The sequence below is a fragment of the Amyelois transitella genome, chromosome 28, assembly GCF_032362555.1.
Source record: "Amyelois transitella isolate CPQ chromosome 28, ilAmyTran1.1, whole genome shotgun sequence".
In the NCBI taxonomy this organism is placed as follows: Eukaryota; Metazoa; Arthropoda; class Insecta; order Lepidoptera; family Pyralidae; genus Amyelois; species Amyelois transitella.
The window spans coordinates 1,060,503-1,176,570 of record NC_083531.1 but is presented as its reverse complement, the minus strand read 5'-3'; the positions used below and the strand labels follow the sequence as shown (position 1 = coordinate 1,176,570).

The window sequence follows — 116,068 nt, the reverse complement described above, 5'->3', positions numbered from 1 at the left end:
TCACTTCCATATTTAAGGGTATTTTAGTAACATGACCTTCCTCTCTTCTCACGATGAGTCCGCACCAACCCAGCTTATTACCATTCATCTTTTCATTTATTGGCGCTACTTTCATTCTTCCTCTTATATACTCGTCACGTATTTTATCCATTCTTGTCACTCCACACGTCCATCGTAACATTCGTATCTCACTTGCATGCAGTTTCCTTTCATCTTTACTAATATTATAAAGCTGAAGAGTTTGTTTGTTTGAACGCGCTAATCTCAGACTAGGGATGTGACATTGCTGATAAAAAATCGATTTTTATATAATCGATTTATTTTTTAAGTATGAAAAATCGATTAACAAATAATCGATTTTTCTTAAGAAAATAATAGATTTTTTTATATTGATAGATTTTTTCCAATTTTTTCAATTTATGTCAAAATAAACGCCATATACATTATATCAATAGATTTATTCATTAAAAATAAACAACAGAATCAGTAAGTTCTTATACAGGGTGACATTTAATTCAACTGCATAAATTTAACTGTTAAGTGTACTCATCTAAAAGATATTTAAAAACGTAAAAAGAAAAAAATATCGGTTCATATTTCAGAAAGTACGAAAAAAAATAAAAGTATCAAAATCCACGATCCTAAATACGTAATATCACCCCGGCCGGCGGAAAAGCGACGCGTAAGATTCAGAGGTCAACAACACAATGCATTCAGCTGAGCGATCTCGACAACTCTGTACTTTACTTGATCTTGATACTAGAAAAATAATTTATTTTTCAGACATTTATTTACATGTATAGTTTTAAATTATTTTTGTTGTTCTTAATAAAGCGTGTGACGTAGTTTTTGAGGGTTTTTTAAATGTGAAAATGATGAAGTTTAATTTAAATAAAAATAGGCTCAAACGGCTCAGAAGCATGGGTATAGTCTATGTTTAAAAGGATGCAGTTGTTTTAAATGTCACCCTGTATAATCAACACAAATTAAAGTTTTTAACAATCAAGTTTGAAAAATGAAGTTTCAGCAACGAATAATGAATAAAATATCAACCGAATGTCGGTAAAATACTGTCGACTAATTCCATCTAGAGAATGTTTGATTAAATTAATCATCTAAACTGTTTTAAGAGCACAGAAAGAATGCACAGGTGGCGTTAATGTAATATTATGGAGCTATGATAGTATTCTTTGGCAGTTCGCGTTCCGGGCTCAAAGCCAGAAGACAAAAACATAATTTCGGAGTGCATTTATTGGATGATTATAAAAATCGATTTTTAATCGATTATTAATTTTAAAAAAATCAAGTATAAAAATCGATTTTTACTTTAAAAAAATCGATTTTTAATCGATTTTTTCCATAATCGATTTTTTTTTCACATTCCTATCTCAGACACTACTGGTTCGAATCGAAAAATTCTTTTTGTGTTGAATAGTCCATTCATCGAGGATGGCTTTAGGCATCACGGTGCAAATATAAGGAGCGAAGGAATAATGGAAAATGTGAAAAAAACGGGGAAAATTATTCACCCTTGAGGGCTTCAATGATGCCCAAAATAACTATTCCACGCGGACGGAGTCACGGGCACAGCTAGTCCGTAATATTTCCTTTCCAAAATATGAATAAAGAATATTTATTTTTTCATCGAATGAATAACGTCCTGGCAAAAGGTCAAATCAAGAACTGATAATTTTATGAGGTGAGTTGAGAATTTGGATGAAGCGAAAAACAAATTATGCAGGGATCGTGGCAAGTGGAAAGATGTTGTCTCTGCCTACCCCTCCAGGAAAGTGGCGTGTATTATGTATGTAAGTAATGTACGTATTTTCTCAGGAAACCGTATAAGATAGAATAATCAGATGTAACTAAACTCAGATTGATACATGAAATGTTATAAAATGATTCAGTAAAGTTCCTCCTCACGTTAGTCTCGGTAACATACATATAACATATAACGTTGATATCCCTTACGGGGTTGGCAGAGCCAACAGTCTTGAAAAGACTGAAAGGCTACGTTCAGCTATTTGGCTTGATGATAGAATTGAGATTCAAATAGTCACAGGTTGCACCCATCGCCAAGAAGAAGAATCCCAAATTTATAAGCCGATCCCTTAATCGTCTTTTACGGCATACCTGGGAAAGAGATAGAGTAGTTCTATTCTTTTTTCTATTGGTGCTGGGAACCACACGGCTCAATGATGGAATTTATAATTTAATAGAGACAGGTTGCTAGCCCATCGCCCAATAAGAAGAAATCTCATACTTTCCTTTAATTAATTTTTTCAATACTTTTATTTTTCTTCGCTTTCAAACCAGCAAAGAAGATGACATACATACATACATATGGTCACGTCTATATCCCGTGTGGGGTAGACAGACCCAACAGTCTTGAAAATACTGATCGGCCACGTTCAGCTATTTGGCTTAATGATAGAATAAGAAAATGATGAATGGAATTATTATCAAAGTCCAAGTAAGTACTTCTAATGCTTCCTAAAAAAATATAACTAAATTATCTATCACACATTATCATAATTACAAGATGTGACGTATGAAATCATCAGATATTGCTTATCTGAGATTATAGATTTTGTTTTTTTTAATGAATTTGGAATCAAATTGGTAATCATCAAAATGTTGTCTGTCGGTTTGGCTGTTTTCATCATCAGTGCTGTCTCTGGTAAGGCTTTTTTAAACATAACTACTACTCGTATAATACAATCATCATTGACGGCCTCTGTGGCGCAGCGGTAGTACGCTTGGTAAGTATTTATTATAAAATATAGTATCGTTGAGTTAGTATCTCGTAACACAAGTCTCGAACTTACTTCGAGGCTAACTCAATCTGTGTAATTTGTCCCGTATATATATTTATTATTTATTTATCATTATGACCGTACTCCTATATATATAGAGGTAAAGAGGCAAAGGGTCAGGTCAAGAGTACCCGAAACCGAGCCGAGCTTGCATGAAGAGAGTTATGAATGTGGATGAAGCGAAGGAAGTGTGCAAATATCGTGGCAAGTGGGAAGACGTAGTCCCTGCCTACCCCTCCGGGATTTTGAGCATCATTGAAGGCTTCAAGGATAAATAATTTTCTCCGTTTTTTTTTTTCACATTTTCCATTATTTATTCTCTCTTAATAGTTGCAGCGTGATGTTATATAGCCTAAAGCCTTCCTCGACATATGGTATATTCAACACAAAAAGAATTTTTCTATTCGAACCCGTAGTTCCTGAGATTAGCGCGTTCAAACAAACAAACAATCAAACAAACTCTTCAGCTTTATAATATTAGTATAGATTTAAATAAAATCAAAGCATGACTTTGACATAATAGATAATGAAAATAATAAACTTGTGATTGTACGACCAACTTTACGTCAAAACTACTCAACCGATCATCGTGAAATTTTACATAGGTACATGTAACTCATAGAATAGATTCATTTTCAAAATTGGATACAAGGCATCACTTATTGACGTCACATCACTTAAATCTAATTATAACTACTACCGCTTCCAAAGCGCATGAGTAGAAGAAGCGGCGTAACAAACTACACTGCAGTATTTTCACCGGACGTCAATTTACAAATATATATCTCTTAAATCTAAATCCCGGACGAATGCGTATTGTCTTAATTAAAAATTATATGAATGTAAAACGCATGATTTCAATACGAATATTTCGTCAAAAAAATTCCGTCATTATGTAGTGTATGGTGCCGTGTGGTTCCCGGCACCAATACAAAAAATAATAGGACCACTCCATCTCTTTCCCACGGATATCGTAAAAGGCGACTAAGGGATAGGCTTACAAACTTGGGATTCTCTTTTAGGCGGTGGGCTAGCAACCTGTCACTATTTGGGTCTCAATTCTATCATCAAGCCAAAACGCTGAACGTGGCCATTCAGTCTTCTCAAGACTGTTGGCTCTGTCTACCCCGCAAGGGATATAGACGTGACCATATGTATGTATGTATCATGTAATGTAGTGTACGGAAAAGGAGATAGGGCACAGTCAAACACACATCAAGCTAGCATGTATGGTACTTTAAGACGCGGTAATAGATACGAATTTGCAGTGAATACATTGTGTCACACTCACTTACATACACACATACATATAATCACGTCTATATCCCTTGCGGGGTAGACAGAGCCAACAGTCTTGAAAAGACTGATAGGCCACGTTCAGCTGTTTGGCTTTATGATGGAATTGAGATTCAAATAGTGACAGGTTGCTAGCCCATCGCCTAAAAGAAGAATCCCAAGTAATTATATAAGCCTATCCGTTAATCGCCTTTTACGACATCCATGGGAACGAGATGGAGTGGTCCTATTCTTTTTTTTATTGGTGCCGGGAACCACACGGCACACTCACTTTTTTGCGGAAAGGGTTAAATCATTTCTAGAAAAGCATTGATTACCACCCGTAAAAATCAATTTTGTGTCAACAATGATAAAAAGATTAATGATAAATCTGTATCAGTGTTATTATTTCCGATTTTTTGATAATTATAATTTCAGCCTATAAATAGCATGACTAAGAAAATTAAAGGTTCTTAAATGCCTACCGTTCAACATACATACATATAGTCACGTTTTGCGAGGTAGACAGAGCCTACAGTCTTGACAAGACTGAAAGGCCACATTCAGCTACATGGCTTAATGAAGTCTACAGGATAATGGAGTGACCCTATTCTAAAGAGTCGAGGACCACACGGCATAAAAATTATCTGTTCTCTCATAATACATATTCTCACGTCTATATCCCTTGCGGGCCAACAGAGCCAACAGTCCTGTAAAGACTGATAGGCCAGATTGAGCTATTTGGCTTAATGATAGAATTGAGATTCAAATAGCGACAGGTTGCTAGCCCTTCCGCTCCTTAAAGAAGAATCCCAAGTATATATGCCTATCCCTTAGTCGCCTTTTACGACATCCGTGGAACGAGATGGAGTGGTTATATTATTATTTTTTTATTGGCACTTTTATTTTCTTTCGTAATTTAACGGCTTCTTTGGCGCAGCGGTAGTACGCTTGTCTGTGACACCGAAGGTCCCGGTTCAAATCCCGCCCAGGGCATGATAAGAAAAGAACTTTTACTGATTGGCCTGGGTCTTGAATGTTTATCTATACTTATTAGTATTTATTATATATATACCTAGTATCGTTGAGTTAGTATCTCGTAACACAAGTCTCGAACTTACTTCGAGGCTAACTCAATCTATGTAATTTGTCCCGTATATATTTATTTATAATCTTCATTTTACAGCACTCGCAGAAGATGTTGTCATCAGCAAGATGGGTTCTGACATCCGTTACCAGTACTTGCAAGATGACAACGGAGCCCTAACACTGACTGACTCCTGGCTGACCAAAATATCGGCTGAAAACATTCCCTTCTACTGGCCAAGGAGGGATAATGAATTCCATTTATTCACCAGGTTAATATTTCAGCTATTTGGTTTGCATTATGTAATGTGCATAAATATATATACATACATAAAGTCACGTCTATATCCCTTGCAGGGAAGACAGAGCTAGCAGTCTTGAAAAGACTGATAGGCCACGTTAAGCTTTAAGGCTTTATGATAGAATTGAGATTCAAATAGTGACAGTTTGGTAGCCCGTTGCCTAAGAGATTAATTCCGTTTTTAAGTCCCTAGTCGCCTTTAACCACATCCATGGGTAAGAGATGGAGTAGTCCTATTCTTCTTTTTATTGGTGCCGGGAACCACCCGGCATAAATATGGACGGCTAACCGATGCGCTTACGATGAGAAAACATCGTGAAGAAACCTGCACATTCAGGCAACTGGATGTGTAACCATGATCGATCCAATACGGGTTAGGTTCCTCTAGAAAGGTTTCGGAGGTCAGACGGGAGTCGCTTCGCGTAAAAACCTGACTCATCCAATCCAGGGTCCATAGTCGAAGCATACCCCGGGCTCCTCTCCAGAGTGGTGACGATGCATCCAGAAGGCAGAATGAATATCCTACTACTATTATAAAGGCGAAAGTTTGTATGAATGTTTGTTACTCTTTCACGCAAAAACTACTGAACCGATTACCATGAAATTTGGTATGTAGGTAGCTGAAGACCCAGAATAACACATAGGCTACTTTTTATCCCAGAGTTCCCGCGGGATTGATAGGGTTTCCATGCGGACGAAGTCGCGGGCGGCCTCTAGTTACAACATAAAAGTCTCTGTTTTCGTATACTTCAGTCTTCATCTTTGTCGTTACCTTTTCCCCCTTTCTACGCGGGGTCGGCACAGTAGGTATGTTAGTTTTTTCCAATTACTTCTGTCACTTGCCTTAGAAAATAGACTTATTTTATATGTTAGTATTATGACGATCATGACAAATTCCTCTACCACAGGGCAAATCCTACAGTGAGCCAGCCTCTTCTCCATGGAAACGAAAACGTCTTCGCTGCGTCCAACTTCAGTCCAAATAGACCCACGATCATTCTCCTCCACGGCTACCGAGGATCGGCCACGTCAAATTCCAACTTGGTTTTAGTACCTGGTAAGTATTTTTTTTTACCACAGGGCACTGAAATATACGAAAACAGAAACGTTTCTGGCTTTAGTCCCGGATGCATCCTCACCACTCTGGAGATGAGTCTTTGACCATGGATCGTGGTCATCATGGTCATGACCATGATCATGATCTTCAGTCAGGTTTTTACACGACACTACACCGTGCTATCTCGGGTCTGCTAAAACATATTTATTTCCAATAAGCAGCACTTATGTAATTTTGTTTCTTGTGTTTATCATTCTCGACGTTTTCTTTGTACATAAACTAGTAAATAAATAAACACAATCTGTCCTCCGCAACCTTTGCCGGGGAACCAAACCCGTATTGGAAGCCCTCAACCCGTATTGGAATCTTGGCTACACATCTAGTTAACCTCGAAAAAAATCTATACACCTATGTACTCTTCCAACAAGGCCATTTTTAAGCCTACATACATACATAGGTACATATGGTCACGTCTATATCCCTTGCGGGGTAGACAGAGCCATTAGTCATGAAAAGACTGAATGGCCACGTTCAGCTATTTGGCTTAATGATACAATTGAGATTCAAATAGTGACAGGTTGATAGCCCATCGCCTAAAAAAGAATACCAAGTTTGTAAGCCTATCCCTTAGTCGCCTTTTACGACATCCATAGGAAAGAGATGCGAGTGGTCCTTTTTAAGCCTTATAGATATAATTTCTGGTGATCTGATTTCACACATGCTCTCAACATATCATGGGAATTAAAGAACATGCGTTTCTGTGTTTAGTGTGGTTCTGGACACTTTAGAACACTGGACCTCCATCTCTTTCTTTTGGAGGTGACTAAGGGAATAGGCGCACATGCATCTTGTATAATCGTAGAATAGGATATTTTATTCTAAGTTTGGATAGTTATGAAGTTGACGTTGTTGAAGAAAATGCGGCAGTGCAGTTTGTTACCGCTTCTTCTGCACTGAAGTTTACTGCCTTGGAAGCCGCAGTAAATATAGTTTTAAGTAATTTATTTGACGTCAACCAATGTTGTGAAACCAAAAGATTTGACTATTATCAAGCGATATGAAGTATCCTATAATAAAATCAATAAAAAAAAATAAAAACAAAATGGAACGCCACGATCAGCTGTGCCTTTTAATGATAGGATTGCGATTCAAATAGTGACAGGTTGATAGCCCATCGTGCACAAGAAGAATCCCGAGTTTATTAGCCTTTCCCTTAGTCATCTTTTACGGGAGGGAGGGATAGAAACTTATAAACTTAGGATTCTTCTTTTAGCTCGACGGGCTAACAACCCGTCACTATTTGAATCTCAATTCTATCATTAAACCAAACAGCTGAACGTGGCCTATCATTCTTTTCAAGACTGTTGGCTCTGTCTACCCCGTAAGGGATAAAGACGTGATCATATGTGTAAAGTACATGATATTTATACTACGTACAGTCACCGGCTCACTACCACACCAAGTACCAGTACACGTCTGTCTGCGGTTGCCGCTCGCACGCAACTGTCAACTTGACATTTATAATACCGACTTGTGTGTGTGAGACAGCGTATTGTATCCATTACTAGATAGATATAAACACTACAATATGTATGCATGTATGTATCTTTTACGGGTCCCATGAGGAGATATGGAGGGGTCCTAATCTAAAGTGCTGGGAAATATAACACACATCTCTTCTCATTTCAGCTTACTTAGCAGCAGCCGATGTCAATGTAGTTATTGTGGACTGGAGTAAAGGCGCTAATGCGTCACCGATTCTAACGCCAATGTACGCATCTTTGTCAAGTGAGTTCTATTTTATTTTTTATGACCGTCAACATCGCCGAGCTTGCATGAAAAGAGTTAATTATGTATGTGGATGAAGTGCCGTGTGGTTCCCGGCACCAATACAAAAAAGAATAGGACCACTCTATCTCTTGGATGTCGTTAAAGGCGACTAAGGGATAGGCTTATAAACTTGGGATTCTTCTTTTAGGCGATGGGCTAGCAACCCGTCACTATTTGAATCTCAATTCTATCATTAAGCCAAATAGCTGAACGTGGCCATTTAGTCTTCAAGATTGTTGGCTCTGTCTACCCCGCATGGGATATGGACGTGACCATATGTATGTATGTATGTATCATAATCAGAGATCGGAATAGGTAGATTGATTTTATGTACTTGCATGCCTCTTTTCCGGGATTCCATTTCAGTACTTACACTAACAGTAAACTACATTTGTCCGCGGGTAACATAGGACTACAATTTACGTGAACGAAGTCGGGGGCAAAACAGCTACCACTAATATATTCTTCATCCCACTTGTAAAAATTCCGGGTAAAAATCTTAATAATTTACAAATCCCGCGATCCCGGACGAAGGCATGTCCATATTAATATATAAGTACGTTTCAGTTCATTGACCCCAATTCAATCTACCTATTCCGATCTTTAATCATAATACTGTGTGCTGTGTGGTTCCCGGCACCAATACAAAAAAGAATAGGACCACTCCATCTCTTTCCCATGGATGTCGTAAAAGGCGACTAAGGGATAGGCTTACAAACTTGTGATTATTTTTTTAGGCGATGGGCTAGCAACCTGTCACTATTTGGATCTCAATTCTATCATTAAGCCAAATAGCTGAACGTGGCCGATCAGTCTTTTCAAGACTATTGGCTCTGTCTACCCCGCAAGGGATATAGACGTGACGATATGTATGTATGTAATCATAATACCCTCAGGTCTAAATACCGCCTTCTTCACACTGTGGCTCAGTAACGTATCCGGTCAGCCCCTCAGTGAGTTCACGCTGGTCGGATTTGGACTATCTGGTCTGAAAGTTGGACAAATTGGCCGACTGCTCGAGCGACGCGTTGGGAATATTGTTGGTGAGTTGTACATAAATATCCTACCAATATTATAAATGCGAAAGTTTGTGAGTATGTCAGGATGTCAGTATTTTTTAAATAAATAGGTAAATATATACGGGACAAATTACACTGATTGAGTTAGCCTCGAAGTAAGTTTTTTGAGACTTGTGTTACTAGATACCTACTAACTCAACGATACTATATTTTATAATAAATACTTAATATAGATAAACATCCAAGACCCAGGCTAATCAGAAAAAGTTCTTTTCTCATCATGCCCTGGCCGGGATTCGAACCCGGGACCTCCGATGTGACAGACAAGCGTATTACCGCTGCGCCACAGAGGCCGTCGAACATGGATGTTTGTTACTCTATCACGCAATAACTACTGAACCGATTACGATGAAATTTGGTGTGTAGGTAGCTGAAGACCCAGAATAACATATAGGCTACTTTTTATACCGGAGTTCCCGCGGGATTGATAGGGTTTCCATGCGGACGAAGTCGCGGGCGGCCACTAGTAGATAATAATCACATCAAGTGGAAAGATGTATTGTTATTTTACTAGTGACACACCGCGGCTACAAACGGGTAGTATCTAACCTTATTTTTAAAAAAATGCATCAAAATCCGCTGGGAAGATTTAAAGAAAGAAAGAAAGAAGTGCCGTTTGGTTCCCGGCACCAATCCAAAAAAGAAAAGAACCACTCCATCTCTTTCCCATGGATGTCGTAAAACGCGACTAAAGGATAGGCTTACAAACTTGGGATTCTTTTTTAGGCGATGGGCTAGCAACCTGTCACTATTTGAATCTCAATTCTATCATTAAGCCAAATAGCTGAAAGTGGCCATTCAGTCTTTTCAAGACTGTTGTCTCTGCCTACCCCGCAAGGGATATAGACGTGATCATATGTATGTATGTAAGTTTTAAAGATCTATCCATAAGCATACAGACGCGGGAAACGACTTTGATTTTACTAGTAGTGATGATTAATGACTTTGATTTTTCTGGTAGTGATGATTAATGACTTCCAGCCCTGGACCCAACCTTCGGGCCGCGCCTCCACGAGCTTCTCCCCATGGTGCGTCATGATGACGCTCGCCACGTGGAAGTGGTCCACACCAACGTTGGGAACCTCGGCTTCATCAGACCCATGGGGAAGGTGGATTTCTATCCCAACGGTGGTATCAATATGGCGGGTTGTGGGAGAGACGATGACTGCGACCATAACAGGTAAACATACATACATAAAATCACGCCTCTTTCCCGGAGGGGTAGGCAGAGACTACCTCTTTCCACTTGCCACGATCTCTGCATACTTCCTTCGCTTCATCCACATTCATCTCTTCATGCAAGCTCGGCGGTTTCGGGTACTCTTGACCTGACCCTTTACCAGGACGTCCTTAATTTGATCAAGATACGTTCGTCTAGGTCTTCCCACTCCGACCTTTCCCTCCACACTCTCCTTGTATATCTTGTTCGTATATCTTTTAATTAGTCATGTTAATTTTTTTTTACAAAGACGTACATAAATAAAGATAAAAATGACGTAAATAAGTGCCGTGCGGTTCGCGGCACCAATAGAAAAAGAATAGGACCACTCCATCTCTTTCCCATGGATGACGTAAATGGCGACTAAAGGATAGGCTTACAAACTTGGGATTCTTTCTTAGGCGATGGGCTAGCAACCAGTCACTATTTGAATCTCAATTCCATCATTAAACAAAATAGCTGAGCGTGGCCTATTAATCTTTTCAAGACTGTTGACTCTGTCTACCCCACAAGGGATATAGACGTGATCATATGTATGTATGTATGTAATACAATTTGTAAAGCACAACTTGTAGGACTTAATGCTAATAGCATTATCTAACAGTCCACCATTTTCTATTTACTTACTGTTTGCGCCAATTAATTATCTGTGCGCAATTTCCATTGTAAAAAAAAAAGAAGAAAAATCTTCCCGCCTTTTTTTGAACGTTTTTCCGAATACACATCCTTTTTATCGAGTGCACAGTTTTATTTCGTCAAAAATTATAAATCAGGACTAGTTGTCCTCATCAATTACATTTCTTGATTGTTTTCAGGGCATTTTTCTACTGGGCAGAGTCCTTGACCAGTGGAGGTTTCATCGGCGTTCAGTGTCAAGATTTTGAAGAGGCACTTAACCAGGAATGCACGGGACCAGCCACCCTGCCAATGGGTGGATTGGGCCCCAAAACTGGGTAATTATAATCCACATCCACACTAATAATAAAGAGGAAAGATTTGTATTTTTGTATGTTTGTGTGGAATAAACTCAAAAACTACTGGTCCGATTTTGATAAAATTTGGCACAGATATACTAGAATAGACCTTCAAAAGTGACATAGGCATAAATTTGTTTTGAAATAAATTAGTTTTCAGGTAAATTATTCAACATTCATAAAGTAATCCGGGAAAAGATCTATAAAAAAGTCCGCGACACGATATATCTAACTTCTATAATTTAGTAACTACAAGGTATTTTGTGCGTAAAAAAATAATGTAAATTCAAAGGTGCGTTTTGAAAATTATTATTACACAAGCATATTAATCCTTATGATTGAAAGTTGTTTTATCATCAAGATAATTTTACGGAGATAAACTTTGTCCTTTACAGCTCAGTGATTGGATAAATAGATTTTGAAATATCGTGAAATTAAAAACACGCACTCCAAAAAATATTATCGCCTGAGAGAAATGTTTACTCTTTGTTTATTTCAAAATATAAAACACAAAAATATGTCCACCCGTGCGAAGCCGGGGCGGGCCGCTTGTAACTACTAAGTAGGTACTAGTGTGCCGTGTTGTTCCCGGCACCAATACAAAAAAGAATAGGACCATAACGAAAAATGTGAAAAAAAAAACGGGGAAAATTATTCATCCTTGAGGACTTCAAAGATGCCCAAAATAATAATTCCATGTGGACGAAGTCGCGGGCACAACTAGTCATTCATAAAGTTGTCCATTTACTACTAAGGCGGATTTTTTATAGTTTGTGTGTACACTTAAGATTAGAACCACTCCATTACTTTCCCGTGGTTGTCGTAAAAGGCGACTAAGGGTAGGCTTATAAGCTAGCACAACCTGTCACTATTTGAATCTCAATGCCGTACAGTTGAACATGGCCTTTCTGTCTTTTCGAGACTCTTGGCTTTGTGTACCCCGCAAGTATAGACGTGACTATATGTATGTATCTATGTATAAGTAACTAGATAATGATTTAAGCCGTGACTATTTTCTCTTTAATACTATATAGAGCGTGTTTTAGTTTTTAAACTTGTAGCGGGAGCGATGATTCGGCTCGAACGCCGTCAAAGGGAACATCTTCCGCCAGGCTAGGTGTTATGCCTGGGGAACCGTGCGACAGACGATGTTGTGTCGGAGATTCTTTTTATGCTCTAATCCGTGAAATCTATGTTTGCGCGATTTAGATTCTTCGCTAGTATTGACCGAGCGGTTATGTTTTTTCGATATGATTGACAGTTGATTTGTTTTATTAGTGATGCCGCCACAGACTTTATTTTTTTTTATGCACCTAATTGATCCATTTTCTTTTACAGGGCGTCTGGTATATACAGTCTACGCACCAACCCAGCGCCTCCATTCTCCCTCTAAATGTTATTGATTTCATTATAAATTAAATAAAAACTGAAATTTATTTTATTTTTTTCTGCCACATAGGAACTTTTCCACAACTATCATGGGTATTCTATCCATTCCTTTCTTCCATACATACATCTATACTCACGCAAATACATAATTTTTTTTTATAGAGAATACAATAACTAATTCCTTACAATTTATCAACTAAATTAATTTATATTATACCAAACATATAAGTGAACATGGGCATTTTTATAATTATTACTACTACATTATTTTTTATTTGTTTTTAAAAAGCGTCACCCACGCTTATTATTTTGTAACCGCGTCAGCTATTAATATGTTTATTCCAAATCTAAGAAATATTTTACTGTATTTCTTACTTCACATAAAAATTTAATTAAACTAACGGAAAAATTTAATATATGCACTGCAATAGATTCTTTGGGCGAAGTAAGTACCAGTCCTTGGATCACCTCATGAAGACGCGGTGTAATTTCAGTCACCTTTGTTCCATGAACCCTTTGCCTCAACCGCGAAGGTTAAAAAAAATTGAATCCAACTAAGCATATTACCTACGTATGTAATATATAAATTTTTATGTCTGTGAACAATATTATTGTTATAAAATAAAGAGGTATGTGCTAGTGAATTTGTATGTTTGATTGAGGTGAGTAAAATTCGAAGATACCAAAACCGATTTAAAAAATTCTTTCACATTTAGAAAGTTAAAAATTCTGAGATGGCTACAAGCTATTCGAGTTATATAATTACTCGACCATTATAAAGTATGACGAGGACCGAGAAGAAAATGATCGACACCAATGACTACAGGACACTGACAAAAATAAGCTCATGAAGAAGTTTCATTGCCAATTGTGGCCACAAAGAAGAAAAAAAACTGTCATTTTAAAGTGACACTGATAACTGTCAAACTTATTTTTGTTGTTTGTGTTTGTTGATTTCTTTCGCTAAATATTTTTTGTTCGTAGATTTTCTTTTTTTTTTTCTTGTTTTTGTTTGTTGAGCTATGTTCGAAACACCTTAGATTTTATTGCTTTGCTTTATTTTTTGTTTTATTCAAACTGCCAATCAGACTTATCATGACGGATAACACCTATAAACGTGAATGTAAATACTGCAACAAACTTATATCTGGGAACTCCTACGCTTACCAAGCACACCTTTTCCAACATAACGCCGTGAAGCCCAGATATATGTGCAAGGTTTGTGCAAAACCATATTTCAGGAGAGATATTTTTGCAAGACATATGTATTCCCATTTTAAACGTGGTGAGTTCCATTGGTAGTAACTAAATCAAAATATATCTTTCCAAACACACATTAATATAATCACGCCTTTATCTATTACGGGGTATACAGAGACAACAGTCTTAAAAAGAGCGGAAGGCCATGATCAGCTGTATGGCTTAATGACTGAATTGAAATTCAAATAGTGATAGTTTGCTAACCCAATGCTTAAAAGAAGAATCCAAAGTTTATTGGCTTATCTCTCAATCGCCTTTTACGACATCCATGGGAACGATATAGAGTAAACCTTTTGTAAAGAGCCAATTAAGATTGATTAATATACCTAACCTCTTAATAAAATGTTGCAGACGAAATAGACTCTGTTCCATTCAAATATGAAGTCAAAAGCTACACATGTGACTATTGTCTACGTAGTTTCAAAGGAAAGAGAAATCTAATCAACCATATGAAAGTGCATGAAGATAATTTCAACGCGCACACTCAAAAATACAAATGTGATGCATGTGCTGTAACATATTGCGAAGAGAGATTGCTTAAACATCACATTCGCAATAAACATTTCAACTTGGAAAGCAAGGAGAACATGTACGAACTGAAAAAACCCAACGACACTTGGTTTGAGGCAATAAACAATACGAAAACCTGTGTTCAAATGACGAAAATCAATAACAACGTTTTTAGCATAAAAAGGATCAAAATGAAAACAGAAACGCATGATGATGTTACAAAAATGCAGAGTGTGTATTTTAAAGATATATTGCAGTATTCAAAGGTTATATGCGATTATTGCAACAAAGAGATGTTGAAAAAAAGCTTGATAAAGCACATTACGGAAACACATTTGAAAATTAGAAAGTTTTCGTGCGATATGTGTGATAGAACCTTTTACAGACATTACCAGTTGACTGAACATGATTGTAGTAAGATTAGAGCGCGTAGAGAGAGAAAAGATGTTAAGAGTACCTGTAATCTAAACTAATATTATAAAGCTGAAGATTTTGTTTGTTTGAATGCGCTAATCTCAGGAACTACTGGTTCGAATTGAAAAATTCTTTTTGTGGTGTTTAATAGACCATTTATCGAGGAAGGCTTTAGGCTAAATAACATCACGCTGCAACTATAAGGAGCGAAGAAATAATGGAAAATGTGATAAAAAAGGGGAAAATTATTCATCCTTGAGGGCTTCAATGATGCCCAAAATAACTATTCCACGCGGACGAAGTCGCGGGCACAGCTAGTCGTCAATCAATCAAATATGCATGAAAAGAATAATGAATGTGGAGGAAGCTGGAGAGGTCTGTGAGGAATGTAGCGAGTGTAAATCCATAGTCTCTGCCTACCCCAATGGGAGACACGCGTGATGGTATGTATGTAGAGCTGACTGTTGCCAACGTGTTAACTACTTGAATTATCAATTAATTTGACACAGCTAAATAATTAAACTTCCGGAATAGTGAATTTGTACGTAGATCTTTGACATATTTCTTCGTCAGTTGCTTCTTTTTTCCGTGCGCTATAGCTGTGTGTAAGTTTATATTTATAGTTTCTGCATTTATATAGTTTATTTATTATAGTGCCGTGTGGTTCCCGGCACCAATACGAAAAAGAATAGGACCACTCCATCTCTTTCCCATGTATGTCGTAAAAGGCGACTAAGGGATAGGCTTATAAACTTGGGATTCTTCTTTAAGGCGATGGGCTAGCAACCTGTCACTATTTAAATCTCAATTCTATCATTAGGCCAAACAGCTGAACGAGGCCTGCCAGTCTTTTGGAGACGTACGTGATTATATGTATGTATGAGCCTTTTTTGTTCTCAAATTTTCATGAAGATTGGTTTAGTAGATAACTCGTGAAGAGACAACAAACAAACAAACAAACTTACTTTCGCATTTGTAATATTAGTTAGATTGAGATAGGATGGATGTATTATTTATGTTTACCACTCAACCATTGGGTCTAATGAAAAACTAAGTAGGTAATGCATGTTATAGAAAAAAAAAATTAAGTAATTTGCTGAAAAGACTATTAGTTTAGGTAAGTACATAATGCATTAGTATTTCAAAAATGTCTTCCAAACAATATATAATTTTGTAACATTTAAATTGTCTTATTTTTTTTATATTAAACAATGACAATTCACATTGTTTTTTATTTTAAACTGATTTTTATCGGCAGCTTTGCATGCGTTTCGTCACCTACATATGAATAGGAACAGGTTTTTCGCAAATCCCACGGAAACTATTGCATTTACCGGGATGTGAGGTGCCCTATGTACGCCAGACTCTTAATTATTTATACGTGACTAGCAGTGCCCGCGACTTCGTCCGCGTGAAATAATTATTTTGGCATCATTGAAGCCCTCGGGGAGGAATAATTTCCGCTTTTTCTATTTCGCTCCTTCGGTTCTCTCCAAATTCAATTCGAACCAGTAGTTCCGGAGATTAGCGCGTTCAAACAAACAAACTCTTCAGCTTTATATTAGTATAGATAGATATAGATAATTCAAAGAAGATTTAATTCAGTAGATAACTCGTGAACTGATAACAAACTCACTTTCGCCGCGTTTATATGTACCTATTAGTTGGGATTTTAAAATATCTATTCTTTGTCCCCGCTTAAAATTTGATGCTCTTTCATCGATTATAGAAATTTGATAGATAGATAGATAAACTCTTTATTGCACCGTAAGATAAAGAAAAACTGAAAATAAAACACAGGCAATGTCTTCTAGTCAAACTCATGAACTAAAAATAAATACGAGTAATAAAAAGGAGGTTGTCGCAGTACCTATCCATACCCTACAACAGAGGTTTGCTAAAAAAAATCATAAGTTTCAAAAAGCTTTATTCAAGTATTACAAGATTTCAAAAATGTTATCTTTGAAGGCACATTATTAACAAGTTATTATGTAATAATAAAAGATCTATGTAATATATGGCTTAATATTAGGATCTTTCCTGTATACTCGTACACTAAAACTGATGTTTCCTAAAAAAAACTTAAGTTTCAAAAGCTTTATTTAAGTATTACAAATCTTACAAAAATGTTTTCTTTGAAGGCACATTATTAACAAGTTGTTATGTAATAATAAAAGATCTATGTAATATATGGCTTAATATTAGGATCTTTACTGTATACTCATACCCTAAATCAAATGTTTCCTAAAAAAACTTAAGTTTCAAATGCTTTATTTAAGTATTACAAATCTTACAAAAATGTTTTCTTTGAAGGCACATTATTAACAAGTTGTTATGTAATAATAAAAGATACATCTAACATAGGCACACATATTAAGGCACTGTAGTTACGTCATTGGCTAATCATGCCTTATGTTTATTAATATGATTCTATTCGAAAAATATTCAATTTTTAGGGTTCCTCACGAAAATGGTAAAAACGGGTTCCTATTTCGTCAAGACTGTCACCAGTAGGTACCTACTTGTACCTCAATAGATAGACAGTGAAATTCATACATCATTCACAATTGTGGCTCTTAAAAAAGCAAACAGCTATTAAACATTAGAATTATAACAAAACTAGAGGCCGCCCGCGACTTCTTCCGCATGGAAACCATATCAATCCCGCGGGAACTCCGTAATAAAAAGTAGCCTATATGTTATTCTGGGTCTTCAGCTAGCTACATACCAAAATTCATCGTAATCGGTTCACTAGTTTTTGCGTGAAGGAGTAACAAACATCCATACTGACATACTCACAAACTTTCGTATTTATGATATTAGTAGGATATGTATTTAAGGTGATTCAACAAACGTGGTATTTACTTATTTCTGCTCTAAACATTACACGATTTTTTGTACTCTGAATATCGATGGAACGGAACCATTTGTGCGCGATTCTGACTCACACTTGACCAATTTTATTTAAATACTAGAGGCCGCCCGCGACTTCGTCCGCATGGAAACCCTATCAATCCCGCGGGAACTCTGGGATAAAAAGTAGCCTATGTGTTATTCTGGGTCTTCAGCTACCTACATACCAAATTTCATGGTAATCGGTTCAGTAGTTTTTGCGTGAAAGAGTAACAAACATCCATACATCCATACAAACTTTCGCCTTTTTAATAGTAGTAGGATCATTATTGACCACGCTTACATCACCGTGTTTGCAATATCTACATGCACCCATGTCCTTGGTGTGATTTGAGTGAGGCAACATATATGAATGAATAACTACATAGATCGCTAATTATAAATAAGTACTTACTACAGGTATTAAACGCGCATGTAATGTACCTTTATATTATCTCGAACGTGTCGCATCATGTTACAATTTTCCGAAATAAAATAACGGTAAATTACGTGCGCGTTTAATACCTGTAGTACCTAAGTATTTATAAAGAAAACTGTAGTAAATATTTATAATGCAACGAGAAAGTTTAAAATTAGCTCTAACTTGAGTGCCTTTTATAATACAAACTAGGTAATTCAAGCCCTAACTAGAGATATGTAAGTATTGATTGTAAGTCATATTAAGAATAAAGGATTACAACATTATTGAGTATTCCCAAACGAAATCATAAATTTATCGGAACTTAAAAAACATAATACCTACCCCTACCTAACTACAATACAATGCACTTAGATCTATTCTTTGTTTTTACATATTATTTCCAATATAGATAAAGGAACAATCTCCTTAGGTACATCAGATAAGATGTAGGTACCTACACAAAGTGAAAAAAATAATTATTATACATGGTTGGTTACATAACCAAGTTAAAAGCACTGAAAACCATAGAGGTTTGTCTTTGTCTGTGTTATTTTTTAACGGCACCAATAAAAAAATAATAGGACCATACCTTCTCTTTCCCATGGATATCGTAAAAGGCGATTAAGAGATAGGCTTATATTGGCATTCTTCTTTTAGGCGATAGCAACCTGTCACTATTTGAATATTGTCAATTATATCATCAAGCCAAATAGCTGAACGTGGACTGTCAGACTTTTGCACTGCCTGTTGGGTTGGCTATATCTACCCTGCAAGGGGTGTACGTGACTATATGTATGTATGTATGATAGAACATATTACATCATAGCAAAGGTAGGTAATATGTAATTTGGTATAGCTAGTTGTTATATATTTATTGTTTCTTAGATAATAAGTCTAAATTAACTTTTAATATATTGCTTAATTAAAATTAAGTTTGAATATATTGCTTAATTAAAAGAAAATACAAACTATATCTACGCCAAAATTTTTAAGGGAAAAAAAGCAGCCAGTGTATCATTTCGTTGCCCAAATTTTGCGGTAATTTACGCTAAATGCGTTATTTCTCTTAACGCATTTACACTAAATGCGTTAACTCCCTTAACGCATTTAGTGTGGTCACAAAACAATACAAGAACCGCAGAAAAAAACCTTTATATTTTGACGTAGCCTGGTTTTAATGAAATATGTGCCAATGATGTGTGACATGAAAGTAAAATTAGTTTAAATATTTACAAACGCAAATCATACACAACCTTCTTATATCCTACGCTTTTATGTAAGTTATCTAATCCAAGCGATGTTAGGGAAGAAAATGCTGCAGTGCAGTTTGTTATCGCTTCTTCTGCACTGACGCCTTGGAAGCGGCAGTTAACTTAGTTCAAGTAATTTATTTGACGTCAACCAATGTTGTGAAACAAAAAAAGATGTGACTATTATTAAGTGATATTGAAGAGGCCCATATTAATTAATAAAAGTTTTGAATTTAGAAGCATTGTTACTAACAATTTTGATTTATTTTTATTTGTTCCGTAGTGTTACCGCTGATAGGCAAACATTTTGCTTTCAAGTGCGAGCACTAAATGCAATTTTTTTAATATTTCTTAGGCCTATTAGGTATTATATTTTAGTCGACCTAATTAATAAAAAGTTGCAAAAAATCTGTCATTTCGTTTAATTTCTTGTACTTGCACAGACTCACACTACGATAACAGTTCCAAAAAGGAACAACAGATGGCGCTAAACACGGTTTAAATTTTAATGTCACTTGTCACTAAATGGCACAGGAATAAAAAGCCACTATTTAGATCACACGTACAAAAAGTAAAATCAAAAGGAACATTATTCATTAAATTGGCTCGTTCAGAGAGAGACTAATACTAAAGGGCTTAGGCTCCCTGAATAAGCTTTAGAGCTCGCGCATATTTCGCAAGACTTCGGCTGCACATACCTACCTACTCGTAACGACTTAGGTAAACGTCTATAAATTAAAAAGCCTGAGTGCAGCGTTTCGCGCGACTGACTCGTTGTCGCACGATTAGGGTTGAAAAAAGCGGGAAATTTTCCGGTTTTTTTCAAATTCCCTCGTTTTTATACAAGTTTTTTACGAAAGTTTCAAGAAAGATAAGAATGAAATATTTCATGTTTTTTATTAATAAAACGGAAAAATATGAAAGAAACGGAAAAATACGATAGGAAAAGTATTGATTTCCTTACAATATGCATCATTATTTTAAAAATTGGTAATTATACATAGAATATATATATATAGTTTTCCAATCGTTTTTTTCTTATTTTTCGAAACAAACGACGAAAATCTCAATAAAACCGTTTTTTCCCCAAGGTTTTATTCTGATATATTTCAATGTAACAAACCAATAAAACGGTAAAAAACGAAAAAACGTTTCTTTCACCGAAAAAAACAATTTGTTTCTTTCGGAATTTTCAACGCTACGCACGATATGCAACATCATTAAGTCGTAGCGATATCCAGTGCTGCCAACTTGGCACTGAAAGCGCTAAATATCGCGAATTCTGGCCCTTTTTTAACTTTTAAATGTTTTCTTAAAATCTAAATTGGAATTTGGGGTAAAAAACGGAATGAGATATAAAATGTTCGTTAAAGATGTTAGTTGTAGTGTTTACACTAAGACGTTTACTAGACTAGTGTTTACACTGTAAGAGACTTTATTCACAATCGTTGAAAGACAATTTATTCTTCTAGAATTTAAAAAAACATTATTGCCCTTTTATTTAACTGTCGTGAATTAGTCTCCTGGTCAAATTATTACCTCGAAACTTACAAATATAAGTGTTTAGAGGCAATAAAATGACCAAAATCAATATTTTAGGATACCGACTACCCAAAACTGGCAAGACGGTGAAAATCGTCCTACATCGAACAATATTCGATAGTCTTACACATTCTTGAATGAGTCAGTTATATATCTACCTATACATTAACTTAAACACAGGTAAATAACACATAATTAATTTCCTATGTTCATTGTTAATTTAATAAGTCGGATCTTCCCGAGCGATGATCCAACGTGGATGAAAACTAAAGATCTGCTGGAGTTCACAAAATCGATGCACGTGAAATTGTAAATCGATTAAAACTTTTTAAAATATATGTAGGTAGTTTTAATTCAAATAAGTAAGTGGCAGCAAATTTAGCCCCAAAAATTTGTTTCGTCAATCAGAAATAAAAAAAAAACCTACTAAAAATATAACATTTTTTAGTTTGTTAATTATAAAATGTGACATTTGACCTCCACCTTACTTTATCCGTGTGGGGTATCGAAATGCAGACATCACAACGGGCGGCAACATTTGAACAGCCTACTGGCGGCAGATATTACAATCCGCCATTGGAAAGAGGCCTTAGAGTGACGCGGTGTAAGCTAGCGCCGCCGGCCACTCACGCGCCTAACTGGAGCACTGTGAACTTAGATCATTTTACGATCTAAGACTACCGCGTTTCATTACAAACCAAACCATGTTATTATAAACGGCCGACGCTGAAACCAGCCTAAAGCTGCGTACACACAGTGCCAATCGAATAATATTCACCTAGGTCGGATTTTTACGGACGGTTTGGCCAACGCCAAAGTTCATTCGAAATTCAACATTGGTTGGCACAGTGTGTACCCAGCTTCACAATTTGTTACTTAGTACCATTTTCATGTTACACTGACGTGTAGTAGTCTGATTTTATGGTATAGTGCGAAATATTTAAGCGTATCACCACGCGACGTTTGAACTCGGGAACTGTACGCTATTAACTTGTAATAATAAATTAATGAGGTCTTTATAAATTCAGTTTACATTCAGTTCGATTCGGTGGTAGGTGGCGCTATTCGGCGCTGTGGAATACTAATATATTGCCATTACAATTTATAAATTTGGTCGTTACCTACCTACCTACTTTTATTTAACTTTTTTTTAATAATTTTTTTTCAGTATTCCAAATCTATTTCACGTTCCCAAGCTCTTTCATATTTAGTGTACAATTGGACAACAGTTGCAGCGTCAACCACTGAGCAATGGACGCCCTGCTGAATGTTTTTTCCAAGGAAATGGCGTGCAAGCTCTTTTAGAGACGGCGTAGACCCATCAGCGCGGACCTGAAAGTCAAATTATGTGTTAAGAGCCACACAAAAACTTGGCTTGACTTTCTTCTTTTAGGCGATGGGCTAGCAACCTGTCACTATTTGAATCTCGATGCTATCATGAAGCCAAACAGCTGAACGTGGCCTATCAGTATTTTCAAAACTGGTCTCCCTGTCTACCCCGCAAGGGATATAGACGTGATTATATGTATGTATGTATAAAATAAACCTGCCAAAAAAATGCGATGATATATGATATGCGCGAGTCGGACTCGCGCACTATGCGTTCCATATCATCGAATTTGTTATATATGTATAAGTATATATATATTTTGCAGACTCGCGCTTGCGCGGCTGCCGCGTCGCCGCGCTGGCGCGACGCTCGCGCCGCGTGTAGATGCACGGATTATATTTTCATTAAGCGATTTATTTATCTATCTGCCCCTTAATTTGAACTGCTTTTAAAAAAACGCCCAAAGTCTGCGGGCTTAAAACATTACCAACGATTTAAGCCGGAGCCTTTTTCTCGGAGGCGTAGGCAGAGACTACATCTTTTCACTTGCCACGATCCTTGCAAACTTCTTTCGCTTCATCCACATTCATAACTCTACATTTAAGTTCGGCAGTTTCGGGCTCTTGACCTGACCTTTTGCCAGGACAGCCTTTGTCAGGAAGATTTTAAAGATTATTACCTATAAGTATTAAAATGTGCGCAACTTACCTTTCTAAAGAAGCTAAATTCAGTTGTGTCACGTACTATACAATCGATATCGTCTAAATCGTCCCCGTCAATTTGTAAAACGTCAAAATCATAATGAATAGAATGTCCTACAACGACGGAATCCCTTAAAAGTTTTAGAACGTCCCTGCGAACATTCTTCAGTAATTTGCCACCGAGTAATATTTCTTTTGTCAAACCGGTAATGGGTTTTTTGTAGCATAACACTCTTCTGTCCTGGCGGACATATTTGTCGTAGTACCATTTTAAATCTTGTGACACAAGAGAAACGCGCGCCGCACTCTTCTTATAGTTCGGCTCTACTTCTACCATCTCCACGTCCAAACCAAAAACTTGACACTCCTCCATTTTGACAAATTGAGACAATTACTAATTGACAATTACAATAACTAGGTACCTACGGTAGCTCCGCTTGTAAAACCAACAAAAGATACATAGACTATTATTAATCTCAGAAAATGTCACTAGGCTTTTTAAAAAGCTTGCACGCACACGACAATACCACAGACGATTAGATTATAAATAAACACGCACGGACACGAACAACAGCGAACTTACTAAGTACTTACATACCAACTTACCAACTCATAAAAATATTCACCCCTAAGCTAAATAATCTCTAATATATTTCTAATTTGGTGCCGTGTGGTTCCCGGCACCATTACAAAAAAGAATAGGACCACTCCATCTCTTTCCCACGGATGTCGTAAAAGGCGACTAAGGGATAGGCTTATGAACTTGGGATTCCTCTTTTAGGCGATGGGCTAGCAACCTGTCAATATTTGAATCTAAATTCTATCACTAAGCCAAATAGCTGAGCGTGACCTATCAGTCTTTTCAAGACTGGTGGCTCTGTCTACCCCGTTAGGGATATAGACGTGATCATATGTAGGTATGTATGTATGAATGTATATTTCTAATATTACATATCTACATATAATAGATTGATAGACTCTTTATTGCACCATAAGAAAGAGAAAAAGAATGTATACGTCTATATCCCTTGCAGGGTAGACAGAGCCAACTGTGTTGAAAAGACTGATAGGCCACGTTCAGCTGTTGGGCTCTAAGATAGAATTATGATTCAAATAGTGCAGGGCAAGCAACCTGTCACTATTTCAATCTGAGTTCTATCAATAAGCCAAGCAGCTGAACGTGGCCTGTCAGGCTTTTCAAGATTTTTTGCTCTCTCTACCCCGCAAAGGATATAGACGTGATTATATGTATGTATAACAAAGACACCTCTAAAAATTTAAGGAATAATGCCTAATTAATAGTGTCCGACCGAAGCTTCGGCTTCGGCTTCGGCTTCGGCCACCTTCGGCCAAAAAATCCACCTTCGGCGAAACATTCGGCTTCGGCCCAAAATCCGGCCGAAGCCGAAGGTTTCGCCGAAGGTCCGAGCGACCGTCGAGATTGAACGAACTGTTACGAAAGTCATGAGGCGGCGGGGAGTCACTGTCAAAATATCGCATTGCTGATTGCATGCATCAAAACAAGTCCGTACGTGTATTTAAACGAGTGTTTTTGTAAGAAATCAAATCATTATTTTTACCAGTAGGTAAATCACAAACTTTTATCTATACATATAATAAAACAGTAAAATATTTTGTCTGTACATTTAGTATTTTCGACTGAAATGGATAGAGGGACACTTAGAATGAATAATAGAAAGCAAAAATATTTTTTTTAATTTCTTGTCTGTCTGTCTGTATGCATGATCACGATTTGCTCCGAAAGTACTAAACCGATTTAGTTCAAACTTTCATTTTTTCTTTTCGTTTGTTTCATCAAAATCGGTTCACAAAAAAAAAAGTTATCGACATTTGAATGAACTCAAGGCATCAGTATGCCGGCAAATAAGTTACGAAATTAAAAATTCAAAGTCATTTATCATTATACGACGGCATTATACCTATAACATATAAATATAAGTGAAAGGCGACTAAGGGATGGGCTTACAAACTTGGGATTCTTTTTTAGGCGATGGGCGAGCAACCTATCACTTTTTGAATCTCAATTCTATCATTAAGTCAAATAGCTGAACGTGGCCATTCAGTCTTTTCAAGTCTGTTGGCTCTGTCTACCCCGCAAGGGATAAAGACGTGACCATATGTATGTAGTCTACTTTAATTTCGACACCAACGCAACAGCTTCGATGGTCCAGTGGTTAGCCCGTGAGACTGTGAAGTTGGCGGTCCAAGTTCGAATCCCAACAATTACAAGATATTTTTTATTATTAAAAATATATTTTTTTTGTATTGTTTGAGTATTTTATGTAAAAAAACTGAAAAACAAAATACTACATATAATAAAACGGTAAAAATATTTTTTCTGTACATTTAATATTTTGACTGAAACGGATAGAGAATTTTTTTTTACATTTTTTGTCTGTCTGTATCTGACTGTATGATTAAAATTCAACTCGAAATTTACGCGGACGAAGTCGCGGGCAACAGCTAGTTTATCTCTAAACCTCAATGATATATCATCAACTTCTATATGAGACAGTCAATATATAAACCTTTAATATTGAGGTTTTGAAATGATTTTAATATTAATTGTAGCTTGTAGACAATATTGAACAAAATTAATTACTGAGTGCTGAGAGAATATAAACCTTCGGCTTCGGCTTCGGCTTCGGCCGAAGGTTGTGGCGATAGCCGATTAATCGGCTTCGGCTTCGGCTTCGGCCAAAAATAGACCTTCGGTCGGACACTACTAATTAAGAAACAATCTTTAAAGCTCTTTATTTATAGTTAGGTATTAGTTTTGTCAGCCGAAGACATATGTAGTACATATGTATTGCAATGGCAAACAGATAGTAAAAAAATATATATTTACAAATAAATATAATAAAAAAATCCCCTTAAACCACCACAAAAACCCTAAAAGCTCAACACCCTAATAATATCCCATCCCACATTATTTCTTCCTTAGTTTTGGGGAAACAATTGAGCTGGTAACTCTGTCGATTTGACCTTGAACGCATGTAGGTATCTAATATTGCTGAGCAAAATCACATACGTATACATACATTTAATCACGTCTATATCCCTTGCGGGGTAGACAGTCTTGGAAAGACTGATAGGCCACGTTCAGCTATTTGACCTAATGATAGAGTTGAGATCCAAATAGTGACAGGTTGCTAGCCAATCACGATTATAAATTTATTTATTTAATGTTTAGGATTGCCGTGTGGTTCCCGGCACCAGTACAAAAAGAATAGGACCACTCCAGCTCTTTCCCATGGATGTCGTAAAAGGCGACTAAGGGATAGGCTTACAAACTTGGGATTCTATTTTTAGGCAATGGACTAGTAACCTTTCACTATTTTAATCTCCATTCTATCATTAAGCAAAATAGCTGAGCGTGGCCTATCAGTCTTTTCAAGACTGTTGGCTCTGTCTACCCCACAAGGGATATAGACGTGATATGTATTTAGGATCACCAACAGCATACATTCCCGGAGGGGCAGGTAGAGACTACATCTTTCTAAGGTAGGTATACGACCCCATTTTTTTATTTTTAAGCACCAGAAGACAATGCAAATCCAAGTCACGTGCGTGTCAACGTGACCTTTAATACGATTCGACACTGCGATACATTATCACACACATACATACATTAATTAATATATAACTTCAGAGGATATCACCACGAATATCATGACGTGCTGTGTGGTATCCGGCACCAATAGAAAAATATAATAGGGGCACTCCATCTCTGTCTCTCTCTACCCCGCAAGAGATAAGGACGTGATCATACATATGTATATGTACTAGTCGAGTGCTTGGGGAGTTTGACCTCGGACACCAATTACTGTCAATGTATTAATGTGATTCTTTATTATGTTTTACATAAATTACAAAAAAGTTTGCCTATTTTTTTTTTCGTTGATTTTCTGTATCAATACATATAATAAAGCAGTAAAAAAAAATTGTCTGTACATTGAGTATGTTTAACAAAAAATAAAACATTTCAAAAATAGTATTCGAGCATAATTTGAAAAAAAAGGGTTTTTATGTTTGTTTGTACACGCTTATCTCCGGAACTACTGAACGGATCTGAATGAAACTTTTTTGTTGTATAGCTATTATGCCTGGCCAACATATAGGGTATAATTTATTTTGGATCCTGGTACAGCTGATATCGAACCATAACAATTCAGCTAAACTATTGAAAATATCGAAATGACGTCTTAACAAAAGTTGATTAACCTAATGAGCATTTTCTCTTGGCGTATAAAAATCGAAGATCTGGAACACCTGATACAGAATTACTATACATATACCAGCTAAATCAACCGAATTATGGAAAAGTCGTCTTGACAAAAAATTTTCAACCAGATGAGCATTTTCTTGTGGCGAATAAAATGGAAGATCTGGACCATGTGATTTAGAAGCCAACTACTCTGTAATACATACATACATATGGTCACGTCTATATCCCTTGCGGGGTAAACAGAGCCAACAGTCTTGAAAATACTGAATGGCCACGTTCAGCTATTTGGCTTAATGATAGAATTGAGATTCAAATAGTGACAGGTTGCTAGCCCATCGCCTGAAAAAGAATCCCAAGTTTGTAAGCCTATACCTTAGTAAGTAGTCTTTTATGACATCCATGGGAAAGAGATGGAGTGGTCCTATTCTTTTTTGTATTGGTGCGGGGAACCACACGGCACTATGTAATTTGTATCGAAATTTGAGTAAATTTAATCTAAACATGTAAATATTCTATGAAAATTTTTAGTGTCTACCAGAGGGGTTAGTGCTCGATGAAATTTGCTCGATATTTTACTCGATGAAAAGCGTCGAGCAAGTAAACGCGAATTTGTATGTGATTTAATCAGCGCCACCTTGCGGTAACGCAATGGCACTAATGCAATTCCATACAAATTCGCGATTACTTGCTCGATGCGTTTGATCGAGTGAAACTCGCACTAACCCCTCTGTTACCTTTATTAATATTAAGCAAAGTCATACCAAAAAAGACGTTTATTGTGTGGAAATCGAATATATATCTTTTTTTTTTGTTATAGCTGCAATGGAAAAACATAAATTGTGAAAATTTCAGCTTTTTAACTGTCACGGTTCATGAGATACAGGCTAGTGACAGACAGACAGCGTAGTAGTCAGTAATAGGGTCCCGTTTTTACCTTTTAAGTAAGGAACCCTTATTGTGGATTTCAGACGCCGTTTTGTGAGACAATAAACAAAAATAATTCGGACAAGTTCAGACTCGAATATACGGTGATTTCATGAATTTGTAATCTCAGACCACGGCCAGTGCCCCAAGAGTGCACCAAGTTGTTTTTTTTTCTGTATAGGTATGGATAAGAAAATAAGTTAATAAACACAAGTCAGTTTAAAATAAAATACTTATAACCTTATTTAATTGTTATTTAATAGATCAGAAATAACTTAGGGGACTACTTTAAAAAAAAATTGATTTCAAACTTCAATTTATTAATTGCGTTAAATTAAAACTAAAAAACAAATGAAAGTGTTTATTATGACTTTTAAGTAGTTTAGAGCTTTTGATTAATTAGATATATGTAAATTGTATTTAAAGAAAATAAATCAGGTTTTTGTTTTTTAAATATTGTTTTTTCATGTTTGTTCAATGTAGCCAACCCCACAGACTTTAACTCTCTCTCTTTCTATCACTTCGAATAAACAAAGAGCAAGAGAGAGAGAACATAGACGTTAGCTTTTTTAAGTTTCAGCACCTGGGTGACAGAGCTGTGTTCGATGGACGACAGAAAAGCCGTAAATAAATAATAAATATATACGGAACAAATAACACAATTACGTTTAATACTTAATTGAACATACATACTATAAATCACGTCTGTATCCCTTGCAGGGTAGACAGGGCTATCAGTCTTCAACGGACTGAGAGCCTTCGTTCAGCTGTTAATACCTTATTAAACTGTTAACTCAATTGAAACAAGAAATGTATTCTTACAAAAATATTTATTGGTCAAAATAAAAAACGCTAAACATTTGGCTATGACGATATTAAAACAAACAGAATGAGAGGCACTTGTTTTTAAGACATATAATAAGCAGATTTATTTTAAAACTAGCTGTGCCCGCGATTTCGTCCGCGTGGAATAGTTATTTTGGGCATCATTGAAGCCTTAAGGGCTTCAATGATGCCCAATATAACTATTCCACTATAGACTATAGACGAATAATTGATAATTGTCCCCGTTTTTTTTTCATATTCCTTTATTTCTTTGCTTTGCTACTTGCAGCGTGATGTTATACAGCCTAAAGCCTTCCTCGATAAATGGTCTATTCAACGCAAAAATATTTTTTCAATTGGAACCAGTAGTTCCTGAAATTAGCGCGTTTAAACAAACCAACTCTTCAGCTTTATAATATTAGTATAAATACGGATTATCTTTAACAAATTAATCAACATTTGAAAGGTCAGTAAAATACATACGGATGAAGGTAAATAGTGCCAATAGTTACATATAAGTATGAATCAAGATAATCACTTGCAACCGGGAAAATTGTCTTTTTTAGGCGAGAACCCAAACATGTTTGTTTGTAAATACATATTGTGTTTTTACATACTTTATTGAACCTACATACCAGAACTACAGTAAACATAGTACGACAAAAACAATAGCGCGCAACGGCAGATTATTCCTTAGGAGATTTCTTCCGGTCAAATTGTATTATTTATAAACAAAAAATAGTTGTTAATTTACGTTAAATTTTTACATATTACGTTACACAACGTAGAACACAACGATATAATATCCCGTTTCAATAATTTATTTGACGTCAACCAATGTTGTGAATAACCAAAATATAAGACAATTATCAAGAGTGATGTTGAAATGTCCCATAATAAAATTAATACATTTTTTTAAATTTGAATAAAGAAACGAATACAAAATGGCGGCCCAAGTCATGGCCTGTCACTCGCACACTATTGCAGTGGCGCGGATTGATGCGATGGGCTATCGCATCCAACTAGCAGTGCAGTCTATGCCACTAGTCCCATTGAGCATTCCCATGGCGGGACAAGTGACACGATTTTGTCCCATTGTTACATGGGTCACTTTGTGTCAAAGAATTATTATTGCTAAAGTAGTTGAAATAAGATTCAAACTTGTGTAGCGATAACTGATTTTAAATTTTCACACCGGTTTTTCACGTTTTCAGCCGCCTGGAGACTACAGATCATTGTAACATGATTCGAAAGGTCCAGATAAAATAAGGGTATGTCACGTGCGCGTTGAATACCTGTATTATTTATAGATAGTATAAATAGTATTACGCAGCAATCAATGGTCAGTGTGTGAGGGCACGCTATCTTGTCACGGCATATTGCTCAAAAACTGCCTTAAAACATTACGTCCGATCTTATAACAAATTATTTATGACAAAACTTATATATATATTACTAATGTTTATTTTTCATAGTTCAAACGGCATGGTATTTTATAAAATGCTACGATTCATCCAAAAGTCTTCTATTATAACCTCTCTTTTCGCTCATCATGTCCTCCCACTTTTTAGCTACAGTATTGTAAAGTTGCATCGCAGCCCTGGCGTCTTCCACGGAACTGTGTTCACCGTGCTGAATTTCTATACCGAGAATCTCTTTGGCTAGCCTTTTAAGAGAAGGCGTACTGCCTTTTGTCACCTGAAATTGACAGATGATAAAAATTACTCAATATAATAGCATACCATAAAGTACTTACGTAAGATGACAACAATACAATTGAGCTAATTATTGTAACTGTTACAGAACTCTTTGAAAAATGTATAAAGATGAAAGGGAAGGTGCAAATTAAATCTTGATGAATTAATTTGAAGCTTTACATGCACTATATTAATTTCTTTAACTCAACTTGTACAAAACATTGAATTGGTCTTAATTCGTACAAATCCAAGCGCTCTCCAACATCGAAAGCAAAGCTTGGAATGGGACTTAAAAGCTTAGAGCGGACAAAATGTCCATATAACCCTTCTGTCATAGAACAATTACTATTATTAATTTTAAATAAAAACTATTATTTATAAATTTACCTTTCTGAACGGCTTGTATCTTGACGTGTCCCTAATGTTTCTTTTTGGATGTGACAGATATAAGACGCTCAAATCGTTCTTCAGTGAATGACCAACTAATACACGACCCTTTATGATTTCTGCGACTTCCTTCTGCACCTTTGTGAAGTCTTCTCCTTGGAGCATGTCCTCTTTGCGTATACCGCTTACCTCGGTCCGATAATCCACAACCTCCTCCCTCGCTTTCACATACTTATCGTAAATGCAGTCCCCAAATTTATTGACTATTGACACTCGCGCTAACATATGGTCATTGCCTCCGTAACCAATACCAACCATTTCACAATCTATCGCTACAAATTTTGTCAGACTATTTTTTTTATTCTTAGAATTTTCATTATTCTTGACTAATTCCTTGGCTAAATTATCGTTATTTGCTACTGTTGTTGCCGACTGGCTTGTATTATCGGCCTTATTTTCAATATTTAAACTTTTTAGGTTATGTTCTACATTAGTATGGTTCTTCGCTTTTTTCCGCCTGGCACGTCTGAAAGTACCCGTGTACGTTTCGTTACCTTCTGAAATGGGCTTTTCGGTCTTTGCATCCATAATCAAGTTGCTTGAAAGGAACTTTTGCCAGTTAGCATTGATTATACCCCGAGATGCAACAGTATTCGATTCGGCACAATTATTCCGTTTCCTTTTCTTCGATGACTCTTTCATCTTTACATCAAACATATATCTTAGAAATATTCTTCCTGCGAATATCACGACGTTACTGAAACTATACAGAATATTCAGAATAAAATCAACACAGTACAATAGTAAATAACATGCGTTGCTAAAGAGGCCATCCATTTGACAATGATAGTGACAGCTGACAGCACTGTTGCCAACTGTCTCCTATGAAATTGCGTTAACTTGGTTCAAAAAAACACATACTTCTGTAACAATTCAAATAGTTTGTAAATTTTAGTACGTATTTGTACCAAATTAGTAAAATTGCCTTGACAATTAAATTTTTAAGTTCATGCGACAGCAAAATCGGCTTTCTTTACATCAAAACATTCTCCTTATGGTCAACTCTTATCTTTGTACCAAATTTCATCGAAATCTTTCAGTTTAAATCTTTTCAAGAATGCATAATAGACAGACTGTTTGTGTTACTTTCGTATTTATAATATTAATTGTAAAAACAGTGTAACGAGGTGAGATCCGTGAAAAAATATTTTGGCATTTTAGTGCTTTTTGGTACCGATTTAGCGCCTTCTCGTCGGAGACAGTTGGCAATGGCAACTGATGATTCCATTAAAAAAAAAAAAACAAAATGTTGTCGGCATATATTTTGACATAAATAAACTTATGAAAATCGTGGATAATTATTCAAATATTTTAATGAAAAATGTCAACTAGAACTGCTAGCAGCCGCGCGGCCACAGTTGACGTGTAAAATTCTTAATTCTGTTATTTAGTGGTGGGAGAGTGAAACCTACTATTGCGCGCGAACAGAAACATGAATCAGTTTATACTTTCTAATCGCGGCGTTCGGTCGTAGCCATAATGTCGTATGATACATTATTTTCGCGATTATCTGTTCACGGTCAAGAGCAGCTTATCAAGTTCTGGCCGGACTTATCAGCGAAGGAGCAGGAACAACTAGCTCGCGAAATTTCCTCTCTCGATTTCGCCGAAGTGAATGAGGTATTTCGACGCGCTGTTGACGCTTCCAAAGTGATAAAAGAAAAGTTGGATCATGATTTGAAACCAATTCCGGACAGCCACTACGAGTCCGTCAATAATTTGAGCAATGAAAAGTACGAAGAGTATGAAAGTCTTGGATTTAAGGAAATTGCCGAAGGTAGGGTCGGTGTTTTGTTACTTTCTGGTGGCCAGGCCACGAGATTAGGCTTTGGGCATCCTAAAGGCATGTACGATGTCGGTTTGCCATCAAAAAAGACTTTGTTTCAAATACAGGCAGAGAGGATTGTAAAAATACAGCAGATGGCTGCGGAGAAATATGGTAAAGAAGGCAGAATTACATGGTATATCATGACTTCAGAACATACTATGGCACCAACGGCTGATTTCTTTAAAACTCATTCATATTTTGGTTTGAATGAAGATGATGTGGTGTTCTTTAACCAAGGCACATTGCCGTGTTTTGATTTTGAAGGTAAAGTTTTGTTGGATGAGAAACATCACATAGCTAGTGCTCCTGATGGCAATGGTGGGCTGTACAAAGCGCTGAAGACTGAAGGAATCCTCGAAGATATAATGAAACGAGGAGTTAAACACCTGCATGCACATTCCGTAGATAACATATTGATCAAAGTGGCAGATCCCGTGTTTATTGGATACTGTACAAGCAAGAATGCCGATTGTGCCGCAAAAGTAGTTCAAAAATCATGTCCGAGTGAGGCTGTTGGTGTGGTGTGCCGTGTCAATGGTCATTACAAGGTAGTGGAGTACTCTGAATTGACGGACGCAGCAGCAGAAAGGCGGAACCCTGATGGCCGCTTAACCTTCTCCGCGGGAAACATTTGCAACCATTATTTTTCTGCAGAATTCTTGTCAAAAATCTGCAATTTCGAGTCAAAACTCAAACTGCATTTAGCCAAGAAGAAAATACCGTTTGTTGACAGTGATGGTATCCGTCAAAAGCCTACCGAGCCGAACGGTATTAAAATTGAGAAGTTCATATTTGATGTATTCGAGTTTGCGGAGAACTTTATTTGCTTAGAAGTGTCTAGGGAAGCTGAGTTTTCTCCGTTGAAGAATTCCGATGCAGCGAAACAGGACTGCCCGACGACAGCCCGGTTGGATTTACTGAAGCTTCATCGGACATACATCAGACAAGCCGGGGGTAACATTACAGATGATGTTGATGTTGAAATTTCTCCGTTATTGTCTTATGCGGGAGAAAACCTAGAGGACTTGGTAAAAGATGAAGTGTTTGTTATAAGCCCATTCCATTTAAAAAGCATGTCTGAGTCGGAGACGAATGGAGTCAATGGTAACCATTAGATTTCAAAATTTAAAAAATTAGGGTCACTTCACATGAATGCAAGGCTACATTTTAATAGAATGACTTAAAATATAAAATTATAATATTTTTTCTTGTGTATGAAGTGTGATTGGCTATCAGGAAACTGAATCAAAAAATCAAAAAATGACAAGTTTCGCATTGTCTCCTGTGTATGTGAATTGACCCTTTGTTTCAAGGCAAGGAACACAATATCTGTGTGAAATGTAAAATATATTAAGACTACCTTAATTATTTCTTCATAGAATACCATAAGACCTATTTTATTTTTATTTGTATGTCATTCTGAAAATCTTGGTTGTATAAAAAAAAAAATTGGACACAGATACTCTTTCAACCAACTAAAAAAAAGTTACATTCTAATTTGTGTAAAAAAAATCCATTTACAAAAAAAATATGATCCTTGCCTTGGAAAAAATGCATGGGCGTATCCTACTATCTAGGAATACATTCCATATGGACCCGTGGTCTCATAGAGAAGAATATGGTGAAGTTATGATGAATGAATGAACACAACAGATTAATCCTGGGGAAGGCAATGCCCACCCTATCCTCGTTACGCCCATAAAACACAAAAAACGGATGTATTTTGTACATAAAGGGTAGAATGCAATTTGAGAAGATTATTTCCTAGTTAAAAATGATGAGTTGTACTTATTTAGTCAGTATTAAAATTTCGTTGGTATTATATCAAAATTTAATATACAAAAGACAAGGATTTAAATTTAATATTGTTATATCAAGTAAATGAAATTAAAAAAAAATGGTATGAACTAGTCTAAAGTTGATTTTCTTGTGATAATTAAAACACCTTATTTTAGGTATTATGTTTACCTACATGTAGTTAATATATATTCTTAAAAAACAAAAGTATAAACTGCCTTCTGTAAATATTTTTTCTTTATATTTAGCATATATCACTACGTAATTCAATTATTGTTATATTTTTTTTTACTGAAAACGGAAAAATGATTGGCAACACTGTTGGTATAGGATATCGCAAAAATTACATTTAACATAGTCACGTGTTTCGCTTTTTATTATGACGTGAAACGTGACAGCGTTAGTTTATCGCTCGAAAAAAAACCGTCGCGCGTGCGTGGTACGGGGGTATAACAAACAAAACAAAAGTTTGTAAGTACGTTAAAATAGGAATCTATTAAAAAAATATATAGGTACTTGAATTTTTTTTTGTAAACTCACCTATTTTGTAATCACTTTTGCGTAATAAATTAATCACATCTAATTATCATTAATTAGGCATTATTAGTACTAGTTTTCGACTGTGGTTTTGTTCTACTTGTCTGTAATAGCAGGTTTTGTAAAAGTAATATCATTATTATCCTCCAGTTTTTTTATTTAATAAAGCAAATGAAATCTCTGTCTATCCCATCTCAGCGATAAAGACTGGTGGGTATAATTATTTTTGAGTCTGTCTGTAATAAGTAAAACAATCCATCTGTGTTACACAATATAAATTTTCGATATTTTCAATGTCAGAAAACATTTTTTTTTTTTAATTAATTTACTGCGTCATACAGGAATAAAGATGTCAATCATCTTTTCTATAATGAATATTTTAAGTTTTATTTCAGAACATATTTCAAAAAGAAAATTTGTAACTTTGAGGAGGGCTTTAATACAAACAAGTATTGCAAACAGATAAATTGATAACTATCGATGCTAAAATTATCGACGTTTCGACAACGCTATAATTAATTCATGATTTTGGCATGAAATATATATTTTTTATTTTCAGCCATAAATATTATATTGTTTTTAAAAACTCTTAATAGATATTACGGTAAAAAAATATTGCAGTATACTTTATTTATTCATCACATACTTAAATTAGTCTTACTTTATAATATATTTACATAAATTTTACGTTACTTCTGTAATAAAATAAAAGAATTTTGATAATATTTATAAAAGTATTTTTATTTTTAAGTCCCTAAACTCATAAATGCACCAAAAAATGTTTGTTGAAGAATTCTGCATCTGAAGAGACTAGAATAAAATCCGTTGTGTAGTTTTAAAGATCTAAGCATGAAGGCATAGAAACAGACGCGGGAAGAGCCTTTGCTTTACACTATGTTGTGATGGTCAGATAACATGATAGATTACAAGTAATTAAATAAATGCATTAAGTGAATTTTTATTCTTAATTTTCACGATATCAATGTTTTATACATTCAAAATACATATTTTGAATTATAAATAGATGGGAAAGTCCATTCCGAAAATTCATGATTATTTAAAAAATAATAAAAGCGTAGTAATAACTTTGCCATCAGTGATAGTGATGGCCTGAGAGTCAGTTTTGAAAGTGCTATTTTTTTAAATTATAGTGGTGGAGGGGTATCTTAAGGACGAATAGGCGTGATGACATTTTTTTTTGTTTTGGTGTTAATTTAGTTTTACAACAACTTACCTGCTACTACTTCCTGAGATATACGAAGTGACATAACACATAATTTGGACGAGTCCAAAACGCTACGGGCATCGGGCAGTTTATTATTTGCACAGTAGGTAGATATTGGTAAACTCGCCCAGGGTAAGTTTTCATACATACATAGGTGCATATAGTCACCTCTGACCCTTGCGGGGTATACAGAGCCAACAGTCTTGGAAAAGAGTGATAGGCCACGTTCAGCTATTTTTTTCGTAATAGTTGAAAAGCATTAGTCATGGAAGCCCTAATGTTAAGTTTCTGTCAAATAATGTTCAAATATTCAAAACCAAGTCGGTTAACGCAAAATGTATGTCATAATCACAACAGTTTTCGTAACATATTCGAAAACCGGTATATCGAGACTGTTTTGTAATAGCCAGGTCCAGTGTTACAATGCCAGTAACCAGCAGTACGGAAAAGCCGTCTTTCTCTTTCTATCCAAGCTGTCAGATCATGGAATTGTTTACCGCCGGACGTACGTGATAGTAAATCCTTATCAGGTTTTAAGAGGGGAGTGAGAGAACACTACTTGTCGTTGTCGTTGTGACGCATCCACTATTCATTTATTTTATATGGTAGTACATGTATGTTTATTTATTTGACTTTGTCTCTGGCTCTGTCTACCCCGCAAGGAATATAGATGTGATAATGTGTTGTGTGTACTCATTTTTTCAAGAAGCTTTGTTTAAATTTAAGCTTAAAGTAAATAGGTATCTGTAGGTAAGTATGCAGTAAGTACCTAAGTCAAATTAAGTTTGTGACGAATAGAGTCATTATCTACTAAAATAAGCTGAATTTCTATAAGTAGAAGTAAACTTCTGTTAGTTGTGATAATAAGCTTAGTTTTAACTAAGCTGCAGACAAAGATGTGTCATGGTGAAAGTCTTCGTGTCGACTACGATACCTAATTTAAAAACGTCTTAACTTATTTTTTCATAATTAATAACCTAGTTTTGTTATAGTTTCCTATTCTTGGGCGCTAAAATTCCCTAAGATACCTACATAATTATGTATAGGATCACAGAATATAATTCTTGCAATATCTATAAATACATATATGTTACGTAAACAGTCTATCCTTTTGGCATTATGAACTGTACTTCCTTCGTCACATAAAAACAAGAAACACTTTCGCGGCATTTTTAAATGTCAACAGCGTGATCTTCTGCCCGCGAAATGTCAAGGTCTATCGCCATTCCCCGTCATACTCATACCTAAAGTTGCGGCTTCTCGCGACGCGAGATTCAAACAAGTCGCGTCGCGCCGAGTCTATTGGGCGAATCCGCTTCACTAGTTCTCACGAACGCGCGCAGTTTGCAAAACCCCTGAAGATAATGTGTTTTGTTTCGCTTTCTATTATGACGTGAAATGCGACAGCGCTAGTTTCTCGCGCGATAAAAACGTAGTCGTATAATACAAAAAAAAATAGGACCACTCCATCTCTTTCCCATGGATGTCGTAAAAGGCGACTAAGGGATAGGCTTACAAACTTGGGATTCTTTTTTAGGCGATGGGCTAGCAACCTGTCACTATTCGATTCTCAATTCTATTCGTGGCCATTCAGACTTTTCAAGACTGTTGGCTCTGTCTACCCCGCAAGGGATATAGACGTGACCATATGTATGTATATATGTAGGTATGTGTTATTATATTCTTATTACGATTTCTATGGTAAGTATTTAAGTAAGTTATAATAAATGCTTTGGATTCTTACAGGTCCCCCCTACAAATGCCAACAACAAAACGCGGTAAGAATTTGAATTAAGGTGATGTTACAAAAAACGTAATTGTGGGAACGCCAAGTCCAATAAAAATTCAAAAAAATCAACACGGAATCTTATTCAGTTTAGTACATCAGTTGAATTACAGTTACTGTTTATAAATAGGTACAATATGGACGCTGTTGGGCAATGGAATTTTAAAATAATATGGAACGGCGGGCAGGTTTATATAATCTATTTATATGTATAGATTAGCCGAATTAGTTTTAAAACTGAAAAAGCCACAAACCGAACAAAAAAGAAAGAAAATGTCTTCGGAAAGCTGACCCCAGTCCCCGAAGCATTTGATAACATGAGAGAGAGAGAGAAAATAAGTCTACTCTAAAATAAACAAAATAATTTGACGGCCTCTGTGGCGCAGCGGTAGCGCGCTTGTCTGTGACACCAGGGGTCCCGGGTTCGAATCCCGGCCAGGGCATGATGAGAAACGAACTTTCTCCGATTGGCCTGGGTCTTGGATGTTTATCTATATAAGTATTTATTATAAAATATAGGTAGTATCGTTGAGTTAGTATCTCGTAACACAAGTCTCGAACTTACTTCGAGGCTAACTCAATCAGTGTAATTTGTCCCGTATATATTTATATATATATTTATATTTATTTATATTTATATTTATAATTTGTCAGTTTGGTCCAAAGGTTCGACTGGCAGACTATGTCTTGTGGCATAAAATGTATCTGTTGTACATTTTACGTGCATAAAGTTTAAATAAATTAATAAAAAATATATCTAGATAAAATAAAAATTATAACAATACTTTTGAGTTATTGCGTATACTTGGCTCGCACACACACATCGTGTGACTAGCGGTCGACGAACTCTTCTCACCATGAATGGCATGGGTTGTCATGGTCATTTTACTAAGATACAAGATATTTCTCAATACATATATGTATATCAGTACGAATACATTGAAAAATATGTTTTCTCAGAAAAAAACAAAAACGTTCAGATACTTTTGTAATGTTAATGATTCTTAGCTTGTTAATATTTTTTCCATAAATATAAATCGTAGTCTTTGCCTACCCCTCCGGGAAAGAGGCGTGATTTTATGTATGTATAAATCGTTAAATACATATTTTTTTAAAGTACTAGGTATTTTTGAACGAGAAATACTAAGAGGTCAATAAAAAATATAATTACACGTAATTTTGTAATATTTATAAAATTCCCCTTTAAATTATTGAAAAAGATAAACCAAGTTACAGCTTTTTTATTTGGTATTTTTTACGTAACGTTTCAGCATACTTTATAGACCAAAGTTTCTGAAGCCTAAAGTCTTGTAAATGAGCGAAAATGTTTATAGAGCCCCTTAAAATAAGTATGGCCTGGCATGGCCTTTCAAATCATAGAATTATAATATTACCGCTTTATCAGACAAAATAATGTACTTACTTATTGATTTTATTTGATCTTATATTCTTTTATTTGATTACTACCTAAGCTATCCAAATCGATGCAAGGCCTCGCGTTTTTCAAAACGCGATCCACAGACCTCAATATTTAAAGAAGGTTTTTTAAAATCTCCCAACCTTAACATAAAAAAATGTTGCTGCTTTTTTTGTGGGCGAGTCCCACATTCACTAGATTTATTTTTGATAAAAAAAAGTAAGTTTCAATATTGTTATTTTCTTTTGTTTCTCAATGACCTTAGTACGGTCGAGATAATGCAACAAGGAAGGCGTAAACCGCGAGTTAGGTGAAAGGAGAGGTCAAATAACTTGCATTCAAACGTCTTACGCCACCCGAATGTAACAAAGAACATTTGCAAAATTTAAATTTACTCTGATAGAATAGAATAGAATAGAATAGATTTATTTTCAAAATTGGATACAAGGTATCACTTATTGACGTCACATAACTTAAATCTAATTATAACTACTACCGCTTCCAAAGCGCATGTGTAGAAGAAGCGGCGGAACAAACTACACTGCAGCATTTTCATAGGACGTCAATTTACAAATATAGATCTCTTAAATCTAAATCGTGGACGAATGCACATTGTCTACATTAAAAAACATGTATGAATGTAGAACTGATTATGTCAATACGAATATTTCGTCAAATAAAATAAATATAAAATAAAATATGTACATACTGTACAAATTATGTCCAGATCATGTCAAAAATACACAAGCATTTAAGAGGCCATTATGTCCAGCTCGGGCCACACATGTTTATCATTAATATAATCATCCGTGCTGTAATAGGCTTTCCTACAAAGCTCAACTTTAATATACTGTTTGAATTTTCTATCATTCATTTCAAGAACACTTTTTGGTAATTTATTATAAAATCTTATACAATTAATAAGAAATGATTTCCCTACCTTAGCCAGCCGATGTGCTGGGATCGACAACTTATAATTGTTCCGCAGTGATCTACTAGTACATTCACCTACTTTTTTGAAAGAGTCTAAGTTTTTCCTAACATGCATGATGTTATCGAATATGTATTGGGAGGGCAAAGTTAAAATATTTAGGTTTTTGAAAAAATCTCTAAGGGAATCTCTTTGTTTAAGACCGTAGATATATCGAATTGCCCTTTTTTGTAAAATGAAAATAGTTTGTATGTCTGCTGCTGATCCCCAAAGCAGTAGACCATATGACATTAAACTATGAAAATAACTAAAATATACTAGCTTAGCAGTTGCCACATCCGTCAAATGCCTAATACGACGAATAGCGTATGCTGCAGAACTAAGCCTTTTAGAAAGTTTTAAAATGTGAGCATGCCATTTCAAATTTGAATCTAATGTTATTCCTAAGAAAGTAGTACTATCAACAAAATCTAATCTTTTACTATTTATACTAATATCCACATTTGCCTGCCGCACATTGGGAAGTGTAAACTTAATGCATTGGGTCTTATTTGCATTTAACAGTAAGTTGTTGATTGTAAACCAGTTAGAGATGGCGGCTAAAGTGCTATTCACATCATCACAGATTTCGCTACGGCGGTTCATTTTAAAAATTAGTGACGTATCATCTGCAAACAACACGATGCCAGTCTGTTTCTCAATCATGCAAGGCAGGTCGTTGATATATATCAGAAAGAGAAAAGGTCCCAAAATGGAACCTTGCGGTACCCCAATTTTTACCGTCGCTCCTTTCGATTTTGTATTATTTAAATCTACCGTCTGTAATCTATCACTAAGATATGATTTAATTAGTTCAACGGCAGCAGTATCGAACCCGTAATGAGCGAGCTTGAGCAGAAGAGTTCTATGATCTACGCAATCAAATGCTTTGGTCAGATCGCAAAACACTCCGATGGCATCCTGTGAGTCTTCCCATGCATTGAGAATATGAGTGACAAGAGCCACACCTGCATCTGTTGTACATTTCCCCTCAGTAAAGCCGTATTGCTGACTATGAAATAATTTATTAGACTTAAAGTAACGCTGCATTTGATTAAGCATGATTCTCTCGAACACCTTGCTCAAAATTGGTAAAATTGAGATTGGTCTATAATTACCAGGATCTGATTTTTCACCTTTCTTGAATAATGGAATTAGATAAATGTTATAATAATCTGATAATCTTATTATAATAATTATTAACCACCCTAGCTTGCATGAAGAGACTTATGAATGTGGATGAAGCAAAGGAAATATGCAGAGATCGTGGCAAGTGGAAAGGGGTAGTCTCTGCCTACCCCTCCGGGAAAGAGGCGTGATTTTATGTATGTATGTATGTATTAACCACCCCAATTAGAATCTCAGTTTTGTCTAAATATTCGACTGGAAGAGAATTCCTTATAGTTTAAATAAATAAATTTAACTATAGGTACTTAATATTATAAAGCTGAAGAGTTTGTTTGAAAACGCTAATCTCAGGAACTAAGGAATTCGAATTGAATTTTTTTTTTGTGTTGAATACACCAATTATCGAGGAAGGCTTTAGGCTATATAACATCACGCTGCAACTAAGTATTAGGAACGAAGAAATAATGGAAAATGTGAAAAAAAAAACGTGGAAAATTATTCATCCTTGAGGGCTTCAATGATGCCCAAAATAACTATTCCATGCGGACGAAGTCGCGGGCACAGCTGGTGTTACAATATAGTCGTTCTATTAACAATAGGATGAGGTGTGGTTCCCGGCACTAATAGAAAAAATAATAGGACCACTCCATCTCTTTCCCATGGATGTCGTAAAAGACGACTAAGGGATAGGCTTATAAACATGGGGTTCTTCTTTTATGCGACGGGCTAGCAACCTGTCATTTTATATCAATCTTAATTCAATCAGTAAGCCAAACAGCTAAACGTGGCCTACCAGTATTTTCAAGACTGTCTGCCCCGCAAGTGATATAGACGTTATTACATGTAATTGTAATATGTATTAACAATACTATACTTACACTAATTGTTACACATTCAGTTGTCGGAATGTGCAGGTTTCTTCGCGATGTTTTTCCTCATCGTAAGAGCATCGGATTTCAAGTTGAACTTATGTCATTGGTAAAATAGAAAAAAATCTGTTTTAAAAATTGGATTCAAGTTATCACTTATTGACGTCAACATAACTTAACTCTAATTATATCTATTATCGTCTCCAAAGCCCATGTGTAGAAAAAGCGACGGAATATAATGTAGATAGAATAGATCTACATTAAAAAAACATGAATGAATGTAGAACTGATACTACGTACAATGCAGCAGTCACCGGACGTCAATTTACAAATATGTACATACTAGAGGCCGCCCGCGACTTCGTCCGCATGGAAACCCTATCAATCCCGCGGGAACTCTGGGATAAAAAGTAGCCTATGTGTTATTCTGGGTCTTCAGCTACCTACATACCATGGTAATCGGTTCAGTAGTTTTTGCGTGAAAGAGTAACAAACATCCATACATCCATACAAACTTTCGCCTTTATAATAGTAGTAGGATGTACCTACTCGTATTTAAAATATTTTTATTACCTACTTCATAATAGGTATAATTAATATTTGCACGGTTTTTAAATGTCCTTGACAATAAATTACGCATTAGATAACTCGTTCCGATATTATCTTGATTTTTGTAACAAATAATGATAAAACAAATTACGATAAAACTAGATCTTTGACTACAACCAAAGATAACGCTGTTTCTGATTTTCCCTGGAAAAGTTACAGAGGTCAGATGGGAGTCACTTCGTGTAAAACCTGACTAGCCCAGGCCAACACCATGGTCAAATGAAAATAGCAGCCCAGGCTCTCTTTAGATAGGTCAGGATGTAATCTGGAGTACATACATACAAACATAAAATCACGCCTCTTTCCCGGAGGGGTAGGCAGAGACTACCTCTTTCCACTTGCCACGATCTCTGCACACTTCCTTCACTTCATCCACATTCATAACACTCTTCATGCAAGCTCGGCGGTTTTTAATAATCAGTATATCTGGACTAAGTATGTGAGTACCTACCAACTTATATAAAATACACACATAGTCACATCTATATCCCTTGCGGGGTAAACAGAGCCAACAGTCTTGAAAAGACTGAAAGACCACGTTCAGCTGTATGGCTCAATGATGGAATTGAGATTCAAATAGTGACAGGTTTCTAGCCCATCCCATACAACAGGAATCTCAGTCGCTTCTCACCCGTCTTTTACGCCATCCATGGGAAACTTATGGAGTGATCCTGTGCTAAAATGCTGGGAACCACACGGCATAAACTACTCGTTTATCATTTACTTAAATATAGTATTGATGTATGAGACATATTGTGCCGTGTGGCACCAATATAAAAAAAGAATAGGCGCACTCCTTTTGCCATGGATGTCGTAGGAGGCGACTTAGGGATAGGATTATAATATTTTAGGCAATAGGCTAGCGACAGGTTGTCGCTATTTGAATCTCAATTCTATCATAAAGGCAAACAGCTGAACGTAGCCTAGTAAATTTTTGAAGTGACTGATAGCTATCAGTCACTTCAAAAATTTTGGCTCTGTCTACCCCGCAACGCAAGGGATATAGACGTGACTATATATGAATGAATGAATGAGACATATGGTAATTTCCTACTGTATGAGTCGTATTAATATCTATGTAAATTAAGAGAAAGTGACGCAGTATAAGTAGGTATAGTTAGCATGAAAATTTTCTTGCCAACAAACAAATATTGTAAGGTTGTTAGAAGTGTGAATTTAGTACCGTGTGGTTCCCGGCACTAAAGAATAGGACCAATCCATCTGTAGCGGGAGCGAAGATTCGGCTCGACCGCCACCAAAGGGAAGATCTTCCGCCAGGCTAGGTGTTAGGTATGCCTGGGGAACCGCGGCTCAGACGATGTAGTGTCGGAGGTTGTATATATAGCTCCAATCCATGAAATCTTTGAAATCGCGATTTGGATTCTTCGCTGCTATTGGCTGAACGCGTCAATTTCTTCGCGATGATTGACAGTTGTTGTGTGATTGGATGTTGTGACGAGTGGCGTCCTGATGTCGCCACACATCTCTTTCTAGACGATATCGTAAAAGGTGAATAAGGAACCTATAATCACGTCTATATCCCTTGCGGAGTAGACAGAGCCAACAATCTTGAAAAGACCAATAGGCCACTGCCTGGTTAAATGATAGAAATGAGATTCAAATAGTGACAGGTTGCTAGACCATCGCATAAAAGAAGAATCCCGAGTTCAAAAGCCACACCTATCAATAATAGAAAAGAATTGAAGATTAATATAGTGACAGATCGCCTAAACGAAAGAATGCTAAGTTAATAAGCCTACATACATACATACATATGGTTACGTCTATATCTGTTGCGGGGTAGACAGAGCCAACAGTCTTGAAAAGACTGAATGGCCACGTTCAGCTATTTGGCTATTTATAAGCCTATCCATTTAAATTTAGATTTTAAAGAAAATGCTGCAGTGCAGTTTGTTACCACTTCTTCTGCACCGAGACGCTTAGAAAGCGGCAGTAAACTTAGTTTTTTTTTGACGTCAACCAATGTTGTGAAACCAAAAGATATGACGATTTATAATAATGAATTAAAGTTTTGAATTTAGGTGTTATATTATAACTTTTAAATTTGAATTTGAAAAGAGATGGAGTGGTCTTATTCTACATATTATATCCTAATCATCCAATTTTGAAAATCACTAATTGAAACTTAATATGAAACAGAAATTGATGCTTTGCAGAGACTGTGCAATTTGTATTTTTTTTTTATAAGTTGTTTCAGTTATTTCAAATCTTAACTAAAATTACATAAATTACTATTACAACAAAAAGGAATAGTTTCTTTAAACAAGTAGAAAAAGAAGCATACATCTAAGTTGATATAAAATTTCATTAATGAACAAAAAAAAACAGATAGTAAATACCTACCTAAGTGTTGAAATTAAGGGCTCTTGTGGATAAGAGAAATTACGAAAACATCTCGACCTACTTAAAAACGATTAATTATATCAGAATACTAGATTAGCTACACACCCCGGCTTCGCACTCGTAGCATGTATACTTATAAACCTTCCTCATGAATCGTTTATAAAAAAAAATACTAAATCAAGATATGTTGTGTAAACTACACAACATATTTTGTTATAGTATTTTTTTTAAAATATATATATGTGTAGTTTTATACTTATATTAGGCAAACATACATACCTAGGGACAGTCGCGGGAAGCGACTTTGCTTTATACTATGTAAAAATTACATGATTGTAATTATTTGAAATGTCAGTTTGGAGCGACTATGATAAGGCGATGGGCTTGCAACCTGTCACAATTTGAATCTCAATTCCATCACTAAGCCATGCAGCTGAACTTGGCATGTCAGTCTTTCCAAGACTGTAGAGCCTGTCTACCCCGCAAGCAATTAAAACGTGATTATATGTATAGTATTTGAATGTATGCAGGGAATGTTGGGCCTGCCTACCCCACCGGGTAAAAGGCGTGATTGTTATTTTGTGAAATATTTATTGGAAGTAGGTACTTACTAACTTATCTGGGCTTATTTTATTGCACAAATCTTATCGCTGAATGCATGCTATCAAAGTTTATACAAACTATTCAGGTGAACAATGTACTTAGATACTTATAATGTCTTTCAACTTCGAGTGCATACATACATATAATCACGTCTACATCCTTTGCGGGGTATACAGAGCCAACAGTCTTGAAAATACTGATAGGCCACGTTCAGCTGTTTGGCTTAATGATAGAATTGAGATTCATGTAATGTGACAGATTGTTAGCTCGTCGCCTTAAAGAAGTATCCCAAGTTTATAAGCCTATCCCTTAGTCGCCTTTTACGATATCCACGGGAAAGAGATGCAGTGGTCCTATTCTTTTTTCTATTGGTGCCGGGAACCACATGGCACAAATGGAAAAAATAAAAATGAAACTTTTTGTATATACACATTTTAAACAAATTAACATTGGATTTCGAAAATTGTTTTCTTTCTTGTTTCAATCTAACTTCTTCATGAGAAATTTTTTGCTAATATGAAGTTGATGGAGTGAAAACGAAGTTAAGTTTTCGCTAAAGAATATTCAGCGTATAATGGTCGAGTAACAACAGTTGTGGATGCTTTACATCGCCTTTCCTCAGAGATTTCGATTATCCGTAAGTTCATAAATATACCACTACTGTTAATAAATTTTCTAGGAAGTTTATAAACTAGCGGTTCTTGTTATTTATTTTTTTGTTTTTGTAAAGATTTTTTGTTGTTAGTTTTAATACTATTGTCAGTGAACTTTTTCGGCAAACGAAATCGTTGGTAACAGCTTTAGTACTACGTAGTTAGAAATTCAAAATAATCCGTCCAACCTGACGGATATTTTTTAAGGATTTTTTGTGCTACGATTACAATACAAATATTTCCTGGCTGCAAGCGAGTTATTCCAATGCTAAGAAAAAGTGCATTGTTTGACCTCGGCAATTGAAAGTGAACGGCCTTCAATATACCTACCAACTAGCTGAACTTTTGATTAATTCACAATCCATTTAAAACATATTTAGGTATATAATCATGTCCTTATCCCTAACGGGATAGAAAAAACCGATACCAAACGAGGGAAGAATCTGATCTAGATAGATATATCATTTTTATTTATAACTAAATGCTTATTTTTTTTTATTTCTACTTACAGAAATTCGAATATTATAGATACAATGTGTATGTACTTTTCCTATATTTGGTACATATTCTGTAATGTTAAATACCTACCTACTTATCTGGTATACCATGTACACCTACCATTTATTTATAAACATTGTTTTAAAATTATGTAAAATTAAGTATCTATAAACTCATCAAAAATAAGCTTTTAGTAATTCATGGCGCCATCTATTGAGGAACCCCCAATGTAATTCGTAAGATACCCACAAACCAACACTTTTTAAGTTAGAATGTTTATTAATTTAAAAACTTTGAAGATTAAAAAAAATCGATATATATTTCATTTTTATATATAAGTAAATAAATAAAGGTTTTTTTTTGTTTTCCGGCTGATGGTGATAAACATTTATTTTCTTGATCTAAATATAACTCAAAACAAGGCGTTCAATAAACTCCAAAACACATGCGCCATCTGTAAAGCAAATCAATTGACAAAATGTAGAAGCACCATTGATTCATACGTCCTACTAATTATTTATTTACTTTTACTTTTGGTCGCATTATAAGTATTGAAGATCCGTGTTCTCTTTTCTTCATACAGGATCGTATATTTTTGTCTCTATCTGAAAAGATCTGTCAAAAAGATTTAATGGCTAACAGAGATTTGACGTTTCGTCTTTCGCTCTCCGTATCAAAATGTTGGAATTGAAGTCTTAAATGTGTTTATTTACTTTTATGAATAAAATATGTCGGAATTCACAATAAATGCAATCTGCAACATTCTCGTTGCTTGTTGTATGTCTAACTTTTATGGGAAATCGTGAAAAATTACATCAGTTCAGTGTCTTGCATGTCCTCTTTAATTTCTTAACTTTTTGAGAATAAAATTGTATCTGTGGGACTAAATCTAAATGGAATAGGAGATCATTCTATCTAGTTTCAACATTTGGATATAAAATGTGTGATCTGTTTTGGAATTTGAGTTATATTTCTTCGATATATTTCGCAATTTGATCTCTGTTCAAAATCGGAATAATCTGTGTGAAAATGAATAAATATTTCATTTATTGTGATATTTGCTAAAGTGTGCGTTCTATAACTACCAATATTTTGAAAACTATAGTTTAATTTATATAAATAAAAAAAGTTATGATGAATTTGATTTGGCGGCTATATTTTTGAAGTGTTTTGGAGAATTAATAAGTTTGAACTAAAATGGTTACGATGAACTCTTCGGAGAAGGCGGCACAGAAGGCCTGTCAACAAGGCCCATCAAGGTAAACATACATATATACGTAAGTCACACTTTCCAGGAGGGGTAGGCAGAGACATCTTTCCACTTGCCATGATCCCTCAATACTTCTTTCGCTTCATCCACATTCATAACTCTCTTCATGCAAGCTCATCGTTTTCAGGTAATCTTGACTTGACTTTTTGTCAAAATGTTTCTGATTTGTTCAAGGTATGTTCGTCTAGGCCTTTCCGCTCTACCAGTCCAAATTCACACTACAAAAATTTACTTAGTCTACTTTCATTCATTCTCTCAACATAACACACACACCTACTATGTAGTGATGGCAACTGCCTACCCTCTTCTTCCTAGCTATTGTCCTGGTTGCATCTTCACCACTCTGGAGACGAGTCTGGCGTAAGCCCTAAGTAGTAAGTTGACCATGGATCTAGAGTATAAAGCAAAGGCGGATCTCTACACTTGTCTGATTGTATGTAATTATGTATGCTTAGATTTTTAATCAAACTACATACATATAGTCACATCTATATCCCTTGCAGGGTAGACAAAGCCAACAGTCTTGAAAAGACTGATAGGCCTCATTCAGCTTTTTGGCTTAATGATAGAAAGAAAAAATGTGATTCGAATAGTGACAGGTTGCTAGCCCATCGCCTAAAAAAGAATCCCTCATTCTTTTTTGTGTTAGTGCTGGGAAACACACAGCACTTTTAAACACATTTTTAAACTAGATATTTACTAATATATTAGGATTTTGATGCAGGTTGTCGCTAGTATTCAACATCAGTGATTTGACAAAATGTGACAACTCTTTAATTTGAAGTTCCTTATTACAGCTGACATGATTTATGCCAGCTAAACCCAAATCTGTAAAGCAACAAAATTAAGATTTAAAAAATAATATATATTTTTTTTAAGGGATAATTCAAAATATGTCAAAGAAGAAAAAGAAAAGGAGAAGGATAGAGATAAAAAAGACGCGGCCAGTCTACCGAAAGGAGTTCAGGCCCTCATGTCCACTATACCATCGCCGGAGGAGTCGCCCAACTACCTTATATACAAGAAGGTTAGTCATCATACTAATATTATAAATGCGAAAGTTTGTGAGTATGTCAGGATTTCGGTATAGATGTCTGTTACTCTTTCACGCAAAAACTACTAAACGGATTATGATGAAATTTGGTATGACCCAGAATAACATATAGTCACATAGGCTACTTTTTATCCCGAACTTACTGCGGGATTGATAGGGTTTCCATGCGGACGAAGTCGCGGGCGGCCTCTAGTTTAATATTATATGTGACATATTCATAGACCTACACATGAAGTAAGTTCTAGATGTTGTGTGATACATTATTTTATATTTAAATAGATTAACATCCAAGACCAAGAACAGAACAGAACATTATTTTTCCATCATGACCATTGAACCTGGGACCATTTAGTTTAGAGTTGATAATGCGACCACTGTGCCAAACAGACCACTAAGCAATGTCTATAAAATATCAAAATAATTAGTGGGAATACCTATTACACTTTTAATATATACTTATATATCCGTTGTGGGGTAGACAGAGTCAGCAGTATCGAAAAGATCAATAGGCCACGTCTAGCTGTATGGCTTAATGATAGAATCGAGATTCATATAGTGACAAGTTGCTAGCCTATCGCCTAAAAGAAGAATCCCAAGTTTATAAGCCTGTCCCTAAGTCGACCTTTTACGACATCAATGTGCAGTTGATAGAGTGGAACATTTCTTTTTTCTACTGGGGTGTTCTATCTATTAGTCTTCTTTGTCTGCAGATGGAGGCAATAATTGAGAAAATGCAAGACGAGAATACAGGAGTGCCAGTCAGGACTGTGAAGAGTTTCATGACCAAGATACCATCGGTATGTCTTTAACATACATACATACAAATGGTCATGTCTATGTCCCTTGCCGGGTAGACAGAGCCAACAGTCTTGAAAAGACTGAATGGCCGCGTTCAGCTATTTGGCTTAATGATCGCCTAAAAAAGAATCCCAAGTTTGTAAGCCTATACCTTAGTCGCCTTTTACGACATCCATGGGAAAGAGATGGAGTGGTCCTATTCTTTTTTGTATTGGTGCCGAGAACCACACGGCATATGTCTTTAAATCATCACCATACTAGGGCCCTTGTTGTGTCCTCTCCTACATCTTGTAAGAGTCTGAGGGTCTGATATCTGGAAGCAGGTGAAACTTTTGGCTTGTTTTGGACTTGATCCGTGGATCAATAATGCGTGCTTATTCACCCGCATCGGGCAGGACTTCTGAACGGTAACTGTATGTATTACAGAATGTTACCTGTTGTGGAGTATCTGTATGTACCTACATACATACATATTTATAATCATGTATGTATGTAGGTACGCTCTTAAAGGGCAGTCAAGAGCCAACGGTCTCGAAAAGAAAATAGAGTGTAATGATTTGTGATTAATAGTTAGCACTAGATGATGATTAATAGTTACGAAAATTCACGCTTTAGTCGTTTAAATCTATACTAATATTATAAAGCTGAAGAGATTGTTTGTTTGAACGCGCTAATCTCAGGAATATTGGTTCGAATTGAAAAAATATTTTAGTGTTGAATAGACCATTTATCGAGGAAGGCTTTAGGCTATATATAACATCACGCTTCAACTATTAGGATCGATGAAATAATGGAGAATGTGAAAAAAAAACGGGGAAAATTATTCATCCTTAAGGGGCTTCAATGATGCCATGATGAAAAAACTATTCCACGCGGACGGAGTCGCGGGCACAGCTAGTACCAAATTCTTTTTGGTTAAGTCGCTAATGGAAGTAGCTGTGGAATGAACTGCCTGCGTCCATATTTCCAGACGTACTGTCTGTGAACATTTAAAAGTAAAATAAATGGGTATCTCATGGATAAGCAAGTAACATCTTCGTCTTCATCGCCACTTACCATCAGGTGAGATAGAAGACAAATGCCTCAACCAATATTGAATAAAAAACATTTATGCATTGAGTGAACAATTCTTATTCTTCAATAATTCAAGTGCTTGCGTCAGGTATAACGGGGCATACACTGAACGACAACAGGTACGTGTTGCGTCACCTTGGCTGTTCAACTTATCGACATCTTTATTGACATATTCAGAGTCTGAAAGTGTAAATATGTATTAAAAAAAATCGTTTATTTACTCCACAATAAAATGGCCTTAAGTAAAAATGTGTAGTAAGCTTATTATCTCTGGTAAATATACCTGTGGACAATAATCTTTGTGGAGATCTGGTGCCTACGCTAGGTGTCAAAAGAACCTGTATTGCAGGTCACCAGGTCCCCCGCCCGGTATGACACAAAAAACGGTAACAATAAGTGAGTAACTTAGGGTTATACAATTCTGCAATTTAAGAGTTTTAGACATTAAACGATATATACGATTACTTCGGTACTTAGCCCTACGATTAGGGTAATCTTGGGATCAGTGAATAATTACATAGTACTAAGTACGGAAGCCAAAATCATGTATAGTTATAGATTGTTTTTTGTTTACTCATATGTATTTATACATACATACAATCACGTCTATATCCCTAGCGGGGTAGACAGAGCCTACAGTCTTGTAAAGACTGATAGGCCACGTTCAGCCATTTGGCTTTAAGATAGGATTGAGATTCAAATAGTGACAGGTTGCTAGCCCATCGCCTAAAAGCAGAATCCCAAGTTTATAAGCCTACTCCTTAGTCGGCTTTTACGACATCCATGGGAAAGAGATGGAGTGGTCCTATTCTTTTTTGTATTGGTGCCGGAAACCACACGGCAAATATGTATTTATGTTTACAGGTATTCACAGGGTCTGATCTGGTGGCGTGGTTGGCGCGCCACCTGTCCCTCGAAGAGTCTTGGGAGGCCCAGCACTTGGCGCACCTATTGGCTGCCCACGGTTACCTGTTCCCTATCGACGACCATTGCTTGACTGTGAAGAATGATAACACTTATTACAGGTAATTAACATACATACATATGGACGTCCTGGTAAAGGGTCAGGTCAAAAGTACCCGAAACCGCCGAGCTTGCATGAAGAGAGTTATGAATGTGGATGAAGCTAAGGAAGTATGCAGAGATCGTGGCAAGTGGAAAGAGGTAGTCTCTGCCTACCCCTCCGGGAAAGAGTGATTTTATGTATGTATGTATGTACATATGTACATCGGGCTCCTGCAAAATGACATGATCACCCAAAGTTGAAAGACATAATAAGTACTTAAGAAGATAGTCCATAGTGTTATGGCGGGAGCGATGATTCGTCTCGACCGCCATCAAAGGGAAGATCTTCCGCCAGGCTAGGTGTGACGCCTGGGGAACCGCGCGACAGACGATGTTGTGTCGGAGGTTGTATATGAATATGCTCCAATCCGAGAAATCTTTGCTTGCGCGATTTGGACTCTTCGCTGTTTTTTCTATTGATGCCGGGAACCACACACTTATATTATTGTATATGACATGTTGTTATGAATGTGGATAAATCGATATAAGTATGCAGGGACCGTGACAAGTGGAAAGATCTACATCTAACTAACATGCTATCATGCTTCATTCTCTGAGAATGAAGCATGATTTTGATATATTTTCCGTGAAGTTTAGTCTAGTATCCAGTAAGACTTAAAAACATGATTGTATGTATGTAAGTTTGTATAGTACTTACTAGTTACTGAATGAATGTTTTCGAAAAAAAAAATAACTTGTGTTTTTTTCTATCAGATTCCAGACTCCATATTTTTGGCCGTCGAATCAGTGGGAGCCAGAGAACACCGACTACGGTATAGTATTTAGTTTTTTTTACTAGTTTTTACCCGCAGCTTCGCCCGCGTGAATTTAGCGCCACTGACAAACATCGACAAATTTAAATTTAACGCCATCTAACAAAAAAAGCGCGAAATTAGCACCACCTATTAAAAGCAACGAATTAAACGCCACCTCGTAACAAAAATCGCGAAATTTAGCGCCACCCACAAAAGATTGCAGGATTTCGCAAATCCCACGGAAGCTATAGTTTTTACCGCGATATGAGATACCCTGGTAAAGGGTCAGGTCAAAAGTACCCGAAACCGCCGAGCTTGTATGAAGAGAGTTATGAATGTGGATGAAGCGAAGGAAGTGTGCAGAGATCGTGGCAAGTGGAAAGAGGTAGTCTCTGCCTATCTCCGGGAATGAGGCGTGATTTTATGTATGTATGTGTGTATGAGATACCCTATGTCCATCTTTAGACTCTTAGTTATATAAACGTGATATTTGAAGAAGATTGATTCTGTAGATAACCCGTTAAAAGGTAACAAACAAACAAATAAACATTTATTATATCTATACTTAATATTATAAAGCTGAAGAGTTTGTTTGTTTGAACGCGCTAATCTCAGGAACTACTGGTTCGAATTGAATAATTCTTTTTGTGTTTAATAGACCATTTATCGAGGAAGGCTTTAGGCTATTTATCACGACGACAGCTAGTGATATTTCAAGAAGATTTATTCAGTAGATAACCCGTGAAGAGGTTTGTTACCTCTACAATACAAATAAACTTACGTTCAAACAAACAAACTCTTCAGCTTTATAATAATTAATAGTATAGATGTAATTTAATTATTAGTTTATTTTTTTTTCATCTTTAGCCGTGTATCTGTGCAAGCGCACGATGCAGAACAAAGCACGCTTAGAACTGGCCGATTACGAAGCGGAGTCGCTGGCTAGACTTCAGAAGATGTTCAGCAGGAAATGGGAGTTTATATTTATGCAGGCGGAAGCCCAGAGCAAGGTTAGTTACTTATTACTGACAAGGGAGGGCGCTAGTGTCAATATGATTACTGTTTTATCGATAAATGACAACGAGTGCTGTTTTATCGACATTAAGTTAACCATTTAGCCATCCTTGCTGAGTTTGACCTTTACGACTACTGGCACTGTCTATCCCGCTAGAGATAAAGACGTGATATGTACGTACTACGAAGGGGTCGCTGGCTAGACTTCAGAAGATGTTTAGCAGGATATGGTTAATGTTTTATCGACAAATGACAACGAGTGCTGTTTTATCGACATCAAGTTTGCCATTAAGCCATCATTATTTAAGATGTTATTACTGACAAGAGACGGCGCTAATGGCAGTGGTCCTATTCTTTTTTATTGGTGCCGGCAACCACACGGCACAATGACGGTAGGTATGATTAAATGTGTGTCTTTTTGCACCCCCAGGTCGACAAGAAGCGTGACAAACTGGAGCGTAAAGTGCTTGACAGCCAAGAGCGTGCCTTCTGGGACGTCCACCGGCCTATGGTATGTATTTATTTGTTTATTTATTGATTCTTTATTGTAACAAGTGCCGTGTGGTTCCCGGCACCACTCCATCTCATTTCCCATGGATGTCGTAAGAGGCGACTAAGGGACAGGCTTATAAACTTGGTTTTCTCGTTTTAGACGATGGGCTAGCAAACCTGTCACTATTTCAATCTCAATTCTATCATAAAGCCAAACAGCTGAACGTGGCCTACCAGTCTCTTCAAGACTTTCGGCTCTGTCTACCCCGCAAGGGATATAGACGTGACTATATAATTATGATGATGATTTATGTAGTTGTTGTTGTCGTTGTTGAAGAAAATGCTGCAGTGCAGTTTGTTACCGCTTCTTCTGCACTGACGCCTTGGAAGCGGCAGTAAACTTAGTTTTTAAGTAATTTATTTGACGTCAACCAATGTTGTTAAACCATACGACAATTATTAAGCGATATATAGTATCCTATAATAATGAATAAAAATTTTGAATTTGAATTTGAATTTGTACAGACAGTAAGTAAGTAAATGCTTTATTGTTCACTAAAAGACATTACAAATAAAAACAGTACAGTACAAAGGCGGGCTTATCCCTAAGTGGGATCTCTTCCAGCTAACCTGACAATAAGAGGATCATATACAAAATTGAAGCAAGGGTGAACAACAGTTCTTTCACGAGTATTATCCTTTCAACATCCGAAACGGTAAATATGATGATCTGTTATAAATTTCTAGCCCGGATGCGTCAATACAACGGAGTTGGATCCGCGCAAGCTGTCGCGCATAAACGCTCTCAAAGAGAGGCGGCTGAGGCAGGCGCAAGAGTTGATATTGCAGCACAATCTGAAGGTAATTTTTATTTTTTTTATTTTATTTCACGTAGAACGAAGTCGCGGGCACGGCTGGTTTATTTATATGTATGTAATGTGTTTCATTGCAATACACATATGCACGCTTCAAAATAATTAATGAATGAGTCATTCTGAGTGCCGTGTGGTTCCCGGCACCAATACAAAAAAGAATAGGACCACTCCATCTCTTTCGTATGGATGTCGTTAAAGGCGACTAAGGGATTGGTTTATAAACTTGGGATTCTTTTAGGCGATGGGCTAGCAACCTGTCTCTATGTGAATCTCAATTCTATCATTAAGCCAAATTTATTTATTATTATTTTCATTTGTCCCAATTTGAAAATGAAGACATAATTTATTTATTCCCAATTTGTTTTTATATTTCATTGCATTACATACACGCTTCAAAATAGTTTAAGACACTCATTCATTCTAAGGCAAGCACAAGAACTGAATCTCAAGGTAATTTATTTTCATATATACATATAGTCACATCTAAATCCTTTGCCAGGTAGACAGATCCAGCAGTCTTGAAAAGACTTATAGGCCATGTTCAGCTATTTTACCTAATCATAGAGTTGAGATCCAAATAGTGACAGGTTGCTAGCCTGTCGCCTTAAAGAAGAATCTCAAGTTTACAAGCCTATCCCTTAGTCGCTTTTTACGACATCCGTGGAAAACAGATGGGGTGGTCATCATCATTATTTTTTTCCAACGGTGCCGGGAACCACACGGCACTATTCCGATATATACATATGTTTGTATGTTTTAACCAACTTTCATATTACAGAATAACCCAATAGTGACTATAACCAACCCGCAAGAGAGTGAAGACGAAATACAGAAGAAGACGGACACTGTCAAGGAGAACGGTAAGATGTCACATACATACATACATATGATCACGTCTTTATCCCTTACGGGGTAGACAGAGCCAACAGTCTTGAAAAGACTGATAGGCCACGTTCAGCTGTTTGGCTTAACGATAGAATTGAGATTCGTCAAGTGACAGGTTGCTAGCCCATCGCCTAAAAGAAGAATCCCAAGTTAATAAGCCTATCCTTATTATTTAATCCTACATCTGTATACTAGAGATTGCATTGCGTTGCTTTTATAATAATAAACCTTCCTCGGAAAATACTGCTTCCAACATTTAAAATAGGAACAAGATAAGTTCACAACTTTCTGAGATGAGTGCATACATCTTTACTCTTCATTCACGATCTTTTCCTCTTCATTCACAATCTTTTCCTCTTCACTCACGATCTTTCCCGCTTTATTCACGATCTTTTCCGCCATTCACGATCTTTTCCTCTTCATTCACGATCTTTTCCTCTTCATTCACAGTCTTTGCCTCTTCATTTAGGATCTTTTCCTCTTCATTCACAATCTTTGCCTCTTCATTCACAATCTTTGCCTCTTCATTCACAGTCTTTGCCTCTTCATTTAGGATCTTTTCCTCTTCATTCACAATCTTTGCCTCTTCATTCACAATCTTTGCCTCTTCATTCACAATCTTTGCCTCTTCATTTAGGATCTTTTCCTCTTCATTCACAATCTCTGCCTCTTCATTCACAATCTTTGCCTCTGCATTCACAGTCTTTGCCTCTTTATTCATAATCCTTTTAAGTAAACTATTTCCTGCTGTTACTTTTTACCTAATAAAAAAGTAAATTTTCATTACAACGTTCGTCAAGGCCTCTTATTGTGAATACATACATACATCTATATATATGTATGGTCACGTCTATATCCCTTGCGGGGCAGACAGAGCCAACAGTTTTGAAAAGACTGAATGGCCACGTTCAGCTGTTTGGCTTAATAATAGAATCGAGATTTAAATTGTGACAGGTTGCTAGCACATCGCCAAAGAGCAGAACCCCAAGTTCATAAGCCTATCTCTTAGTCGCCTTTTACGACACCTACTGGAAAGAGATGGGGCGGTCTTATTCTTTTCTTTATTAGTGCCGGGAACCACACGATTCACTCTCCACAATTTTATTTAAATCACCACCCAATGATCCCGAACGGTCATTATTTGCGTTATTTTTTGACAGGAGAAACATCTCAAGACGAGGTGGCCATAGTGTGCGCGCCAGAGACAACACAGCCGAGCATAGACAAGCAGATTGAGGCGGCCAAGAGGCAGCTCACTATGCTCAGGGCCAGACTGGAACGGAGGAACGTGAAAGTCAGCAAGGTTGCCGAGATGTGAGTATATATACAGACATACATCACTTTTTTATTGAGGACTTTGACTCTGTGGCGCGGCGGTAGTGTGCTTGTCTGTGACACCGGAGGTCTCGGGTTCGAATCCCGGCCAGGGCATGATTAGAAACGAACGAAGGCTAACTCAATTTGTGTAATTTGTCCCGTATACATTGTGACTTTTAATTCAACTGCATAAATATAACTGTTAAGTGTACTCATCTAAAGAATATTCTCTAAAATTATCGATTCATATTTCAGAAAGTACGAAAAAAAAAACCAAAATCCACGATCCTAAATACGTCATATCACCCCGCGACAAATACCAAAAGCGACGCGTAAGATTCAGAGGTCAACGACACAATTCATTCAGCTGAACGATCTCGACAACTCTGTACTTTACTTAATCTTGATACTAGAAAAGTAATTTATTTTTCAGACATTTATTTACATGTTTAGTTTTAATTTGTTTTTCTAGTATTGGTCTTAGTATTAAAGCGTGTGACGTAGTTTTTGAGGGTTTTTTAAATGTGAAAATGATGACGTTTAATTTAAATAAAAATAGGCTCAACCGGCTCAGAAGCATGGGTATAGTCTATGTTTAAAAGGATGCAGTTTTAAATGTCACCCTGTAGATTTATTTATTTATTACTTTCATGAAGAATCATGAATGTGGATGAAGCGAAAGATGTATGCGGGTAACGTTTCAAGATGTGATCTCTGCCTATAGTCACATCCTTATCCCTTGCGGGGTAGACAGAGCAAACCTAACCTAACAAGAAATGTCTTTTTACATCAGGTTCATAGCTTATTGCGAGCAGTACGCTGAGTACGACGCGTTCCTGACTCCGCCCGAGTGGCCCAACCCGTGGATCAGCGACACCACGGAACTGTGGGAGCAGGAGAAACAATGGTGAGTGTCTCTCACTCTCTCTCTGTCCCTCTCTTCCTCTCTCTCTCTCCCTCCCCCCCTTCTCTCTCCCTCCCCCCCTTCTCTCTCCCTCCCCCTCTCTCCATCTCACTCTCCCTCACTCCATCTCTTTCTCCCTCTCTCCATCTCTCTCTCCCTCTCTCCATCTCCCTCTCCCTTTCACTCTCCCCCTCTCTCCCTCTCTCTCCCCCTCTCCCCCTCTCTCCCTCTCTCCCTCTCTCCATCTCACTCTCTCCCTCCCTCTCTCTCCATCTCCCTCTCTGTCCCTATCTCCCTCCATCTCACTCTCCCTTCCTCTCTCTCTCCATCTCCCTCTCTGTCCCTATCTCCCTCCATCTCACTCTCCCTTCCTCTCTCTCTCCATCTCACTCTCGATCAAACGCGTCGAGCGAGTGAACGCAAATTTTGTATGTGATTTTGATCAGTGCCACCTAGTAGTAACTCGATGGCACTAATTACAAATTTGCGATTACTTGCTCGACGCGTTTTGTTCGAGTAAAACTCGCACTAACCCCTCTCCACTTTCGATAGTTCCTTAGAGGTTTTATGGTTTCATGATGGAATTGGCATCATATAGGTGTAAGGTTACTAGCTCATCGCCTAAAGTCAGTATGGATGTTTGTTACTCTTTCACGCAAAAACAACTGAACGAGATTACAATGACATTTTGTATGTAGGTAGCTGAAGACTCAGAATAACACATAGGCTTCTTTTTTACCCGGAGTTCCCGCGGGATTAATTTTAAACAGACGGAAGTCGCGGGCGACCTAATGTATAAAATAAAAATTTATGTGTCGTATGAACAGAATAGAATCACTCCATCCATATGTTTATTTCTATACTAATATTATAAAGCCGAAGAGTTTGTTTGTTTGAACGCGCTAATCTCAGGAACTACGGGTTCGATAGGAAAGATTGTTTTTGCGTTGAATAGACCATTTTTCGAGGAAGGCTTTAGGCTATATAACATCACGCTGCAATTATTAGTAGCGAATAAATAATGGAAAATGTAAAAGAAACGGGGAAAGGGGATCGAGGGCTTCAATGATGACCGAAATAACTATTCCACGCGGACGAAGTCGCGGGCGCAGCTAGTATACACCATGTGGTTCCCGGCACCAATAGAAAAAGGGATCACTCTATCTTTTGCCCATGGATGTCGTAAAAGGCGACTAAGGGATAGGCTTATAAACTTTCTTCTTTTAGGCGACACGCTAGCAATCTGTCACTATTCTATTCTCAATTCTATCATTAAGCCAAAACAGCTGAACGGGGCCTATCAATTTTTACAAGACTGTTGGCTCTGGCTACCCCGCAAGGGATATCGACGTGACCATATGTATGTATGTATACATAGCCTAAAAAAGAATCCCAAGTTTGTGAGCCTATCCCTTAGTCGCCTTTTACGACATCCATGGGAAAGAAATGGAGTGGTTCTATTCTTTTTTGTATTGGTTCTGGGAACCACACGGCACTGTATATGTATGTATGTATTATGTATGTATGTATATGTATATAAATGAATAATGGATGCGTCACGACGTCATCGACAGTATGCTATATGTATGTATGCGTATGTATGCTATATGTATATCGAACTAGCGGACCCGACAGACTTCGTTTTGTCAAAAAAATTGGTAATATGACAGTTTTTTGTTCCTATCTATTAGACCTACATTGCTTAGACAACAGTGAACTTTATACATTAGCAATAAAGCTCAAAATGATTGTACGTATAAGTTAGAAAACGTTTGTATGGGAAATAGAAAAATGCTGTATTGAGGATTTTCGCGGCAATTATTCGAATTTTTCTCACCTTTTAAACCTTCTCTAGACCTCCACGAATAATCCAAGGCCAAGATAAGATAAATCCGTTCAGCCGTTCTCGAGTTTTAGCGAGACTAACGAACAGCAATTCATTTTTATATATATATAGATAGATAACCTAAAAATCCTTGTATGTACGCCGGCCTTGTGCCGCACGCATGGTAATAATAATAATTGAATAATTAATCAATTTAATAATAATTAATTTAATTGGTATTAATACTAATAATAAATGGCCTATTCAACGCACGCAAATAATTTTTCAATTGGAACCAGTAGTTCCTGTGATTAGCGCGTTCAAACAAACAAACTCTTCAGCTTTATAATATTAGTATAGATGTGTACGCGTGGTTCCAGCAAGGACCCGCTGCCGCTGCGGCGCGTGCGGCGCTGGGCGTTCGGGCTGCGCGAGCTGCTGCAGGACGCCGCGGGCCGCGACCACTTCGCCAGGTTCCTGAGCAAGGAGTTCAGCGGCGAGAACCTCAGGTACCTCGCCCACACTCACACACTGCAGGACGCCGCGGGCCGCGACCACTTCGCCAGGTTCCTGAGCAAGGAGTTCAGCGGCGAGAACCTCAGGTACCTCGCCCACACTCACACACTGCAGGACGCCGCGGGCCGCGACCACTTCGCCAGGTTCCTGAGCAAGGAGTTCAGCGGCGAGAACCTCAGGTACCTCGCCCACACTCACACACTGCAGGACGCCGCGGGCCGCGACCACTTCGCCAGGTTCCTGAGCAAGGAGTTCAGCGGCGAGAACCTCAGGTACCTCGCCCACACTCACACACTGCAGGACGCCGCGGGCCGCGACCACTTCGCCAGGTTCCTGAGCAAGGAGTTCAGCGGCGAGAACCTCAGGTACCTCGCCCACACTCACACACTGCAGGACGCCGCGGGCCGCGACCACTTCGCCAGGTTCCTGAGCAAGGAGTTCAGCGGCGAGAACCTCAGGTACCTCGCCCACACTCACACACTGCAGGACGCCGCGGGCCGCGACCACTTCGCCAGGTTCCTGAGCAAGGAGTTCAGCGGCGAGAACCTCAGGTACCTCGCCCACACTCACACACTGCAGGACGCCGCGGGCCGCGACCACTTCGCCAGGTTCCTGAGCAAGGAGTTCAGCGGCGAGAACCTCAGGTACCTCGCCCACACTCACACACTGCAGGACGCCGCGGGCCGCGACCACTTCGCCAGGTTCCTGAGCAAGGAGTTCAGCGGCGAGAACCTCAGGTACCTCGCCCACACTCACACACTGCAGGACGCCGCGGGCCGCGACCACTTCGCCAGGTTCCTGAGCAAGGAGTTCAGCGGCGAGAACCTCAGGTACCTCGCCCACACTCACACACTGCAGGACGCCGCGGGCCGCGACCACTTCGCCAGGTTCCTGAGCAAGGAGTTCAGCGGCGAGAACCTCAGGTACCTCGCCCACACTCACACACTGCAGGACGCCGCGGGCCGCGACCACTTCGCCAGGTTCCTGAGCAAGGAGTTCAGCGGCGAGAACCTCAGGTACCTCGCCCACACTCACACACTGCAGGACGCCGCGGGCCGCGACCACTTCGCCAGGTTCCTGAGCAAGGAGTTCAGCGGCGAGAACCTCAGGTACCTCGCCCACACTCACACACTGCAGGACGCCGCGGGCCGCGACCACTTCGCCAGGTTCCTGAGCAAGGAGTTCAGCGGCGAGAACCTCAGGTACCTCGCCCACACTCACACACTGCAGGACGCCGCGGGCCGCGACCACTTCGCCAGGTTCCTGAGCAAGGAGTTCAGCGGCGAGAACCTCAGGTACCTCGCCCACACTCACACACTGCAGGACGCCGCGGGCCGCGACCACTTCGCCAGGTTCCTGAGCAAGGAGTTCAGCGGCGAGAACCTCAGGTACCTCGCCCACACTCACACACTGCAGGACGCCGCGGGCCGCGACCACTTCGCCAGGTTCCTGAGCAAGGAGTTCAGCGGCGAGAACCTCAGGTACCTCGCCCACACTCACACACTGCAGGACGCCGCGGGCCGCGACCACTTCGCCAGGTTCCTGAGCAAGGAGTTCAGCGGCGAGAACCTCAGGTACCTCGCCCACACTCACACACTGCAGGACGCCGCGGGCCGCGACCACTTCGCCAGGTTCCTGAGCAAGGAGTTCAGCGGCGAGAACCTCAGGTACCTCGCCCACACTCACACACTGCAGGACGCCGCGGGCCGCGACCACTTCGCCAGGTTCCTGAGCAAGGAGTTCAGCGGCGAGAACCTCAGGTACCTCGCCCACACTCACACACTGCAGGACGCCGCGGGCCGCGACCACTTCGCCAGGTTCCTGAGCAAGGAGTTCAGCGGCGAGAACCTCAGGTACCTCGCCCACACTCACACACTGCAGGACGCCGCGGGCCGCGACCACTTCGCCAGGTTCCTGAGCAAGGAGTTCAGCGGCGAGAACCTCAGGTACCTCGCCCACACTCACACACTGCAGGACGCCGCGGGCCGCGACCACTTCGCCAGGTTCCTGAGCAAGGAGTTCAGCGGCGAGAACCTCAGGTACCTCGCCCACACTCACACACTGCAGGACGCCGCGGGCCGCGACCACTTCGCCAGGTTCCTGAGCAAGGAGTTCAGCGGCGAGAACCTCAGGTACCTCGCCCACACTCACACACTGCAGGACGCCGCGGGCCGCGACCACTTCGCCAGGTTCCTGAGCAAGGAGTTCAGCGGCGAGAACCTCAGGTACCTCGCCCACACTCACACACTGCAGGACGCCGCGGGCCGCGACCACTTCGCCAGGTTCCTGAGCAAGGAGTTCAGCGGCGAGAACCTCAGGTACCTCGCCCACACTCACACACTGCAGGACGCCGCGGGCCGCGACCACTTCGCCAGGTTCCTGAGCAAGGAGTTCAGCGGCGAGAACCTCAGGTACCTCGCCCACACTCACACACTGCAGGACGCCGCGGGCCGCGACCACTTCGCCAGGTTCCTGAGCAAGGAGTTCAGCGGCGAGAACCTCAGGTACCTCGCCCACACTCACACACTGCAGGACGCCGCGGGCCGCGACCACTTCGCCAGGTTCCTGAGCAAGGAGTTCAGCGGCGAGAACCTCAGGTACCTCGCCCACACTCACACACTGCAGGACGCCGCGGGCCGCGACCACTTCGCCAGGTTCCTGAGCAAGGAGTTCAGCGGCGAGAACCTCAGGTACCTCGCCCACACTCACACACTGCAGGACGCCGCGGGCCGCGACCACTTCGCCAGGTTCCTGAGCAAGGAGTTCAGCGGCGAGAACCTCAGGTACCTCGCCCACACTCACACACTGCAGGACGCCGCGGGCCGCGACCACTTCGCCAGGTTCCTGAGCAAGGAGTTCAGCGGCGAGAACCTCAGGTACCTCGCCCACACTCACACACTGCAGGACGCCGCGGGCCGCGACCACTTCGCCAGGTTCCTGAGCAAGGAGTTCAGCGGCGAGAACCTCAGGTACCTCGCCCACACTCACACACTGCAGGACGCCGCGGGCCGCGACCACTTCGCCAGGTTCCTGAGCAAGGAGTTCAGCGGCGAGAACCTCAGGTACCTCGCCCACACTCACACACTGCAGGACGCCGCGGGCCGCGACCACTTCGCCAGGTTCCTGAGCAAGGAGTTCAGCGGCGAGAACCTCAGGTACCTCGCCCACACTCACACACTGCAGGACGCCGCGGGCCGCGACCACTTCGCCAGGTTCCTGAGCAAGGAGTTCAGCGGCGAGAACCTCAGGTACCTCGCCCACACTCACACACTGCAGGACGCCGCGGGCCGCGACCACTTCGCCAGGTTCCTGAGCAAGGAGTTCAGCGGCGAGAACCTCAGGTACCTCGCCCACACTCACACACTGCAGGACGCCGCGGGCCGCGACCACTTCGCCAGGTTCCTGAGCAAGGAGTTCAGCGGCGAGAACCTCAGGTACCTCGCCCACACTCACACACTGCAGGACGCCGCGGGCCGCGACCACTTCGCCAGGTTCCTGAGCAAGGAGTTCAGCGGCGAGAACCTCAGGTACCTCGCCCACACTCACACACTGCAGGACGCCGCGGGCCGCGACCACTTCGCCAGGTTCCTGAGCAAGGAGTTCAGCGGCGAGAACCTCAGGTACCTCGCCCACACTCACACACGCTCGGAACCTCAGGTACCTCGCCCACACTCACACACGCTCGGAACCTCAGGTACCTCGCCCACACTCACACACTCGAGAGTCTCAGGTACCTCGCCCACACTCACACACTCGAGAGTCTCAGGTACCTCGCCCACACTCACACACTCGAGTCTCAGGTACCTCGCCCACACACACACTCGAGAGTCTCAGGTACCTCGCCCACACTCACACACGCTCGGAACCTCAGGTACCCCACCCACACTCACACACGCTCGGAACCTCAGGTACCTCGCCCACACACACACTCGAGAGTCTCAGGTACCTCGCCCACACACACACTCGAGAGTCTCAGGTACCTCGCCCACACTCACACACGCTCGGAACCTCAGGTACCTCACCCACACTCACACACGCTCGGAACCTCAGGTACCTCGCCCACACACACACTCGAGAGTCTCAGGTACCTCGCCCACACTCACACACGCTCGGAACCTCAGGTACCTCGCCCCACACTCACACACGCTCGGAACCTCAGGTACCTCGCCCACACACACACTCGAGAGTCTCAGGTACCTCGCCCACACTCACACACGCTCGGAACCTCAGGTACCTCACCCACACTCACACACGCTCGGAACCTCAGGTAACTAGTGTCGGTTGCATCCTCACCACTCTGGAGAGGAGCCCGGGGTATGTCTTCGACCATCCATTGGATCCTGTATTGGGTGAGTCAGGTTTTTACACGAAGCGACTCGCGTTTCGACCTCCGCAACCTTTGCAGGGGAACCTTACCCCGTATTGGATCATGGTAACACATTCAGTTTCCTGAATGTGCAGGTTTCCTTCACGATGTTCTTTTCGAGACCGTTGGCTCTGTCTACCCCGCAAGGGATAAAGACGTGGTTATATGTATGCATATATGTATCTTGTTTGTCACTTCTTACTTATTTTCTGCATTATCTCGTAACGTTAAGATAGATTATAATTGTTTTTAAAGTTCTTTGTAAGATATCCAGCCAAATGTGTGGCGCTGCAATGAGAATTGACAATAAATGTTGATTATCAATAATATCTGTTTTATTTTTTAATGCATTAAATTGTGATAATGTGCCCATCCCTCCCCCCTACATCCCCTACGTACACACAAACAGTCACATATACTATATGTTATTCGTAATTTAAACAGATTCTGGCTAGCTGTGCAGGAGTTGAAGGCGCTCCCGATACGTCGAGTGTCGACCCGGGCCAAGGAGATTTGGAAGGAGTTCCTCGCATCAGATGCGCCGTCGCCGGTCAACATCGACGCGGCCAGCAGGTGAGTGAGTGAGATAGAGAGATAGAAATTATACTAGCTGCGCCCGCGCCGCGACTCCGTCCGCGTGGTATAGTTATATTGGGCATCATTGAAGCCTATTATACATACATACTATTTATCACGTCTATATCCCTTGCGGGGTAGACAGAGCTGACAGTCTTCAAAGGACTGAGAGCCCACGTTCATCTGTCAATACTGTATTAAACTGTTAACTCAATTGAAATAAGAAAATGTATTCATACAAAAATATTTATTGGTCAAAATGAAAAACGCTAAACATTTGGCTATGACGATATTAAAACAAGCAGAATGAGAGGCACTTATTTTTAAGACACATAATAACTCGCGACTCCGTCCGCGTGGAATAGTTATATTGGGATATATACATAGATATATACATCATTGAAGCCCTCAAGGATGAATAATTTTCCCCGTTTTTTTTTGTTTCACATTTTCCATTATTTCTTCGCTCCTAATAGTTGCAGCGTGATGTTATATAGCCTTTTGCTTGCCTCGATAAATGGTCTGTTCAACGCAAAAAGAATTTTTCAATTCGACTCTGTCTACCCCGCAAGACATGTACATTTACATCTCTTGCGGGGTAGACAGAGCCAACAGTCTCGAAAAGGCTGAAAGGCCACGTTCAGTTGTATGGCTTCATGATGGAATCTAGATTCGCATCAAATAGTGACAGGTTGCTAAGCCCATCGCCAACAAGCGAAATCCCAAGTTTATAAGCCTATCCCTTTATCGCCTTTCACGACATCCATGGGCTGGAACATATGGTGTGGTTCTTTTCTATAGTGCAGGTTACCACACGTCGCTTTAAATTTTCGATCCAAATAATTGCTATTTTTCTGAAATTTTTCTATCCAACCACTGTTTTTTTTTATAGAGAACTGACAAGAACGAAAGTGGAATCTGGAACACCCGACAGATACTGTTTCGATCAGGCGCAGGTAAGATTGCGAAGCTTCCAAATGTGAATGCTCCGCTGAATTACATTTTGACATGCGCTTGCGCAGGGCTTCGCTCCCGTGGGAAATTTCAGAAAAAAAAAGTAGCCGCCCATTTCACTCAGTGTTGCGAGTAGCGCCACCTATTTTTTATAGACCTACAACACTTAATGAAGTCCCTTATTGCTTTTTTCTGTCGTTGTTACATACATACATACATACATATGATCACGTCGATATCCCTTGTGGGGTAGACAGAGCCAACAGTCTTGAAAAGACTGATAAGCCTCGCTCAGCTATTTGGCTTAATGATAGAATTGAGATTCAAACAGTGACAGAATCCCAAGTTTGTAAGCCTATCCCTTAGTGGCCTTTTACGACATCCGTAGGAAAGAGATGGCGTGGTCTTATTCTTTTTTGTACTGGTGCCGGGAACCGCACGGCACACTGTCGTTATTCGTGGAAATATTTGCCGTCCCGCTCGCACAGAAGCGATGAACGCCGTCTAAAGAAATTGCAAACATTTGGTCATATCAAAAATACAGTTTTGATATTTAATTTCATACATACATATAATCACGCCTATATCTCTTGCCGGGTAGACAGAGCCAACAGTCTATCCCTTAGTCGCCTTTTACGACATCCATGGGAAAGCAATGGAGTGGTTATTTTTTTTTTGTATTAATGCCGGGAGCCACACGGCACGAAGTTTTTAAACGAAACGTTTATAATTCCAGGCGCACGTGTATCATCTCATGAAATCCGACAGCTATTCCCGTTACCTCCGCTCTGAGATGTACAAGGATTACCTCAACGGCTCCAAGAAAAAGGTGAATTATCTTTTTTTTTTTTGGTTTTTTTTTTTTGGTTTTGTGTTGTTTTTTTTTATTTGTTGTTGTCATTTACATACCTACGTGGGTATAAGGTCACGTGTATATCCCTTGCGGGGTGGACAGAGCTAACGGTCTTCAAAAGACTGATAGGAGCCGCGTTCAGTTGCTTGGCTTAATCATAGAATTGAGATTCAAATAGTGACAGGTTGATAGCCCGTCGCCTAAAACGAGAATACCAAGTTTATAAGCCCATTCCTTAGTCGCCTTTTAGGACATCCACAGGAAAGAAATAGAGTGGTCTTATTCTTTTTTTTGTCTTGATGCCGGGAACCACACGGCAAATTAGAATTATTAACGAAAAAAAAAATTATTTGATGTGAATCAATCCAAGATGGCTGCCGTATGATTTTAGATTCGTCTTAAAATTAAATTTTTGACATAACCCAGGACCTTGTGATTATGGGATTATTAAATTTTTCAGACCTCAGTCAAAGGGATCCGATCGATTGTGTCCTTCACGGCGAGAAAGGAGACGTCGGCGAATTGAATACATCACCCTCTTTTGCGGCAAGCGGGTCAAATTGGTTGTGTCAATGGAAAACAGTGTTAACACGTGCAAGATTTTTTTTTTTTCAAGGAAATTTACAAAATTTAATGATGTATTTTCTTTTACAATGGTAAATTGTGTTTTTTTTTATAAGTTATCACTTTTATAAGTTAAAGCTGAAGAGTTTGTTTGTTTGAACGCGCTAATCTCAGGAACCACTGGTTCGAATTGAAAAATTCTTTTTGCGCTGAATAGACCATTTATCGAGGAAGGCTTTAGGCTATATGTGTATGTATATAACATCACGCTGCAACTATAAGGAGCAAATAAATAATGGAATATGTAAAAAAACGGGGAAAATTATTCATCCTTGAGAGCTTCAATGATGCCCAAAATAACTATTCCACGCGGATGAAGTCGCGGGCACAGCTAGTGTTATTATGGCGGGAAAAATAATTGAGCGGTTGACCCAATCAGAGCGCGCGATTTGAACTCGCGATCTAAACTGTCCGCCATTGTGAGCGAGATAGCAGGAGACATTTTGCTTTTGGATTTTGCGTTTAATACAGTTGTAATAAGGCCGTTATTTCATTGAGTTCTCATTCGGTTGGATTGGGCGGTAGGTTGCGCTGGTATTCTGCGCAGGCGACTTATAAAAGTGATAGTGTTTTATAAACTTACAGTATTTAATTTAATAGTTGTGAAAACTACATCAAAATCGGTTGCGTCGTTTAAAATAAGAATGTTTAGAAAAAGACAGTTTGTTTTAAAGTGAAAATTCTCAAATTTATACAATCTTTTGTAGGTTGTGTCATTGGCAGAAATTAAATTGAAATTTTTAACTTTAAAATAACTTCAGTTGTCCAGTTTAAAATAACTAGGTCACTCAAAAATATAATTTAGTATTCAGAGACGCTAATTTAATTTTGTTTTTTAAATACATTGATCGATTGATTGTGAAACTGTAAACTAAACATTTCATGAAATCAATTACCAAAAACTGTTATTTAATTCAAAACTGGTAGAGTAAAATCACGTCAACTTATTTATTAAGTTCTTATTTTTTAGTTTTTTTTTTATTTTTAATATATTTAAAACTTCATTCGATTTTTATGGTGCCATACTTTTTTTTTCCCACCAAAATGAACCTTATGCACCGGGTGAGAAGGTGCGTACAGATATTATGTATACGTGCACATTTTCTGAAATTGTTTTAGAACTTTACAACATATAACAATACTTTTTTTTACCAAAGTTTTGAAAAGGGTAGGAGAGAAAACTGCTCGATTAAAAAATATATAAAACAGTATTTAATATATTCATCAGTTTCCTTTAGTATCTGCGGTATAGCATTTTGTCAAAATTAAATCCTTATTGTGTCAAATTAAAAATAAAAGCTGCCCGACCTTACTTTATATTTTTTTTTTATTAGATGAACAAAGTTTTAGAAATTAAAAAAAAGTATTTCAACTGCCCGACCTTTATTTTTTAAGTAACACAAATACATATTTTAGATTTAAAAAAAAACATTTTTTTCCAAATAGGATTTGTAAATAATAATTGTTTCTAGATAATAGACAATACATTAATGTTATGATGTATGATAATTTGTAGGTTATATAAAGCATTATTATGGGATGTAAAAAATATGTTTTTCTTTTCAAATTAGATGTTTAGATGTCTTTTTTTTTAATTAGAAATATTTTTTACATCGTGTATAAAAAATCCAAATGATATTACATTAAATGTATGTAAAAAAAGAATGCATATTTATATCTATCCGCGTATTCATTATAGATATTATATATCCTTATTAAAGTGTTTTATCCTATATATTTAATTAATAGATATATAATAATAATAAAACGCACTTCTTCAAAATGCTTATTAAATAAGATTTAGAAATTATTTCTAGTACAAGTTTGTGTTTTCAAAATTGAGATCTGGAAATCCTATACTAATATGTACTCACTTTTAAACTGCGAAAAATTTACAAAGTATTTTTTTTTTATTGTACTTTATCGCACAAAAAAATAGCATATAATTCCGAAGCGCTGTGCATCTTAAATTTAGATGACAAATGAAAATTAAAAAAATAAATTATAGATTTCCTTGTTGTTATTAAATTAAATGTATCATCTGTGAATTTGTTAATAACAATTGAATTGAAAGAATTAAGGTCTCAAACCAAAAAAAAAAAATACAAAACTTTTGACACTGATTATTTTAAAATGTGGATATCTTCTTATTTCCGTTTAAACTTTGTTCTGATTAAAGTTGTTTATTGATTTTTCATATTATGAAAAAGATTTTAAAATCGTGGGAGACTTAAGTTTACAACGCTTAAATCTCACATTATCTCTTTTTCTTTTTCGCTTAACTCTTAGTTAGAGAGAAAGAGAAGGATTGTAAGACACACACACATATGTATATGTATATGTTCTTGAATAACGTAACTTTTGACTCGCTTTCAATTCAACTGACATTAAACATAATTTGTAATCTTTGCTCTCTTATATAGAATCCAAAAAAATGCCAAATTTCTAGAGACTGTATATTTGATTACATTAATTTAGATAATTATTTTTTAAATAATATTCTTTAGTCGGATAAGTTTTTTTTTATATTTTTCTGTGCAATGGTGACTAGATGGAGTGGCAAGTGTTCGCGTGGTTGGTTGTAGAAATTTCTAGTAACTTAGGGCAAACTTTTTGTTAAATATTTAAGTTTGAAATAGTTATCCTCCCCCAATTGGAAATTATTTAAAAAAAACCTTTACAAAAATACATAAAATACTGTTGTCTATTGAAAATTGAACTTTGATTACGCATTCTGTTAGTGTTTTTCATAAATATAAAAAGTATTGCCAAATTTTTTTTGACAGATTTACAATGTACGCATTTTCTTTTATTTTTTACTTAGAATAAATATAACACTTTTCTTTAAAGTCAATCAACTTTTCTTCTATGTGCCATTAAAATTGTCTAGTCGCCATATATAATTGTGTCATAATTATGACCCGGCAAACAGAAATTGTCACATTTGACTCTCTTCACTGTACACGCCATCTTAATTTCGGGGCCACAAAAATGTTTAATCTCTTAAGCGTAGTTCATTAAGTTAAAATGATTTAGCTGTTTAGCTTTAAAAAATTCCGTGTGATAGAATAATAGATAGTGGCGACATCTATACTTTATTTACTAGTTCCCAAAGAGTCGAAAAGAGAAATAAAAAATGAAAGGCAGAAAAATTGCAGAATACATTACATATTAAAAAACAATAATAAAAATCTAGCCATAGAGTACAGATGTCGCTATAGTCACACCAGATTTTAGGGGTTATTTTCGCGATTACCGCACAAAAAGTGTATTAATTTAAGGTTTTAGTTACATCTAGAACTCTGTAAAAGTAAATAGTAAAATTACGTTTATTCCAGACAAACCATAAGCCCCTTTTACTATACTATAGTATTCTCTCTCGAATTTTCTTAAGCTACGGATGTGAATTCAGTGAACGCAAAAAATATGGCATGGTGGGATGCGACAATAAGGCGGAAGGTGCTGCACAGATGCAAATGGGGTGTGGCGACATCACTGACGTCACACGCCATCAACCAATCACAGCGAGGAATATGACTCGCTCAGCCAATAGCAGCGCGAGTCAATGATTTCACGCACTGAAACATAAATACAACGTCTAACTCAACATCGTCTCTCGCGCGGTTTCCCAGCTTGGAGGAGAGCTTCCTTTTGTTGGCGGTCGAGCCCGAACCATTGCTACCTCTGTAGGGGCGTTAGCTATCATTTTATTCAATTTGAACTGCAGGGTACTTTAAATTTGACTTCAAGAATGCCATGAGGATTGTCAAAAATTGATAATCGTATCGTGTCTTCGCTGACTCTATGTCCGTAGCTAGGACCACAGAGCACAAACGCTCAGAGTTCTAGATCTGTGCTAGTTTAAGACTACTTGTCTGTATCACAATTGAACCAAAGCTGTTACTTGTAAAATGTACGTAGTAAAAAACGCTATTAAATTATCAAATAAAGTATTTTTTCTTTCGAAAATAGAAGCCGATGATTAAATTTGCATTAAAATATACATACAGTTGTTTTGTTATTTACTTCTGAAATCAAATATATAAATATAGAAAATCTTAAATGTTAATCCAGGCAGGTGCAGGCGACCCTTAAGAGTAAAATGTTAATTTTATTATGTTCTCCTACCGTAAGTGTGTACGTACATAAATAATTAAATTAGTTTGTTTAGATGTCTCTTAATACGCATATTTGTGTAATGACTGTATATTTGTCGAATTATGTCAACATTTGGGTATTTTTCTTTGCTTCACGTTTATCACAACAAATAGATTATTCTAGTAAAAAAATATAAGTAGGCCACATAAACAGACAGCTATAAAAACTATATTGATTTTATTTTTATTTATATTAAGTAAAAAATTAACACACAGTAATCTTCTATTTTAGGATTGTATTAATTCATTCGTATCTTTTTCATATACATGTTGACTGTACTCGTGATTCGAAAGTGTTTCAAAGCTATTCAAATTCAAAATAAAATTATTTTTACTCAAAAAACCTCGAAAAAAATGTTGACACAATAGGCTATTTGACTGTTTTTTCAGTTGGTTCTAAATAGTTCATATTTGTTATTTTATACCAAAAAATATATAATTAGGTACATTTTTAAATACCTTTAAAAGTCATAAAAACTTTTTTTAAATCATATTTTTCCATAATGACCGAAAACGTTGTCGGCCATGTTAGTCTATTTATTATCTGTGCTCTGACGTCATAGTATTAAAAACAAACATTTGACTTGACCGGTTTTGTTAACGTACAATTTCTTTAGTTTACATTTTGTGTGACGTCACATCACGACATGCGTTTTTAACGTTACAGATTAAAAATAAAAAATCACATTTTAAAAGTAATCTCGTGGTCATATTTAAAAAAAATGATATTTTTTGATTTCCTAAGCTTAATGTAATAATAAACATTCATTTTAAATTTGAAATTCATTATGAGTCAAGTATTACCCTATTCACTAACATAAAAAAATATATATATAACCAAAAAAAAGAGTTATTTTTTTCAATTTTTGATTCATTGTCTCTAAAAAAATATAATCTTAAGCGAAGTATTACACTTTTCAAATTGAAATTTCTTTTTTTTTCTCTACACAAACTTACATCAAAATATTTACAGAAAAGTTAACTATGCAAAGTAAGTTTGTGAGAGACTGGTGTCTGAACTAAGCTTAGGTATTTTATAAAATGAAAAACAGTTTTGATTTGAATATTATAATTTTACATAATATTGTATCATGAGCACAGACTATTAATAAAAGAACGGCATTTATTTAAATTAAACTTGTCTTGCATATTTCTAATAGCTAGCTGTCCCTTTTTTTATTATTGTTGTCCATTGTTTACATAAAACAAGTCAATATTAAAACCGCTGGTCGGATGGCTGGTCCATTATCAGATCTGATGTACACAAATATGTGTATTTATTATTGTTAAATTGTAAGAAATATTTGCACATTCACAGAATCCCATGGCGTATTTGAGCAAAAGGTCTGTAATCAGTGTAGCCAACCCCTCTGTTTTGACATCCAAATGTGCAGTTTTTTAATCATTGTTGTAATTTACGAAGAATTTCATGCACTAATCAACTAAAAAATTCTCATTCTGTGAACAAAATCATTTCAAATATGAGTATGAACCCGATGTCTCGAAACCGTTGGTACAATTTTCAAAGGAACTGAGTTTTTTTTTAAATTCTGATCTACATTTTTTTCGTTGGGGTTGGCAACACTGGCTGAGATCACCTGATTACAGTATCAGCCTTTGAATGAGTTAGCAAAAGTGCAACTATATCTTATTCTATAAGGTTCTTTTTTATCGTACGTAAAATCTCAATAATATTAGCAGTGGAATGTAAGAGTTTAGAGTCGAGTCTAGTTACAGCATTTATGTATGTCATTAGAAAAATGTGAATTCGCTTCAAAATAAATCATTGATAATTGAAAATTTTCGCTACTTTATGTTTGTCATTAAAAGCTTATTTTCGATTTGCGTCCAAAGATGTAATGTCAGGCATGTAAATGATCATTTACATGCAGTTTTTTTAAAGGTTTAATTATGCTCCAAATTTTGCGTGATTTTTTTACATGCTCTATCATTGAAAGTGTCGTAGAAGGTACTTAAAGGAAAAAATCGCCAACTAAAGCTAGATGTAAAAAGCTGGTTGATAAGAGTAAAGGCTTTGTTATCAATATAGCATGTAAATATCACTTACATGCCGACTTTAGCATGCAGTCGGGAATGATAAGAGAAATAACAGAATTATGATTGATTTTGAAGCTGTTTTTATTTTATTTATTTAATATAGGAATAGTTTTAGTTTCGTGTTAATGTTAAATATGGAATCATATCTCTCATTTGTGGGGTGTATATTTAAAAAGAGTTATAACCAAAGTTACAAAAATTAATTTAAGAATGCGAAAGTATTACGTCACAATTAATATCAGTACCTACATTTATTACATCTTTATTATATACATTTTTTTTAAATATTTTTATATTATGTACTTTTTTTCCTATTAATAAAGAAATTATTCTGAAAAAAAATCGCAGGTTTTGTTGATAAGTCTTTTATGCCTTTCAGTTCTTTCGAGACTTTGCTCCTCCATGTTATTATATGTTGATACATACATACATATAATAACAAAGCACGTTCGTAGTCAGTCCATCTATACCTTTTTTTTAATTGATATAGTCTTGTACATCAAGGAATATATATAAGAATAAAACTTAAAATAAAGAGAAATTCAATACAAGGACACTACTTATTTCTTCTTCTTCTTTTTCAGAAAATCTTTAGTTTAAGGTTGAATGGAAGAGATTGCTTTAGCGATAAGTCCGCCTTTGTACTATCTCAGTCTGTTTTGTATGTTTTACTCTTATGGTGCAATAAGTAATTTTAACATCACCACAGGCTAATTTAATTGCTATTATTTGTATTTTTTGCTTTTTTTTTGGGACTTTTTTCATATACGCCCCATGAAATTCTTTAGTCTCTGTATGTATAGGCATTATTGTGTACCAAAGCGTGTAATGTGAACGGAGAAGGTCTCACCTTCAATGTTCTGCGGTAATGACGCAAAATTAAACTATTTTAAAAATTAACTAATTGTTTTTTTATACTTATTTTAGTACATAATATGATTGTTAGAAAAGGCAACCAAAAAATTTTTGTCAATACTACAATTAATAAAAATCTAAGACCAAGGCCAATCAGCAAAAATTGCAACCTGTAACTCTTAATCTCTCTTCCAGCAATAAGCCATTGTCTCTTCTCAACCAAAGCTTTTCCCGCTTTCAACTTCGTCTGCGTGGAATAGTTATTTTGGGCATCATTGAAGCCCTCAAGGATGAATAGTTTTCCCAGGTTTTTTTCACATTTTCCATTATTTCTTCGCTCCTAATTTTTATATTATAAAGCCCAAAGCCTCGATAAATGCATTCAACGCATTCAATGTCTATTCAATGAAAAATGAATTTTTCAATTAGTTTTTTCAAGTAGTTCCCAAAATTAACGCGTTCAAACAAACAAACAAACTCTTTAGCTTTATAATATTATTATAAATGTATTTTAAAAATAAAAACAATTTTTTTTGTTGTACCACATATTTTTCTCAACTTACTACAGTTAATTTTCACGATACGTAAACAAATTACGTAGAAAATGTTCACCACCCATTTGCGTTTCAGCCAATCGTCACCAACTAATAAACAAACATAACAATTTGTTCAGCTGCCTTCTGTTTGCCGTATATATATGATAAAAGGGGGCTGATGATGAGGACTTACAGTGGAAAGCAGTTTCTTAACTGGCCACACATTGGCGTCATGAAATTGTTTGTGCTTAAGATATTAGTTTGGGCGCTATACGTAAGTACATTATAGAATACTAAACAACTTTTAATTCGCGTAATAATTAAATAAATAAATATATACGGGACAAATTACACAGATTTGAGTTAGCCTCGAAGTAACTTGTGTAACGAGATACTAACTCAACGATACTATATTTTATAATAAATACTTATATAGATAAACATCCAAGACCCAGGCCAATCAGAGAAAGTTCGTTTCTCATCATGGGGGATTTGAACCCGGGACCTCCGGTGACACAGACAAGCGCACAACCGCTGCGCCACAGGGGCCGTCAATAAGTTTATACAAAATTCCCCGGGAACAGTACTTTGCGAGTATGAACAGTAGGTACTTTCAGTACTTCCTAATTTTCTTCTGTTTAACAAAAAATACTTCGTTACAGTGTTTTTGACATAATACTGTTTTAAGCGCATAATTGAGTCATTAAAAATCTAATCTTGAAATGACTAACTTAGAATAGTCAATGTGGTAGCAATAAGATCATCTTTAAATGTCCAAGGCGACTAAAGGGTTAAAGTACTTCTTATATATTTTTGGAGTGTGGTTCGAATCTTTCGAAACCAAAGTGTTTTAAAAGTAAAAAAAAATATGTATATAATTTTTTTTATTATGTCAGGTCTACACGACAAATGCAGACCCACAACCCAATCGTAAGTACAGAAAACCTTTTTAATAATAAAATACTTATTATCCTTGATCTGGTCGGAGGTGTCATATTTTTTATTCTTCACGTTATTTTTTTTTATATATCGGTTAATTAGTTTTTATATATTATCTAGTCTTCTTTTTCCATTTGATTACATAACATCCATAAAAGTAACGATTACTTAATTGACAGTGGGTTTCCTGACAGAGCACTTTTAGAGTAGAATAATGACCATATTGTGATGTATATATTTTTAACACCTTTTTTGTTTCGATTCGTCCCACACGAAACAAGCTTACTGAAATACCATACATATAATTACATACATACATACATATGGTCACGTCTATATCCCTTGCGGGGTAGACAGAGCCAACAGTCTTGAAAAGACTGAATGGCCACGTTAAGCTATTTGGCTTAGTGATAGAATTGAGATTCAAATAGTGACAGGTTGCTAGCCCATCGCCTAAAAAAGAATCCCAAGTTTGTAAGCCTATCCCTTAGTCGCCGTTTACGACATCCATGGGAAAGAGATGGAGTGGTCCTATTCTTTTTTGTATTGGTGCCGGGAACCACACGGCACCACGAAACGAAATACCACGCCACCATAATGGTTTAATACTTCTTTGCAATTGTATGTACGTTGGTAAGAAAGCCTTTGCCCACGCGTGGGAGTGGCTACATTTGGTTTTAATGTTTCTAGGAGCGCCTCACAAAGTGAATGTCGTCCGCCAACTTAAAAGCCAGCAAAATAAAGGTAGTTATCATAAAAAAGAATGGTTCGTGAAAGTAAATCAATAAAAAAAATTGTAGAAAATCGGAATTAAGGTCTACAAGCGAAACTGATGGTGCAACAGGGGAATGGAATTGTAAAGATGAGAGAGACAAATAAATGAAAGCAGGGTATGTAGAAGCCATTAAGAAATAAGTAACCTGATAGCGGAGAGGTGAGGGAAATCACAGTGAAGAAATTTACACCGTCAAGCAACTGAATTTTCAACCATGATACTTACATGCTAGATTAGTTAGGTACCCCTCTTAGTTAGACGGGAATCGTTTCAGTAAAACGTGACTTACCTTACGTTAATTAAGGACGTCCTGGTAAAGGGTCAGGTCAAGAGTACCCGAAACCGCCGAGCTTGCATGGAGAGAGTTATGAATGTGGATGAAGCGAAGGAAGTATGCAGAGATCGTGGCAAGTGAAAAGATGTAGTCTCTGCCTACCCCTCCGGGAAAGTGGCATGATTTTATGTATGTGACTTACCCACTCAATGGGTTCACTCCAGAGAGGTGGATTAGAATTGGTGATTTTTGAAAGATGAATAAAAATGAGAGACTCATGATAGAAGGCGGCTAAGGGTCTAAAGATAAAGATATTTTATATTGTTCCTGGTGAACTTTAAAATTGTATCTTCCCCTGAGGTAAAGGTACCTATATTAAGCTTCAACTGTGGGAAGGGTAAAACATTGTAAGGAAACTTCCACCTACTCAGACAACTGAACGCGAATGCCATCGAAATATCTCATCTTATCTTTTTATCACCGATTTCCTTACACATACGTTTTTCTTTTCTTCCATCAGGCCGCCATGAAGACGTAAGACACCATGGCAACGGGCCCCACCACTTCGGAACACCTCCAGGCTTAGGGGGAAAAGTTAAAGACCACGGTTTTGGTCTGCCACCATCAGGACACCATCACGAAGAAGGTTTTGGACACCCACCAGCTTTTGGGCCACCACCCGGACCCCCAGGTTTTGGCCACCACCCGCCAGGCCCACCGAACTTTGGACACCACTCACCAGGCTTCGGTCACCATCCTTCAGGCCCACCAGGTTTTGGACACCACCCACTCGGCCCACCAAGACTTGAGCTACCGTCTTTTCCCAACAAACACCCAGAAGCCACAGAATTACCGTCGCTGCTCAATATTAATGATGAAACATCGAGTTTCAGATCTGAAAGCGAATCAGCCAGTAGTTCATCGGAATCGGAGAGTGTAACTAAATCTGGTTCACAGTTCGAATCTGAAAGTTCGTCTCAGAACTCCGAATTCAGTTCTTCATCTGAAAGTTCTTCTTCGCAAAGCCAATCAGAAAGTCAATCGGAAAGTTCCAGTCAATCACATGCAGAATCGAGCCAATCAAAATCCGAATCACATTTCACTGAATCTGATAGTTCAGATTTTTCCCATGGTGTGGAATATCACCCTGAAGGCATAGACAAGAGTATCGATGAAGCGGCTGATGCGGCTAAAGAGTCTTGGAACAAGGAGACCAAAGTTGATTCAGAAATTGTCAGTAAGTACTGGTATCATATTTATTTATAACATACATACATATCGTCTCGTCTATATCCCTTGCGGGGTAGACAGAGCCAACAGTCTTGAAAAGACTGAACGGCCACGTTCAGCTATTTGGCTTAATGATAAAATTGAGATTCAAATAGCGACAGGTTGCTAGCCCATCGCCTAAAAAAGAATCCCAAGTTTGTAAGCCTATCCCTTAGTCGCCTTTTACTACATCCATGGGAAAGACATGGAGTGGTCCTATTCTTTTTTGTATTGGTGCCGGGAACCACACGGTATTTATTTATTTATAACTTTTATTCCGGAATTTTGGGAACTCCTCCCTTTTGCACCCCTGACCATATAATAGGTTTGGATTGTGCGCTATTATGTCAGCCCTTCAGACCGCCAGATCAAACCCTCCCCTCGCTGCCTTGCGGCAGACGTCGTCGAGCAGTGACGACGCCGCCGCCTTATTAGAACTCCCAAGTAATTGTGAAAACCGAGGCAGCCACGACCACTCCATCGACCTGCCTGCAGAATAGAATAGAATAGTTTTCAAATTAAAATTCCAAATTTTTATTCATTATTATAGGATACTTCATATCGCTTAATAATTGTCAAAACGTATGGTTTAACAACATTTGTTGACGTCAAATAAATTAGGTACTTAAAACTATGCTTACTGCCGCTTCCAAGGCGTCAATGCAGAAGAAGCGGTAACAAACTGCACTGCAGCATTTTCAATATTGGATACAAGATATCACTTATTGACGTCACATCACTTAAATCTAATTATTACTACTGCCGCTTTCAAAGCGCATGTGTAGAAGAAGCGGCGGAACAAACTACACTGCAGCATTTTTATCGGACGTCAATTTACAAATATAGATCTCTTGAATCTAAATCGTGGACATTGTCTACATTGAAAAACATGAATGAATGTAGAACTCAGTCTACAGTCGTACCTAAAGGTAGCGTAAATTAGTCATTGAAGAGGGCCAAAACCCCTGACCAATAAACTCCGACGAACTTAGGGGAAGACCCGACGTCATATTATGTCAGTCAGTGACCTCTTTTATATATAGCAGGTCAATTAATTTGTAGAAAGATGTTGGTTGCAATTATTAATCTGCCCATTTTAAATGGGCCAAGGTAAAAATCCAATTATGTCTAAGAGTGGGTTTCTTGTGTGTGAAATAATGTACACTTAAGTACTTTCTAGGCATAATTTTGTCACCAAGAGTTCGAAAATTAAAACAATATTTTTTTTTTCAGACACCGGCGTCGATGTTATATCAGACATTTTGCGAAACCTCTTTGGATTTAGAGGTTAGTTATTAAAATATTGATAACCTTACAGAAGTATGTATATAAGAGTGTAGGAAGTAGTACTTAAGTGCCAGATTAAAAATAATGAAAATTTCGTGAGAAAATCTGCACATTCAAACAATTGGTTGTGTAGTACACCTACCCAAAGGTTAAAAATTTGGATTAAATTCCGCTGAAAAGGTTAGGAAGGTCGGACGATATTATGATATCCTTCCCTTGCGGGGTACACAGAGCGAACAGTCTTGAAAAAATTGATAGGCCACGTTCAGTTTTTTGGCTTAATAATAGAATTGAGATCCAAATAGTTGGACAGACAGGTTGCTAGCCTTAAAGAAGAATCTCAAGTTTATAAGCCTATCCGTTTTACGACATCCATGGGAACGGGGTAGAGTGGTACTTTTTTTTTTAATTGGTATCAGGAACCACACGGCATGGACCAGTAGGTCTTCGCAAATATGATTTTTTTTTATTTTTTTATTTATTTTATTTATTATACACATAACAGAATACAACATAATAAGATAAAAAAGAAATAGTAGAAACAGATGTGGGTCGTATCCCACAGGATGTGTTTATGCAAAAAACAAACGGGGAAAGAGTTCTTTTTTTGATTTGTTCTTTCTTTTGATTGACAAAGTCGAAACGCCACAAGAGATAATTTTAGTTTCCACAGGTTAGCGACAGGCGTGGGTGGAGCCGCGGACAACAGCTATACACCTATTATTTAATAATCATACCTTGTTTTTACCAGGACACAACGCGCATAAACAGAGCGCCGAACTTCTTTACCAGCTCACCGGTCTTCATGGTAAGTTAAGAATTTTTTTTTTCCATCAGGCATATCTACAGTCGAAGTCTAAAATTCACTGCAAACTCGGCTCTATATTACCGTGTCATAGAGTTCATGCAGGGTTACTTGATATGCGGTTGACTGTACTATTGCCCGAATGTCATTTCAAATGTTTTTTTTTATCTGTGGAGATTTTTCATTGCTCTATTTTTCTAGTTCTCTGTATTCTTTAAAATAAATTAAATACATTTGGGTGTGAATTTTTTTGCAAAATAAATAAAGTATGTTTAAGAAGGTATTTTCAGAATGGTGGTGTATTTTTAAAACCTATATTGAAATAAATTACAATTATTAATTGAATCGTAGGAAATAATAACGGGACTATGTTTTACGTGGGATTTGGGAAAATCAGGCATTATGAGGCAAAAAAAATACAATTTTTGTTTCGAAGATTCTTTTTGTTAGACCGATTATTGTGCAACAAAACATATACGTATATTATTGCTAAAAATATTATCACCTCAAATTAAAAATAAAAAAAAAACAAACATAATGTATGCATTAGTTAAAATACAAAATTAAGTTTATTAAATTTCTATTCGTCAAATAATAAAATTTACTTTTTCACGTGACACAAGTTGTTGACAAAATATTTTGAAGATTGGAAATTAAATTTAAAATAAATAAACAACCTTTTAACATTCAATCACAAAATAATATTAAGACGTTATTAATCTCATAAAATATTGTCATAAGTATTAGGTATTTTTTTTATCTTCAGCAAACATTTTTTATTGAGAACATCTCCCTGTTACATTGGTGCCTGAAAATACTCTTTGAAACGTAATTAAAAATAACTAACATTAACATAAAATCACGTCCAGAACCCCTCCGGTACTAACAAGGTAAATAAAAAAAAAAAAAGTTTTTGACCCCAACGTAGAAAATAAACATAAAAACTTATAAACATAACGCACATAGCAAAATCTATAAGCAACTGACGCACACACATTATCCTACATACCCCAACCTACATCATTGTTCAACAAAAATGAATTGTTTAAACAAATGCTCCGTAAATTGACCTTGTTCAACAATTGTTTAAATAATTAATTAACGAATTGAGCCAATATTAAAAAATGGTCATATTTCATCTTCTAACATGTTTGTTCATATAAGAGTACAACTTTAACTATGTATATACTTAATTTATGTGTTTATTTTTAAGAAACAAAGAGTTACCACGAAATGAACGCCAGTTGATTAAATTGTGATATTGTTGCGTCTGCGCACGTCTTTTGTCTATGCAAATACATAGGTGTGCTTTCCGCGAAACAACAGAAAAATAAGGATGTTTGGTTTTGAAACCTTTATTTGATTAATGATACTTAATTGATTCCAAAACTAATTTATGAGTTTGACTGCAATATTTATAAATAATACAGATATTTTCAACCCGCACGTATTGTACCTTTATTTTATCATGGACGTTTTCTTTATTTAAATAATAGGAATAGTTAATACTATATAGGCAATAGAAGTTATAGGAAAAACAATAGAAGAAAAATCGGATTGCGGCAAACAAAGATATGGATGAGAGAGAGAAGTTATAGGAATTATGCGTCATCGTCTTGCAACGAACGCATTTGTAAAACGTCAAATAAAATGAAAATAATGATTAAGTTGTGTTGCGACAACACATTCGCTTGTACAGTTAACATATAGGTACATAGAAAGACTAGACTTATATTATCTCGTATATTGTATGATTAATAGGAAGTTTGGATTTAAAGCCAACATTTATTTAAACTTTATTCACGTAAAATGTACAACAGGTGCACTTAATGCCACAATCCATTCTCTGCCAGTTGAACTTATTTTAAGGATATTATAATTTTAATAGGTTTTTTTATATAAAATAAATACTTTATTAAAATAAAATAAAACTATTAATATCTGTAATTTAATAATAAAAAAAAACAATTCTAAATTAAAGTCTTAAAAATGGTTATTTAAATTTTGACCCCTAGGAAGGGAAATCACGCATTTTAATGGTAATTAATTATTTCAGATGAAAATGCCGCTTTGCGATACATCGGGACAACGGCAGGACTTAAAAGTAAGTAAAGATAATTATGTGGATATGTTACCATGATCTAACATGGGTTAGATGTCGCTGCAAAGGTTGCGGAGGTCAGACGGGAGTCGCTTCTTGTAAAAACCTGACTCACCCAATCCATGCCATGTTGGCATATTGGCATATCACCGCAGGCTCCTCTCCAGAGGGGTTCTAAACGGGCTTAACGCCAGGTGATGAACATTTTCATATAAAAAAGAAGGGTATGTACCAGGAATAGAACTACACGGCACCTCATTTGTTTCAAAACGCTTGTCTCTGAAATTCAATGATCATCTATACTAATATTATAAAGCTGAAGAGTTTGTTTGTTTGTTTGAACACGCTAATCTCAGGAACAACAGGTTCGAATTGAAAAAATATTTTTGTTTCGAATAGACCATTTATCGAGGAAGGCTTTAGGCTATTTAACATCACGCTGCAATTATAAGGAGGGAAAAAATAATGGGAAATGTGAAAAAGAACGGGGAAAATTATTCATCATTGGGGGCTTCAATGATGCCCAAAATAACTATTCTATGCGGACGAAGTCACGAGGACAGCTAGTTATAAATAAAAATATACTAGGTACTATATACACCTCTTCAATCGACCTCGAATATTGTCCTTTCAAGATATGAAAATGTGTTTTTTTTTTTAGTATAAGCGGCAGAGTGGTAAATGGTAATAAGTTTAAGTTAATTTAAATTACTCTTTAATTTACGTTAATTGCATTTAATTATTATGTTTGTACTTAACTATAAATAATAAGAAAAATAACAAACCTTTTCTGTGACAGGTCGTAGCCAAATATACGAGTTTATACGAAGAATCCGAGGTTCCAGGGAATGGAAGTTCGTCACTTCATTCTTTATTCAATTGGAGGGAACAGCCAGTAAGTTTTTTTTTCACATTTTATTGCTCTTAAAAAAATAACAACAGTTGGACTTGATGCCATGTAACATTTTCTGCCGTTGAAACTTTTTACACAAAAACTTTTATGAGGGATTTTAAAAATGCGCGCCAATTCAATTTTTTTTAAGTCACTCTTTTATTAATTTTTTTTAGTAGCCAGTATCAACAGACAAACCTAGACTATTATTAAAATTTTTGTTTTCTTTATGGTACGAATTTAAAAAAAATAAAACAAGCAGCATACTCTTTCACGAACATAAATTACCATATTTATTTTAACTTTCAGATGTTCGAGTTATCGTCGCATTATTGAGAGAAATGACCAATGAAAACAGTAAGTTTGTTTTTTTTTTCATATTGTCACTCAACTTTTTTTCTTCTTATACATAACTATTTTTACTTACTTATACTATTTATTTATGAAAACTTAATTGAAGGTACAAATAAGTAATATTAATAATCGCATTATCTAACAGTGTAAAAGTAAATTTATCTGCTTAGTCCAAAGGTTTAAACATATAGTACCAAAATTTTATATTTACCTACACTTGCATTTTAAACCTTCACTTTGAGTCAAATTATATTTTTTAGCATTGAATTTCATAACAGTGACTTTGTGACTCAATTTTCAGATGTCTTCAAGGCATACGAAGTTCTGAAACGCCTAACTGGACATGCCGATTTTGATGCAATCTTCGAGATATTGCAGAAGATTTCTGGGGAAAAGAGTAAGTCGCTTGATTTTAAAGTCAATCACTAGTTTTAATTATTAATCTTTAATTTGCAATTTCATGTCAACCTATTTTGAAATTAATTTAAATTGATTTTAAAAAGTGCCATTATTACAAGTCTCTAAGATTTAACATTATAGGTAGTATTTTCTCCTCTAAATGTGCTTTAAAATTTTAATTTTTACCATATAAATTTAATAAAATATTCCAATATTAGAACTTCTCAAAAAATTCTTTTCCAATAGCAACATTTTTTTTTCTTATCTATCTAATTTTGTTTCGCAGATTCCCATGAAATCTGCGATTATTTCAGACATGTCGCCCACACCAAAGGTAAGCATTAGGTCATAATTATACTTCATTTATACATATAATTTATACGTATAGGTAACCTACCTCTTCAATCACTTTATCTACTAAAAAAACTGCATTGAAATCGATTAACTATGCAGTTTTAAATATCTACAAGCATAAAGTAGTACACATACAAGCATAAATACTCGTATCTTGTAAGAATACTGTGATTTGTACTATTTAGTGACGATCAGCGGCGGATTTACCAGCAAGCTGAGTAGGCTGAAGCCTAGGGCGGCGGATTTGAGAAGGCGGCAAATTAAGAACCGAATTTTTTTTTTCTTACAGATATAAAAAAAATACCAAAAAAAAATATTTAGTTTTTTAATTACAAAATTTGACATTTGACCTCCACCTTATTTTCTGCGTGTGTGGTATCGAAATGATCTCTAATCACGAGGGACGGCAACATTTGAACAGCTTACTGGCGGCAAATGTGTTACGATATGAGAATAATGACATACTAGAGGCCTCCCGCTACTTCGTCCGCATGGAAACCGTATCAATCCCGCGGGAACTCCGGGATATGAAGTAGCCTATATGTTATTCTGGGTCTTCAGCTACATACATACCAATCGTAATCGGTTCGGCAGCTTTGCGTGAAAGAGTAACAAACATCCATACTGACATACTCACAAACTTTCGCATTTATAATATAAGTAGGATATTAATATAAGAAGAGTATGTATGTACATACTTAACCCTAAAGGAGATAATAAAAGTGGGGTATAAACCACGGGCGAAGCTCGGATAAAAGCAAGTTGAATATATAACATACATACATACATTTAGAATTCAAAACGATATTATTTTAGGTCTTCAAGGAATCAAGCTGACAATCCGCAAGCTGACGGGCGGCGTGGGGCCGGCTGAGTTCCCAAAGGTGTTTGAGAACTTGCTCCCTGAAATTGGTAAGTGAAAATAAAACTATATAATATTATTGTTAATAACTAGCTGTCTCGGCAAACGTTGTTTTGCCATATAAATAATTTTTTTCTGTTTTTTTTTTTTATATTGTTAATTTAATAAGGTTGACAAAGCAAATATACAAAAGAAGTGTGAATGTAAATGTTGGAGTGGGAAGGCCTAGAAGAACGTACCTTGATCAAATCATAGAGGTTCTAGCAAGGTCAGGTCAAGAGTACCCGAAACCGACGAGCTTGCATGAAGAGAGTTATGAATGTGGATGAAGCGAAAGAAGTGTGCGGAGATCGTGGTAAATGGAAAGATGTGGTCTCTGTCTACCTCTCCGGGAAAGAGGCGTGATGTATGTATGTATGAATGTCAATCTAGAGTCTAAATCATAAATAAAGGCAGTTTCCACAGAAAGCCGCCATGACAATGGAATATTTTGGTGACAAATAAAACTTCTGGTATAATTGTTACATTCTCTTCATTTCCAGATATGAAAGGAGCGTTCGATCTACTCATGTCCGTCACCAGAACTGGAGGTAATTTGAATTATTATTATTTTATAATATTATAATCTTTGTCTAGTATTTCAATACAGATATTACTTAGTGCTGATGATTTATACTATAAATTTATTTGTTTTTCAGACATCGGCGAAGCTATAATCACTTTCTGTCAGATACTGAACAACAAGAGTTTCTCCAAGAGCATAGTTGTGATCAAGAAGGCTACGGGTCAAACTCGTAAGTCTGACTTCATACACACACACACATGGTCACATCTATATCCCTTGCGGGGTAGACAGAGCCAACAGTCTTAAAAAGACCGAATGGCCACGTCCAGCTATCTGGCTTAATGATAGAATTGAGATTGAAGTAGTGACAGGTTGCTAGCCCATCGCCTAGAAAAGAATCCCAAGTTGGCCTATCCCTTAATCGCCTTTTATGACATCCATGGGAAAGAGATGGACTGGTCCTATTCTTTTTCTGGTTTGTATTGGTGCCGGGAACCACACGGCACAGGATTATTGTTAATTTAATTAGGTTGACTAAGCAAATATATAAAAGAAGACTTCTGACTTCATTATTTATTTATTTATTCAAAACTTTATTGCACAAAATGAAATGTACAAAAGGTGAACTTATTTCCGTTTGGCATTCTCTACCCGTCTACCAGCTGACCAAACAGAAAAACTTTAAGTAGGTGGTGCGGTGAAATTCACATGCATACTACAAAATACATACATTAAAAACAATACTTTATGTATTGTTTTTAATGTATGTATTTTGATGCATAAACATACATATGGTCACGTCTATATCCCTTGTGAGGTAGACAGAGCCAACAGTCTTGAAAAGACTGACAGGCTATTTGGCTTTATGATAGAATTGAGATTCAAATAGTGACTAGTTGCTAGCCCAACGCCTAGAAGAAGAATCTCAATTTTGTAAGCCTATCCCTTAGTCGCCTTTTACGATATCCGGAGGAAGGAGATGGAGTGGTCTTATTCTTTTTTGTATTGGTGCCGGGAACCACACGGCACAAGATACATAAAATACGTACAAATTATCATAACTGATTTCATGAATTATTCATTTTCATATTTTTTTTACATTTCCTTTGTAAAAATTCATTATTTATTTATTTATTCAAAACTTTATTGCACAAAATGAAATGTACAAAAGGTGAACTTATTTCCGTTTGGCATTCTCTACCCGTCTACCAGCTGACCAAACAGAAAAACTTTAAGTAGGTGGTGCGGTGAAATTCACATGCATACTACAAAATACATACATTAAAAACAATACTTTATGTATTGTTTTTAATGTATGTATTTTGATGCATAAACATACATATGGTCACGTCTATATCCCTTGTGAGGTAGACAGAGCCAACAGTCTTGAAAAGACTGACAGGCTATTTGGCTTTATGATAGAATTGAGATTCAAATAGTGACTAGTTGCTAGCCCAACGCCTAGAAGAAGAATCTCAATTTTGTAAGCCTATCCCTTAGTCGCCTTTTACGATATCCGGAGGAAGGAGATGGAGTGGTCTTATTCTTTTTTGTATTGGTGCCGGGAACCACACGGCACAAGATACATAAAATACGTACAAATTATCATAACTGATTTCATGAATTATTCATTTTCATATTTTTTTTACATTTCCTTTGTAAAAATTTTAACATAATTATTAATTACTCGACAATTGCTACATAATATACCTACTTATAAAAACTATTTGATTTACAGAACTGAAATATGCCTTGGAAGAATTGATTCAGGAAATCAACCGAACAAGTAAGTACACCTATTTATAATTTTAAATTAACTTTGTACATCGGAAAGCCGTCTTTAATCGTTATTTTAAAATTTTGATTGCATAATTATGTGATGGATAATAAGAAATAATTGTTCTAAAAAAAATTATTTTACAAGAAATAAAGGTAAATAAATAATTTGCACATTTTCCACTTTCAGGTTTAAGAGTAATTGTACAGAACTTATACCGCATCACCGGACGCGTCAACTTGGAACAAGTGCAAGACGTTTTCAAGAACGTCTTCGATGATGATAGTAAGTTTCCATCCATCCATTCATATAATTGTCGTCTATATCCCGGGGTAGACAGAGCCAGCAATCTTGAAAGGCTGACAGGCCACGTTCAGATGTTTGGCTGGTTTGGTTGAGATTCAAATAGTGACAGATTGCTAGCCCATCGCTTTAAAGAATCCCAAGCTTATAAGCCTGTTCTTTAGTCGCCCATTACGACATCCATGGGAAAGAGATGGAGTGGTCCTATTCTTTTTTCATTTGTGCCAGGAACCACACGGCACTAAGTAAGTTATACTTACAGACAATTTAACAAAATACAGAAAATAGAAGACTATAAACAAGTTAAATGTAATAGTAATGTAATAGTAATAGGGGAAATCTTTACGGTGTGATAAAATTATTCACCCAATCAAACCGCGTTAACTGCGTTAAAAAAGCAAGTGATGTTTTACTAAGTCATAGAGTCTCGCCCCGAGTCTTCTCAATTCATCAGCCTAGTGAAGTGATTTTGAAGAACAGTGTGTCTCTTCTAGTAAAATATCTAATATAAATTATTAACAAAAAAAATATGATGTTTGTAATTTTTACAGATATTGTCAACGTCATCACCCGTATCAACAAGGTGACCAGGAGGCGTGACGCGATTTTCTTCCTAAACTCCTTGTTAGACATCACCCAGACCAGGGTTCTTGAGGACGCAAGCACTATCATCAAGTCATTAACAACTAGAAAGGGTAAGTTTACCAATGTAGACTCGGCGTTAGGTTATCATCAGATAATATTTTTTAAATCACTTTCCACTTTGTCAAATTTTATCATTGATACAATTATTTAAATTAATCAGATATATTCAATTTGGATTGTAAAATGAACTTAATAAATTACGATCAATAACATATATATTTTTTAATAGAAATTTGTTTTATTTATATGTTTATGTGGACGATGTTTTTCAAATTAGCGGAACAATTTATGAATTAAATTAAATGACTTAAAACCTATTTTTTTGTTTTAGCTTTTATATACCTAGGTAGAGCGTATAAAAACTAACTTCATTTATTTATTAACATTGGATTGTTTGTTTTCATTCCAGAAGCATCGATGCTAGATGTTCTGGACCAAATTCGAATTAAATCCGGTCATGAGGATATAATCGATTTCTTCAAGAAACTGTGTTCACACACGGGCACTAAATGTAAGTTGTCTTTGCATATATACATCCCATACCTATACATAAGTATTTAGTATAACTTACCTACCTGTATATTTAGTCCACTTCATTCAACACATAGACTGCCCATCAATGCTATGTAATTCCAAGGGTGGGGCCTAGCTACCTGTAGCACATGTTCCTTCAGCAACCTATAACAGCACCTAGCCTCCAGCCAAAGGTGAAGTCTGTTGATACCAAGCAATGAAATAGAATGTATAAAACCTAGTTATAAAAAAAACCTAATGCCTAATAAAATAATCCTTTGTAAAGAGAAAAATAAAGGTTTTATTTATTTATATATTATTATCATATTATTATTTTAGTGATTATGTTCTTTTCCTTATTATTGTGTCGCCATTGATATCAATTTAAATTTTGATTTATTATTGATATCAATATTAAATTGTAATAACTTTCTTCTCTTGCAGCAATTCAAAAAGCATGGGACGTTATCATCAAAGTTACTAAAATAACAGGTACGTAATATAAATATGTCATTCAAACTCCAAGAGTTATGCGTTAATAGATTTTGGAACTCACAATTTTCTTCAACAACTTCTATTTTAAGGTCAAATGTAAACGCTTAATTTTACAAACTAACGTGTTGTAGGTCTGCAAATGACTCCTGATAATTTTCTTCACTTTGATTTCCAGACATTTTCCTGTTTTTCGAGACGGTCTACAAGTACACCAAGGTGGAGATCATAGTTTTCATAGAGACCATCCTTCGTATCACCAATTCTACAAACTTCGCAGCGGCTGCGTTGAAATTCAACCAAATGACGCGAACTACGTGTAAGTATTACATACATACATACATATAATCACGTCTATATTCCTTGCGGGGTAGACAGAGCCAATAGTCTCGAAAAGACTGATAGGCTACGTTCAGCTATTAGGCTTTAAGATAGAATTGAGATTCAAATAGTGACAGGTTGCTAGCCCACCGCCTAAAAGAAGAATCCCAAGTTTATAAGTGTAAGTATTACCATATAATTATTTATAATACAATCGTGTTTTACACAGAAAGAGAGACAGTGTGTTTTTTTTTATTAAATAAGTATATACTTACGAAAACAATTTACATAGAATGAGCTTGCCTCAAACGAAGTTCGAAAATTCGACAACACTATTTTTGAGTTAGTATCTGATAACAATTGATAATGAAATAAGTATCCTCCACTCAGATTAATCGAAAAATGTTAATTTTTCTTAATGTCCTGGCCGAGTTTTCGACCCTAAGACCTAGGTGCTCTGAAACAGGAACACTTGTTTGTATCTGTGTAATCGATTCCAAATAATTTCATGAGTGTATCTGAGTTAATTACATGTATATATGAGTTAATTACATATAGTCTCTTTAAGTTCATAACGCATAAAACATTGTATTAAATTATTCATTGAATTTTCAGCTTTCTTCGAATCCATCGAGGTCATCTATACTATTGTCAGAATTGGTAAGTAAACTTGTTGAAGCTTTATGATTTTTATCAAATATGTATATTATTTCCACTTGCTAGTACGATAATTTCATCCAAATTTAATGAAATTTTATCTATCTGCGAGATAGTAACCTCAATAATTTTATAAAATTGCTAATTCTCAAATATAATAAATGAAATGATTATATTTACTGTTATAATAAACGTTATTATTCCATAAAATTCGGATCTGCTGGAAGATATTTCTTGAGAAATGAGCAGAATTAAGAAAATCCATATGTGTCCTGTGGGCATAAATTAGTAAACACATAATTAAAAAATAACCTTTAAATATTTACAGATATCATTAGATTCTTCGAGCTTTTCATTACTATCAGCAAGCGTTTCTGTGAGTATAAATACCTACATACATATAGTTACGTCTACATCCCTTGCGGAGTAGATAGAGTCAACAGTATTGAAAAGACTGATTGTATTAACTGTTCAACTGTATGGCTAAATCATGGAATTTAGATTAAAATAATGACAGTTCAGCTATTTGGCTTAATGATACAATTGAGATTCAAATAGTGACAGGTTGCTAGCCCATCGCCTAAAAAAGAATCCCAAGTTTGTAAGCCTATCCCTTAGTCGCCTTTTACGACATCCATGGGAAAGAGATGGAGTGGTCCTATTCTTTTTTGAATTGGTGCCGGGGACCACACGGAACTTTAATAACAAATCGTTTATATAGTGATACTATTTTATTTTCTTCATTGTCTTAATGTTACGCTTAACATCGTTTGCAATTTCATTTGACTTAAATTGATGCTTTATATTTATAGATTTAGAAGAGGTTATCACAATTTGCGAGGAGTTTACAGAAACAACTGGTAAGTAATCCATAAATACATATTTCTTTGTATAAATTGTTAACTAAAAAAACTTAACTAAAGAGGAGCCCAGAGTGGCAATACTCCTTGAGTCTTTAACGACGATCCTACATTGGGTATTGGCCATTTTGAATTTCTTACGAATTGTTAATACAACGTCATTAATTTCAGACTTCGTGGATGCGTTATCCAAACTTCGAGAGGCTACAGGAGAATCTGGTAAGAAATTAAACTTTGCATATCCTACTACTATTATAAAGGCGAAAGTTTGTATGGATGTATGGATGTTTGTTACTCTTTCACGCAAAAACTACTGAACCGATTACCATGAAATTTGGTATGTAGGTAGCTGAAGACCCAGAATAACACATAGGCTACTTTTTATCCCAGAGTTCCCGCGGGATTGATAGGGTTTCCATGCGGACGAAGTCGCGGGCGGCCTCTAGTTAAAATTAAAGGTGCGGGTAATTGATTCTGTAACAGCGTTAACTAGTAAAAAAATGTGAAAAGAAAGTTCTGCCGTGCCTTCGAAAATGACGATATTACGTATAACGACGTTATATTGTTTAACTAGCTGTTGCCCGCGACTTCGTCCGCTTAAATTTCAAGTTGAATCTTGATCATACAGTCAGATACAGACAGACAGACAAAAAAAGTAAAAATAAAATTCTCTATCAATTTCAGTCAAAATACTAAATGTACAGACAAAATATTTTACCGTTTTATTTTATGTATAGATTTAACTCTTATCTGGGAATCTACTTTATAGAAGTGCTGTAACGAACTTTTGGTTTTAAAGTGAAAGGTACTTATTTGGACACTATTATTGGCATATCAGGCAAGATTCCAATAGACGCCTTAAATTCTTAATATTTAATAAGTTTATAGAACTTTATGGATTACAAGCGGCGCAACACGATTTTGTCTGTGGTACAAACATAGACTAGAACACCCGCAGATACTATCTTTTTAACGGTTTAAGAATTTTCATGAATCAATTTTTACCTCTTCATAATAGAATTCTAGTAAAACGTCGAATTATAACATTACGATTGCCAATTTTTTTGCAAAAAATCTCAGGTATATTTATATAATATTTATATTATCCCAATTTAAATTTCAGATATACGTAAAGCCATTGAGTACATCAAACAGAACAAACCTAGTAAGCTCGGCTCATCAACTACGCCCGAACCTACAACCACTACAACAACTACACCAGCTCCTACTACTACAACCACTACAACTACACCAGCGCCAACTACCACAACAACAACCACTACTGAAGCGCCAACTACTACAACAACAGAATCAACTGAATCTGAAAGCGCTTCTAGTTCACAATCTGAATCGGAGAAATCAGAAGCTGAATCAAAATCAGAAAGCGCTTCTAGTTCACAATCTGAATCAGAGAAATCAGAAGCTGAATCAAAATCAGAAAGCGCTTCTAGTTCACAATCTGAATCGGAGAAATCAGAAGCTCAATCAAAATCAGAAAGCGCTTCTAGTTCACAATCTGAATCAGAGAAATCAGAAGCTGAATCAAAATCAGAAAGCGCTTCTAGTTCACAATCTGAATCGGAGAAATCAGAAGCTGAATCAAAATCAGAAAGCGCTTCTAGTTCACAATCTGAATCGGAGAAATCAGAAGCTCAATCAAAATCAGAAAGCGCTTCTAGTTCACAATCTGAATCAGAGAAATCAGAAGCTGAATCAAAATCAGAAAGCGCTTCTAGTTCACAATCTGAATCAGAGAAATCAGAAGCTGAATCAAAATCAGAAAGCGCTTCTAGTTCACAATCTGAATCGGAGAAATCAGAAGCTGAATCAAAATCAGAAAGCGCTTCTAGTTCACAATCTGAATCAGAGAAATCAGAAGCTGAATCAAAATCAGAAAGCGCTTCTAGTTCACAATCTGAATCGGAGAAATCAGAAGCTCAATCAAAATCAGAAAGCGCTACTAGTTCGCAATCTGAATCGGAGAAATCAGAATCTGAATCAAAATCAGAAAGCGCTTCTAGTTCACAATCTGAATCGGAGAAATCAGAAGCTGAATCAAAATCAGAAAGCGCTACTAGTTCGCAATCTGAATCGGAGAAATCAGAATCTGAATCAAAATCAGAAAGCGCTACTAGTTCGCAATCTGAATCGGAGAAATCAGAATCTGAATCAAAATCAGAAAGCGCTTCTAGTTCACAATCTGAATCAGAGAAATCAGAAGCTGAATCAAAATCGGAAAGCGCTTCTAGTTCACAATCTGAATCAGAGAAATCAGAAGCTGAATCAAAATCAGAAAGCGCTTCTAGTTCACAATCTGAATCAGAGAAATCAGAAGCTGAATCAAAATCAGAAAGCGCTTCTAGTTCACAATCTGAATCAGAGAAATCAGAAGCTGAATCAAAATCAGAAAGCGCTTCTAGTTCACAATCTGAATCAGAGAAATCAGAAGCTGAATCAAAATCAGAAAGCGCTTCTAGTTCACAATCTGAATCAGAGAAATCAGAAGCTGAATCAAAATCAGAAAGCGCTTCTAGTTCACAATCTGAATCGGAGAAATCAGAAGCTCAATCAAAATCAGAAAGCGCTACTAGTTCGCAATCTGAATCGGAGAAATCAGAATCTGAATCAAAATCAGAAAGCGCTTCTAGTTCACAATCTGAATCAGAGAAATCAGAAGCTGAATCAAAATCAGAAAGCGCTTCTAGTTTACAATCTGAATCGGAGAAATCAGAAGCTGAATCAAAATCAGAAAGCGCTTCTAGTTTACAATCTGAATCGGAGAAATCAGAAGCTGAATCAAAATCAGAAAGCGCTTCTAGTTCACAATCTGAATCAGAGAAATCAGAATCTGAATCAAAATCAGAAAGCGCTTCTAGTTCACAATCTGAATCGGAGAAATCAGAAGCTGAATCAAAATCGGAAAGCGCTTCTAGTTCACAATCTGAATCGGAGAAATCAGAAGCTCAATCAAAATCAGAAAGCGCTTCTAGTTCACAATCTGAATCGGTGAAATCAGAAAGCGCTTCTAGTTCACAATCTGAATCGGAGAAATCAGAAGCTGAATCAAAATCAGAAAGCGCTTCTAGTTCACAATCCGAATCAGAGAAATCAGTAGCTCAATCAAAATCAGAAAGCGCTTCTAATTCACAATCTGAATCTAAATCAGAAAGTATTTCTCGTTCAGAATCTGAATCTAAATCTGAAAGTGCTTCTCGTTCAGAATCTAACTCTGAAAGTGCTTCTCGTTCAGAATCTGAATCAAAATCTCAAACCGCTTCAAGTACACAATCAGAAATTGAGAGACAACGATCAGAATCACAGTCCAGATCCGAATCTAGGGCACAATCTGAATTAGAGAAATCTGAAAGTGAAAAGACAATATCAAAATCCGAGAGTGCTTCTGAGTCCGAATCGAAATCTGCTAGTGCACAGTCAGAAAGTGAAAGGCGACGTTCAGAATCAGAGTCTAAATCAGAAAGCGCTTCTAGTTCCCAATCTGAATCAGAGAAATCAGCAGCTGAATCAACATCAGAAAGCGCTTCTAGTTCTCAATCTGAATCAGCAGCTGAATCTAAATCAGAAAGTGAATCGAGTGCACAGTCAGAAAGTGAAACACAACGCTCAGAATCAGAGACCAGGTCTGAATCCGTACAATCTGTATCAGAGAAATCTGAAAGCGAAAAAACACTATCCCAATCTGAATCCAGTGCTCAAACCGAATCAGGGAAATCACAAACCACTGAATCACAGTCTGAGTCGAAATCAGAAAGTGAAAGGCAACGATCAGAGTCCAAGTCAGAAAGTGCGTCAAGATCAGAATCTGAATCTAATGAACAATCTGAATCAGAGAAATTGGAAACAGAAAAGCGCCTTTCAGAATCAGAATCAGCTGCGAAATCTGAGAGTGAATCTAGATCACAGTCTGAAAGCGAAAGACAACGTTCTGGGTCTAAATCTGAATCAAGTGCACGATCTGAATCAGAGAAATCAGCAAGTGAAGAGTCACATTCTGAGGCTGAATCTCGCTCAAAAAGTGAATCTAGTGCACAAACTGAAACAGAAACACAACGTTCAGAGACAGAGTCTAAATCTAAATCTAGTGAAGAATCCAAATCTTCATCAAAAAGTGAATCTAGTGCTCGATCAGAGAGCGAGAAACAGCATTCAGAGTCACAGTCTAAATCAGAAAGCGCTTCTAGTGCCCAATCTGAGAGTGAGAGACAGCATTCAGAGTCACAGTCTGCATCAGAAAGCGCTTCTAGTGCTCAATCTGAGAGCGAGAAACAGCATTCAGAGTCACAGTCTAAATCAGAAAGCGCTTCTGGTGCTCAATCAGAGAGTGAGAGACAGCATTCAGAGTCACAGTCTAAATCAGAAAGCGCTTCTGGTGCTCAATCAGAGAGTGAGAGACAGCATTCAGAGTCACAGTCTAAATCAGAAAGCGCTTCTGGTGCTCAATCAGAGAGTGAGAGACAGCATTCAGAGTCACAGTCTAAATCAGAAAGCGCTTCTGGTGCTCAATCAGAGAGTGAGAGACAGCATTCAGAGTCACAGTCTAAATCAGAAAGCGCTTCTGGTGCTCAATCAGAGAGTGAGAGACAGCATTCAGAGTCACAGTCTAAATCAGAAAGCGCTTCTAGTTCACAATCGGAGAGTGTGAGACAGCATTCAGAATCACAGTCTAAATCAGAAAGCGCTCTTAGTGCTCAATTGGAGAGTGAGAAACAACGTTCAGAATCAAAGTCTAGATCTGAATCTAGTCAATCTGAATCAAAAACTGAAAGGCGTCGTTCAGAATCACAATCGAAATCAGAAAGTGCTTCTATTTCACAGTCACAATCAAGTGCCCAATCAAAATCAGAACTTGAAAGGTCAAGATCTGAAAGTACTTCCAGTGCCCAGTCAGAATCACAGCAGTCAGACCGATCAGAAAGTGCTTCTAGATCTGAATCAGAACGATCAGAAGCTGAATCCAAATCAGAGAGTGAATCTAGCGCTCAATCAGATATTGATAGACATCACTCAGAATCAGAGTCTAAATCCGAATCCAGTGCTAAATCTGAATCAGAGAAATCAGAAGCCGCGTCTAGGTCAGAGAGTAAATCTAGTGCTCAATTAGAGAATGAAAGAAAACGTTCAGAAGCTGAATCTAAATCAGAAAGTACTTCCACTTCGCGATCTGAATCAGAGAAATCAGAAAATGAGAGGAAACGATCTGAAACAGAGACCAAATCAGAAAGTGCATCAAGTTTGCAATCTGAATCAAAATCAGAAAGACAAAGTCATTCAGAATCACAAAGTGCTGCTAGTTCTGAATCAGCTAGTGAAAAAAAACGATTAGAGGCTGAATCTGAATCCAGAAAACACTCGGAATCCAGAACACAATCTGAATCAGAAAGCGCATCAAGTTCGCAAACGGAATCAGAGATTGAAAGAAGACGATCAGAATCTGAATCCAGAGTGCAATCTGAATCTAGAGCACAATCTGAATCCAGAGCACAATCTGAATCCAGAGCACAATCTGAATCCAGAGCACAATCCGAATCCAGAGCACAATCTGAATCTAGAGCGCAATCTGAATCTAGAGCGCAATCTGAATCCAGAGCACAATCCGAATCCAGAGCACAATCTGAATCTAGAGCACAATCTGAATCTAGAGCGCAATCTGAATCTAGAGCGCAATCTGAATCCAGAGCACAATCTGAATCAAGCCAATCACAAAATGCATGGAAAACTAATAAAGAATCTACAAATCTAACTGGCAAGCCTCAGCTTGGGCAGTCACAAGTTGCGCAACCAGTTTCACCACAAGTTGTACACCCGACTACACCACAAGTAGTACAACCATTGCCTCAGCAACCTCAAATTGTGTCGCCACAGAGACCTTTGCAACCACAAATTGTACAACCAGTGCCATCGCAACCAATTCAACCCCAACGCCCGTTGCAACCTGGGCGCACACAGCGACCAATCCCACCACAAATTGTACAACCAGTTCAACCACCGCAACCTTTACAACAGAGACCTGTGTCTCCTCAGCAACCACAGCAACCAATTTACCCAAAGCCCGTTATTTCACAGCCAATACAACCACAACAGCCAGTTGTTTCACAGCCTTTGCAACCACAACAACCAATTCAACCACAGCCTGTTGTTTCACAGCCAATTCAACCGCAACAGCCAGTTGTTTCACAACCTTTGCAACCACAACAACCAATTCAACCACGACCTGTTGTTTCACAGCCAATTCAACTACAACGGCCTATTGTTTCACAACCTTTGCAACCTTCAAGCCAATATTCTCAGGGACAAACTTCGCAGTCTTCTTCACAATCTTCTAGCGCTAGTCAAGCTTCTTCATCAAGTCGCCAACAGAGTAGCTTTGAACAACAAAGACTTGGCCCACCTTTGCAACCACTACAACAACCTTTGCAACCAGGACAACTAAGACCAGGCCAGAGCCAGCCTTTGCAACGAGTACCGAGTGTAAGTCAACCAATTCAGCCAGGACAAAGCCAACCTTTGCAACCAGGACAACCATTGAGACCAGGCCAAATCCAACAATTACAAGCAGTGCAAGGTCAAAATCAACCATTGCAACCAGTTCAGCAATTTAAACCAGCACAAAGCCAACCATTGGCACCAGCCCAGCAACCATTATATGGCCAAAGCCAGCCTTTGCGACCTGCACCAGGACAGAGACCAATACAGCCGACACAGCAACCACGACCTGGCCAAAGTCAACCTTTACAGCCAGTACCTGGTCAAAGCCAACCTTTACAGCCAGTACCTGGTCAAAGTCAACCTTTACAGCCAGTACCTGGTCAAAGTCAACCTTTACAGCCAGTACCTGGTCAAAGCCAACCTTTACAGCCAGTACCTGGTCAAAGCCAACCTTTACAGCCAGTACCTGGTCATAGTCAACCTTTACAGCCAGTAGCTGGTCAAAGCCAACCTTTGCAGCCAGTACCGGATCAAAGCCAACCGTTGCAACCAATTCAAAGTCAGCCCAGACCTAGCCAAAGTCACCCAGTAATTCCTGTAGAACCTTCACCAAGTCATTCAAAAGCAACACAAAGTATTGAAATTGAAAAGCAAATATCAAAAAGTCATAGTCAAAGTCAAAGCAACTTTGAATCTGAATCTCTTAGACAAACAGAATCACGAAGCGAAGCAGAGTCCAAGAGTGCCTCTGAATCTACAAATACTTCGGAATCTAGAAGCGAAGCTAAGGAAGCAGAGTCACGAAGCGAAGTCGAATCTAAGAGTGTTTCAGAATCACAAAGCGAGGCCGAATCTAAGAGCGAAGCGGAATCTCGAAGCGAAACAGCCCATAAGAGCGCCTCAGAATCGCGAAGTGAGGCCGAAACACGAAGCGAGGCCGAGTCTCGAAAGAAAACAGCCTCAACGAGTGCTTCTGAATCACGAAGCGAAGCTGAATCTCGCAGGGAAACAGAGTCAAAGAGTTCTTCTGAATCACGAAGCGAAGCTGAGTCTCGCAGGGTAGCTGAGTCGAAGAGTTCTTCTAAATCACGAAGCGAAGTCGAAGCCCGAAGCGAAGTCGAAGCCCGAAGCGAAGCCGAAGCACGAAGCGAAGCTGAGTCTCGAAGGGAAGCAGTCTCTTCGAGTACCTCTGAATCACGAAGCGAAGCTGAGTCTCGCAGGGAAGCTGAGACAAAGAGTTCTTCAGAATCACGAAGCGAAGTAGAAACCCGAAGCGAAGCCGAAGCACGAAGCGAAACTGAATCTCGAAGGGAATCAGCCTCTAGAAGTTCCTCTGAATCTCAAAGCGAGGTAGAAGCACGACGCGAAGCTGAGTCTCGAAGGGAAGCAGAGTCAAAGAGTGCGTCTGAATCACAAAGCGAAGGAGAGTCTCGAAGTGCCTCTGAATCACGAAGCCAGGCCGAGTCACGAAGAGAGGCCGAGTCACGAAGCGAAGCTGAGTCTCGAAGGGAAGCAGCCTCTTCGAGTACTTCTGAATCACGAAGCGAAGCTGAGTCTTGCAGTGAAGCTGAGGCAAAGAATTCTTCAGAATCACGAAGCAAAGCCGAAGCCCGAAGCGAAGCCGAAGCACGAAGCGAAGCTGAGTCTCGAAGGGAAGAAGCCTCTTCGAGTACCTCTGAATCACGTAGCGAAGCTGAGTCTCGCAGGGAAGCTGAGTCAAAGAGTTCTTCCGAATCACGAAGCGAAGCAGAGTCTCGCAGGGAAGCTGAGACAAAGAGTTCTTCAGAATCACGAAGCGAAGCTGAATCTCAAAGGAAAGAAGCCTCTTCGAGTACCTCTGAATCACGAAGCGAAGCTGAGTCTCGCAGGGAAGCTGAGTCAAATAGTTCTTCCGAATCACGAAGCGAAGCTCAGTCCCGCAGGGTAGCTGAGTCGAAGAGTTCTTCAAAATCACGAAGCGAAGCTGAAGCCCGAAGCGAAGCTGAGTCTCGCAGGGAAGCTGAGTCAAAGAGTTCTTCAGAATCACGAAGCGAAGCAGAGTCTCGCAGGGTAGCTGAGTCAAAGAGTTCTTCAGAATCACGAAGCGAAGCTGAAGCCCGAAGCGAAGCCGAAGCACGAAGCGAAGCTGAGTCTCGAAGCACAGCTGAATCTCGAAGGGAGGCAGCCTCTAGAAGTTCCTCTGAATCTCAAAGCGAGGCAGAAGCACGACGCGAAGCTGAGTCTCGAAAGGAAGCAACCTCCAAGAGTGCCTCTGAATCACGAAGCGAAGCTGAGTCTCGAAAGGAAGCAGCCTCTTCGAGGACCTCTGAAACACGAAGCGAAGCTGAGTCTCGCAGGGAAGCTGAGTCAAAGAGTTCTTCAGAATCACGAAGCAAAGCCGAAACCGAAGCACGAAGCGAAGCTGAGTCTCGAAGGGAAGAAGCCTCTTCGAGTACCTCTGAATCACGAAGCGAAGCAGAGTCTCGCAGGGTAGCTGAGTCAAAGAGTTCTTCAGAATCACGAAGCGAAGCCGAAGCACGAAGCGAAGCTGAGTCTCGAAGGGAAGAAGCCTCTTCGAGTACCTCTGAATCACGAAGCGAAGCTGAGTCTCGCAGGGAAGCTGAGTCAAAGAGTTCTTCAGAATCACGAAGCAAAGCCGAAGCCCGAAGCGAAGCCGAAGCACGAAGCGAAGCTGAGTCAAAGAGTGCCTCTGAATCACGAAGCGAAGCAGAGTCTCAAAGGGAAGCAGCCTCTTCGAGTACCTCTGAATCACGAAGCGAAGCTGAGTCTCGCAGGGAAGCTGAGTCAAAGAGTTCTTCAGAATCACGAAGCAAAGCCGAAACCGAAGCACGAAGCGAAGCTGAGTCTCGAAGGGAAGAAGCCTCTTCGAGTACCTCTGAATCACGAAGCGAAGCTGAGTCTCGCAGGGAAGCTGAGTTAAAGAGTTCTTCCGAATCACGAAGCGAAGCAGAGTCTCGCAGGGTAGTTGAGTCGAAGAGTTCTTCAGAATCACGAAGCGAAGCTGAAGCCCGAAGCGAAGCAGAAGCACGAAGCGAAGCTGAGTCTCGCAGGGTAGCTGAGTCGAAGAGTTCTTCAAAATCACGAAGCGAAGCTGAAGCCCGAAGCGAAGCTGAGTCTCGAAGGGAAGCGGCCTCTTCGAGTACCTCTGAATCACGAAGCGAAGCTGAGTCTCATAGGGAAGCTGAGTCAAAGGGTTCTTCAGAATCACGAAGCGAAGCCGAAGCCCGAAGCGAAGCCGAAGCACGAAGCGAAGCTGAGTCTCGAACGGAAGCTGAGTCAAAGAGTTCTTCCGAATCACGAAGCGAAGCTGAGTCTCGCAGGGTAGCTGAGTCTCTAAGGGAAGCAGCCTCCAAGAGTGCCTCTGAATCACGAAGCGAAGCTGAGTCTCGTAGGGAAGCTGGGTCAAAGAGTTCTTCCGAATCACGAAGCGAAGCAGAGTCTCGCAGGGTAGCTGAGTCAAAGAGTTCTTCAGAATCACGAAGCGAAGCTGAAGCCCGAAGTGAAGCTGAAGCACGAAGCGGAGCAGAAGCACGAAGCGAAGCTGAGTCTCGCAGGGTAGCTGAGTCGAAGAGTTCTTCAAAATCACGAAGCGAAGCTGAAGCCCGAAGCGAAGCTGAGTCTCGAAGGGAAGCGGCCTCTTCGAGTACCTCTGAATCACGAAGCGAAGCTGAGTCTCGAAGGGAAGCTGAGTCAAAGAGTTCTTCCGAATCACGAAGCGAAGCTGAGTCTCGCAGGGTAGCTGAGTCGAAGAGTTCTTCAAAATCACGAAGCGAAGCTGAAGCCCGAAGCGAAGCTGAGTCTCGAAGGGAAGCAGCCTCCAAGAGTGCCTCTGAATCACGAAGCGAAGCTGAGTCTCGCAGGGTAGCTGAGTCAAAGAGTTCTTCAGAATCACTAAGCGAAGCTGAAGCCCGAAGTGAAGCCGAAGCACGAAGCGAAGCTGAGTCTCACAGAGAAGCTGAGTCAAAGAGTTCTTCCGAATCACAAAGCGAAGCTGAGTCTCGCAGGGTAGCTGAGTCGAAGAGTTCTTCAAAATCACGAAGCGAAGCTGAATCACGAAGCGAAGCTGAGTCTCATAGGGAAGCTGAGTCAAAGGGTTCTTCAGAATCACGAAGCGAAGCCGAAGCCCGAAGCGAAGCCGAAGCACGAAGCGAAGCTGAGTCTCGTAGGGAAGCTGAGTCAAAGAGTTCTTCCGAATCACGAAGCGAAGCTGAGTCTCGCAGTGAAGCAGCCTCCAAGAGTGCCTCTAAATCACGAAGCGAAGCTGAGTCTCGCAGGGCAGCTGGGTCAAAGAGTACTTCCGAATCACGAAGCTTAGCTGAATCTAAGAGCGAAGAGGAAACTCGAAGCGAAACAGCCTCCAAGAGCGCCTCAGAGTCACAAAGCGAAGCCGAAGCTCGAAGCGAAGCTGAGTCTCGAAGGGAAGCAGCCTCCAAGAGTGCCTCTGAATCACGAAGCGAAGCTGAGTCTCGCAGGGAAGCTGAGTCAAAGAGTTCTTCAGAATCACGAAGCAAAGCCGAAGCCCGAAACGAAGCCGAAGCACGAAGCGAAGCTGAGTCTCGAAGGGAAGAAGCCTCTTCGAATACCTCTGAATCACGAAGCGAAGCTGAGTCTCGCGGGGAAGCTGAGTCAAAGAGTTCTTCCGAATCACGAAGCGAAGCCGAAGCCCGAAACGAAGCCGAAGCACGAAGCGAAGCTGAGTCTCGAAGGGAAGAAGCCTCTTCGAATACCTCTGAGTCACGAAGCGAAGCTGAGTCTCGCGGGGAAGCTGAGTCAAAGAGTTCTTCCGAATCACGAAGCGAAGCTGAGTCTCGCAGGGTAGCCGAGTCGAAGAGTTCTTCAAAATCACGAAGCGAAGCTGAAGCCCGAAGCGAAGCTGAGTCTCGAAGAGAAGCAGCCTCTTCGAGTACCTCTGAATCACGAAGCGAAGCTGAGTCTCGCAGGGAAGCTGAGTCAAAGAGTTCTTCAGAATCACGAAGCAAAGCCGAAGCCCGAAGCGAAGCCGAAGCACGAAGCGAAGCTGAGTCTCAAAGGGAAGAAGCCTCTTCGAGTACCTCTGAATCACGAAGCGAAGCTGAGTCTCGCAGGGAAGCTGAGTCAAAGAGTTCTTCCGAATCACGAAGCGAAGCTGAGTCTCGCAGGGTAGCTGAGTCGAAGAGTTCTTCAAAATCACGAAGCGAAGCTGAAGCCCGAAGCGAAGCTGAGTCTCGAAAAGAAGCAGCCTCTTCGAGTACTTCTGAATCACGAAGCGAAGCCGAAGCCCGAAGTGAAGCTGAAGTACGAAGCGAAGCTGAGTCTCGAAGGGAAGAAGCCTCTTCGAGTACCTCTGAATCACGAAGCGAAGCTGAGTCTCGCAGAGAAGCTGAGTCAAAGAGTTCTTCCGAATCACAAAGCGAAGCTGAGTCTCGCAGGGTAGCTGAGTCGAAGAGTTCTTCAAAATCACGAAGCGAAGCTGAAGCCCGAAGCGAAGCTGAGACTCGAAGGGAAGCAGCCTCTGGAAGTTCTTCGGAATCACAAAGCGTGGCCGAATCTAAGAGCGAAAAGGAAACTCGAAGCGAAGCAGCCTCCAAGAGCGCCTCAGGATCACAAAACGAAGCCGAAGCTCGAAGCGAAGCTGAGTCTCAAAGGGAAGCAGCCTCCAAGAGTGCCTCTGAATCACGAAGCGAAGCTGAGTCTCGCAGGACAGCTGGGTCAAAGAGTTCTTCCGAATCACGAAGCTTAGCTGAATCTAAGAGCGAAGAGGAAACTCGAAGCGAAACAGCTTCCAAAAGCGCCTCAGAGTCACAAAGCGAAGCCGAAGCTCGAAGCGAAGCTGAGTCTCAAAGGGAAGCAGCCTCCAAGAGTGCCTCTGAATCACGAAGCGAAGGCGAGTCTACGAGTGCCTCTGAATCGCGAAGTGAAACCGAATCACGAAGCGAGGCCAAATCACGAAGCGAAGCTGAGTCTCGCAGGGAAGCAGCCTCTAAGAGTGCTTCAGAGTCTCGAAGCGAGGTCGAATCTAAGAGCGAAGCGAAAGCTCATAGCAAGGCAGCTTCTACAAGTGCCTCTGCATCACGAAGCGAAGCTGAATCTCGAAGAGAAGCAGAGACAAAGCGTGACTCAGTATCACGAAGCGAAGGCGAGTCTACGAGTGCCTCTGAATCGCGAAGTGAAGCCGAATCACGAAGCGAAGCTGAATCTCGAAGTGAAGCAGCCTCTAGAAGTTCCTCTGATTCTCAAAGCGGGGCAGTAGCACGAAGTGAAGCTGAGTCTCGAAGGGAAGCAGCCTCCAAGAGTGCCTCTGAATCGCGAAGTGAAGCCGAATCACGAAGCGAAGCCAAATCACAAAGCGAAGCTAAGTCTCGCGGGGAAACAGCCTCTAAGAGTGCTTCAGAGTCTCGAAGCAAGGCCGAATCTAAGAGCGAAGCGAAATCTTCTAGCGAGGCAGCTTCTACGAGTGCCTCTGTATCACGAAGCGAAGCTGAATCTCGAAGAGAAGCAGAGTCAAAGAGTGCCTCTGAATCGCGAAGCGAAGCTGAATCACGACGCGAGGACGTATCACGAACCGAAGCTGAGTCTCGACGGGAAGCAGCCTCTACGAGTGCCTCTGAATCACAAAGCGAAGCTGAGTCTCGAAAAGAAGCAGCCTCTACGAGTATCTCTGAATCACGAAGCGAGGCTGAAGCACGAAGCGAAGCTAAGTCTCGAAAGGACGAAGCTTCTAAGACATCTTCAGAGTCGCGAAGAGAGGCCGAATCTAAGAGCGAAGCGAAATCTCATAGCGAGGCAGCTTCTACGAGTGCCTCTGCATCACGAAGCGAAGCTGATTACCGAAGAGAAGCCGAATCACGAAGCGAAGCCGAATCACGAAGCGAAGCTGAGTCCCACAATGAAATACAAAGTATCACTACACCACCGACCAAACCAGGAGTGGGAGGCAAATTGGCTATTCAGCAAGGAAAACGAGGTAAGCTTCGTGTAAAAACCTGAGTCACCTATCTAAGATCCATGGACAAAGGCGCATCCCGGGCTCCTCTTCGAAGAGGTGAGGATGTTACCGGGACTACAATGTCAGGAAGAGAAATGTACAATCAAATTAAAAATCCCAATTAGGTACTCATTTCTTAGCTACACTATTATTTATATTTGTTTCAGAAATCATGCACGCTTTAGAAACCAACATGAATTTGAAGATCCTGATTTTACCGAACGGGCCCAAGCAGAAGAACTGCTTCTGCACCTGTCAAAGTGACAGCGCGCCAAAACTTGTGCCAATGAAGGACTTGCCAGCCGAAATAACTACCACCTAGTCCTGTACATCGAGTAAAATAAAAAGTTAAAAAGAAAATAAAAAAAATATGATGTGTTTTGGTCAGAATTAATTTAAAAAAAAAAACATATCATAAAATGTTTATAAATATTATATTTAATATAGTATGTACCTATGTAATTTGATGATGGACCGAGATTTATGAAATTTGGTCCAGACATAGAATTGACCCTGAAGTAGAATATGACTATTTTTCTGGAAAATCCCACGGGAGCGAAGCCCCGCGCACAAACTAGTGATTAATAATCTGTAAAAATTTTATATTGTTTATCCTTACACCAACTAATATTATAAAATGGAAAGTAAGTTTGTATACATACCTTCTGATTTTTTACCTTACACATTATATATACGTTGCAGTACTTGTACGCCTATGTTTTTTTCCTTTATTTTTTTTTATTATTAATATGTATTCTTCCCTAATATTACATTTTACGTGCATTATGTTTAAATTAAATAAAATAATATTATATTATTACAAAGTCTAAACGAAAACAAAAAAGATTCTGTATCTGTAGAATTCAGATATGTATACGGAATCGCGGCAAAAGTTACAAGCGTAATAGAATATAGTATTCATGTATTTATATGTAACTATAATATATTACCTAAATACTATGTTTTGGGTACACAATAAATACTAGATAGATAAGATTTTCATCATTTGATTTTATAAGAAATGTTTCAACTGTGAGTGCTCCAAACATAAAAGTATCTTCTTAGATACATCTACTAAGACATATTTATTGTATAGTATCATAATTTTCGTAATGAAGTTATTTACTACATATAAAATGTGTCTAATATTTTTCACATTATAGATAATAAATATTTTATAAGCGAATAAGAAGCTTGTTTTATTGGTTAAATATATTTAAAAATAATGCGCTGGTAAGTTTTGTAAATGCGGAACTATAAATACTAAACATAATTATATAAAATAATGTGCTTAAAACGAAAGATAATGTTTTCTCCATACATCAAAATTGCGTTTTTTTTTTGCTTCCTTGCCGCCATCAGTTTAAACAGTTTAGTGTGCATGACATAACTACTTGAGCTCCAATACTTTGTCAGAAGAAAATGACTACACCTGTTGATCGTGAACATTTCATGCTTACAATGTTTATGTACTGCAAGTTAATTTTACACAATTTTAAATATTATCTTGTGTTTATTTATAAAAAAAAAATATTTCATAACTTCAGATGTTCATATTTACCCTTTCGGATATATCCGAACTTCGTTGAAATTTTGCCAGAGATTACAAATGTTCCTTCCTCCTGGCGTTACTGACGTCTAGAGAGGAGCTCAGGGTGGGTATTGGTTAGCGCTCAAACGAATATACATAACTCAGAGTAGAATTTGGTTTTATAGTAGGGACTTTAGGGACAAAAATCCTTACTTATGTATATTATCATTGTAAATAACCGATATTTGTACTTTAAAGTGACTTAAAAAAATCTGCCTACTTACTAAGAGAGTGCATTTACATACATATAATTACGTCTATATCCCTTGCGGAGTAGACAGAGCAAGTCTTGAAAAGACTGATAGGCCACGTTCAGCTGGATACAATTAACAACAGGTTGCTACCCCAATGCCTGAAAGAAGAATCCCAAGTTTATAAGCCTATTTCTTAGTAGCCTTTTACGAAATCCATGGAAATGAGATGGAGTGATCCTTTTCTTTTTTTATTGGTGTTGGGAACCGGAAAAATGTGATTTTTATAATTTCAGTCTGTACGTTACAAAATCGCAACACGCGAAAAGTATTGCTCCGATTCGAATGAGGCTTTCTAAGATGTGTTAGGCTAATTTTAAAACCGTTACCTTTACAAAAATAATCTCCCTTCATCCCTTTTTTTGTTAACTTTTGAACTAAAGTGACAATGATATGATTTACGGCAGACAAAGTCGCGCGCAACAGCTAGTCTATACTAATATAATAAACGTAAAAGTGTGTTTGTTTGTCCGGCTTCCACGTAAAAACCACTAAACCAATCGGAGTACTGGGAAGGATATAGGGTGCATCTCACACGGGCGGAATCGAAATTCTCCAAATGAAACACGTCATCAAATAAAAAATTACTTCATTTATTAAAATTTTAAAAACGATTTACTTTAATATTATTTCATTGTTCAACGAGACGTAGCTATAGACGAGATGTTAAAAAATACACTAGAAAATAATTAAAAAGTAAAAAAAAAGAACAGTTCGTTCCACTCGATCGTAACGTTACAATATTATGGCATGGTTACTTCGCAATAAAAACTAACATCAAATTAAACAATTTCGCAAAAAGTACGGACACAAAACAACTGATTCTAAAATCATGATTCTGTATGGCTAAAATTATATTACAGTCAATTCACGTCTTTAGAAACCATTCTATGATTTTGTTTTTATATATAATGTACAATTGACATTAAAAAAGTTCTTATTTAGTAAAAAAAAATCGTTGGCAGAATTAGTCTTTATTTCTTACATACCCTTGTACAGAGATCGAAATTGAAGTTGTAAAATAAATAAGAACACACATGGTTTAACCAAAAATAACACTTTTTTTTTTCAAATAATTGCCCAAAAATTTCTTGATTACTAAATCACCGAATAATACAAAAATTAACATACACAGCGGTTCTTTAAAAAGTCACTCCCAAGAATACCAAGCGAGAGGCAAGATGTAATAAATGGTACCAATGGTGAGTAACGCTAGTGTTGCTCATCAACAAATATCGATAAATTCATGCAAATACAATGTCGATCTTTTTTGTGAAAAAACTTTGGATATTATTATTTTTAATTGCATTCTTTTAATGTAATAGTCCAGGACGCAGCCAGAATTGTATATACTATTCCAAAAAGTGGCATAAAACTGCTTACAGATAAAAATACACAAAGATATTTAGTTTTATTTTTGATCGACACGTCAGAAACAATTTAAACAATTTGACAAAATCATATTGCATATTCATTTTGGATGTCTATGGACTTTCTGGGCTTTTGACTTGGACAAGTTTAACTTGATTTTCGCTAAAAACTTTGTATTGCACAAGCATTTAATATCATAAACGATATTTAAAATATTTTGGATCAAAAACTATACAATATCAATTGATTAAGATTAGATTCGCCCATTAAATTTCTGTGGAAAGTGTGTCCCCTTCTGTACATATTTTCAGAAATTTTCAGTGTGGTTTTTCGTTAAAATTACCAAAACAATAGTAGAATAATCTTTAAAACTTCAAATTATTTAATAACTTAATTAAAATCACACAATGCAAATAAACATAATCTTTCATAATATTGTTATATCATTCATATATACAAAAAAAATTCAAGATTTTTAAAAATAAACCTATTAAAATGTGCATAATAAAACTAGATCTGTATGGAAGAACATTTTAGTACACTATTTATAATGTATATGTTAGTTAGTTGTAAAGAGTATATGAAACTTGTAAAAACATCTGTTTAGTAAATATTATAAGTTTTAACTAGTGATGTGCCTTTCTCAAATCGACATTGTCAGAGAACAAATACAGTTTTCATTGTATTTCATACAGTGTTTGTGATATTGAGGAGTGCTAATAATAACGGTACCTGACAATTTTATTGTGATAAAAATATTACTAATTGTGATGTGGTAAAAATTAAAATTTTCCATTAACTGTTTTATATTGAGTGTATTAAATTGGATATATTCCCGAGAACGGCACACTACTAGAAATATGAAGGCATTTTTCTATTCATAAGGTTTTGTTTCAATGCTAGAATAAATTGGATAAATTATATAAAATAAAAATATGTATATCATTGTGAACAAAACACTTTTGTTACCGAGCATATCTATCGACAGCCGAACTGCCGATATCGATAAAATATATTGATCGTTACACAATGTCCATAACAAAAATATCTATTAACAGATAAAAATACGGAGCAATTTATTTTAACAATTTTTGCATCTAACAGAGACTTATTAATATTGATGGCTTATAAAAATGTTTTAAAGAGTAACAATTCACTTTAGATACGTTCAAAATTTGTAATATCAGGCGCAATGATCACATTTTGTTTCACTTAAAAATAACTCAGTAACCAAGCATTTATAGATCATTTGAATCGGAGTCCGAAACATAACACCGCTGAATAACTGAATTATAATGGACATAGAACAAGGAATATGTAAATTAATTTTAAAAAATTCAACAGAAAAAAAACACCGAAATATATGTATAAATAAACTTGCATGCAAGATGGCGCCTAATTCGCGCGGGCAAACTGTGCTGTAGCTCATAAAAATAGTAAATCTGTGGTTATGTATCAGTTTCGAATGTACTATAGACAGCTGTCAGATCAAGTGGAACGTAACTCTAGTGTCAGAACGCACCTTAACGTCTTCGTCAGCTGGCTGCATGCATTTACTGAAAAAAAAATATAAAAAAAGAATAGCTTTTATTTTTTCACTTAAATAAATTATGCTTTTACATGTTCCAATTAATAACAGGCGCTACCTGGAAAATTGGCGGTAGAATACATACATATGTATAGTCACGTATATATCTTGCGGCGTTAACTGAGCCCACAGTCTTAAAAAGACTACAAAATGTATATTCAGCTGTATAGTTTAATGATGGAATTCATATTCTAATAGTGACAGGTTGCTAGCCCATCGCCTATAAGAATCCCAATGAGAATGAGCTAGAAATCTGTAACTATGAATTTTTTACATTGTGAATGCTTTATAGCATAATTCTTAATATTGTATACAACTCTAAAGAAGACACTACGCGACTTGCTTGTATGTTTGTCTGTTTACTTTAAACTCTGGAAACAAGTATGTCTAAACCACTCACGTTGGTAGCAAGCTCAAAAAAGCCTCTCCCTTATTCGGCTTCTACGACATATAAAATGGGTCGAAATATATCGAGTGGTCTAATTATAAAGGGCTGGGAGAATAACGAAAGTAATCACATAAGACATAAGAAAAATAAATTTTGACGGCATCTTTGGCGCAGCGGTAGTACGCTTGTCTGTGACACCGGAGGTACCAGGTTCGAATCCCGGCCAGGGCATGACGAGAAAAGAACTTTTTCTGATTGGTCTGGTTCTTGGATTGTTATGTTTATATATAAGTATTTATTATAAAATATAGTACCGTTGAGTTAGTATCTCGTAACACAAGTCTCGAACTTACTTCGAGGCTAACTCAATCTGTGTAATTTGTCCCGTATATAAAAAAAAAGACTCATACAACACCCACCTCACTCCATAGCAGTCACATCGTTCATAACATAAGTGGCCCCCATGTTCTCCCTGTGCCTCGGAGACACAACATGCCTCTTGGCGTTCTCACCCTCCGCGACATCTCCGTCACATACCCCGCATTTAAGCTTCCCGAAATCATAGTACACATACTTATTCCTCCCCAACATGATAATATTATGCTTCAACTCCAAATAAAAACGGAAAACATTCTCCGAATTAGGTCTCACTGTAAAATGGTCGGCGTAAACCAAATGCGCGAGCAGTGATCTTATAGAGTTGAATACACCGCCGCACGATTTGCAATTAAAAGTTGATCCTTCGCTATGGAGGATGTAGTTACCACGCATGTACAAACTTATAATGTCGCCTCTGTTCGCTCGGAGTTTCACGTCTACGGCATTGTTCTGATGCTCGATGCTGGTTAGCACGTGATTAATAGCTTCATTCATGCTATTGAAACTCTCATCGCACAATTCGCATTTACTCCCGTCTTCGGTTATATTGTGGACAGCTAATAACTCTTTATCGACGTTGTCCGCATACAAAGCTGAACGGATCAATTTCGATATGGTCTCCACGTGTAATTGACTGTCGAAATGGTTGACTATCGCGGCGAAAGACGGCAACGCGACGTATTCAGGGCAAATCGTGCACACGTAGAAATTGCCGAAACTGGCGAAGTATTCGGAAGGCCGGCAATGGTTCTTGTAAAGCATCACCAGCTTGTGCGGGGCGGCGTTGCGTAAATGCTTCTTCTGGCGGACGTGGTTGAATAAAACCTGCCTGGGCCCTTTCAGAGTCATGTCGCAGCATGCGCAGTAATTTGCTATTTTCCCGGATGGTTTGATGAAGTTCTCTATGATGACGTGGTCTCGATTATGCTGCGGCCGCCCGACGCTCGCTAGGAACTTTGTCCAGTCCAAATCTTTCGGGCCCCACTCGTCTGGGACCGACCCGTCTGGGTTATTCGCTCTCATTCTACGATAAAGCTTGTCTGACAACTTGGCAAGATGATTCTCGTCGAGAATATGATTAGTGGAAGCTTCTAGGGGCTCAATTGACGTTTTGCAAAGGCCACATCTCAGTCCGTTGACGTCTTCGACGACGTCGTGCCCGTAAAGGAACTTACGGTTCATTTCTTTGATTTTCTCAATGGAGGTTTCGTCCATGGAGAAAGGAATGTGTTTATCAGCCTGCAAGATACACGAGAGGTTGTGGATGTGCGATTCACTGAACACGTGGTTTAGAACGCTGTCGTAGCGGAACCTGAGGGTATAATACTCGCAAGCTATGCAGAAAAAAGCTAGTTTACCAGTGCGGTCGTCAACTAAAGACAGTAACTTGTGATTGGCCAGTAATTTCAGGATGAAATTCTCGATGGGACCATAGTAACGGTATTTTTTAACTTGACTCTTAAATGGTTTATCTGCAGCTTGCTCGTTTTCATCATTCTCTATGTTTTTATTGGAATCTGCCGCGAAGTTCTGGTAAACATTGTCTTTGATGCTCATAATTATTGGAGCTACGGAGCTGGTTTGGGTCGAGAAGTCTATACCGTCAATCTCCTGGCGCAGTTTATCATAAGCACTTTGGTAAAATTTTATGGCTGCGTTAATACTCGCTTCGGAATTGTCTGGAAGCAGACGAATCAAGGATGTCTCCAGCCTGGCCAAAAACGTGCGATCCAACTTCTCCATAGGCTTGACCATTTGCATGATCTGATCCAAACTTTGAGCTGGAGTTTCCCCACATTCCATAGCAGAGAGTCTCCTGGACATGTTTGGTAGGACGACAGGCTCGGACACGTCCACCACACTCTCTCGTTTCAACTTGGGCAAGTGCACTTCTAAGTTAAAATGTCGCTGCAGCGATTCCATAAGAGGTTCCTCGTCATTCAACTCTATTTCGACCTGACAGTCGGTGCAAATGTGCACTTGTTTTGCATTCTCATCGGTCAGCAGTTCCGCTTTCAATAACTCAGGTACTTCGCTCACTGGCAGACTGTTGAAGCGTTGCCTCTGAAGGCTACTCTTCTTTTCAGTCGTAAAAATATACTCTACTTCTACACCTTCGCGTTTTTGAAGGAACACTTTTTTGTGCGTCTCGTTAAGATCACTCAAATACTTGTGAACAACCGCGTTCTGTTGCGTGATCGGGTTGTTCAGAATCTTCTGGAAATGCTTTGCCAAGCGTTTCACGTCATCCACCTTCCTAAACGAAAGGACGGTCAAGTCCGCCATTTTGTTGGCGAGTTCGTCCGCCTCAGCCATTGTCAAAAGTGTGTAAAAAAAACGAAATCTGTACAGTGATTCAAGACCTGTCTTGGTGGTCGACCAAGATTTGAAGTCTTCCCCCGAAAGAGCTTATGAAATGGTTAATTTGGTTGCCCGTACGACGCCTAAACTTGTGATTGTGCAAAATTTCAATTCCAAAAAAGGATTTCTGATAATTATTTTATTAAAACAAAATTGGTAGTAGTGTTGGGAGAGTATCACCGCATATCAAGATCTGAAAAAAAAAAAAAAAAAATATATTGAGTTTCATTTAAGTTAACTTTTATTTAAATAATAACAATGTACAACAGTGGTCATAAGCAGATAGAGTTCCCTTTCTTTTGTGCACCGCAATATTGAGCTTTTTACGAGCATATGCTCGCAAAAAATCTTGTATAAACTTTATAGAAAGTTTATATAAATTTTATATGCATGTTCCATATGTAGTAGTGAAGACAGAAACATTTGTAGATATTAAAAAAATATTTAGTTTTGTAATATGCTTGTCTGTGTCTCAGTAGGTCCAGGGTTCGGCCAGGGCATGAAAAGGAACAAAATTTCTCTGATTGGCCTGCATCTTAGATGTTTATCTATGTTAGTTTTTATTATAAAATATGGTATCATTGACATAATATCTCTTAACTAAAGTCTTAAACTTACTTCAAGGCTAACTCAATTTGTGTGTTTTTTTCTGTGTAACTATATAATTGTACTAGAACAGAACAGTATAAGTTTATTGTTGTATTCTCTATATAGCCCAATTTATGTGATTCATGCTAATGTATCAATTTTATAGATAAGTACACAAAATACAGAAAAGCTAAACACCCTTCCATAATAATGTGAAGAGATATAAATATGACTCAATGACAAGGAAAATGATGTAAATATATTGTTTGAAATGCAATTAGCGATCACTTACCGAACAAATATGTAAATAACAATACAACTCGCACGATTCAGGCAACTTTGGTATAACTACCCAACAAGATAGGGCAAAGTGAAAATGAGAAAGTTATAGAACTCTCTGGCACACAGAAAATATAAAACTAAAACGATTAACATAAACAATGCAAGCTCAAGAACACAAACATATCACAATTGCAGACCGGCACATATATTACATTATAATTTCTAAGCATTGTAAATTTATTTATGAAAATATCAATCCCTCGCTTTTAGGTTAGAATGACAATCCAATGTTACAAACTCTCATTATATGACTAGGTGAGTAGTGAATAAGTTTTTTTGTAGATAATTATACATGAAATTACCTGTAAATCTTGATTTTGTGCATGGCAGAAGACTCCGCCGCGGTTTTAATATCGTACGGGCATCTGGTGACAGTCCAATGGTGACATGTTAGATTTTGAAGTTTGACAGCTAACAACGTGATCTGTTTAACGGGCTCTATTCATTTTGCAATTTGTCTCTGCGACTTGTTGCCTCGAGACATATTTGCTAAGTGAGTAGATGAATTTTGAAACCATTAGGAATTATCTCAGTGTAGCTTTTTAATATGATGTAAAATGGGACAGCGAGTGTTTACTTGTCGATCGAGTAAGTTCCGTCAGATCAAGTCTAGAAACTCAAAACTAACGATGCTCGTTAGTTTTGAGTAAGGTGCGTTGGGGTAACATCGTGAATGGGGGAAGACCGTTTTCTTTGAATATTTACGAAATCATTAGTAATTTTTCTAAACTGACAACATAGCGCTAGATGCCATTTTGTTGTG

General features: G+C 37.8%; 8 protein-coding genes across 9 annotated transcripts; 5 read left to right on the top strand and 3 right to left on the bottom strand.

Moving 5' to 3' along the window:
• Positions 1-2,544: 2,544 nt before the first annotated feature.
• Positions 2,545-13,073, top strand: LOC106133727 (lipase member I). Its single transcript, XM_013333546.2, has 8 exons — positions 2,545-2,680; positions 5,278-5,449; positions 6,387-6,535; positions 8,225-8,323; positions 9,262-9,408; positions 10,426-10,624; positions 11,479-11,616; positions 12,976-13,073. The coding sequence occupies exons 1-8, from the start codon at positions 2,635-2,637 to the stop codon at positions 13,028-13,030; spliced, it is 1,005 nt and encodes a 334-aa protein (XP_013189000.1). The 5' UTR covers positions 2,545-2,634; the 3' UTR covers positions 13,031-13,073.
• A 902-nt stretch (positions 13,074-13,975) lies between these two features.
• LOC106133700 (zinc finger protein 710) lies at positions 13,976-16,432 on the top strand. The gene is made up of 2 exons (XM_013333510.2): positions 13,976-14,311; positions 14,638-16,432. Exons 1-2 carry the CDS (start codon positions 14,122-14,124, stop codon positions 15,267-15,269), a joined length of 822 nt encoding a protein of 273 aa, XP_013188964.1. The 5' UTR covers positions 13,976-14,121; the 3' UTR covers positions 15,270-16,432.
• A 688-nt stretch (positions 16,433-17,120) lies between these two features.
• On the bottom strand, positions 17,121-23,919 carry LOC106133733 (RNA exonuclease 4). Its single transcript, XM_013333556.2, has 2 exons — positions 23,354-23,919; positions 17,121-22,647 (listed from the first exon to the last, which is right to left on the bottom strand). The coding sequence occupies exons 1-2, from the start codon at positions 23,717-23,719 to the stop codon at positions 22,480-22,482; spliced, it is 534 nt and encodes a 177-aa protein (XP_013189010.1). The 5' UTR covers positions 23,720-23,919; the 3' UTR covers positions 17,121-22,479.
• A 5,413-nt stretch (positions 23,920-29,332) lies between these two features.
• On the bottom strand, positions 29,333-32,265 carry LOC106133687 (uncharacterized). The gene is made up of 2 exons (XM_013333497.2): positions 31,429-32,265; positions 29,333-31,042 (listed from the first exon to the last, which is right to left on the bottom strand). Exons 1-2 carry the CDS (start codon positions 32,263-32,265, stop codon positions 30,848-30,850), a joined length of 1,032 nt encoding a protein of 343 aa, XP_013188951.2. The 3' UTR covers positions 29,333-30,847.
• A 465-nt stretch (positions 32,266-32,730) lies between these two features.
• On the top strand, positions 32,731-36,375 carry LOC106133728 (UDP-N-acetylhexosamine pyrophosphorylase-like protein 1). The gene has a single exon (XM_013333547.2). It carries the CDS (start codon positions 32,968-32,970, stop codon positions 34,429-34,431), a length of 1,464 nt encoding a protein of 487 aa, XP_013189001.1. The 5' UTR covers positions 32,731-32,967; the 3' UTR covers positions 34,432-36,375.
• A 12,038-nt stretch (positions 36,376-48,413) lies between these two features.
• On the top strand, positions 48,414-76,104 carry LOC106133691 (regulator of G-protein signaling 7). Its single transcript, XM_060952493.1, has 16 exons — positions 48,414-49,031; positions 49,922-50,069; positions 50,807-50,893; positions 52,833-52,993; positions 53,748-53,806; positions 54,656-54,798; positions 55,233-55,313; positions 56,042-56,155; positions 56,948-57,029; positions 58,215-58,368; positions 59,165-59,278; positions 61,481-61,609; positions 66,427-66,555; positions 67,451-67,514; positions 68,249-68,341; positions 68,826-76,104. Exons 1-16 carry the CDS (start codon positions 48,970-48,972, stop codon positions 68,889-68,891), a joined length of 1,686 nt encoding a protein of 561 aa, XP_060808476.1. The 5' UTR covers positions 48,414-48,969; the 3' UTR covers positions 68,892-76,104.
• Positions 76,105-76,795: 691 nt separating this feature from the next.
• Positions 76,796-107,443, top strand: LOC106133704 (pneumococcal serine-rich repeat protein). Of its 2 annotated transcripts, XM_060952491.1 has the most exons (26): positions 76,796-76,869; positions 77,492-77,525; positions 78,225-78,278; positions 79,104-79,820; positions 81,086-81,139; positions 81,891-81,947; positions 84,001-84,048; positions 84,845-84,940; positions 85,247-85,294; positions 85,593-85,688; positions 85,977-86,024; positions 86,861-86,956; positions 87,449-87,496; positions 87,605-87,700; positions 89,210-89,257; positions 89,438-89,533; positions 90,103-90,246; positions 90,606-90,707; positions 91,154-91,201; positions 91,380-91,520; positions 92,138-92,182; positions 92,508-92,555; positions 92,992-93,039; positions 93,211-93,258; positions 94,163-106,426; positions 106,615-107,443. In XM_060952491.1, exons 1-26 carry the CDS (start codon positions 76,828-76,830, stop codon positions 106,767-106,769), a joined length of 14,721 nt encoding a protein of 4,906 aa, XP_060808474.1. In that variant the 5' UTR covers positions 76,796-76,827; the 3' UTR covers positions 106,770-107,443. The 2 variants fall into 2 exon arrangements, with proteins under 2 accessions (XP_060808474.1, XP_060808475.1); XM_060952492.1 differs by lacking the exon at positions 78,225-78,278.
• Positions 107,444-108,861: 1,418 nt separating this feature from the next.
• LOC106133714 (uncharacterized) lies at positions 108,862-115,714 on the bottom strand. Its single transcript, XM_013333529.2, has 3 exons — positions 115,608-115,714; positions 112,056-114,568; positions 108,862-111,216 (listed from the first exon to the last, which is right to left on the bottom strand). Exon 2 carries the CDS (start codon positions 114,328-114,330, stop codon positions 112,057-112,059), a length of 2,274 nt encoding a protein of 757 aa, XP_013188983.1. The 5' UTR covers positions 114,331-114,568; positions 115,608-115,714; the 3' UTR covers positions 108,862-111,216; position 112,056.
• Between the last annotated feature and the right edge of the window lie 354 nt (positions 115,715-116,068).

Bases quoted from the DNA above. Each gene is read 5' to 3' on its own strand.
- LOC106133691 (XM_060952493.1), top strand. From the start codon at position 48,970: ATGGTTACGATGAACTCTTCGGAGAAGGCGGCACAGAAGGCCTGTCAA. The intron at 56,156-56,947 runs GTAATTTTTATT...TTCATATTACAG, and splicing joins TATTGCAGCACAATCTGAAG to AATAACCCAATAGTGACTAT. The intron at 59,279-61,480 runs GTGAGTGTCTCT...GCGTGGTTCCAG, and splicing joins TGGGAGCAGGAGAAACAATG to CAAGGACCCGCTGCCGCTGC.
- LOC106133733 (XM_013333556.2), bottom strand. From the start codon at position 23,719: ATGGAGGAGTGTCAAGTTTTTGGTTTGGACGTGGAGATGGTAGAAGTA. The intron at 22,648-23,353 runs GTAAGTTGCGCA...TTTGACTTTCAG, and splicing joins AATTTAGCTTCTTTAGAAAG to GTCCGCGCTGATGGGTCTAC.
- LOC106133704 (XM_060952491.1), top strand. From the start codon at position 76,828: ATGAAATTGTTTGTGCTTAAGATATTAGTTTGGGCGCTATAC. The intron at 90,247-90,605 runs GTAAGTTTACCA...TTTTCATTCCAG, and splicing joins GTCATTAACAACTAGAAAGG to AAGCATCGATGCTAGATGTT. The intron at 92,556-92,991 runs GTGAGTATAAAT...TTATATTTATAG, and splicing joins TACTATCAGCAAGCGTTTCT to ATTTAGAAGAGGTTATCACA.
- LOC106133700 (XM_013333510.2), top strand. From the start codon at position 14,122: ATGACGGATAACACCTATAAACGTGAATGTAAATACTGCAACAAACTT. The intron at 14,312-14,637 runs GTGAGTTCCATT...AAAATGTTGCAG, and splicing joins GTATTCCCATTTTAAACGTG to ACGAAATAGACTCTGTTCCA.
- LOC106133728 (XM_013333547.2), top strand. From the start codon at position 32,968: ATGTCGTATGATACATTATTTTCGCGATTATCTGTTCACGGTCAAGAG.
- LOC106133727 (XM_013333546.2), top strand. From the start codon at position 2,635: ATGTTGTCTGTCGGTTTGGCTGTTTTCATCATCAGTGCTGTCTCTG. The intron at 8,324-9,261 runs GTGAGTTCTATT...TAATACCCTCAG, and splicing joins AATGTACGCATCTTTGTCAA to GTCTAAATACCGCCTTCTTC. The intron at 11,617-12,975 runs GTAATTATAATC...TTTCTTTTACAG, and splicing joins GGATTGGGCCCCAAAACTGG to GGCGTCTGGTATATACAGTC.
- LOC106133714 (XM_013333529.2), bottom strand. From the start codon at position 114,330: ATGGCTGAGGCGGACGAACTCGCCAACAAAATGGCGGACTTGACCGTC.
- LOC106133687 (XM_013333497.2), bottom strand. From the start codon at position 32,265: ATGGATGGCCTCTTTAGCAACGCATGTTATTTACTATTGTACTGTGTT. The intron at 31,043-31,428 runs GTAAATTTATAA...TGTCAATTTCAG, and splicing joins GATACAAGCCGTTCAGAAAG to GTGACAAAAGGCAGTACGCC.